The following is a 144179-nucleotide window of genomic DNA, read 5'->3' as shown; positions in this document are numbered from 1 at the left end:
GGAAGTCGGAAGTCACTTTCTTTTCTTTTTCCCTTCTCCCCCTCACTCCCCCCCTTTCCTTCCCATTGTGTCCTACCATTTGCTTTTATATTTTTGTATTTTATTCTATAATTTAATGTTACAAATCTTTAAAAAAATGGGGAAAAGTACCAGTTTTAATTGCTTCAGTGACAGTTCCTTCGCTGAATCACTTTTTCTTTGCTTTGACAAATCTATGATAAATTTATCCATATTTATTAATATGCACCACTACCTTGGTGGTCAGCTGGCTGGTCAGCCCTTCTTCCTCTCTCCCTCTCCTCTCTTTTTCACCGCCCCCTCCCCCCACCTTCTGGGCTCTCTTTTCACAGCCTCTTCTCTGTCTCCTTCTCTTTCCCTGTCTTTTTTTCTCTCTTTCCCACCAAAACTCCTCCTTTTATATCCTCTGCTCTCTCTCCCCTCCTCTTTTTCTCTTAGGTGCACTTCCAGTTGAGTCCTCTCTTCAAGGCTGCTCTTCTCTAGCTCTCTTTCTCTGTCCCCTTCTGTTTCCCCCATTGTCTTTTTTCCCCCATTCCCTTTCACACCAAATCCTCCTCCTTTTATATCCTCTCTTCTCTCTCCCCTCTCCTTTTCTCTTCAGTGTACCTTCAGCTACACATTGCTTCCAAAAGCGCCAATTGGCTGGAGCCTAGCACCGATCCTGGGGCTTCTGCTGAGCCCCGACAATCCTGCAGCTCCATCAGGCTTGTGCAGCACTGCCGTCGCTTCAGCTCATTCCTGTCCCCCACTACATGTGTCTAGGATGGTTGCGTACCACCTGCCAGGTGCCAAAGTACCACCAGTTGAAAAGCTCTGGACTAGAAGACCTCCAAGGTCTCCTCCAGCTCTGTTCTTCTCTTATTTTTGGAGAAATTTACAGATTAGAGCCCAGGAGGCAACCTTACAAAGCTCTTATGGAAGGTACCATAGGAAGAATATAGTCTTCAACTTACACCTTCATTTAGGGACAGTTTGAAGTTACAGCAGCACTGAAATAGTGACATGACTTGTTTTCACACTTAGGACCATTGCAGTACCCCAATGATCATGTGATCAAAATTCGGGTTCTTGGCAACTGGCATATATTTATGATAGTTGCACTGCCTGAGGATCATATGATCACCTTTCTAACCTTCCCAGTCAGTTCTGACAAGGTAACTCAATGGAGGAAACTGAATTTGCTTAATGATTGCATGATTCACTTGACCACTAGAGTGATTCTCTTAACAGCTGTGGCAAAAAAAAGGTCAAAACATGAGGCAAATCTCACTTAATAAATTTTGGGACCAGTTGTGGCCAGAAGTCCAGGGCTACCTGTAAATGTAAAGTCTGTAGTGAAGATCTAGAGAAAAATCTGCACCTTTTGAGCCTCTGTGTGTTGAGAGCTGTGCTTGACAGGGTAGTGTGGAGAGCGCTTGCCTATAAAGTCGCCAAGAGTCAGGTAGGACTGAATGGTTAAACAACAACCAATGTTCAGTGCATAACAAGTTACAAAACATCCTTCCTCTTGATGATGTTTATTTGTTTGGTTTTTTAAAAAAGATTTATAAGGCTGCCCAACTCAAGTGGCAGGTGGAGCTTTCACCTCAGGAGACTGTGAGCTTGATCTTAAGAAGTGGCAGATATTTCGCTCTCTGGTTCACATCTGCTGTGAACTCTGCATAGGTGTCAGGAAGGGCATCCGGCCAGTAAATGCTCAGCTCCTTTCAGTCACACCAGCTCCACCCCAATGCAAGGGATTGCAAGGTCATTAAAAGAAAAAAAAAGGCTGTCCAAGTCAAACAATGTAACTTTGGCCAGGTACAGTGTAGAATAAAAAAGCCCAATAAACTAAAAAGAAAAATAGCACACACTAAAATCTCAAACATATACAATATATAAATAGAAAATATAAAATATATCCCGTTATGTCTAGCCTCTGAGAATTGGTTCTACCTTCTCAGTTTTTTTCTGGCTTTTTTTCTTGATTATATTTATGACCTTCAAACTTCTAAACCACAACAATAGGCTTATATTTCTAAGAAGTCCCTATGGAATCTATTTGGTGAAAAGAGGCAGCTATGGAAATAAAAGGCATTCTAGAAGCTGTGTGTTTTGTAAAGCCAATTTTATTATGTTCCCTTTTTCTTAGTACCACTCCTTCAATTTTTTTTTAAAATCAAACAAGACAAATCACTGTCAGCTATCAAAATATGAGTTCCTTGCTATCTTGACTGTGCTTTGGCATTACACTGATGTATCACACTGCCCAGTGCAGTGACTGAGTAAGTAATAAGTTATCATATTTGTGTTGACTCTTAGTAGCCATGTGAATAGAAGTCCCAAGGATGCTTTTCCAAAAGGCAACTGGACTTTCTCGTTTTTTTCTTTGAAAATGTTTCACCTCCTCCAAGAAGCTTCTTCAGTTCTGACTGGTGGGGGAATGGAAGGTTTTATATTCCTTGCAGTCCTCTAGTCCAACGGTCCCCAACCTTTGCGGGTTAGCGACCCAATGGGAGCAAAGAGGGGAACCAGCCTGCTTGGGCAGTGGGCTGATGTTCAAGTGCAGCTTGACTTGTGCAAGTGGCATACATGCTTATGGGCTCATATTTCAACTTGCACAAGTTCAGCTGCGCATATGTGTGAAGACGCACCAACTCTCTGCTCATGAGCAGAGAGTCAGTGCGTGTTCACACGCATGCCTAGTTGTGAATAGGCCATGGCCTGGTAGTGGGGCCCGCTGCTCTAGCTGTTAGCACACTGAGGGTCCAAGGTTAGCTACCTAAAAATCATTGAGGCCTTTTGGGGTTTTACCTGTATCCTCAGAGACACCTGAATTAAAATCCCAAGAAAGTTCCACAGCCATTTGACCAGCGGTCTTCAAACCTGGCCCTTTTATGACTTGTGGACTTCAACTCCCAGAATTCCTCAGCCAGCATACCTGGCTGAGGAATTCTGGGAGTTGAAGTCCACAAGTCATAAAAGAGACAAGTATGAAGACCCCTGTTGGTGGACTTCAACCCTCAGAATTCTTCAGCCAGACATACTGGCTGAGGAATTCTGGGAGTTGAAGTCTACAAGTCATAAAAGGGCCAAGTTTGAAGAGCCCTGCTTGTGGACTTCAACTCCCAGAATTCCTCGTCCAGACATGCTGGCTGAGGAATTCTGGGAATTGAAATCTACAAGTCATAAAAGGGCCAAGTTTGAAGTCCCCTGCATTTGACCCTCAGAGGGCTAATGACCAGATGACTTCAAAAGAATATACAGGTAATCCTCAACTTACAACCACAACTGAGCCCAACATTTCTATTGCTAAGTGAGACATTTGTTAAGTGATTTTTGTCCCATTTTACAACCTTTCTTGCCACCGTTGGTAAGTGAATCACTGCAGTTGTTAAGTAAGTAGCACAGTTGTTAAGTGAATCTGGCTTTTCAACTGACTTTTCAGAAGCTCGCAAAAGGGGATTTCTATAGACACTAAGAGTGCAGGTAGTTCTCAGCTTATGGCCTGCACGGTATACAGGAACTCCATGACTTACAACCAGTTGTTCAGCAACTGTTCAAAGTTACGAGGGACTACAAATAGTCCTTGACTTACTACTACAATTAAGCCCAACATTTTTGTTGCTAAGACAGTTGTTATGAGAATTTTGCCCCATTTTACAACCTTTCTTGCCACAGCTGTTCAACATGGTTATTAACTGAATCTGGTTTCCCCTTTTAATTTGCTTATCTGAAGTTCACAAAAGATGACCCCAGGACACTGCAACCGTCATAAATATGAGACAGTTTCCAAGCGTATGAATTTTGATCATATGACCATGAGGATGCTGCAGTGGTTGCAAGTGTGAAACAGGATCATAAGTCAGCTTTTTCACTGCTGTTGTAACTTTGAACAGTCACTAAATGAAGTGTTGTAAATATCACTGACTTGATAACAGATAATCCTTTCAATAAAAAATGATTTCCTCTATGATCCTTCTGTTTGTTTTCATAGCTGCGCATGATATTTTTAGATTTCTCCAAAGTTCACATATGTCACTTACCTAAGTGCACCTTGCTATATCTGAAACAATAATACTGTTATTAATATCAGGTTGGTCACTCTGTGATTTAAAAGCTCTCAACCTAATTTCATTCAGCTACTACAGAGAAACTAAAAACATTTTAGCCTTTAACATTTTATACACGAAGATTTCTGCAGGCTTTTTCTGGGTCATTATACTAATGCATGTGGTGTGCAAAGCCCTGGAAGGCAAAAGTCTCAAAACAAATTATCATAAAAAGATATGTAATGAGAAGGAATGATCACAGATATTGCTGATTTGATGATATATATTCAGATAAATGGTCTCTCTGCAGTCTGTATGTGAGTTGCAGAATAAGAATATCAGAGTTGGCATTTCAATAGACTACACCAATGATGGTGAACTTTTAGAGACCAAGTGCCCAAACTGCAACCCAAAACCCACTTATCTATCGTCAGGTGCCGGGTGGGCATGGCCCATTGTGTGGACGTGGCTGCGGTGGTAACGGCAGACTGGGTGGGACTAAAAAGTTCAATCAATCAATTCCAACTTTGCAAAATCTTTTTTTCCCCACGAGAAGTTGAAATTGATTGATTGATTGAAACTTTTTTTTTTTGCACATGGCGGCAGAGGCCTAAAGCAAAAAGGTTTTAAAAAACCCAGCTGAAGGTCTAGGACTATGGCGATGGCATGCGTACCCATAGAGAGGGCTCTGCGTGCCACCTGTGACCCACGTGCCATAGGTTCGCCACCACATGACTAGACATACCCAATTCCTGCAACCATTCTTCATATGTTTTAGTTGCCAGTCCCTGATCATCTTTGTTGCTCTTCTCTGCACTCTTTTTAAAGTCTCAACATCTTTTTATAATATAGTGACCAAACCTCAATGTAGTATTCAATGTGTAGCCTTACCAAGGCATTGTAAAGGGGTATTAATACTTCACGTGATCTTGATTCTCTCCCTCTGTTAATGCAGCCTAGCACTGTGTTGGCCTTTTTGGCAGCTGCAGCACACGGCTGGCTCCTATTTAAGTGATTGTCCACTAGGACTCCAAGATCCCTCTCACAGTTACTGCAATTGAGCCAGGTTTCACCTAATCTGTACCCATACATTTGATTTTTCTTGCCTAAGTGTAAAACCTTATTTTTCTCTGTATGGAAGAGTGCTGGGCCTAATACAGAACCTTGGGGAATCCACTGCTTACTTCCCTCCATGTAGAGCAGTGGTTCTCAACCTGTGGGTTGGGACCCCATTTGGGGTCGAATGACCATTTCACAGGGGTCGCCAAACAACACAGTCCGCCATTTCCCCCCCCCCTTTTCCTTAGCTGTGCTGCTCCCTTTTATTCTATTGGCTTTTGAAAGCCAATAGAATAGACTCTCTTGAACAGAGTCTAATTCTATTGGCTTTCAAAAGCCAATAGGAATTGTCCAGGCTGTCTCTGCCCTGCTGAGCCCGCCAAAAGTCCCATTCTGCAAACGGTGCTGCACCAGTTGAGTAGTCCTCGACTCACGACCGGTTGAGTAGTCCTCGACTTACGACCAGTTGGGGATCACGGCATTAAAAAGGTTGAGAACCACTGATGTAGAGGCAGTTCCATTTAAGACTATATGTTTAGTAAGGTTTTTCAGCCAGTTATAAATCCATCTGGTGGTGATGCTGTCTAGCCCACATTTTTTTAGCTTATTAAAAAGTAGGATACCCCATTCCTTAACCAGAAAAAAGCCCTGCTCAGAAATGACCATTTCACAGGATTTCTGCTCTTCAAAGAAAGTAAACTACTTTTCAGAAGTTTGTGTGTGATTTAAACTTTTTGAAATCAGTCACAAAATAACACAAAATAAAATTTATCTCCTAAATCTGGGAATCTTTTCTTCACATTAACCTTTCACAAGTCCATGGGGCATTTTCTGCATCAGTTTCATCAACTGAGGGAACCCTTAAATTTCGATTTAAAAAATAATGCTTGCATAAATGACCTCTGGATGTTCTTCCCTTTACCTTCATTTAGGCTAGGAATTTAGGCAAAACAATTTAGTCCTTTTCTCTGCTGATATTGTTGTGTGCAATAGTAATTTTGTTGTAGCTTCTTCCTCTTCATAAGCAGTAACTTCGCTTCTTCTAATAGCTGGGTTGATCCTGTTCATCATGATTCTGCTTTATTTAATTATCATTCTCTAATAGCAGTAGCAATAGTATGATTTATATATTTATTTATATTTATTATAGATTTATATATCACTTCGTAATGCTTTACAGCCTTCCCTAAGTGGTTTACAGAGTCAGTATATAGCCCCCAACAATCTGAGTCCTCATTTTAGTGACCTCGGAAGGGTGGAAGGCTGAGTCAACCTTAAGCCCCATCAGGCTCGAAGTGCTGTCAGTGGGCAGTGTTTGCCTGCATTCTAACCACTGTGCCACAACAGATTTCTTCAGTGTTTTTTTTCCCCCAGTACAGGTATTCCTCGACTTATGACCACAATTGAGCCCAAAATTTCTGTTGTTAAATGAGATATTTTTAAGTGAATTTTGCCCTATTTCTTGCCACAGTTCTTAAGTGAATCACTGCAGTTGATAAGTTAGTAATCTGGTTGTTAAATGGCTTCCTCATTGACTTGCTTGTCAGAAGGTTGCAAAAACTGATCGCATGATCTTGGGACTCTACAACCATCATAAATATGAACCAGTTTCCAAGCATCAGAATTTTGATCACATGATCACGGGGATGCTGCAAAGGTCGTAACTGTGAAAAATGGTCAAAAGTCACTTTTTCCAGTGCCGTTGTAACTTAAACAGTCACTAAATACATTGTTTTAAGTTGAGGATTATCTATAAAGGTTATCTGTCTTGTCTACTTTTCTTCAAAACAAGTTTCTAGAAGAAATGACGAAATAAAGAGTTGATCAAAATACAGCTTAAAAAAATACTGACCAAATGTCAGTACCTGCTTGCTTGTCATCTTGGTAAAATTATTTGTCACGTTTTCTAGATGATACTTTGCTCATATCTTCTGTGACAGAACATTGATCTCCATCGACTTTGAAACATTTTGCTCACATGAAATCAAACCTGGCTCCATTCTCCAAAGATCTCCTTAATTCTTCCAACACTTCGTGTCATTTTGTCAGCCCCAATGTTAAAGTTTGGCCACATGACTCTGGAAAGGACCTGACCCTCATAACTTTGAAGTAGCCCCCCAATACAGGTAGTTATTGACTTACAACAATTCATTTAGAGACCATTCAAAGTTACAATAGCATTTTAAAAAAGTGACTTATGACTGTTTCTCACACTTACGACTCTTGCAGCATCCCCATGGTCACGTGATCAAAATTCAGATGCTTGGCAACTGACAGTATTTATGACAGTTGCAGTGTCCTGGGGTCATGTGATCCCATTTTGTGAGCTTCTGACGAGCAAAGTCAGTGGGGAAGCTGGATTCACTTAACAATTGCAATGATATATTAGACAGCTGTGTCAAGAAAGGTTGTAAAATGCAGCAAAACTCACTTAACAAATGTCTCACTTAGCAACAGAAATTTTGGGTTTAATTGTAGTCATAACTCGAGGACTACCTGTACTCCATGATAACTTTGAATGGTTGCTAAAAGACTGGTTGTAAGTTGAGCTCCACGCAGAATCCCTCTGTAAAGAAGAGGCAGTTCCAAAATGTAATAAATAAAGTAAGTAAAAACTCTGAACAGGTCTTCTGCAAGTACATGTGCGTGTTCATATGAAAAGTTTCTTTTCCTGGCTGGATTAAAATTCATCTTAATGGTGATCCTTAAAGTAGTGGAACTGCCAAACAGTTTCAATGCCTACCACTTCCGTGGCTCTGACAGAGGAATCATGGTTTAGAGCCTCCTTAATGATAACCCCCAAAAAAATCCTTAATTGATAGGAAAGCATCTCCTATTATATCTCAGGCAGTGTTTAGAAGCACGAAGCGCTCCCAGCAAACGTAAGAAAGCAAACTCTGGCGTTTTAGAAACAATGGAAGCCATTTTGTTCAGTCTTCATATTGCACTGTGCAGAGAGCCCAATTATCATGAAGTAAAGTGCACACTGATTAAAACATTGTTGATGAGCAATTTTAGCTAAAGGTTGCAGTTTGGACATGCACAGTGAAGACTTAAGAAGTAGTTTTCTGCCTTTTGAATTCATAATGGAAGAAATTAGCATTGCCAAAGCTGGCCTCTGCCAAGTCCTCCCACTTAAACTTAATTTCTCTTAAAAAAAACCAAAAAAACAGAACACTTAGAGGAATTATGTGACGTATATTTTATGGTTCAGAAATGAAATTATGTAGGGCAGAAAAAGGGTTGTATAAATGGAGAGATTAGAAATGCTCTGTTTATCTAACCATTTAGCTATTTTAAAAGATTTAGGGAGGATTGGTTTGTGCAAACTGTTAATTGAAGACAGTTAACATTCCTATTCTCATTTTCCTTTTGCTACGTTTTAAATTGCTGTTTACACTTTACAGGTTGTCCTCAACTTAAACCACAACTGGGCTCAGAACTTTTGTCACCAAGCTAGGCAGTTATTCAATTCATTCAGAGGTGGGATTCAGATAGGTGAACAACTGGTTCTCTGCATGGACGCCGCTTCCGGAAGTCCATTCTGGGCCTGGGCAACAAAAAATTAGCTACTGGTTCTGCCGAAGTGGTGTGAATCGGCTGAATCCCACCACCAAGTGCATTGCACCAGATTTTTACAAACTTTTTGCAGTGGTCGTTAATTGGATTACAGTTAAGTGAATCCAGCTTCCCACATAAACTGTTGCCCAGAAGTTGCCTAAGAAGGCCAAAAATGGGCATCACATGAGTGTGAGATGCTGATACTTTTATGTCCCGAGCCTTGCAAACGGCTTGGGCATTTGCAGGCAGTCCCGGGCAGGTGCAAAGCTGCCCGGGACCAGACAGGCTGTCGCCAGCGCCATGCGCATGCGCGGGTGCTGGCGCGGGAAAAGTATCGCATTTACCCGGGAAATGTCTATATAAGAAGTTGGGAGGTTTTGGGAGCTGCTGAAGCCATCTACTTGTAAGCTGAATGCAGAATAAAGAAAATGAGAACTTCAACTGCTTCTCGTGTCTGCTTCCCGCCACGGACTCAACACTGGCGACGAAGGTGGGATTGCCTTACACCGCCTGGAAAGGAAGAAGTGTAAGCTTACCCAAGTGAGTCCTGAGCGGCGGAACGGCGTCGACTCGGCAGCTACCCGCCAATCCAGTGCGCATTCGGGGTAGGCTGGCTGATAGACCCGTCTCCTGAAGATGGCAAAAATCGGAAGGCTTTCGGAATTTGACGTCTCACATCCAGAGCGGTGGGAGTCATACATAGCCAGGGTGGAGAACTACTTCAAGGCAAACCAAGTGAGGGAAGAGAGCTTGAAGGCTGCCACCCTGCTTTGTGTTTGCGGCCAAGACGCCTTCGACATCGCAGAAAACCTTGCAGCACCTGTTCCAGTAGAGTCTGTAAGCTACGCAGATCTGAAGAAGCTACTGAAGGAGCACTTCCACCCCAAGATGTCCATCATCGCATGGCGCCACACCTTCGAGCAGAGGGATCAACGGCCCGGTGAGTCAGCCAAAGAATTCATCGCCGCATTACGGAAGGCCGCCAAGCACTGTGAGTTCAAAGACCTCGAAGAACGACTGAGGGACCGATTCGTGTGCGGGTTAAGGCATCGAGATCTACAACAGAGACTTTTCGCTAAAGAAGAATTGTCCTACCAAGATGCCTTAAGGGAAGTCACCGCAGAAGAAGCAGCAGGCGGCGCTGTCAAGAACATGCGGCCGATCAGAAATAGTCCAGAGGTTGCATCCGTGCACCAGGAAGACGTCCAAAGAAACTCCGAGGAGGATCCGGACGAGGAAGTCGACCGTCTCCACCCCACGAAGGAAGAAAAAAAGAAGGGAAGCTCTTCAGCTCCGCTCAAGTGCATCGGCTGTGGAGGTCGCCACAGGAGAACCGACTGCAAGTTCCGCTCCGCTACCTGCCGGGCATGCGGCAAACAAGGACACATTGCAGCTGTGTGTCTTGGCCGACGAAAGGTACAACCTCAGGAAGAACTGCGCCTGAAAGGTACCAGATTCCCCAGCCAGAATAGGGTAGGGTTTTGCGCTTCGCGAAGAAGCATCCTTAGGACAGGCACACACAAGCCCATTAAGGAAAAGCTGTCACTCAAGGTGAAGCTACAAGGGGTTCCATTATCTATGGAACTAGACACAGGGTCTGCCTTTTCAATTATCTCCTTGCATACATTTAGGAAGATTTGTTCCGGTAGTTGAACTCAGGCCAAGTTAAGGCCTTCTGACATTGTGTTAACAGATTTTCAAAATTCAAGAGTGTGTGTTAAGGGGGAGGCCACCCTTAACGTGCAATACAAGAGTTTTGAAGGTCCACTAGACTTATTAGTAGTAGGGGTGAACGAACGAGTCTCATAGGACTCGATTGGTTTGAGGCCCTGGGGATACATGTCACAGGACTCAACAGCTTACAAACACTCGACCTACAGGAAGTCTGCAAAGAATTTGCAGATGTTTTCAGCCCCCAGCTGGGCACATTCAAAGGACCCCCTGTGTCCTTAAAGCTAGACCCCACTGTCACTCCTATTAGAATTAAAGCAAGAAGGGTCCCTTTTGCTTTAAAGAGTAAAATTGACACTGAGTTAGACAAACTGATCCAACAGGGAATCCTAGAACCTGTTGATTCCAGTCCTTGGGAGACCTCCATTGTCACGCCTCTAAAGGCAAATGGGGACATTCGCATTTGTGCTGACTACAAATGCACTCTGAATAAGGCATTGCAGCAACATGCCTATCCTGTTCCTGTGGTCAGTCATATTCTGGCCTCCCTCAAGGGGGGCGCGTTTTTGCAAAGCTTGACCTAGCTCAAGCGTATCAACAGCTGCCTGTTGATGATGATGCTGCTATAGCTCAGACCATTGTGACCCACAGGGAGCCTTTAAGGTAAAAAGGCTGCAGTTTGGAGTGAATGTCGCTCCTGGGATTTTCCAAAGCGTAATGGAAAACACACTGCGGGGCATACCGGGGGTTTGCCCCTACTTTGATGATGTCTTAATTGCAGGAGACTCCACACACATTCTAGCTGAAAAGCTAAGAGCTGTTCTGTTAAGATTCAGGAAATCAGGCCTCAAGCTCAAAAAAGACAAATGCATGATTGGGGTGCCTTCTACTGAATTTCTGGGGTTCAAAATTGATGCTGCTGGGATTCACCCTGCTGAATCCAAACTGACTGCTATTTTAGAAGCACCTAGGCCAAAGTCCAAGGCTGAACTTCAGGCCTTCCTGGGCCTCCTGAATTTCTACAATTCTTTTCTTCCACAAAAAGCTAGTGTAGCTGAGCCTCTTCACAGGCTACTAGACAAGCAAGCAGTGTGGCAGTGGTCACAAACGCATGAGGGTTGGTTTAACAAAGTCAAGGCTTTGCTCACTTCTAACAGTGTACTTGCACATTTCAACGAGTCCCTTCCTGTGTGCATCGCTTGTGATGCGTCCCCTTACGGGTTGGAGCTGTCCTGAGCCACCTCAGGTCTGATGGAACTCAGGTTCCTGTTGCATATTACTCCAGAACATTGTCTTCTGCTGAGCGCAACTACGCTCAGATAGACAGGGAGGCTCTGGCTGTTGTTGCTGGAATTAAAAAATTCCATGACTTTCTATATGGCAGGCACTTCACGGTCTTCACTGACCATAAGCCTCTGCTGGGACTGTTTACCACGCGTAAGCAGACTCCCCAAATCATTTCCCCTAGAATGCTTAGGTGGTCTATTTTTTGTCTGCATATGATTTTTCCTTACTCCACAAGCCTGGAAAAGAAATGGGCCATGCTGATGGCCTCAGTAGATTGCCTCTGCCAGTAGTAGAAGCTGACCCTGCGCCAGCTGTCAACATTCTATCAATCCAAGCCTTGCCCGAGCTCCCTCTTAGTGCCAGGGATGTTTCCGCTGAATCAGGTACAGATCACACACTTTCACGTGTCCGTTCCTGGGTTTTGTCTGGTTGGCCTGAGCACTGCCCTAGTCCTGAGTTTCAGAGTTTCTGGTCCAAAAGGAACGAGCTGTCCCTTTCTCAGGTTGTCTGCTTTGGGGAAACAGAGTTGTCATTCCCACCTCAATGAGGACTAGGGTCTTAGAATCCCTCCACGAGGGTCATCCTGGCATTGATCGTATGAAGGCTCTTGCGCGCAGCCACTTGTGGTGGCCTGGTTTAGATAAAGATATTGAGGCTAAGGTGCATGCATGCCACCTGTGCCAACGATCTCTCCCAGAGATGCCCCAAGCTCCCATGCATAGATGGGAGGAAACACAGTCCCCATGGTCTAGGGTGCACATTGACTACGCTGGACCCTTTCAGGGCCAGTTCTTCTTGGTCCTTGTTGACAGCCATTCGAAATGGCTTGAGGTTGTACATGTCTCATCCACCACCACTGCAAAGACTATTCAGGTACTGAGGGGGATTTTTGCTGCACACGGGCTGCCAGATGTCATTGTGTCCGACAACGGCCCTCAATTCACTTCCTCTGAATTCCAAGCTTTCTTACAGGCAAACATGATTCGTCATGCCACGTCTGCACCCTTCCACCCGTCCAACAACGGTATGGCTGAACGTATGGTGCGCATCACAAAGGACGCATTGAAAAGACTCACCTACGGGGACTGGCATCACAGGTTGACTGACTTTCTCCTTTCTTATCGCACCACACCGTCCACTTCTACAGGGAGAAGCCTAGCTGAACTTCATTGGGGGCGTCAACTTACTACTAAACTTGACCGGTTGCATCCGGACAGACTGCCTTCATCTACCTCACATCCTAGGGCACCTAGACAACTACTTGTGGGTGCCCCGGTTTGGACTCGCAATTACGGGCCTGGTCATACATGGGTCCCCGCTTCTATTTCCAGGGTCACAGGTCCTCTCTCCTACGAGGTAGCCCTGGACAACAGTCGTGTCCTGCGTCGGCACATCGACCAACTCCGCCCTCGGCGGGACTTTTCAGATGAGACTCCTGGGTCTTTTCCAGGGGGGGAGGGGGACCCTTTGGAGCAAAGGGAAGGGCACGAGCTGCTGCCCATCTCCACTGATGGAGCTACAACCGGCCCATCCCAGGGTTCCGCGAGAGCTCCGAACAAGAATTCTATGAGCCTACCTAATTACCAGGCATCCACGCCTACTCCAGCCAGGGAGTCACCCCGGGGCATACTCACTTTCCACACACATCACACAGCACTCCAGTCACGGAGGATACCCGGGGGCATCCCAACAAATCATTCCCCGCAAGAGAGTTGGCACACAATTCCCAAGGTTGGCCTGACCTTACCCCAAATCCTACAGGGGGTCAAACATACAGGGAGGTGGTCGAGGAACTAAGTCCCGACTACAACACCTCTAGCCCAAATCAGGGAGTAACTGAGTTTTGGGAAAGTACAGAAACCCACACAAGCCCGGACACAGAACGGGGGTCAGGGAATGGACAGCCTCCTGACAGGTCTTGGATGGACCTAGGAGGTTCAACAGAGACGCCCAGCAGTGGCTATCACTTCAAGGGGCCCGAGGGTCTACAGCTAGGCAGGTCAACCAGGTCACAAAGTGACAGAAGCCCTGGCCTGACGAGCCCGGTGGGCGAGCAAGCAGGCCAGGCAGCGGGGCACAGTCCTTGGAAGGCACCAAGGCAAATAAGGAGAACAGGCTCACATCTCCCTCCAGTCAGGGAACTCATGCTAGTAACACAGAGCTGAGAAGGTCACAGAGAGCAAAGAAGTCTCCTAAATACTTAGAGGATTACATAACATTGCTGGCTAAACAAAAGCCAGGTAACGATAGGAGCACTGAGAAGCAGAACACTGCATAAAATAATGATTATATGTTGGTAGTAGTTTTAGCCCGGGGGAAAGGGGTGTTATGTCCCGAGCCTTGCAAACGGCTCGGGCGTTTGCAGGCAGTCCCGGGCAGGTGCAAAGCTGCCCGGGACCAGACAGGCTGTCGCCAGCGCCGTGCGCATGCGCGGGTGCTGGCGCGGGAAAAGTATTGCATTTACCCGGGAAATGTCTATATAAGAAGTTGGGAGGTTTTGGGAGCTGCTGAAGCTATCTACTTGTAAGCTGAACGCAGAATAAAGAAAACTGAGAACTTCAACTGCTTCTTGTGTCTGCTTCCCGCCACGGACTCAACAGATACCATCATAAATAATGCCAGTTTCCCAGCCCCAAAGTTTGATTCCATGACCACAGGGACACTGTGACAGTTGTAAGCATGAGGACTTATTGTAAGTCACTTTTTTCAGCACTATTGCAACTTTGAACAGTCGCTAAACAAATGATTGTAAGTTGAGGACTACCTACACATTTCTTTACCCAAGTGAACCTGGCCAGGGATCTCATGATTCTGCAGGTCCACATCACAAATCAAATTGGGATTGTGACAATTTCATAGAATTAACAGCATGTTTGTTGATGTTATGGTTGCGAGCTTTAATATATACCTGCCTCAGTCACCAAAGCAGCTCTAGATAACTTACAATATGTTAAAGATTTTAAAGCAAGGCATGAGAAAACAATAAACCAATAACAAACCAGTATTAACTCTCATAATCGGACAAAAATAATGCTGTGAATATTGTGATAATAATGTCTCAAGAACAGAAATCACCTGTTCCAATATTTCAGAAAAATATTGATGTTTTTAGGGCTTTTTAAAGCAATTACAGAATTGGTACCAGGTGAGGTTGCTCTTCAAAAGAGGGAAGGGAGCCCCCCCCCAAAGTCATATCTCTGAGATCCTGTAAGATAAAATAACTTTAATGGGACTTGGAATATCCCAGTCCTGCTAGATTTAATACAGGTAGTTCTGACTTACAACCATTCATTTAGTGCAGCGGTTCTCAACCTATGGGTCGACCATTCTCCGGGGGTCGCCAAAGAAGGCGATCCGCCATTTTCTCCCCCAGGGGGCGCCGCCGCGCATGTGCGCCGCGCATGTGCGCCGCGCATGTGCGCTGCGCATGGGGTGCCACCGCGCATGGGGTGCCGCCGCGCATGGGGCGCCCCCATGCGCACCGTGCATGGGACAGCCCCGTGCATGCGCACCCCGCATGGGGGCGGTGCCGCGCATGCACGCCATGCATGGGGCCGTCGTGCATGCACACCGCGCATGGGGGGTGCCGCGCATGCACACCGCGCATGGGGCGCCATGCATGCGCGCCGTGTATGGAGTGTCGCGCATGCGCGCCGCGCATGGGGGCGCTGCGTGTGCATGCGGCACCGCGCATGCACGGAACGTTTGTGTGGCGGGGGTCGCCGTCACACAAACGTTGAGAACCACTGATTTAGTGAGTGTTCAGAGTTTCAACAACACTGAAAAAAACCACTTATGATCACTTTGTATGCTTATGACCATGGTCATATAATCAAAATTCAGACACTTGGCAACTGGCTCATATTTATGATGGTTGCAATGTCTCTTTTTGTGACTTCTGATAAGCCAGAATGTAGCAAGGAAAGTTATAAAATGGGGCAAAATTGACATAACAACTGTCTGGTTTAGCAACAAAACCTTTGGGCTCAATTGTCATCGTAAATCGAGAACTATCTTTAGAATGGACAAACTTAACTAAAAAAAGGCTGTCTGATTTTTTCTCTCTCTATTAATTTCCCTGTTTTACTTGTTACATTGAATTAAGAATGTTCTGAAGTGCAGCATGCAGGATTAATTAGGAACATCAGCAGCTGTTTTATTCCAAGGCAGGTCCCTGGAATTGTGACAAGGATAGCCATCCACACAAATCTTTTCCAGCCCTCCCCTGCAGGTTTAACCCAACTCTTTTTGCATGCTGTGTTCTTCAGCTGAACAATGGGCCTTCCATTTGAAAACATTTCTTCAAACTAAAAGAATTCTTGATTTATGTGAATGCAGCTTCAAATATTAACAGAACCCTTATCTGCTTCCATGCACAAATGCCTTCAGTGAGGGTTATTGAGCTACTTTTTCGTGAGGAATATTAGAGGTGCAATTTGAAAGCTTTGGGGTATCTATTAATTCCATTAATTAGAGTAATGTGGCAACTGCATGCCCAAAAATAATAAAAATCAATGTTATGGTACTTGACTGTGAACTTCAGATGGAATGGGCAACCTCAGAATGCATTTATTTTGCAAATTTGTATATCCAACCAAAGTGGATGGCTAAAAAGCAGAATAACAATTTTTAAAAATCAAATATAAATAACAAAAAAACCCCACAAAAAGAATAAAAACATACATAGAGAGAAAGTAAAATATAAATGCACCTTCAAGCTCTGGCAAAAAGATCACTTTTTTTCTGTTTCTATTTTTTTTTTCTTACTTATTCACTATTCTTTGAAATATTTCTGACTTTAATATCATTTTGCCTGATTGTTACAGATAGTCCTTGACTTACCACCATAATTGAGCCCAACATTTCCATTGCTAAACGAGACAGTTTGTTCAGTGAATTTTTTCACCATTTTTAATGAGCTTTCTTGCCACAGTTGTTAAGTGAATCACTGCAGTTGTTAAATTAGTAATACTGTGGTTAAGTGAATTTGGCTTCCCCATTGACTTTGCTTATCAGAAGATCACAAAAGGGGATCATCTCGGGACACTGCAACCGTCATAAATATGAGCCAGTTGCTAAGATCCAAATTTTAATCCAGTGACCAGGGAGATTCTGCAATGGTTGTAAGTGTGAAAAAAGGTCACTCTTTCCAGGACCATTGTAACTTTGAATGATTACTAAATGAAATAATAATAATAATAATAATAATAATAATAATAATAATAATAATAACAACAACAACAAAATACAAAGACCTACAAATAGAAATAGAAAGACTGTGGCAAAAGCAAGCAAGGGTAGTACCAATAGTCATAGGCTCCTTGGGCGCAATCCCAAAACAACTGGAGCCCCACTTGAACACCATTGGCATTGACAAATTTGCTATTAGTCAATTGCAAAAGGCGGCCTTATTAGGAACTGCTTCCATCCTGCGACGATACCTGTAATACCATCAAACATCCACATCTGCCTATCCCAGGTCCTGGGTAAGGACTCGATAGGTAGACAAAATGCCAAATCCAGTCTGAACATCTGGCTGACTGTGCGATGATCCATAATAATAATAATAATAATAATAATAATAATAATAATAATAATAATAATAATAATAATAATAACCCCCAGTGAGGCAAACGACTTTCAAATTACTAACTGGTGTGGTAGCTGATGCAGTGCAACAGCATCTAGTTGAAAACAATCTCTTTCCACCTGAGCAGAAAGGAAACCGCCCCAATAGCAGAGGAACAAAAGATCAACTCCTAATAGACAAAATGATCTTGGAAAACTGCAAGAGAAGGAAGACCAACCTGAATGTTGCATGGATTGACTACAAAAAGGCATTTGACTCTCTGCCACATGATTGGATAATCAAGTGCCTAGAAATAACAGGAGTCAGTAGAAACATCAGAAAATTTGTGCAAAGATCGATGGCACAATGGAAGACACAGTTGCAGATCAATGGTGAGAGGCTGGGAGAGATTAATATCAAGAGAGGAATATTTCAAGGAGATTCATTATCACCATTACTATTTGTTATTGCACTGTTTCCTCTGTCAACAATACTGAATAACTCAGGACATGGCTATCAAACATCAAAAACATCTGCCAGACTATCCCCCTCTTTTATATGGATGATCTGAAGCTGTATGGAAAAACATCATCTGAAATAGAATCGCTGCTCAACACTGTCCGTATATATAGCTAAGATATTGTAATGGAGTTTGGCTTGGACAAATGTGCCACACTTACTATCAAACAAGGAAAAATAATGAAAACTGAAGGAATCAAGATGCCCTACGAAAATAACATTAAGAGTCTGGATGAGGAAGAGTACTACAAATATTTGGGTATCCTTCAAGCTGACAACATCAAGCACACTGAAGTCAAGAAAAAGATTAGAGGTGAATACATCAAGAGAGTGAAGAAGATCTTAAAATCCAAACTCAATGGAGGAAATACCATAAAGGCAATCAACACCTGGGCAATCCCAGTCATTAGGTACACAGCTGGAATAGTGGACTGGACTCAAGCAGAACTAAAAGCAATGGATAGGCAGACCAGAAAAATAATGACAATGAATCATGCCCTTCATCCACGCAGTGACATTGATAGACTTTATCTACCAAGGCAAATAGGTGGGCGTGGAATGATACAAGTACATCAGATGGTTGAAGAAGAAAAAATGGCTTTGGAAGAATATCTGAAGAACAATGATGAAGATGCACTGAAATTAGTATATCAGGAAGGCTTACTAACTACTGGAGAGACCAAACTGGCCTACAAGAAAGACCAAATGAAGAACAGAATAGAGGCATGGGAAGACAAAGCACTACATGGCCAATACATGAAAAAAATAGCTGGGAAAGCAGATAATAATAAAACCTGGCAATGGCTAAGAGCAGGAAAATTGAAGAAAGAGACCGAGGGACTAATTCTGGCTGCACAAGACCAAGCCTTAAGGACAAATGCATACAAAGTCAAAATTGAGAAGACAGCAACAGACAGTAAGTGCCGCCTATGCAAAGAAGCTGAAGAAACAGTGGACCACTTGGTAAGCTGTTGCAAGAAGATTGCACAGACTGATTACAAGCAGCGGCATGACAAAGTAGCAACAATGGTGCATTGGAAGATCTGCAAAAAATATCATTTGCCTGTAAGCAAAAACTGGTGGGATCATAAAATAGAGAAAGTCATAGAAAATGATAAAATTAAACTGCTCTGGGACTTCAGAATTCAAACAGACAAGCACCTGCAACATAACACCCCAGACTTAACAATTGTCGATAAGAAAGACAAAAAAGTCTGGATAGTGGACGTGGCAGTGCCTGGAGACAGCAGAATAGAAGAGAAAGAACTGGAGAAGATAACAAAATACAAAGACCTACAAATAGAAATAGAAAGACTGTGGCAAAAGCAAGCAAGGGTAGTACCAATAGTCATAGGCTCCTTGGGTGCAATCCCAAAACAACTGGAGCACCACTTGAACACCATTGGCATTGACAAATTCGCTATTAGTCAATTGCAAAAGGCGGCCTTATTAGGAACTGCTTCCATCCTGCGACGATATCTGTAATACCATCAAACATCCACATCTGCCTATCCCAGGTCCTGGGTAAGGACTCGATAGGTAGACAAAATGCCAAATCCAGTCTGAACATCTGGCTGACTGTGCGATGATCAATAATAATAATAATAATAATAATAATAATATAATAATAATAATAAAGTTGGAAGGGACCTTGGAGGTCATCAAGTCCAACCCCCTGCTCAGGCAGGTAACCCTATACCATTTTGGACAAATGGCTGTCCAGTCTTTTCTTAAAAACTTCCAGTGTTGGAGCATTCACCACTTCTAGAGGCAGGTTGTTCCACTGGTTAATTTTTCTAACTGTCAGGAAGTTTCTCCTTAGTTCCAGGTTGCTTCTCTCCTTGATTAGTTTCCAGCCATTGCTTCTGGTCCTGCCTTCAGGCGCCTTGGAAAATAGCTTGACTCCCTCTTCTTTGTGGCAGCCCCTGAGATACTGGAAGACTGCTATCATGTGCCCCTCATCCTTCTCTTTGTTAAACTAAACATACCCAATTCCAGCAATCGTTCCTTATATGTTTTAGCCTCCAGTCCCCTAATCATCTTTGTTGCTCTTCTCTGCACTCTTTCTAGAGTCTCAGCATCTTTTTTACATCATGGTGACCAAAGCTGGATGCAGTATTCCAAGTGTGGCCTTACCAAGGCATTGAAGAGTGGTATTAATACTTCACGTGATCTTGATTCTATCCTTCTGTTAATGCAGCCCAGCACTGTGTTTGCTTTTTTGGGAGCTGCAGCACACTGCTGGCTCATATTTAAGTGATTGCCCACTAGGACTCTGAGATCCCTCTCGCAGTTACTACTATTGAGCAAAGTACCCCCTATACTATACCTGTACATTTGGTTTTTCTTTCCTAAATGTAGAACCTTTTTTCACTATTGAATTTCATTTTGTTAGATAGTGCCCAGTGTTCAAGTCATGGGTTTCAGTCTCCAGTCCCCTGGTTATCTTTGTTGATCTTCTCTGCATTCTTTCTAGAGTCTCAACATATTTTTTACACCGTGATGACAAAAGCTGGATTCCTTATTCCAAGTATGGTCTTACCAAGACATTATAAAGTGAGATTAACACTTCACATAATCTTGATTCTATCCCTCTGTTAATGCAGTGTAGGACTGTGTTGGCCTTTTTTGGCAGCTGCTGCACACGACTGGCTCATCTTTAAATGATTGTCCACTAGGACTCCAAGACCCTTCTAGTAATTACTCTTGTTGAGCCAGTACCATTTATTCCAGTGATGGCGAACCTTTTAGAGACCGAGTGCCCAAACTGCACCCCAAAACCCACTTATGCATCGTTGGGTGCTGGGTGGGTATGGCCTATTGGGTGGGTGCGGCCCATTGGGTAGGCGTGGCTTTGGTGGTAATGGCAGACTGGGTGGGACTAAAAAGTTCAATCAATCAATTCCAACTTTGCAAGATCTTTTTTTTCCCCACGAAAAGTTGAAATTGACTGATTGATTGAACCTTTTTTTTTGCACATGGCGGCGGAGGCCTAAAGCGAAAAGGTTTTATAAAACCCAGCTGAAGGTCTAGGACTGTGGCGTCGGTGCGCGTGCCCACAGAGAGGGCTCTGAGTGCCGCCTCTGGCACCCGTGCCATAGGTTCGCCACCACTGATCTATTCTATACCTATATGTGGCTCATATGAGCCAGGTTTTGCAAAAGGGCAATACTAATTGCTTGAAGTTTATTCAACAATAGAAGATGACCATGAATTAAAAGAAAAAGTCGGTTACATGTGCAGAGAGCTTGCTTTAGGGAACTCATGAACATAGCCCACCTCCTGGGAACTGTCCTAGATCTGTTAGGGAGAAAATGCAACTTCTTCCCCTGCCTACAGGGCTTTGCAATATTTACCTTTTGTAAGTCAAGGTGATGACCTTGGTTGATGGTTTTAGAGTTGGGGAAGCCTATTGTGAGTGTGAGGGATTTTTATATCTTTTATTTATCTAATCAATTTTTATAGCCGCCTGTCTCAATCAATACCTCTGAGCAGCTGTATCTTAAGGGGATTTTCCTTGGTTTTAATTAAGTTGCCAATATTGGCCAATTCTCTGTAGAAAGAAGCACTTAGTCAGTTTCAGCCTAGCTTCCAGAATTAGCAGGAAGGCTTAAGGGGTCCTTTGCTTTATTGTCTGAAGTTCACTGGTAGGTCAAAGATAGATCAGATAGATGGCGAAGGATGAAGGGAGCTTTTTCTTCCCACAATGATAATGATTTTTTTTGTGCATGCAATTTTTGTTTTGTTTTTTATGGATTTTATCCTTGATAGAGGATGAGTTAAAGTACTTTAGTAGGGAATAAAATGTATCATCTACCACAGGCATGTCAAGCTGCCAGCCCACGGGCCAGATGTGTCATGCCAAAACTGCAACCACCCCATTGCCGGCAATGGGAAAAAAGTTGCCATATGTCGCATGATGTCACGTGACGTCGCGAGTTTGACATGCCTGATCTACCATATCTTTATATGAAAATGCAATCCATTTTCAAAAGTTATCATATGTGTAAAAGGATAGGAAGAATGGAAAGTCTTTGCCTTGCTTATAATAATAATAAAAATGATAATAATAATAATGACAGTAAGTGCCGCCTGTGCAAAGAAGCTGAAGAAACAGTGGACCACTTGGTAAGCTGTTGCAAGAAGATTGCACAAACTGATTACAAGCAGCGGCATGACAAAGTAGCAACAATGGTGCATTGGAAGATCTGCAAAAAATATCATTTGCCTGTAAGCAAAAACTGGTGGGATCATAAAATAGAGAAAGTCATAGAAAATGATAAAATTAAACTGCTCTGGGACTTCAGAATTCAAACAGACAAGCACCTGCAACATAACACCCCAGACTTAACAATTGTCGATAAGAAAGACAAAAAAGTCTGGATAGTGGACGTGGCAGTGCCTGGAGATAGCAGAATAGAAGAGAAAGAACTGGAGAAGATAACAAAATACAAAGACCTACAAATAGAAATAGAAAGACTGTGGCAAAAGCAAGCAAGGGTAGTACCAATAGTCATAGGCTCCTTGGGTGCAATCCCAAAACAACTGGAGCACCACTTGAACACAATTGGCATTGACAAATTCGCTATTAGTCAGTTGCAAAAGGCGGCCTTATTAGGAACTGTTTCCATCCTGTGACGATATTTGTAATACCATCAAACATCCACATCTGCCTATCCCAGGTCCTGGGTAAGGACTTGATAGGTAGACAAAATGCCAATCCAGTCTGAACATCTGGCTGACTGTGCGATGATCAATAATAATAATAATAATAATGATGATGATGATGATGATGATGATGATGGAAGGGACCTTGGAGGTCATCTAGTCCAACCCCCTGCTCAGGAAGGAAGCCCTACATCATTTTGGACAAATGGTTGTCCAGTCTCTTCTTAAAGACTTCCAGTGTTGGAGCATTTACTGCTTCTGGAGGCAAATGGTTCCATCGATTAATTGTCCTAACAGTCAGGAAATTCCTCCTTAGTTCCAGGTTGCTTCTCTCCTTGATTAGTTTCCACCCGTTGCTTCTTCTCCTGCCTTCAGGCGCCTTGGAGAATAGCTGGACTCCCTCTTCTTTGTGGCAGCCCCTGAGATATTGGAAGATGGCTATCATGTCCCCCCTCATCTGTCTCTTCATTAATCTAGACATTATAAGTGGCCCTCGACATACACCACAAATGGGACCAGAACTTCCATTGCGAAGGAAGAGGATTGTTAAGTGTGTCGTGCCCAATTTTACAACCTTTTTTGCCACTGTTGTTAAGCAAATCACTGTAGTTAAGTAAGTCATGAGGTCATTAAGCCAATCTGTCTTTGCTGGAAGTCAGCTGGGAAGGTCAGAAATGGTGATCCCATGATCCCAAGATGCTGCAACCATTGTAAATACAGGGTGGTGGCGAAGCGCCCAAATGCTGATCATGTGACCACAGGAAAACTGCACTGGTTGTAAGGGTGAGGACCAGTTGCCAAGCATCTGAAATTTGATCATGTGACCATGGAGACACTGCAATGGTTGTAAGTGTGAAAAGCGGTCATAAGTCACTTTTTAGTGGTGTTGTAACTTTGAAAGGTTGCTAAATGAATGGGTTATAAGTCGAGGACTATCTGCATGTCCTTTTCTCATTGCTTTCTGTGCAAGAACAAGCATTGCCTTCTTTTACTTTCTCCACCAGATAAAACAACCCTAGTTTGCCATCTGCTGTAGATGATCATTTAATTGTAAACTGAATGTTATCTAGATTAAGAAAGTGCTTGTGGGCATCAATCAATGGTGGGATTCAAATAGGTGAACAACCGGTTCTCTGTGTGAATACCACTTCCGGAAGTCCATTCTGGGCCTGGGCAACAAAAAAATTAGCTACCGGTTCTGCCGAAGTGGTGCAAACCAGCTGAATCCCATCACTGACGTCAATCTGTACTCCAGTATTCAACTTCCAGTCCTTTAACGAACATTGGAAGAGGCAGCAATCCTCCACTAGAATTGGGAAAACTGTAATGCAACTGGTATAGCAAGATTGTGGATTCAAACTAGTAATTTGCAAACCATTATTCTTGGCTTAATGTGCTGTCTGAATTTACTGTTATAACTTTATAACTGATTAAGCAAATAATATCTGAGTCATCTGCATGAACCCAGATACTCTAGTACAGCGGTTCTCAACCTATGGGTCGCGACCCCATTTGGGGTTGATTGACCATTTCACGGGGGTCGCCAAGCAAGGCTGTCCACCATTTTTTTCTCCTTTTGCGGCGGGTGCCTTACCTCCCTTGGGCTGGGCCAGCTGGTGGCCCAGCCGGTGGTCGGCCTGCTCCATCTCTGCCGCTTACCAGCTACGCTTCGGCCGGCGCAGGGGGCGGCACCACACATACACGGCACTCCCAGGCAGGGAAAGTCCTCGACTTACAACCGGTTGGGTAGTCCTCGACTTACGACTGGTTGGGGGTCACAGCATTAAAAAGGTTGAGAACCACTGCTCTAGTACTATATATAGGTAGTCCTCGACTTACAACCACAATTGAGCCCAATTGGTGAATTAGACGGTTGTCAAGTGAATCACTGCAGTTGTTAAGTTAGTAACATGATTGTTAAGCGCATCTGGCTTCTCAAGTTGACTTTACTTGTCAGAAGGTCCCAAAAGCGGACCCCAGAATGCTGTAAACGTTATAAATATGAGTCAGTTGCCAAGTGTCCGAATTTTGATCACATGACCATGGGGATACTGCAACAGTTGCAAGTGTGAGAAACAGTCAGAAGTCAAAGTCAAAGTATGTAACTTGGTCACTAAATGAACTGTTTTTTTGCTGACCAAAAAAAAAGTAGAACTGCAGTATAGCAGTCAAGATGCCAAGGTGTAATCAATCAGACCAGTCTGTCTGAAAAACTTTCTGTATATACTCCCTTGACTCAGCTGACAAAGAGGGGAGGAGAGCTGGTGGCCTGGTGGTTAATACAACTGCCTAGCATGTAGACTGCCTAGGTTCTAATCCCATAATGGGTGTGGCTAGATGATGAGGACTAATGAGTCCAACATAGCTATACTAGTCTCCCACTTAAATCTTTAACTCTTTGTCAGCAAAAAGAAATCTGAATTTGTAATGTATCGCAGTTGCGACTTGAGCCTGCTTGAAAGCAATATTGAATTGCAAACTGTCTTATAATCCAGAAGGATTGCATAATGGGTCTTTAAATAACTAAATGTTAGATCTTAGCTGAAGTGTCACACTCTGGGTTGTAGCTGAAATAATGACATTGAAAAAAGTGACTTATGCATGTTTTTCATACTTACAACCGCGGCAGCTTCCCCATGGTCACATGATCAAAATTCAAACTCTTGGCAACCGGCTCATATTTACGATGGTTTCAGTGTCCCCGGGTCATGTGATCCCCTTTTGTGACCTGACAAGCAAAGTCAATGGGGGAAGCCAGATTCACTTAACAACCGTATTACTAACTTAATAGCTGCAGGGATTCAGTTAACAATTGTGGCAAGAAAGGTCATAAAATGGGGCAAAATTCACTTAACTAATGTCTCACTTGGCAATGGAAATTTTGAGCTCGTGTGTGGTTGAGGACTACCTGCATATATGTTGAAGTTTTCTCTGCTGTCCCTGAGGTACTAGCTTTCACTGAATTCAGTATGACTTTCTTCTGAATATTTTACTTTATAGCTTATATATGTTTATAGGATTGCTCATTTACGTTCCTGTATCTGAAAGTACAGGACACATAGTTACTCACTTCCAGCCCATCTTCTTTTTGTATCTGCCTAATTATTGTCTCACATCATGATTGGTATTCTTTAAATTAAGGGAAACATTGATTTAATAAATATTGTTATAATGAATACTGCCTTGGCAACCCAGTGCTTGGCATCAAACACTTACAGGCAGATTACATAAGCCTCCTACACTGGAGTTCTGCATTATCAATAACTGCTATTTTGCAGCAAAAATAAGTAATTGTTTAGCACTCAGAGGAAAGTAATTTTAACACAGAGACACACAAATACAGACGCACAGAAACACACACGCACACAGAGAGATTTCCTTGGTTTTAGTTTTCTCCTCAATTGTCACACAAGCCATAGGGAGTTAATTTGTATGAAATGAAGGATGCTACCAAGATTTAAAAATAAAGAGTATCCTGCACTATCATGTTCCTGAATTAGTTTTTATACAGGTAGTCCTTGAAGTACAACCACCACTGAGTCCAGAATTTAGGTTGCTAAGTGAGAAATTTGTTAAGTTACTTTTGCTCTGTTTTACAACTTCTCGCTACATTTGTTAACTGAATCACTGCAGTTGTTAAATTAATGACTTTGCTTGTCAGAAAGTCACAAAAGGTGATCACATGACCCTGGGACACTGCAACTCTCATTAATATGAGCCAGTTGTCCAGCATCTAAATATAAATCACGTGACCATGCAATGGTCATAAGTGTGAAAAACGATCTTTTTTCAGTACCATTGTAACTTTGAACGGTCACTAAACAAACTGTTGTAAGTCAAGGACTACCTGTATTCTTATTTTAAAAAAGAATTCTTCACACAGAATGCTCATGCAGAGATGGACAATGTTCTTCCTGATTTCCCTTTTTGGAGTTCCAAGGTATTAAGATGATGCCACTGAAATCACTAAACTGGTGGTTTCCTTTATAGGAAGTCCTCGATTTACAACAGTTCATTTAATGACCGTTCAAAGTTATGGTACTGGAAAAAGGAACTTATGACCGTTTTTCACAGTTACGACCTTTGCAGCATCCCCGTGGTCATGTGATCAAAATTCAAATGCTTGGCAACTGTTTCATATTTATGACGGCCGCAGTGCCCCAGAATCAGATGACCCCCTTTTGCGATCTTCCAACAAGCAAAGTCAATGGGGAAGCCAGATTCACTTAATGACTGGGTTACTAACTTAACAACCGCAGTGAATCACTTAACAGCTGTGGAAAGAAGCGTCACAAAATGGGGCAAAACTGACTTAACAAATGTCTCACTTAAGAAGAGAAAATTGGGGCTCTTTGGGGCTTGTAAGTCAAGGCCCACCTACATTTTCTGATGAAACATGAAAAAGTGAGATGCAGAAATGCCAAGAACGATTCACATGATTAAGGTTCTGCTCCCTCATTTCAAATGGGGGAAATACTAATTTATTTGTTAGATGTCTTGACTTTGTGCAAGAGGGCAAAGCAGTGTGCGTGACACTCCCTCCTCCTATTTTTTTTCCACAAAACAACCCTGTGAAGTAGATTGGACCACGGGAGAAGGACTCAATAAGCAACTGCAACGGACCGACCCTAGCCAATCTTGAAAAGCTAAACAGAGACTAGGCAAGACTGTTAGAAGTAAAGTCTTCATCCTGGTTCATCCAAGCCGGGAATAAATAAGCAAGCATGGCGACTGCTTTGGGAAGAAGGTTACAGTTTATTGAAGAAGCAGAAAGATGGTTCTTCAGGAAAGAGTAGAGGAGAGAAGGGCTGAGCACATGGTGTTGTAGGTTTTTATATCCCCTCTAGCCTTTTGTTTGGAATAGTTTCCTGTTCCTGTGTCCTGAACTTTGAGGCTATTTCCTGTGTCACGTATTCTGACCTGAGTCTAGGTGTGCCTCTATGGTATACTTGATGGTAATGGGTTAGTCCTATTATATCCCAAAAGTCATCTCCTGCTTCCCTGGGGCTGGGCTAATGACGCTTAAGAGTTCCTTTGTCTTCCCTGCCTCCAACCTTCCTGATGGTCTTATATCTGCATTTCTGTGAGGCTAGCTCTTGCTTGGGGCAAAGAAATTTGGGGCCAGGTTTGGTTTCTGCTTTTCAAAAAATCGTTTTGGTGAAAAATATATTTTCTTTTTTAATATTTCCTTCTGGGGGGGCTAACTTCCCTCAAGATATTGCAGGTAGTCCTCAACTTACAGCTACAATTGAGCCTAAAATTTTAATTGCTAAGCGAGACAGTTGTTAGGATAATTTTGCCCCATTTTATGACCTGTCTTGCCACAGTTGTTAAGTAGCATGGTTGTTAAGTGAGTCTGGCTTCCCTATTGACTTTGCTCATCAGAAGATCCCAAAAGGTGGTCATGTAACCCCAGGACAATGTAAACGTCATAAATATGAATCAGCCAAGTGTCTGAATTTGGTCACGTGACCATGGGGATGGTACAATGGTTGTAAGTGTCAGAAATGGTCATAACACACTTTTTTCAGTGCTGTTGTAACTTCGAACTGTCATTAAACAAACTATTGTAGGGCAAAGACTTATTAAGTTGTAAGCCGTACTGCAATGTTTCTCAACCTTGACAATTTTAAGGCATGTGGACTTCAACTCCCAGAATTCCACAGCCAGCATTGCTGGCTGTGGAATTCTGGGAGTTGAAGTCCACATGCCTTAAAATTGTCAAGTTTGGGAAACACTGCCGTACTGTATAAAATACCCAGCTACTGAATTCAACTCAATTGTACAGAAGTTTATTTAAAATTAATTATTTCAATTAACATGGCCCAATGTTTTGCAGCTTTTTTCCTATTTCCCACGACCCCACTTTCCATGTAGGATAGTCCTCATTTGCAGAAACCTTTTTAAATTAAATTTTTAGCAGGAGGAGGCATTCTAAATTCTCTCTCTCTCTCTCTCTTGCCTCCTCCACTCAAGATGTAACTTCAGAGAGGATCTAAAATTAACTATCCGAAAAACAGAACAGATTTTGAGGGAGACCATTTTGCTCCCAACCGAGACTTTTAGGCTTGTCTTGTTGTTCCTGACTGCATTCCTTATAGTAGGGCTGTAAAATTCAAGACAGGCTGCTTCATTTTATACGTAGTCCTCGGTTTACAACAGTTCATTCAGTGACTGTTCAAAGTTACAATGGCACCATTTTTCACACTTATGACCATTTCAGCATACCTTTGGTCATATGATCAAAATTCAAATGATTGGCAACTGACTCATATTTATGACGGTTGCAATGTCCTAGAGCCGTGGTGGTGAACCTATGGCACACGTGCCACAGGTGGCACGCAGAGCCCTCTCTGTGGGCATGCGCACTGTCGCCCCAGTCCTATCCCTTCAGCTGGATTTTATAAAACCTTTTTGCTTTAAGGCTCCGCTGCTTTGTGCCAAAAAAAAAAGTTTAATCAATCAATTAATTTCAACTTCTCGCAGGAAAAAAAAAATCTCGCAAAGTTGGAATTGATTGATTGAACTTTTTAGCCCCACCCAGTCTGCCATTACGACTGCAGCCACACCCACCCACTGGGCCACACCCACCCGGCACCCAATGATGCGTAAGTGGGTTTTGGGTTGCAGTTTGGGCACTCGGTCTCTAAAAAGTGGTTCTCAACCTTTTTAATGCTGCGACCCCCCAACCGGTCGTAAGTCGAGGACTACTCAACCGGTCGTAAGTCGAGGACTACTCAACTGGTGCAGCACCGTTTGCAGAATGGGACTTTTGGCGGGCTCAGCAGGGCAGAGACAGCCTGGACAATTCCTATTGGCTTTTGAAAGCCAATAGAATTAGACTCTATTCAAGAGAGTCTATTCTATTGGCTTTCAAAAGCCAATAGAATAAAAGGGAGTAGCACAGCTAAGGAAAAGGGGGAAAAAATGGCAGACTGCGTTGTTTGGCAACCCCCGTGAAATGGTCGTTCGACCCCAAATGGGGTCCCGACCCACAGGTTGAGAACCACTGCTCTAAAAGGTTCGCCATCACTGTCCTAGGGTGACATGATCACTTTTTGCGACCTTCCGACAAACAAAGTCAGTGGGGAAGCCCGACTCACTTAACAACTGGGTTATTAACAACTGCAGTGGTTCACTCAACAACTGTGGAAGAAAGGTCATAAAATGGGGAAAACTCACTTAACAACTGCCTCTCTTAGCAGTGGAAATTTAGGGTTCAATTGTGGTCGTAAGTCGAGGACTGCCTATACAATATTTCAAGTGATAACCCAATTAATGTAAAAATATGAATGAAGGGAATTGTTTGCATTATGATTATAATTTGGGTTGAACAGGAAGGAATTCCAAACTGCCCAAGAAGTAAGGAAAAGAAGGGGGGGGGAAATGAAATGTCAGATTTCTCACACTGAATTACATACATTTTATTCCTTTGCACATTGTAGTTTGTTTCCACTGGTGACCAGAAATTAACTCTCCTGACTATAAATTGATCCATTGGCCTGCAGAGAATTGATTTAAAATCATGGCCTGCAATTAGATGGAACACTTTCTTAAGCACAGGGTAGAGCTAGAAGCATGAAAAATGAAATTTATTATAAATTAAAATATACATGGAGCGTCATGTCCTCTGCAGCAGGAAGTCAGTATTTAATTTTAAATTAATTTACTGTGAAATCAAAGCAGCTTTTCAATAGAGGTGGTTAATGGGAGCTAGACAGACTGAGAACACTTACACGAATATATATATATATATATATATATATATATATATATATATATATATATATATATATATATTAATCTTTACTGTTCAGTTTGAAATCAGACCTTTTTGTTTCTTTGTTCCATTTCCTACTGAGAGGGAACTGTACCATCAAGTCAGATTTGCAAAAAAAATAACTACTGTGTGATTCAGAACAGTAGGTAATGACTTCCCTACTTTCAAAGTATGAGCAACATATTTATCAAGCATTTCCCACAAAGAAAGAGGAATAAACTATGAAAAGATGAAGATATTATTTAGTAAGTGAGTTTTCCTTATGACCCTCTTGATGAACCTTGTAAACAGTGGAATATCTTTTCATACTTCTTGTAGTAAGAGAACAGTAATTTGAAATGGAAGTTGTATTGGTTTTCAACCAAGCCTATAGTCCAGGGGTCCCCAACCCCCAGTCCATGGACTGGTATCGGGCCGCAGCATGCCAGCAACCAGTCCACACAAACAAGCAATGCCCCATCCATAGGATGCAGGCAGCACACAAAACTACACGCAATCCGGTCCGTGGAAGAACCTTTCTCCATGGAACTGGTTCATGGTGCCCAAAAGGTTGTGGACCTCTGCTATAGAGGTAATCCTCAACAGTGATGGAGCTGCAGTTCCCCATTAGGGCCTTTAAGTGAGGATTACCTGAACCAAAAGTCACCTCGCTTTAAGAATTAGGAGACTCTTCTGAAGAAATAAGCCTAGACTTGTTTCAAACTGTCCTGGATCCAACCAGTAAATCAGAAATTATGTACCTTCCATATACAGGTAGTCCTCGACTTACAAAAGTTCATCTAGTGACCATTTGAAGTTACCACAGCACTAAAAACATGACTTATGATTGTTTTTCATACTTACGATCATTGCAGCATCCTCATCGTCATGTGATCTGGCAACCGACTCATATTTATGATGGTTGCAATGTCCTGGGGTCATGTGATCACCTTTTGCAAATATTGGAAAAGCAAAGTCAATGGGAAGCCAGATTCTCTTAACAACCGTGTCACTAATTTAACAACTGCACTGATTCACTTGCAGTGGCAAGAAGGATCATAAAATGGGGCAAAACTCACTTAACCACTGTCTTGCTTAGTGACAGAAATTTTGAGCTTACTTTTGGTCGTAAATTGAGGACTACCTGTATTGTTTCTTTCCTTTCCATGATTTGCTTAAAGTGTGAGTTTCAGTAAATATATTGGAGGCTGATTTTTTTTTTCTCAATGGCCTGGGAGTACAATTACAATTACAATTACAAAAAAACAACAACTATCGTGCTGCAAAAGAAAATAGGGGAAATAAATACCTTTAGGATTTTTCCTGCCAGGACAAGCAGCTGAAGGAGCAACGCTACACAAGCACAGCCAACGAAAGCCAGACTTCTGAGTTTTGTGAAGAGTTAAGTGAGTTGCAGATGGACAAACTGTCAAAATCAGAGCTGGTTCTTCCATCAGCAGACCAGCAAGAGGTAATGGTGATGCCAGGCGCTTCCTGCTTTTTGCATGCCATTGGCTAGCCACGCTTGAAACTGCATGAAGTAAAACCAGCTGGGGGTGGTTGGGTTGCATGCCATAATATGCATGTGAATGGAATGGGAACGGATGGAACGGAACAGAACAAAACAACAGAACAGAATAGAATAAGAAATAGGAATAGGAATAGAATAGGAAATAGAAATAGGAATAGAATAGAATAGAATAGAATAGAATAGAATAGAATAGAATAGAATAGAATAGAATAGAATAGAATAGAATAGAATAGAATAGCTTTATTTGGCCAAGTGTGATTGGGCACACAAAGAATTTGTCTCCAGTGCAGGAGTTCTCAGTGTACATGCAAGCAACAAGGGATAATCATGATCATGATCATAAAACACAATCATCATAAATTATAAGATACAACACTCAGTGACAGTCATAAGATAAGAATAAAAGCAATCAACAAGAATCATAAGAAAAAAAATAGCATAATGATAGTCATAAGATGCTAAAGGAATTGGTAATAAGGAAAGATGAGAAGGATAACAGTAATACAGTCCTACTACGTGGTTTGATATCCTAAGACAGTGTTGTGGGAATTAGTTGTTTAGCAGAGTGATGGCATGGGGGTGTGTGTGGGGGGGGGAAATATCTTTATGCCCCAAAAAGAAATATAAACTTCACTGAGAACATAACCAAAGAGGAGATCAGAGAACATGGCTTCTTGCCATGAAATGCTGCAGAATCAGGCAGAGGTTCAGATGAGGTGGCCTAAGAGCCAACACAAGATAGCCTCGCAGGAAGGTCACTCTTTTTGAAGACTTGGTTCTATACTTTGCAAGGTCCCATGGCATGAAGTCTAAGCGTGGGAATTATCTTAAAAAACATCTCAGAGCGGTGTTGAAAGTTCACATTCAGCTGCGTTCAAAAGCAATGGAAGCAGAGAAGAGAGAACGCTTCCTAGGAGCCCTGTCTAACCAATAATTTTATTCATTCATTCGTTTTATTTATACTTGTATTCCGTTTATATGCTGCCCTTCTCCCCATCCAGCATAGCACAATGCACCATTTTAGTTAGGCGGAAAGCAAGAGAATTGTATTGATACACACACACAAAAATCCAAAATCTGCAATGTTGAGTCACTTTTTTTCAGTGGTCACTAAACAAATGATTATTAATTGAGGACTAATATAGATAGTCCTTACAACCTATTTGTTTAGTGACCATTTGAAGTTATAAGAGCACTGAAAAAAAGTGACTCAGTTGGTTCATATTTATGATAGTTGTGACCCTGACAAGCAAAATCAATTGGGGAAGCCAGATTCCTTTAACAACCATGCTAGTAACATAGTAAACAGCTGCAGGAAGTTTTCCCTTAACAACTATTGTTAAATGGGGCACAACTCACTTAGCAATTGTCTTGCTCAACAATAGCAGTTTTGGGCTTGGTTGTGGTTGCAAGTCAAGGGCCACTTGTATCTTCATTGCTAGAGCAATTCAAAAGAACCTGCCAAGTGTTTGAATTTTCCTGAACTCCCTCCCTTGGGAGGTTATTGCAAAAATGAAGGAATGGGGAAGAAGAAAATTAATCTGTAAAATAAAAGCAGATCTTTGAGTTTTGTAGATCTCAAAATAAAGCTTGTAAACCGAATGCCTTTGTAGTGATTGGTTAAAAAAAAAAAAAGTCAGGTGTCTGACATCACTTTTTTCACAAAAGCTTCTGCCTCTTAGTAAAAGGTGTTAGTTGAAAAAGATGCTAATAAACTCCTGATTCTTTGCTACCACAGAGTAACAAAGCTCTCCTCCTACAAAGAGTAGTGGTGGGTATAATTGATGCTCAAACTGTTCAGGAACCAAAAAAATTCACTTAAAACTCAGGGAATCCCGTTTTCTTTGCTTCTCAGCAAAGCAACATGAAACCTGCTACACCAACTTAATAAAAAAAAAAAAATGCATTCAACACCCCCCCCCCCTATATTTTCATTTATGCTGATGAAAAACATTAGGGTTTCTTCCTTCTTTCTCACACTTTCTTTTTATGGATTCTTGCCTCACGAATTAGTCAGTCGGTCAGTAAGTAATTTCTGAAGAGTTTACTTACTTTGAAAGCCTGCACCCTCTTTGTGACATTTTGGTGTAGCTTAGCGGGAATACTCCCAAAATTGTGAATTTTGCAAAATTTTTATAGTTGGGGAGTATTTTCATTACTCCTAGGAGTATTCCCCATTACTGACTTAAAATGTTGTCCACCCATCCTAGAGTTAAAACGCATCAAGCATGAAATTAGTGTCCTTATTGCCAATTCCTATCCTGTTTCCTAATCAGTGCCCAGTGGCGTTACTCCTATTTGTGGGTGTGCCAGTCATTATAGTAGGTTTTCTGCTCTGATTCTGCTGATGTTGCTTCTTTTCAGCACATCACTGTCCACCAGGATCATTTTGGTTCTCTAAGCTCTTTTGTTTTTTTTATACCCCTCTTCCCATGCATTATACCCCATAAGCTAGCAAGAGAAATATCTCCAGAGAGATCCAGAGAAGCATCACTGGCTTTAGAGAGACACAACATTTCAAAAACTTGTGGACTTCAACAAGGCATAGTTGGCTGTACTACTCTGGGAGTTGAAGTCCACAAGTTTTAAATTTGCCAAGTCAATGCCTGATATATGTATTGAGTTGTTGCAGTACAAATTCTACCCTTTCTTCTCTGTGTCACAATACTGCACACATTAAGTTGTACCTCTATTGTGACATTATCAACTTGTAAATACTGCTGTAGAAGAAGGAGATAAATCCTGCTTTCGTTTATCTTGCTTGGGCCTGCACATTAACAGCTGGGCAACCCAAAAGCATCCCAGATGTTGCATAGCGGACCTTGAGTTGGACAGAGGCTTACTTAAAGGGAAGAGCAGTACTTTAATAGAGCAATTCATAATTCAGGCAGTTTTGTTCATGAGTTGAGAAGAAGTTGAAGGCTTGAGACCAAGGTGGACAATGTAATACCAGAGCATGAATAAGTATAGTAAAGTGCAGGCAACATATACTGTAGGTGAGAAAGACATTATTTTTTGTCTTGACTTCTGGTGATTTGGAGAAAAGGAGGTCAACCTATTTTCCAAAGCACCAGAAAGCAAGACAAAAAAACAATGGATGGAATCTAATCAAGGAGAGAAGCAACCTGGAATTAAGGAGAAACTTCCCAACAGTGAGGACAATTAACCAGTGGAACAACTTGCCTTCAGACATTGTAGATGCTCCATCACTGGAGGTTTTTAAGAAGAGACTGGACAGACATTTGTCTAAAATGGTATAGGATCTCCTGCTTAAGCAGGGGGTTGGACTAGAAGACCTCCAAGGTCTCTTCCATCTCTATTATTCTGTTCTGTTCTGTCACCAGTAGAAAAAGCAGCAGCTGGTTGCTGGTAAATAGATAACTGACAAACATAAAATAAAAGAATATTATAGGTAATCCTCGACTTACAATACAACAGTTTATTAAGTGACCATTCAAAGTTATAGTGGCACTAAAAATGACTTATTACTGTTTTTCACACTTACAACCATTGTAGCACATGATAAAAATTCATAGCAACTGACTCTTATATACTGTATGACAATTGCAGTGTCTTAGGACAGTGTTTCTCAACCTTGACAATTTTAAGGCATGTGGACTTCAACTCCCAGAATTCCACAGCCAGCATTGCTGGCTGTGGAATTCTGGGAGTTGAAGTCCACATGCCTTAAAATTGTCAAGGTTGAGAAATACTGTCTTAGGATCACGCGGTCCCCTTTTACAACCTTCTGACAAGCAAAGTCAATGAGAAAGCCAGATTTGCTTAACAACTATATTACTAAATTAACAATTGTGGTGATTAACAGCTGTGGCAAGAAAGGTTATAAGATGGGGGGAAAAGTTCACTTAACAAATGTCTCATTTAGCAACATAAACTTGGTGTTCAGTTCTGGTCATAAGTCAAGGATTCCAGTCAAATTTCTTAGTCCTGAAATTTTGAATACTCACACACACAAAAATAATAATTCTGGGCAAGAAGAAAGAATACCACTTCAAAGTCCATTGCAGATAGTCCTTGACTTGTGAGACTACATGAGTCCAAAATTTTCATTGCTAATCCAGACAGTGTTAAATGAGTTGACCTCATTTTACAACTTTTTTGCCACAGTTGTTAAGCAAATCACTGCAGTTATTAAATGGCCATTAAATGGCCATTAAGCGAATCTGGCCTCCTGCATTGACTTTGATTTTCGGAAGCTGGCTAGGAAGATTACACATGGTGATCACATAACAGTGCAACAGTCATAAATACATGCCAGTTGCCAAACACCTTAATTTAGACCACATGACTACAAGGATGGTGCAGCAGTTGCAAGTATAAAAAAATGGTCAAATCACTTCTTTCGGTGCCATAGTAACTTTGAACAGTCACTAAGCAAATAGTTATAAGTCTAGGACCTCTTGTATTGCTTATCTTATTTGCTAATTCCTGTCTGGCTTTGTGTGCTCTACTTACTCATTTCAAACAAAAGCCAGATTTTTTTGTGCAAGGAGTCTGGAATTTTTGCATATTGAGTCAGAAATGTGACAATTCTGGTATATTAAAGAAATGATAGGTGAGAGAGCCGTTTGTGAAAAACCGGTGATCAAAGGAGTGGAGTCATTTTAAAGCCATCTTCCCCTTTGGAAAAAGAAATGCCTTGAATACTTTTGCCATTATTTATCCATTAGCCAAGCACTTATTAGCCAAGCACAGCAAAAACTAGAACCAGGTTTGCTTTTTCTTAGGCTACTGATCAAATGTTACGTGGATATTTCCTTTTAACCTCTCTCCCTCCAGCAGCAGTGGTAGGCAACCTTGGCTCTTTCATGACTCGTGGACTTCAACTCCCAGAATTCCTGAGCCAGCATGGCTCAGCATGGAAACTTCTCCCTTTCTCCTCAGCATGGCTGGCTCAGGAATTCTGGGAGTTGAAGTCCACGAGTCATAAAAGGGCCAAGGTGGCCTACCCCTGAGTTACTAGGCAGATGAGGGGACTTCAGCTCCCAGAATTTCTCTGCCAGCATGGCACTCTATATCAGGAATAGGCAACCTTGGCTCTGTTATGACTCATGGACTTCAACTCCCAGAATTCCTGAGCCAGCATGGTTCAGCTTGGAAACCTCTCCCTTTCCCCTCAACATGGCTGGCTCAGGAATTCTGGGAGTTGAAGTCCACGAGTCATAAAAGACCAAGGTGGCCTACCCCTGCTCCAGCCCAAGAAAAGGACCAGGGATTCGTTTTTGTGTGCTTGGGCCATCTTTTTTTTTTTAGAGGAACAGTTAAATCTCGTGGTTGAGATAAACCATGCTGGAAACCAGGAGACTGTGAGTTCTAGTCCTTCTATAGGCATGAAAGCTAGCTGGATGATTTTGGGCCAATCAACAGGAGGCTGTGGGTTCTAGTCCTGCCTTAAGCATGAAAGTCAACTAGGTAATTTTGGGCCAGTCATCAGGAGACTGTGAGTTCTAGTCCTGCCTTAGGCAAGAAAGCCAGCTGAGGGACATTGTGCTAGTCACTTTCTCTCAGCCCAACTCACCTCACAAGGTTGTTGTGAGGAAAATAGGAGGAGGAGGAAGTATAGTATATCTCTACCATTGTTGTTTTTAAAAAATGAAGGCAGGATTTAAAAAAAGTTACAGGAAAAGTTTTCTCCTGATCAGTCATGGGACGGTGCTCATCTCCGTTCCTACTCGAGGGAGTCGGCATTGTCCAAAGATGCTTCCCTGGTCATGTGACCAGCATGACTGCTTGTCAAGGCTCCTGGAATGCTGTTGCCTTCACACCAAAGTGGCACCTATTTATCTGCTTGCATTTGCATGCTTTCCAATTGCTAGGTGGGCAGGAGCTGAGGCAAGTCAAGAGCTCGTCCCATCTTGAACCTGGGTTGTCAGCTTTCCACATGACAAGCTCAGCCTCTTTAACTGATGAGCCATCGCACATCCTCTAAAAGGCGGAATATAAATAAATAACAATAATAAAAAATTCTACGGATTTGAATGGCTGCTGTCCTCCTTAATTTTTAAGTTATGATCAGGATGGCACAGCTTTCAGTTGATCCCACAAAATGTTCCATCTCCTCTGCCCCCACCCCACCCCCTCAGCCAGCCGCGGACACATTCTTATACTTTGAAAGAGCTCTCCTCTCTTACTGTGCATTGTTTTTAATTGTGTTTCTTTGTTTGAGTTTCTCCTCTATCCCCCCTGTGGTTGTGCTGCTGAGCTCCACAAATATTATAATCTTTCCTTTTGTCGCTGCCTAATAATTCTTGCTGCAGACTCTGTTTATTCTGTTTGCCCGATTTAATTCAATCTGTTCCTTCTTTCTGTTTGGGATCCCTGTTTTCTACTTTTTTCAGAATCAATGCCAGGAATCACTGGGGACCTTTGAGTTTTGTTCTTTGTCCCACTTAGGTACCTGCTCTGAGGATCAGAGATCCTGATGCTTTAAGAAATTACTTCCAAACTCCTTTTCTGAAAGTAAAAGTTTATTAATGCAGGAATTTGCTCTTTGAGAGGGTGAGCTAAATACAGGTAGTCCTTGATTTACAGCCATTTATTTAATGATCATTCAAAGTTACAATGGCATTGAAAATAGTGGCTTATGACCATTTTTCACACTCACGATTGTAGATCCCATGGTCATGCGATCAAAATTCAGACCCTTGGAACTGGCATATATTTATGACGGTTTCACTCTCCTAGGATCATGTGTCCAACTTGTGCAACCTTCTGAACATCAGTGGAGAAGCCAGATTCATTTAACCACTATATTACTAACTTAATTTCAGCAAGGCCGTAAAATAGAGCAGAACTTACTTAACAAATGTGTTGCTTAGCAACGGAAATTTTGGGTTCAATTGTGGTTGTAAGTCAATGACTACCTGTAATCATTTCCCCCCAAATATCACATTCCTGAACTCATCACATGAAATTCTTAACTTTGTAATCTTATATTCAGAATTTAATTAAAGTTGCTTTCAGTGGGTTTACTCTAAGCCAGTGGTTCTCAACCTTTCTAATGCCGTGACTCCATAATACAGTTCCCCATGTTGTGATGACCCCCAACCACTTATACATCATCGGGTGCCAGGGGCGTGGCCAAAGAAAAGGGGAAAAAATGGCGGACAGCCTTGTTTGGCGACCCCCGTGAAATGGTCGTTCGACCCCAAATGGGGTCCTGACCCACAGGTTGAGAACCACTGCTCTAAGCTAATCGTATATACTATTTGTTGCAGCTGAGGTAGAAAAATGAAGCAATAGGCCCAACCAGTAATATCTGAGAACAGAGGATATCAAAACGGTCAAAACAAGGGTTGCAACCATGGTTGAAGCCCTGTCCCTTTTTATTTGTGTCACAGTGCACCCAGAAAAGGTTGAGGTTCAATCACGCAGTTAGAACTCTGTCTTGATTTTTTGACAGTCCTGGGGACAACACACAGAAACCTAAACCTGCATAAGAAAACAATCGCTGTGTTCACATAGCACTCTGAGCCCAGACATATCAGTTACATTATTATGACATAATGTGACAATCTGATTTACAAAGCATATTAAGGCAAAGTCTGGTTTTCTGCAACTTGCTAAATCACAGCCATCCAATTCTACTTTAGCCTAGTTATTCTGTGAACTCCGCTGATGTGTCTGTCTTTTCAAAACCATGGAGTGGTTTCAAAAGTTAGTTTTAATAGCAGGATGTTCTACCACCTCAGTGCCAGTTATAGAGGTAGCAATTTTAAATGAAAGGGTGATAAATTTCATTGGAATAGTGGCATATCTAATTAAACCACTGGCCTAGTGTTTAAAGCACTAAGTTAGAAGCAGGAAACGGGGGAAAGCCCCACCTTAGGGAGGAAAGCCAGCTAGTTGATTTTGGACCAATCAACAGGAGATGGTGAGTTCTAGTCTGCCTTAGGCGTGAAAGCCAGCTGGGTGACTTTGGACCAGTCACTCTTTCTCATCCCAACCCACTTTATAAGACTGTTGTTATGAGGAAAATAGGAGGAAGGTGTCTTGCATATATTCACATAGTAATAACAATAACAATAACAACAACAACAACAACAATAATAATAATAATAAAGTTGGAAGAGACCTTGGAGGTCATCTAATCCAACCCCCTGCTCAGGCAGGAAACCCTATACCATTTCAGACAAATGGCTGTCCAGTCTCTTCTTAAAAACTTCCAGTGTTGAAGCATTCACCGCTTCTGGAGGCAGGTTGTTCCACTGGTTAATTGTTCTAACAGTCAGGAAGTTTCTCCTTAATACAAATAAAATAATAAAATAACAATAAATGTACATGGGATTTTACTTTGCAATCTCCTTGTGGTTGTCAACTGTTGTCTCTGTGAAATAACTTTAGCAACCCACGGCCATCTTGTCTTCACCAGGAAGACACCTCATAGGTCTAACTGACAAATGAACTTTCCCAGCGACTTCTGGTGATTGTTAAATAACCTGCCGGATATAGTTGAGCCCTGTAGTTTTAAAATACTTTTATAAAGTTGCTTTTCTCTATAATTTTGCTTTTTGTTGATATGTTTGCATGCACCACCTTTTCTACATAGCAGCCGTGTGAATTTCTTTCCAATCAACCAGTGGAACAGCTTGACTTCAGACGGGTGCTCCATCACTTTCAGAAAGAGACCGGACAGTTGTTTGTCTGAAATGGTATGAGTTATTCTTCTTTGAACATGGGTTGGAACAGAAAACCTCCAAGATTCCTTCCAACTCTATTAGTTTATGTTCTATGTTTTTATCCTTCTCAGAGATGACTGGATCACAGCCACTTCCATAAGACTGGGTGATGAAATTTCTGCTCTTCTTTCTTCCTTAGAAATTTGATGAAATCAGCCTGTCAGAAGGAAGCACAGTGGATCTGGCAATTCCGTCAGAGCTTCTGGAACAGATGCCCGAACTGGCAGAAGAACTGCTGGATCCTGAAGATTGCCTCCCAGAAAGTAAGGATGACCCGTTTTTCTCTTGGCTGGAAGAATTCAGCAGCCCAAAGGCAGCTTGGATAGGGCTGTGTAGCCAGGGAATTGCAACCTTTGAAAGGAAGCGATTGCTGTGTTTGGCAGGTTAAAGACCAGCCCAAAAAATTAACCTCTGATTTAGCGACTTTCTCTTGGCATTGCTATAATACAACTCTAACCAATTATCTGAGCCCCAGCAAAGAAACCTTGCTCATTTTCACTGGGCCTGGTGAGGTAATCCAGAAAAAACATGACTCTAACCAGCGGTAGGCAACCTTGGCTCTTTTATGACTCGTGGACCAACTCCTAGAATTCCTGAGCCAGCATGGCTCAGCTTGGAAACCTCTCCCTTTCCCCCTCAGCATGGCTGGCTCAGGAATTCTGGGAGTTGAAGTCCATGAGTCATAAAAGGGCCAAGGTTGCCTATCTCTGGCCTAGGCCTAGGCCGCTTTATGACTCGTGGACTTCAACTCCCAGAATTCCTGAGCCAGCATGGCTCAGCTTGGAAACCTCTCCATTTCTCCTCAGCATGGCTGGCTCAGGAATTCTGGGAGTTGAAGTCCACAAGTCATAAAAGAGGCAAGGTGGCCTTTCCCTGCTCTAAACCATAGCTCAGTGATACCATGTTTCTTTATACACTGGCAGGTTTGCGGCTATCTCTCTCATATTTCCTAGACAAGAATAACTGTCACATGCATGAATGAGGGATAGAATGACCATTATTTTTATTTCACTTTTATTATTCTGATAAATAAGGCAGTAAATGTACCTAATAGTACTCTTTCCTTCTCCCTTTTTCCTGACAACAACCCTGTGAGGTGGATTGGGCTGAGAGTGAGGGATTGGACCAAAGTCACCCAGCTGGCTTTCATGCCTAAAGTGGGACTAGACTTTACAGTCTCCTGATGATTGGCCCAAAGGCACCCATGCATAAAGTAGGACTAGAACAGTGGTCCCCAACTTTTCTGGCTGTGCGGACCGCTGCTCCTGGTGGCACCGGCAATGGGAGGGTGGGGAGAGGTTCAATGCAAATGGTGGGCATGTGTGCCCACTGTTTGTGCAAATGGGGTTTCACGCACTCATCCCTCATCCTCCGTTGAGCAGCCCAGTTCCCAACAGGCCTCAGTCCAATACTGTGTCACAGCCTGGGGCTTGGGGACCCCTGGACTAGAACTCACTGTCTTCTGCCTTCTGGTCTGATGTCTTAACCACTGGACCAGGGATAGGCAACCTTGGTTCTTTTATGACTTGTGGACTTCAATGCCCAGAATTCCTGAGCCAGCATGGCTGGCTCAGGAATTCTGGTACTTGAAGTCCACAAGTCTTAAAAGAGCCAAGGTTGCCTACCCTTGCATTAGAGCAAATTGATGTTGGAAGTCATAAATACATGGAAAAGGATATAGGTTCACCTTCTTCCCTCCAAAAAGACAGGGAAAGATCTTTGCTTAGAATCCTTGGGAGATTATTACCTTCTCATAAAGCAGAGAGAGGTGGAAGAAAAAAAAAGTTCCTTCCACAAGATTCCTTTCTCCTTAATTCTCTTTGGCTTGTCTGTCTCTTACCTGTCTCTGTTTCCTCCTCCCTTTCCTATTTTTCTTTACACCACTCCCTTCCACCCTTCTCATTCTGTCCCAATTCATCTTTCTTTTCCCAGTTGAGACTCAACCCTTCAGAGTCGGCTAGATCAAAAAGCAGGGATCCCAGGATTATTATTTTTTTATTGTGATTAAATAGAATAGCAGAATCTCCAAAGCCTGTGCAAGTTCCTCTGTGTCCCATCTTATACTAAACAAAATTAAAATGACATTATTTTGAGTTTCTGGTAACCTTTTTTGAAATTCCTCCATAAATGACTCATTAAATTCCTTCCCTATTCCCATGGCCGCCTCTAAACTCTTTTACACTGAGCAAGTCTGACATTCCAGATGGTGTGGGATCTCAGCTCCCATTATCTTCCATTAGCAACAATCAGTAGATGCAGGTATCAGAGACTATGACACTTCTGAAGGGCTGGTTTCCTCTATACTACATCTTCACTGGTAGGCCCTACTCATGATGCTGGACCACACTATTTGGCTCCTTCAATGGTTAGAACCCAGTTACTGCAATTTGTAAATCTTGGTTTACGGCTGGGCTTGCAAGGACCAAACAATATGATTCTTTCAGCAAATCTTGGTTCATCAAAACATGGCTTAGAGCAGTGGTGGCGAACCTATGGCACGAGTGCCAGAGGTGACACTCGGAGCCCTCTCTATGGGCACACATGCCGTCGCCCTAGCCCCGCCTCCCCCCCGCAGTCCCCTCTACACCAGCAGCCCCCCCCCCGGAGAGTCAGCCCCAGGCATCGCTCACCTGGAGTAGTGCAGCCAAAGACAGGGCAGCCAGGCAGTAGGGACAATACTCCGCCCTTGCACCCGATCACAAACAGAAGATGCTACAGGGAATGGGTGTGGCTGCCATGGCGATCTATGGCAGGCCATGGAGGTAGTGGGTGGGCTTGAAGATGGAGCGGGGATGGAGCGGGCGTGGGGCAGTTTTGGGGCACTCAATCTCTAAAAGGTTCGCCATCACTGGCTTAGAGTTTCATGGAATAGCATAAACAAAACTGAATGAGAGTAATTTGGAGATGAGGTTAGGTTTCTTGACTAGAGGAAAAATACAAGCCTCTGTAACAGTAGAGTGAACTTTTTAGAGACCAAGTGCCCAAACTGCAACCCAAATCCCATTTATGTATCACCGGGTGCTGGGTGGGCGTGGCCCACCGGGTGTGGCTACAGTGGTCATGGCAGATGTGTGGGTGTGGCTAGGGTGGGCGTGGCCAGCTCAATGTTGCTCCTGGGGAGGGACACCTGTGGGGGCTGGGCAGGGTTGGGGGAGATCCAGGGGGTCTCTGGTGGGTGGGGCAGTGGGCAAGAGGCTCATCCTGTGGGGTGAGGCAAGGCAAGGCGAGGCAGGGTGAGGGTGCTATTGTCACAGGGCAAGGCGAGGCAGGGGCCAGGGCAGCTGCTGCCTGACACTATCAGCCCCCGCACACAGAGGCCAATGAGCACATGGATGCTGGGATGCATCCGGCCACGTGGGACCTCAGCGAGTTAACGGGCGGCTGGTTGAAGAGGATGGTTGCCATCTCCGGGGCATGGCACACGTGCCCACAGAGAGGGCTCTGAGTGCCGCCTCTGGCACACATGCCATAGGTTAGCCACCACTGCTCTATAAATATCATTGTAATATAGATAGTCCTTGACTTATGACCACGATTGTGTCCATTGTTAAACGATATATTTGTTAAGTGAGTTTTGCCCCATTTTATGACCTTTCTTACCACGGTTGTCAAGTGAATCACTGCAGTTGTTAAGCTAGTGCACGGTTGTTAAATTAATCTGGCTTTCTCACTGACTTTACTTGTAAGGAGGTGACAAAAGGAGATCACATAATTCTGGGACACTACAACTGTCATAAATATGAATCAGTTGCCAAGCATCCAGCTTTTGGGGGAATGCTGCAATGGTCGTAAGTGTGAAGAACAGTCACGTCACTTTTTTCAGTGCTATTATAATTTTGAACAGTCACTAAATGAACTGTTGTAAGTCGAGGACTACCTGTATGTGAGCCCTTCCCTTATTTGCAGAGCAAGAATACTGCATCCACATGAATGCTTGTTAGATTAGAATGTGTATTTATTTTAATATTCTCTCCTGTCAATAATAACAAAGTCAGAGTTTCATGTGTAAAATTTCAATTTAGCAAGGACTATGTCAATTTATCTGTTTTTGAGTTCTACTGATTAAAAACAGGATGAGTTACCCTTCACAGTTCTTAAAATTGCTGTACCAAGCAATCTAATAAACCCCAGGAATGTGAAAAAAAAACTGTTCCTAAAACATTTAATGGATTAAAGCAGGTAGAATAAATATGAGAACAACCCATTCAAACATTTCAAATTCATTGAAATTCTGCTTCAGTTCAAGAGTTCTAGCACCAAAACCAAGAGAAGCATTTGTGCTCTTAAAAAAAAAAAGTAAAGGAGTCCCTGCATATTTTATTCCTTTAGTCGTTGCCAACAACAGGGGGCGCTCATCTCAGTTTCAAGGCCATTGAACCAGAACTGTCCAAAAACATTTCTCTGGTCATGTGGCCAGTGTGACATATGGAGCGCTATACACGAACATCAACTGGTACTAACTGGCAGTAAAAAATCTAGATGAAACTTTTTAATTTCACAATACATAGATAGACTTAACTATAATTTCAGCTAGGAAACTGAGCATCCCAGACCAAGCTAAGTCCAAAAACATCATAGAATTCCTGGAACCTGGCACTCAAACAAATGAGCCATCAACAGGCACACAGTGATAAACAACATCTACATACCATTCAAAAGAGATCAAAAAGATAAAAAGGTAACAAAAAAGATCAAAACACCTCCTCACCAGCAATCAACATCCAGATAAGCAGAGATAGATAGATAGATAGATAGATAGATAGATAGATAGATAGATAGATAGATAGATAGATGGATGGATGGATGGATGGATGGATGGATGGATGGATGGATGGATGGATGGATGGATGATTTGGATACTCCTATCCTTTTTCCAAGAGCTCAAGATCGCATATGTAGCATTCTGTCCATCAATTTTCCTCAACAGTAGCATAACTATGAAATATATCAGGATGAATGAGGTAATAGCTGGCTCAAAGTTACTCCCTTAGCTTCCATGACTGAGGGAGGGCTTGAACCCTGATCTCTCAGATCCTGTCCAATATCTTAACCACTGTCTCCAGTGGGGCCAGTCTGAGATTACTTTGGATCAATCTCTTGCTTGCTTCTTACCTGATTCACTACAGGGGTTCACCAAGGAATCTCGTTACTCAAAGAGATTATATGGGTTGCTATCCTGGGCAGTAGGGACTTTAGTTGAGGCACCCCAACTTGGTAAAAAAAAATTGGGGACAGGTTCACTAAATCTACATTTTCTAGATCAGTGGTTCTCAACCTTTTTAATGCCGCGACCCCCAACCGGTCGTAAGTCGAGGACTACTCAACCGGTCGTAAGTCGAGGACTACTCAACCACTCGTAAGTCGAGGACTACTCAACTGGTGCAGCACCATTTGCAGAATGGGACTTTTGGCGGGCTCAGCAGGGCAGAGACAGCCTGGACAATTCCTATTGGCTTTGGAAAGCCAATAGAATTAGACTCTATTCAAGAGAGTCTATTTTATTGGCTTTCAAAAGCCCATAGAATAAAAGGGAGTAGAACAGCTAAGGAAAAGAGGGGGAAAAATGGCGGACTATGTTGTTTGGCGACCCCCATGAAATGGTCGTTCGACCCCAAATGGGGTCCCAACCCACAGGTTGAGAACCACTGATCTAGATAGACCATTCCCTTGTCTTTCACTTTAAGTACAGCCTAGCAGTGAATTTAACCCTCTTTCCTCACCATTCTTTCTTTCTTTAATTTTTATTATTGAACTTGTTTAATTCTCCTAACAGGATAGCTTGCAGAAAAATGGAGATGTTATTTAGACAATAAAGCCTATGTTTCCCCACCAACTCCTCTCCTCCCAGCCTGGTGATCTACTGCCATTTTCTGTAACCTTTATCTGATTGCATAAAACGCTATGACAATTTTTTTTTTTTAAGATTAAAGCATTCCAAGTTTGGGGGAAGCCCACTTCTACTTGCCAATAAAATGCAAGATGAGACGAGAGAAAAATACTCTTAATTCTCCTCCTAATATACGCAATTACTCAAAAGGCATGAAGTTCCATTGCAGCTGATTGTTCCCTGGGGAGCTATGAGTGGAAGCAGGAAACAGGGGAATCAAGATAGGGACTAAGATGTGATGAGCTGTCAGAAAGCTGCAAGCATACACATCCCCAAGGATTATTTAACTTGGGAACAAGCCTGCTCCGAGGGGATTACTTGGAGATAACTGCCAGAGATAGGATGTGAAAAATGATTGAAGGAGATAACAGAAGCCCCACAAGACAGGGAGAGGCCCTGAGGTCTAAGACATTTTCTTTGTGGTTTTGCTTCCATGCAGCAGCCAAACATTAATGTGCTCGATGGAAAATGGCAAAATAGAGGTAGTCGTCGAGTTATGACCATAACTGAACTCAAAATTTATGTTGCTAAGTGAGGGATTTGTTAAATTGCCCCCCTTTTAAGATTTTTCTTGCCACAGTTGTTAAGTGAATCACAGCAGGTGATAAGTTAGTAACCCGGTTATTAAGTAAATCTGTCTTCCCCATTGACTTTGCTTGTTAGAAGGCTGCGAAGGGGGATCACACGACCTTAGGACACAGCAACGGTCATAAGTGTGAACCAGTTGCCAAGCATCTGAATTTTGATGATGTGATCATGGGGATGCAACAAGGATCGTAACTGAAAAATGGTGATAAGTCACTTTTTTAGTTCTGTTATAACTTTGAATGGTCACTAAATGAACTGTTGTAAGTCAAGGACTATCTGTATAACAGAAGTGAGTCTTTGAGTATATACAACTGTCAGCCTTTTAGGGTAAATCAAAGTCATGCAGGCCAGTATTTTTATTAAAAAGATATTTTAACAGAATCTTGCAGGTCTGAATGCACTTCCTTCCTCCTTATTTTTACCTTTCTGAGAATGAAGGAGAATCTTGTGTAAGTCATTTTCTCAGGTTATAGTTCTGCCCTAGGTTCAAGTTTCTTTTATCTGACATTACCTCTGTAATGGCTCTTCCTCCTTTTCTCAAGGCCATTCCTTGTGTCTCTTGGAGAGTTTCTTTCCAGACGCTACTCTTCAAAATCCATATTCATACAGTAATAGCACTTAAACATATATCACTTCACAGTTCTTTACAGCCCTCTCTAAGTGGTTTACAGAGTCAGCATATGGCCCCCAACAATCTGGGTCCTCATTTTACCGTCCTTGGAAGGATGGAAAGCTGAATCAACCTTGATCTTATCAGGATCGAATGACCACTGCACCACCACAGCTCAGGAAAGGAAAGGAAACTAAAGGAAAGGTACTAAATTACTTTGCCAGTCTTTTAGTCCTAAACCATTGCCTGGGAGACAGCAATGGAAAAATTCAAACAAATAATTCAAATTGTCCATAGGTTCTTTTTGTGACCTACAGTAACTCCCCATAAAGGATTAAACCAGTGGTTCTCAACCTTTTTAATGTCGCGACCCCTAACCGGTCGTAAGTCGAGGACTACTCAACCGGTTGTAAGTCGAGGACTACTCAACTGGTGCAGCACCGTTTGCAGACTGGGACTTTTGAAAGCCAATAGAATTAGACTCTATTCAAGAGAATCTATTCTATTGGCTTTCAAAAGCCAATAAAATAAAAGGGAGTAGCACAGCTAAGGAAAAGGGGGGAAAAATGGCGGACTGCGTTGTTTGGCGATTCCCGTGAAATGGTCGTTTGACCCCAAATGGGGTCCCGACCCACAGGTTGAGAACCGCTGGATTAAACAGTACTGAAAAGGATGGCACTTTCTTTGATAAACGCAAGTTCGTGCTTTGGAAAATATTTAGGATGCTTTCTTTGACTAAAGTTTTGTGATTCATTTGCCCATTCAATTTCCCTTAAATTTTTCCATTACAATGAAATGAAAGTAGAGTGGGTGTTCTCCGAAGCCCCCACACCACAGAACCTTCCTTAGAGCAAGATGCCCTTCCTTAGACCAAATCGTGGGACCCCCAGAACTCCATTGCCAGAGCAACAAATACTAAACAAAGTTACTGAAAAGGCTGGCTTACAAGTGCGCAGCAGTTGCTGAGGTGAACAATCAATGGCCCAGCAGATGGTAGATAAGGGAACAAAATTTCCCATCTAAAATTCCCTTCCACACTTGAGGGCAGGACAAGATGTAATGTGTGGAAAACCATTAAAGAGCGATCCAACCTAGAACTAAGGAGAAATTTCCTGAGAACAATTAATCAGTGGAATGGCTTGCCCCCAGAAGTTGTGGGTGTTCCATCACTGGAGGTTGCCAAGAAGAGGTGTTATAGCTCTCCAAATTAGCCTGAACCCGGTGATACATCATGACTCTTGACAAGCTTACCTAGGATGTTGTCCTTTTCTTAAAATATGGCTGATATTTTAACTTTGTACCATCAAATATGGTGATCAAAACTAAGGGCAAGGTTTTGTAGTGATATCTCCAGAGACCAAACAACTTGGTTGCAACTTGCAAGCTAGAGGTGGGCAAGATCTAACTCCAAGGAATCGGTTGGAAGTCAAATCTGTATTTCCCTTGCTTACCTTCCAAAAGTTCTGCTTCTTTGGGATGTTTCCCCCGTAACCTTCATCATGACGTACCAGTACTTCCAGTCTCAGAACTGGACTGTGGAAAAATATTTTAATGGTGCTGAATTGAAAGCCATGGGTAAGCTTGGCAGAGTTTGACTCCATGCTCCATGGCTTCAATTCAATTTTAAAAGTTAATTCCCTAATCCCCATTTGCAACCAAACTGGTTAGCGTATTTTAATAAGTATATAGGGCAGTGATGGCGAACCTTTTAGAGACCGAGTGCCCAAAAACTGGCCCAGCCCCTGCTCCACCCCCCTGCCCTGCCCCCACTCTGCCCCCCCATCCCCTGCCCCGCCTGCCCACAGGACCACTCATCGCCTCCAGGGCCCGCCACAGATCGCCCAGGCAGCCCAGCAACGCTATGGTGGCCACACCCTCTGCAGCATCAACTGCATGATGGGGTGTGAGGGCAGAGTCTTGTCTACGCTGCCTAGCTGCCATGTCCTTGGCTGCGCTGCTCCGTGTGGGCCACGCTCGGGGATGACTCTCCTTCAGGGGGGCTGCTGGAGAGGAGGGGGTCGTGGGGGGAGGCAAGGCTGGGGCAACGGCATGTGTGCCCACAGAGAGGGCTCCGAGTGCCGCCTCTGGCACCCGTGCCAGAGGTTCGCCACCACTGATATAGGGGAGTCTGTAAGGGGTCAGAAAAGTCAAACTGGCGACTACAATCACATGTGAGAAGCTCTCCTTTTTTTTTTTTTTTTACAATACATACATGACACCTGTGTGATTGTGGCACACAGAATACAGAATAACAGAAGTCTTCTAGTCCAACCCTACTCAAGCAGGAGAACTTATAAAATTCTGGACAAGTGGCTGTCCACTCTCTTCTTAAAAGTTTGCAATGATGGAGCAACCACAGCTTCTGATGGCAAGCTGTTCCATTGGTTAAGTGTCCTCACTGTTAGGAAATCTCTCCTTAATTCTAGGTTGCTTCTCTCTTTGATAAGCTTCCATCCATAATCTTGTCCTCCCCTCAGGTGCTTTTTTGACCCTCTCTGCAGATTTCCATATAAGAGTATGTATTTATTTGTTCATCTTGGCATTATCAGTCTGGGAACTTCAGAAGTGTTGGACATTGTAATGTCCAACTTCATGGTAGCACAGGGTGATGGAAATTATATAAAAATCACATCCGAAGAAAGGATGGTTTTGAAAATTCTCTAAAATATCCTGAGTTCATCTGCAAACATTTCTGTCTGATCAAGGCCTCTCACTCCATGACAACCTAGCATTATTTTCCTTTCTCATAACCGTAAAAGCCTACTATTTTAAAACACACTCCACTCTCTTTTCTCTCATCCATCCATCCACACGCACATTCAAGTACACACAATATGCCATTGTCCCATGGCAGATTTTACTGTGATGTCATTTAAGATTTTTTTCCCTGCTTTGAAATGTTTGTGCTTTAAGGGAAAGGATTGTGAGGAGGAACAAAAGATAAAAAGAAGAATCTATGAGAAAATGACATGCATTACTTTTAAATTGCATTAAAAGGCTTGCTTTTATTCCCAGAACGATTGCCCATCCGCCATGGTGTGGAGCAAAGTCATATCTGTTACCAATGAATCGTAAGAAATATTTGTAAGCTAGGAAAACTGGAGCCCAGTAAGGCATTAGTTCTTATCAGCAATCTTCAGAGGGCAGGATACAGTTGACTTAGCTCAAGGATGCACAGCCTGTCAGCCACATCGCCCAATTTCAATCTTGCTTTTCTGAGTGCAAAACCAGGTGCCAAACAAAACATATCTATGATATCTATGCTTCAGTCCCATACGTGCCTGTCACTTTACTCTCCTTTGGGAATAAGCATTGCCCAGAGCAAAAAAAAAAAAAGGGATAAGAAATAATAAACCGAAGAAATTAAGGCATGTAGTTAAAAAAACAGAAAGGGATGTATACAGGTAGTCCTCAACTTAAAACAGTTCTTTTAGTGACTGTTCAAAGTTGCAATGGCACTGGGGGAAAAATAACGGAATTGGACAAAACCTAGGAGATCTTCTAGTCCAGGGGTTCTCAACCTTTTTAATGCCGCGACCCCCGACCGGTCGTAAGTCGAGGACTACTCAACCGGTCGTAAGTCAAGGACTACTCAACTGGTGCAGCACCTTTTGCAGAATGGGACTTTTGGCGTGCTCAGCAGGGCACAGACAGCCTGGACAATTCCTATTAGCTTTTGAATGCCAATAGAATTAGACTCTATTCAAGAGAGTCTATTCTATTGGCTTTCAAAAGCCAATGGAATAAAAGGGAGTAGCACAGCTAAGGAAAAGGGGGGAAAACATGGCGGACTGCGTTGTTTGGCGACCCCCGTGAAATGGTCGTTCGACCCCAAATGGGGTCCCAACCCACAGGTTGAGAACCATGTTCTAGTCCAACCCGCTGCTCAAGCAGAAAAAAATGTCCATTTTTCACACTTACAATCGTTGCAGTATCCCCATGGTCATGATCAAAATTTGGATGCTTGGCAACTGATTCATGTTTATGGCATTTGCAGGGTCATCTGATCCTTTTGTTTCCTTCTGATAAGCAATGTCAATAGGGAAGCCAGATTTACTTAATAATCATGTTACTAACGTAACAACTGTGGCAAGAGAAGTCGTAAAATGAGGCAAAATTCACTTAACAAATGTCTTGCTTAGCAATAGAAATTTTGGGCACTATTGTGGTCATAAGCCGAGGACTACCTGTATGGTTCTTGGGGGCCCTAAACTGGCTCCCATAACACCCCTGTTGCATGAGCTACATTTGTTTCTGGTTTGCTTTTGGGTTCGATTCAAGATGTTGATTCTTATCTTTAAAGTCGTTCATGGCATGGTTCCATGGTATCTGAGGAACCGTCTCACCCCAATGGGATTGGCCCGCACCACCTGTGTTGGCAGAAGGGGCATGCTGTGGACCCCACCAGCCAAGGAATTTTGGCTGATAGAGTCCAAAAGAAGAGCCTTTTCTGCTGAGGTCCCCATCCTTAGGAACATTTTTGCCTCCTGAGGTGAGATCTGTGTCCATATTTTGGTCTTCTGCAAGGGCCTGAAGACCGGGTTCTGCCAAATGGCATGGGGCCCCAAAAGGAACGTGCCATTCTGGAGGCTAATGGACTAAGATAAGGCCCCATCTCCTTCCCCCCCCCATGCAACTTGCTGTCTTCTTTCCCATCCCAATGGGATGTTCCATCTTTTTAGCGTTACTGCTTATTGTTTTAATCTTTTAATTTCATATTGTTTTCATTTATTGTAAGCTGCCTATATTCGCCTCTAAGAGAGATGGGTGGCATAATGGTCTAACAAATAAATAAAGCTAAATCTGGTTTACACTGACCTACCTCACTACAAGTAGGCCTCGACTTACAACAGTTTGTTTAGTGACCATTCAAAATTACAATGGCACTGAAAAAAGTGACTTATGAATGTTTTTCACACTCACAACCGTTGCAGCATCCCCATGGTCACATGATCAAAACTCAGATGCTTGGAAACTGACTCGTATTTATGACGGTTGCAGTGTCCCAGAGTCATGTGATCACCTTTTGCGACTTTCTGACAAGCAAAATCAATAGGAAAGCCAGATTCCCTTTACGACTGTGTCACTAACTTAAAACTACTGCACTGATTCATTTAACAACTGTGGCAAGAAAGGATGTAAAATGGGGCAAAACTCACTTAACAAATTTCTCACCTAACAACAGAAATGTTGGGCTCACTTTTGGTTGTATGTCAAGGACCAGCTCTATTGCAAACCAATAGAGTGTAGCCGTCAGAGGGATTCCTATACTAATTTTTACTATTAAAATGATTGTTCTGGCTTTTTGTCTTTTTTTTTTTTTTTTTTTTAGTTTGTGTCCATATTTTCCCATGCTGTTCAGTGGATGTCACAAAATTCCCTGGCAAAATTTGGTGGCGGCTGAGGAAAACCTGCTATCAAATTGTTGAACACAGTTGGTTTGAGACATTCATCATTTTCATGATTCTTCTCAGCAGTGGAGCTTTGGTAAATATAAAACCTATAATTTCCATCTCTTATTTTTTAAAAAATAGATGTGATTTGTGTTATCACCTCAGTATGTGGTTCCTTTTGGATATGACGGAAAATACCATCTATTGCTGGTTTGGAAAAAAGATTCAAGGTTCATAATTGTTTTTTGTTAGCATAAAGAGATGAACACTTCATTTTAAGAAATCCTTGATTTGATGATGAGTTGTTAATTAGAGGCCCTGAATTGTGTACCTTAGTTGGAGAATTCCAGGCATCTCAGTTTAAATCAGAGGTGTTCAACCTTGGCAACTTTAAGATTTGTGGACTTCAACTCCCAGAATACCTGGCTGGGGAATTCTGGTAGTTGACATCCACAAGTCTTAAAGTTGCTAAGGATGGACAGCCATGGTTTACTTTAGATGATCAGGTACATGTCGATAAGTAGGATCTCTGGCTAAGACAATAGAAAACAGTTGTTGATCAAAGAACAATATGCAACACTGGTGCTGGAAACTGATCTACTATTTGAGCAAGGAGTTGGACTAGATCAGGGGTTCTCAACCTTGGCAACTTTAAGATTTGTGGACTTCAGTTCCCAGAATTCCTCAGCCAACAAAGCTGGCTGAGGAATTCCTGGAGTTGAAGTCCACAAGTCTTAAAGTTGCCAAAATTGAGAACCCTTGGACTAGATAGAAGACCTCCAAAGTCCCTTCCAACTGTAGAAAGAGTGCAGATAAGAGCAACAAAGATGATTAGGGGACTGAAGGATAAAACATGAAAAACCATTATAGAAATTGGGTTTGTCTAGTTCAGTGGTTCTCAACCTGTGGGTCGGGACCCCATTTGGGGTCGAACGACCATTTCACGGGGGTCGCCAAACAAGGCTGTCCGCCATTTTTTCCCCCTTTTCTTTGGCCACGCCTCTGGCACCCGGTCATGTATAAGTGGTTGGGGGGTCACCACAACATGGGAAACTGTGTTATGGGGTCGCGGCATTAGAAAGGTTGAGAACCACTGGTCTAGTTTAATGAAAAGAAGGACTAGGGGCAACACGACAACAGCGTTCCAATATCTCAGGGGCTGCCTCAAAGAAGAGGGGGTCAACCTATTCTTCAAAGCACCTGAGGGCAGGACAAGAAGCAACGGATGGAAAGTAATCAGGGAGAGAAGCAACCTAGAACTAAGGAGAAACTTCCTGACAGTTAGAACATTAATCAGTGGAACAACCTGCCTCCAGAAGCGGTGAATACTCCAACACTGGAAGTTTTTAAGAAGAGACTGGACAACCATTTGTCTGAAGTGATATAGGTTTTCCTGCTTGAGCAGGGGGTTGGACTAGAAGACTTCCAAGGTTCCTTGCAATTGGATTAATCTGTTATTCTTTTCAAAAAGAATATCTGCAATGGGAAATGCTTCAATATGCCATCTTGTTCTCCTAGGCCTTTGAAGACATCTACTTGGATGAAAGGAAGAACATCAAAACCATGCTGGAATATGCAGATAAAATCTTCACCTACATCTTTGTTTTGGAAATGCTTCTCAAATGGGTGGCCTATGGCTTTAAGAAGTACTTCACCAATGCTTGGTGCTGGCTTGATTTCCTCATTGTGGATGTAAGTAGTGTGTTACTTCTCCAGGTGGCATTGTACAGCAATGTGGTTGTGGGCAAAGATCACTAGCTGAATGGGACTTAATCTTCCTTAGGGTGATGTAAAATGAACTCATGACACTAGGTGTTTACAAATTCCATGTAAGATAACATCTAAGGGAATTTGCCTTTTCACTATTTAATTCCAAATATCTGGATGCAAATATAGGACTGAATGATCTCATGGTTCACTAATTAGGAATGAAAAATCACGATGGTTTTCAATTGCAATCCCTTCCTTAAGTGGTTCCGAAGAAAAATGTAAATTCATTTCCTCTCTAGTGCCTTTTTGTTTTTGTTTTTTTTCCCTCTTTAGTAAGATTTATCAAGAAGAAAGGGATAGGGTTACAAGAATTCCAGCAATTGAACTGAACTTTGAGAGATGAAAGTACCACACATATGGAGACTTTCTAGGGTCTTTCTTCACAGTCTTTCTGTCAGGCAGGTCTTTTCACCACTAACAAGGAAGTTGATAACTGGGCATAATTAGAATTGTAGGAAACCAAATGTTGTACTATATGGGCAAAACATAATTGCCATAACTGTAGTCATTGTAATTGTATCCCCTAATTAGAAAGGGCTTAATTCCCCAATAACATAGTCCCTCATTTCTATCTCAGAGTACAGATAGTCCTCAACTTACAACCATAACGGGGACCAAAATTTCTCTTGCTAAACAAAACGTTTATTAAATGACTTGTGCCCAATTTAACAACCCTCTTTTGCCATGGTTATTAAGTGAATCGCTGCAGTTGTTAAGTGAATCATGTGATTGTTAAGCGGATACAGCTTCCCCCGCTGACTTTGCTTGTCAGAAGCCAGATGGGAAGGTCACAGAATGGTACCACTGAAATTACATGTGGATTTTGATCATAGGGCCACGGGGATACTCAAAGGGTCGTAAGTACAAGGACTGATCATACTTCCTTTTTTCAGTTCCGTTGTAACTTCAAATGGTTGCTAAATCAATGGTTGTAAGTCAAGGGCTATCAGTACCCGATTTCTAAGACCAATCTTTCTTAAGTCATTTCTTGCAAAGCAGCCTAGAACTTTTGGAGACCGGGTGCCCAAAAACTGACCCCGCCCCCGCTCCACGCCCTGCCCCCCCACCCTGCCTGCCCGCAGGGCCACTCACTGCCTCCAGGGCCCGCCGCAGATCGCCAAGCAGCGCCATGGCAGCCACGGCCTTTGCCCGTGCCCCACAGCATCAACTGTGCATGATGGGAAGTGAGGGCAGAGTCTTGTCTATACTATCTGGCTGCCATGTCCTTGGCTGCGCTGCTCCACATGGGCCACGCTTGGGGATGACTCTCCTCCAGGGGGGGCTGCTGGTGAGGAGGGGGTTGTGAGGGGGAGGCAAGGCTGGGGCAATGGCATGTGTGCCCACAGAGAGGGCTCTGAGTGCCGTCTCTGGCACCCGTGCCATAAGTTCGCCACCACTGGCCTAGAGTATCTTCCAGAGTACCAAAATAGCAGAAATGAAAATAAGCTTAATAATATATCAGTGATGGCTGGTTGGTGCTATAAAAACACTGGAAGTCCTCAGTTGGGAAATGACCTTTGTTGACCTTTGCAACAAATTCAGGCCTCAAGAAATGCTGAATTCCTCTTTCTGAAAGTTCTGCTCAAGCTCGTCAGAAGATTTCCATTAAGAAAGGGATTAAGAGTGGCATAAAGGGTGGTCCTAAAAGAAGGTCAATGTTCAGATTTAAGATAACAAATTTAGACACTTGTCAAAATATAGCTTCATCCTTACTATACTTCTAACACATTGGAAGTTTCTCAGGTTGGCTAGGAATAAAACAGATTCCTTAGCAGTAGAAGAAAGTGTCAGATTGGTCGGTTTTTGTTGAAGACAGAAAAAGAATAAGAACCTTGATTTTTTAAATCTTATTTACTTACTTACTTACTTACTTACTCACCTATCTATCTATCTATCTATCTATCTATCTATCTATCTATCTATCTATCTATCTAATGTCTGTCTCTATCCATCCATCCATCTATTTATCTATCTGTCTGTCTATTTGTCTGTCTATCTGTCTGTCTGTCTTTATCTATCTATCTATCTATCTATCATCTATGTGTCTATCTGTCTATCTATCATATATCTATGTGTCTATCTGTATCTATCTGTATCTATATCTATCTATCTATCATATGTGTGTCTATCTATCTATCTATCTATCATATGTGTCTCTATCATCTATCTATTTGTCTGTCTATCTATCTATCTATCTATCTATCTAGCTAGCTAGCTAGCTATATCTATCTATCCATCTATCTATTTATCTATATATATATGTGTGTGTGTGTCTTTATCTATCTATCTATCTATCATATGTCTATCTATCTATCTATCTATCATATGTCTATCTATCTATCTATCTATCTATCTATCTATCTATCTATCTATCATATGCCTATCTATCTAGCTATCTATCATATGTCTGTCTCTATCATCTATCTATGTGTCTGTCTGTCTGTCTGTCTATCTATCTATCTATCTATCTATCTATCTATCATATGTGTGTCTGTATGTATGTATCTATCCATCTATCTGTCTATCTGTCTGTATCTATCTATCTATCTATCTATCTATCTATCTCTCTATCTACTCATCTTCCTCATAGAGGGACTTTAGCAAGTAACTTTAGATAACTTTTCAAGTTTCATGGCCATTATACAGGTAGTCCTCAACTTGTGATTGCAAACTGAGCTTGCAATTAGGGTCATAAGTTGTGACAGTTGTTAAGCATTAAGTGACTGTGCTAGATTATTGTGACCTTTTTCATGTCAGTCATTAAGCGAATGCAGCAGTCATTAAGTGAATGTTTCACTATAGGCCTTTCATTTGCAAAAAATCAGAAGTAAACGGCAGTTTCTGGCAAAAATATTGTAAATCATGGTCATATGATCACAGGGAGGGGTTGGTGACCATTGGAACATTGCACCCAGGTCATAAGTGCCTTTCCGTCATAACTTCGAATGGTTACTAAGTGGCTGTAAGTTGAGGACTACCTGTACTGGCTGTTTACATACCTAAAAATACTTTAGGAGAAAATTCACTTGCAGGGAGCTGCTTTAACATAGATGTATTTGTTTAATTGATTACAACTATATCTTTGTCACTTTAGTTGGGCTTTCAAGTTTTTGATTGATTACAACTATTTTTGATTGATTACAACTATTTGATTGATTACAACTATTTCTTTGTCACTTTAGTTGGGCCTTCAAAGTAATAATGAAATGGATAAGGTATAGCAAAATGTAAATACATTTCAATAAACCATAATGAAACCATCCATTAACTATAAATATCATAAAGCCACAGTAAATATTTCCATACATGTGCAAGTGTCTACTTAACCACATCTCTGGATCCCTGGCACATGTTTGAACAGCTAGATTTTCAACTTTCAGCTTTCTGAATGTTACTGATGAAAACTCTGCTCTTATTTTTGAGAGCAGTTGGCTTCCAGAGTAGGGAGTTACCTCAGAGAATTCTGTCTTCCAAAGTAAATCTCCATATCTCTGGGGATTTTTTGCAAGTGTGCAGGTTTTTAATCACCTCTATTTTTGCCTGTATCTTTATAACTACTGCCTTCCATCCTGGCTTCTGCATCCTTCTTTTCCTCAAATTCAGAAAGAAAGGAAAAAAGAAAGAAAAGAAAGAAAGAAAAATTAGTTGTATAATATGCTCACTCGAAAAAGAAAGTACACTCTCTTTGCATTTTAGGGTTTTATATATCAGGACATAGTAAAAAAGCATCTACTTGTAGTCCTTAGTAATACTTAAAAGTAGGTAAATAAAACCTCAGATGAACAATTACACCATGTCATCATTTATAAACACCTTGGCTATTTCACAATTTAATAAACTCCACCTTCTGACAATTTCACTTCTTTTCTCCTCTTGTTTGAAAATATTTTAATTTTTTAGTTTATCTGTCATATTTTTTTATTTAAAAAAAGTAATTCTGAAAGCAAATTGCTCTTCATCAAATTAAATAGTAGTAAGTAGGAAACAAATGCAGGGGGGGGGAAATCTGTCATTTATGAAGTATTTCTGTGAGCATTATTAAGGATTTGGGTGTCTAGTCCAGTCTTCATTTGCCCCTGAAAAATAATGTTGTCCTCTTCTTGGATGCTGTAGAGCAGAGGGGTCTTGACTTTGATATATGATTTCCCCAATTTGATCAGTTCTTAAGAAAATGAATAGGCAGAGGAAAAAGGACGAGGTTGGTTGATGCATTTGTGGTGCACTGCAGGTCGCACTCATGTTACAAGAGCATTGCCAAACCATCTTTGCTGCTCTTCCATCAACCATAGAAATGCTCACAACACCCCCAGCAGTGCCTGCCTCCAGGAATATTTTGCACATGAAAGACTTGGGCCAACACTTATTTTTAGAGAGGAGGATAACTCTGTTCATTGGGTAGTGCCACTGTTTTCAAAACAGAGTTTTTAGAATAACTGCTACTGTTGGAGAAGAGCAAGCAGAGCTGGGGCAGAATTAAACATGTCATAAGTTTAGAATCCATATGTTGCCACAAGTGATCCAAAACCAGCCCCCCTGAATCCCATTGACTTATCTAGTGCCAGTTTAGAGCTAACAATGAGTTAATTAGATTCTTGCTATAGGTTTGAGCAATATATCTTCTGAACTTCTCAACATATGGTCCTCATTCTTTGCATCTGACATTAATCTAGTCAACTGTTAGCTCTAAAGTGATGTTAGATAAGGAATTGTTAAAGGAATTCAAAGGGAGCTGGACTTGGATCATTTGTGGCAACTTAAAGACTCTGGGCTGATAACACATTTACCACCACCCTCCAGCTCTGCCTGCTCTTTTCCTACAGCTACAGACCATCCATTTACAACAGTGTGGTTCATTGGAGCTGCTTGTTGCAGGATTCATTCCAGTTATATAGATGTGTAATCCTCACTTAGAGTGATGATCCAACCTCAACATCTTCAACCTATTGCATACAGGTAGTCGTCAACTTATGACCACAATTGAGCCCAAAATTTATGTTGCTAAGTGAGAAATTTGTTAAGGCAGTTTTGCCCCATTTTATGACCTTTCTTGCCACAGTTGTTAAATGAATCGCCGCAGTTCTTAAATTAGTAACATGAATCTGTGAATCTGATTTCCCCATTGACTTTGCTTCTCAGAAGGTCACAAAAGGGGAACACATGACTAGGATGCTGCAACTGTCATATATGTGAGTTAGTTGTCAAGCATCCGAGTGTAAATCACGTGACCATTAGGATGCTGCAGTGGTCATCAGTGTGAAAAATGGTCATAAGTCACTTTTTTCAGTGCCGCTGTAACTTTGAACGGTTACTAAATGAACTGTTGTAATTTGAGGACTACCTATAGTTCTCTTTTTCCTAGGCAGGCATCAATATCATTTACACAGCCATAAGCATTAGCAAAGTTGGATGGACTCTGGCATCTGTCAGTCATACTGCCATGAACATTACAACCCAAATAATTTTTGTAGGCCCAGATAATGCCCAGTCAACAACTCTAATTTAAGCCCATAAACATGTGCCCTTGGCATTCTTGAGGATGTCTTCTTTAAAAATCTTCTTTTGTTTGCATCTTAAATTTATCCACCAGCAGAAATGCCTTTTTTGCTTCCTTTTCATGTTTGGGATTATAAGGAATAACAAACCCAGCCAGCAAGTAAGAACACACTTCCTGACTTTTTTTTTTATCATCCTTCTCAACCAAAAACTTATTTCCTTTATGACCTGCACATGGGTGCTCAGGGAAGATAAATCTTTTATTTACTCTTGTATTTTTATCCATTCCTTCAGCCAAACAAAGCTCTGAGGGTCTTCATAATCATAACCCTAATCTTGATTTAAAATCAATACAATCTGCTGCTTTCAAGCATGCTTTTTAGAAGTCATGGCATAAAAAAAAGAGCTTGGGAACCAAATCCATTTTTGTATTTTGGGGGATTTAAGTGAGATAGAAAGATTGTAGTTTCCTCTCTTTCTGATATTTTCAAGAAAAAGGAGATAAATGAAGAATGGAGGTGGATCTCTTACCATTTCTACTAAGTTATTTTTCATAGTGGATGGAAGGACCATCATGAAGAGAAAACCTATCTTTTTTCCCCTCAGAAATTGCTTCTATTCATCTCAGTTCAGAAATAACTCTGCTGCTGCCATATTGTCATGGAGTGATCCAGCAGCAAAGACTACTAAAAAGTAGTTAATTGTTTTATCCCAACATTCAACCTGAAGCAGTTGTAAACTCAGCCCAGACTTGGTTCAGAGAGATTAATCAATGTGTCACATAGAAAGTTGGTCAAAATGAATGTACATGAAAAAGTACATGGGGCATTGGGCAGAGCAGGAATTGAAGACATTTTAGAACCAGTGGGCATATTAGAAATATGTGGGCATTCTTACAAAATGGCTACCACATGGGATAAGTCTTTCTTATGGGGCATAATCATTTATAAAACACTGATTTATTTTATTTATTTCTATCCAGCCTTTATTACTTTTACAAATAATTCAAGGTGGCAATTTTATCTAACCCTCCTTCCTCCTTCTATTTTCCCCACAACAACAACCCTATGAGGTGGGTTGTTTAGAGAAAGAGAGATTGGCCCAAGTTTACCTAGTTAGTTTCATGACTAAGGTGGAACTAGAATTCACAGCCTCCTGATGAGTGACCCAAAGGCAGCTAGCTCACTTTCATGGCTAATTCAGCCTGGAACTCACTATCTCCTGGTGATTAGTCCAAGGTCATACAGCTGGCTTTCATAACTAAGTTGGGACTAGAACTCACTGTCTCCCACTTTCTAGCCTGGTGCCCCAACCACTAAGCCAAAGGGGCTCTCTGGCTACTAAAATGTTACCTACATCCTCTTCTACAGGATGCTCCCTATTCTACCAGGTTAGACAGCTGTTGAGTATTTTTTATTTTCTAAGAAAGAATTTTGTGGCCCGTATGGGAAATTTCTTCCCAATACTTTGGATTTCCACTGTCATTCAAGGCTGGATCACACTGGACCTCTTGTGGAAAACGGAAGGATTCTTACGAATTCCAGAGGGTTTTAGCAGAGAGATTTATTGCGCAGGTTCAGAAGCAATAGCTACAGCAATTCTGAACCCTGAGGGCGGGTTCAGACTTCAGTTTTATACTTTCCTTTTCTCAGGAACAAAGGAATACACATTGAAATACACATTGTAATACATTAGGTTTGTTTCTCACGGGTATACAATGGAGAATTTGCTACATACATTGTATCCAAGTGCAATGCACATTAGGTTAGTCACATACTACTAACACAGCACTATTCCAGTAATTATGCAGACACATCATTATTCTAGTGATTGTTCATCATTCCACATTAGACCAATTCCATTCAAAGTACAAATCTCCTCAATTCATAACTTTAGTTGTGAAAGTCACCAAGTTACTCTGTGAATCTGGCCTAATTTTTCATCATCGTAGTTAGGTAAGGATAAGCAGTAAGCAGTGCTGCCTTCTTGGAAGCAGTTCTTGGAATAAAAGCTGGCTAAAAATATTCATAAATGAATATCAGACTCATTATGCTGAGAGGTAACCACAGCCTTTTATTACTTATTTCATTAGTCTGCTTCTCAAGGCCTTTTATGTGTAACTCAAGAGTAGGAATAGACAAATAAATTTTGTTAATTTTCCCCAATTTCCTTTTGAGAAAATTGGCAAATATTGGTCCTTGCTTGGTTAAAATAAAATAAAAGCAAGCCCTTTGTCCATGTGTATTAGTCCAAATTGCAACTTTCCCCAGTTTTGAAAACTTTGAACTCATCTCCTCAATGGGTTTTTAAAGAAAACCTGGGGTGGGTAGAATCAGATTTCATTGACATACAGGTAGTCCTCAATTTATAATTGCAACTGGGACCACAATTTCTGTCATTAAGCAAGGTGTTTGTAAAATGAGTCATGCCTAAACTTGCAAACTTTTTTGCCATGATTCTTTAGCAAATCACTGCAGTCACTAAACGAATCACTAAGCTATTCTAACTTTCCCCACTGACTTTGCTTGTCAGAAGCTAACTGGGAAGGTCACAAATGATGATTACATGACCCTAGGATGCTGCAGCTATTGTAAATACATGCCAGTTGCCAAGCATCCATGTTACTGTGGACACTATATCAGTCATAAATGTGAGGACCAGTGCCATTATAATTTCAAATGGTCACTAATGAATAGTTGCGAGTCGAGGACTACCTGTACACACAGTTGAATACACCAAGCTAAAAAATCTGATTTTTTTTCAAAAATAAATTTTGAGAACCTTTTGGCAACATGCCAAACCTAATTGATCAGATTTCAGTTTTACTTCTTTCATTTGACTCGAGATTGTTGTTTCTTTTATGCTTATGAAAATTTTTGCAAAGCTTCCTAAATTCATACCAATAAAAGGAACTTATGCAGATTCACAGGCATTCTTAGTCAGGGGAAGCCCATGTCAAGTGTGCTTTGCTTCTGAAGGCAAAAGCAATTTAAAAGGGCAGGTAAAACCAATTTTCCTTTTAAATTAACCCCTGCAACCTCCCCCCCCTCGCTTTAGCCCAATCAGATCTTTGATTCAGATATGCAGAGAGAGCCCATTTCATCTCTGTGCATAACTGAAGCCAATTCTTCTTGTAAAGCTGGGCATCCGAGAAGCTACAGTAATCCATCAAACAAAGTCTATTTTTGTCCAGAAGAGAATCCCTGAAGATGTGCTTTGATAATGGACTCTAAAACATCACAGAATTTACTTCTCCTGCAAAAAGGGAGGAATAACGGGAAAAAGCTATGTAAAAGGGTTGCATTATTGGTTGCGAAGGCACAACCAAGACAGGAAGAGAAAGTGACCACCAGACACAGCATGCAGGACAGGATGAGATATCCCATTATTTCTGCTAGTTGTTTAGGTAGAGGAAATTTAAGTCCATATTTGAATTCAGAAAATGCAAGTGAGATTAGCTCAATTTAAGAAAAGTTACTTTTGCTATGTAAATGAATAGAGGAAAATTGTGCCCCTCCTTAACAAAAAGAATATAGATAGTCCTTGACTTGCAACCATTTTCATTACTAAGAAGTGCAGCCGTTAAGTGAGTTGTGCCAATTTTCGGACCTTTTTTGCTCACAGTTATTAAGTGAATCACTGCAGTTAAGTTAGTAACACGGTTGTTAAGTGAATCTGACTTCCCCATTGATTTTGCTTGTCATAAAGTCGCAAAAGGAGATCACGTGACCCTGGGACACTGCAACTGTCGTAAATATGAGTCAGTTGCCAAGCATCTGAATTTTGATCTCATGACCATGACGATGCCACAACAGTCATAAGTGTGAAAAGCGGTCATAAGTCACTCTTTTCAGTGCTGTTGTAACTTCGAATGGTTACTAAACAAACTGTTGTAAGTCGAGAACTTACCTGTAGTTTTCATAGTTTCATTTAATTACGTAATAGGAACACAGCATATAAGAGATAAAGTACAGATATAACAAAATTCTTGTGTACACATCCTGTGATTATGATCACTTTTTTCTGCAAGCTTGTGATTTCTTTATCAAGGTTATTACAACTCTGGAGTCCTGGTAAGGCCTGAATTTTATTTCTGTTATTTCAACATAAGAATCTTTAGACCAGTGGTTCTCAACCTGTGGGTCGGAACCCCATTTGGGGTTGAACGACCATTTCACAGGGGTCGCCAAACAACGCAGTCCACCATTTTTTCCCCCTTTTCTTAGCTGTGCTACTCCCTTTTATTCTATTGGCTTTTGAAAGCCAATAGAATAGACTCTCTTGAACAGAGTCTAATTCTATTGGCTTTCAAAAGCCAATAGAAATTATCCATGCTGTCTCTGCCCTGCTGAGCCCGCCAAAAGTCCCATTCTGCAAACGGTGCTGCAAGTTGTCTGCAGCGAAGGCGAGCTGTCTGGAAGTTTCCACCCCTCCCTGCTGAGCAACTACTAAAAATGCAAGTAAAAGAGGGCCAGAGGTGGGAGGTGGGAGGCCGGCGGGCGCAGGGAGGGTTGCTGGCGCGCGTGGGGCCCGGCGGGTGCCTTACCTCCCTTGGGCTGGGCCAGCTGGTGGCCCAGCCGGAGGTCGGCCTGCGCCGTCTCTGCCGCTTGCCAGCTACACCTCGGCCGGCGCAAGGGGCGGCACCACACATGTGCGGCGCTCCCAGGCAGGGAAAGTCCTTGACTTACGACCAGTTGGGTAGTCCTTGATTTACGACTGGTTGGGGTCGCGGCATTAAAAAGGTTGAGAACCACTGCTTTAGACCAATTGTCAGAGTTATCAGAATCCTGATCAACTCCATGTCCCTTTCAGGGTGCCTACTTTAGATTTGTAACACTTCAGCTAATTACAGAGGAAAGGCCCAAATAAGAATTTCTAACACTTGCCTGTCATACAGATTTCAGAAAATACCTACGAGAGGAAGCCAAGAAAAAGAGGTAACCCTTGGCAGAGCATTTGAGTAGCTACTAAGCAACTTCTTATTCAGAAACCCAGTTGAATGCCAGCCGTCTGCCACATCATCTTCAAAATGAAGCTGCCATATGGAGTAAATATATTGATGGCGTGAAATGACTTTAATTGTTTTCTGGATTTTCTTTCTCCAGCTGATTAGCAAGATGCCGTTTGTGTGGCCTGAGCGGTAATTGGGCAATCTAGTATAATCAGTTATTCTCACAGAGCTCTAGCCAAATTCAAAGCAGGTCTCTTTTTTTATGCCATTCTTTTGTGGAGCTGTTTTAAAGTTTCTTTTGAAAAGGTATTGAATTTCCTACTCATCTTTATAAAAAGGAGTAGGTGGGGGAAATTGCAGAGTGCTTCCAGGAAAAACAAGGCATCAAATGGAACAGTAATGATGTATCTACTCTAATACGGTACCTTTGGACAGAGACCTAGAGTATTTGGTAAGACACATAAAGTGTTATTTGCCCTCCCTACTTCTTCTTTCTAACGAGAGGGTAGTTATGTGTGTAAACCCAAGATATGATGAAAATTCCCTAAATCCACAACATATGGACAGACTTGACAGACTAGATTACAGAATAAGAGTTGGAAGGGACCTTGGAGGTCTTCTAGTCCAACCCCCTGCTCAGGCAGGAAACTCTATACCGTTTCAGACAAATAGTTGTCCAGTCTCTTCTTAAAAACCTCCAGTGTTGATGCACCTAGAACTTTTGGAGGCAAGTTGTTCCCCTGATTGATTATTCTAACTGTCAGGAAGTTTCTCCTTAGTTCTAGGTTGCTTCTCCCCTTGATTAATTTCCGTCCATTGCTTCTTGTCCTGCCTTCAGGCGCTTTGGACAATGGGTTGAACCTCTCTTCTTTGTGGCAGCCTCTCAAATATTGGAACACTGGTATCATGTCTTGTCCTTCTTTTCATTAAAGTAGACGTATCCAATTCCTGCAACCATTTTTCATATTTTTTAGCCGCCAGTCCCTTAATCATCTTTGTTGCTCTTATCTGCACTAGAGTCTCAGCATCTTGTTTCAAATGGGAAACTGTGAGCATCTTAGATAAAGCAAGTCCAGAAACACTAGAGAATTCCTTGAAGTCTGGCCCTCTGACAAATTGGCCATCCACAGACACATAGACATAAACAACATCTACATGCTATTCGAAAGAGGCAATTAAAAAAATAGAAAGGAAACAAAAAGACCAAAACACTTCCTCACCAGCAATAACACCCATATAAACAGAGATTAACATTAATACTAGATCAATAATCAGGAAGGAAACAGTACCCCATTTAAGAAATTATTCACTCAAGCAATCAAATAATAAACAACAGCAAGGAACTACCGTACTTTCCGGCATATAAGACGACTTTCGAAAGCAGTGAAATCTGCGCCGAAGTCGGGGGTCGTCTTATACGCCGAGTCATCTTATACGCCGGAAATAATGGTAGTTTCTGGCATATAAGATGACTTTCTAGGCATACGACTCGGCGTTGAAGTCGGGGGTCATCTTATACGCCGGGTCGCCTTATACGCCGGAAAAGACGGTACTGAAAACAACAATTCCCATCAATATTGGCAGGGCAAACTCTGCTTCTGTATAACACTGATGATATTACCTAGTTTGGTAAAGAAATGTTTACAAGAAAACAACCAAGCTCAGAGAGCACCAAGGACCACATAGTCCTCCCTCCCCCTCCTCCCCCTCCTCGTCCCCCTCCTCCTTTCTGCGAACCCCATTCCTTTTTAGCATTGATCATATTACCTAGTTTGGTAATGAAATGTCTGCAAGAAAACAACCAAGTTCAGAGAGCACTAAGGATCCCACAGTTCAACCCTGAGCTGCAGAGATTCTCTTCTATTAATACAATCTCTGATGCTTAACAGATCACTTCTGCACAGATCCTATTTTATTCTAGACCTAGTGAATTTGAACTATTGGCAGAGTTTGGAACCAGAGAAATTAAAATGCCATATCATCATTTCAGATCTTTTGATGTCCTGTTTTTCTTCCCACCAAGTCCATTTTCTAGCAACAAAGTGATTTGTGATGACCACAAAAGCAAACTACACTCCTTTGATCATATGGTTAAAAAAAAAAAAAAAGAGCTTTCAGGTTTTAAAATAAAGAAATAACCATTAGTTTTTAAAAATAATTATCAGATCAAATAAAATAAGACCAATAGCCAATTAAAATGATAAGAACAAGCACTGTTTTTATGATTTAAAAGTTAATTGAATGAATAAGGAGTTATATTATGGTGTCTAAATATTGTCTGACTTCCCAAATTTATTTGGGGGAAGTTAGGGAATAGGAATGCTTCCAAAAATGAAATTAATCAGATTAATTTAAGGATTGTTATTCATTGAAGTTCTGGGACAGGAACAAGCAACCTACAGCTTTTGAATTTTCCTTCCAAGCACATTTTAGAAGCCTCTCTATAGCATGTGTGTCCAAACTTGGCAACTTTAAGATTTATGGACATCAACTCCCAGAATTCTGCAGCCATTCATGCTGGCTGGGGAATTCTGGAAGTTGAAGTCCCCAAATCATAAAGTTGCCAAGCTTGGAGACCCCTGCACTATAGCAATCCTCCAAGCAAGGGCATCTCCAGAGGCTGAGGTGGAGAATGCAAAATATCCAGATAAAGGGTACAATTGAAGCTCCACCCATTTTTAATGTGCCTTGTGCAGAGCACAGATATATAAAAAGGGCCAGGTTTAGATTGCACTGTTGTCCTTGCCAGTTTAATTTTAATGTAACATCCATTCCCGATCACTCCCTCAAAATTCAATTTTTCATTATCATCAGTGCAATTTTCCCAGATCAAGTGTGATTTCATAAAAAAAAAAAAAAAAAATAGGAGAACTAGCCATCAATAGACACATAGAGATAAACAACATCTACATACCATTTGAAAGAGACAAAAAGGTAAAAAGGAAACAAAAAACCCTTCTCACCAGCCATCAACATCCAGATAAGCAAGATTAATACTAAGATTAACACTAGACCAACAATCAAGAAGCCAACAATACCCCAAACAAGAAACTATCCACTCAGACAACAGAGTAAGTAAGCAGTGAGCAGCTGCCAAATCAAGGCACCACCAAATCCACTCCCACCAGCACTGGCAGGGCAAGCCACTAGTATATAAAATGAGAGCAAACCCTATATCTTTACTAGCATTGATAATGTTACCTACTTTGGTAATGAAACGTCTGCAAGAAAATAACCAAGCTCAGAGAGCATCAGGGACCCTACAGTCCAATCCTGAGCTACAAAAATTCTCTTCTACTGATAGGTAATTTAATTTTTGCATTTTGCTTTGTTTCAAGAACCAACTTGGATGTCTCGAAGGACATATTCCTGTATCTTTCTTTGCAGCAAATATAAAAGAGTTTTGCCCTTGCTTCCTCCTAGAATAGTTTTTGATTTTGCAATCTAACCAAAACAGCACTGGAATATGGTAAGTAACTTGGACCAAACTTGCTTAAGTTTCTGAAATTAGCTAAAGTGAGAATAATCTAATTGTAAACTTCTATGAAATCCCAAAGCTGGCATTTTATTTTTTGTTCCCTGATGGTGTCACCTTAGACCCAGAAAGTAAAGAGAAAAGAGTAAAGTCTCCTTCAAATTAATTTTGATTCCTGGTGATTTCATACACAAGTTTGTATAGGTTTTCTGGCAATATGTGGAAATTGTTTTCATGACTTTTTTTGGGGGGGGGGTTCCACTGTCCAATCTAGTTATAGCCTTGGGAATCCCTTGGTGGTCTCTCATCCAAACAATAACCAGGCCTGATTTGTTTAGCTTCTGAACCCAGGTACTGTCCCTTTTTGAGAACCATCCCCAAACCCCAAATACAAGACAAATACTGTTATTCTATTCTATCACCACAATGGTTATCACACCCTTGGCTGAGCAGATACCATTGGGATAGCTGTCACTGAGAAGAGGGTATTGGGCAAATAATAAAAGCAGCATTGCACTTTCCTACAACTAACCCCAAATTGGAGCTTTCTGTGGTATCCTTGGTGGTCTATGAACTTGGTTGTTTTCTTGTAGACGTTTCATTATCTATCTACGTAACATCACCAGTGCTTGTATGGAGTGGGGTTTGCTCTTTAGTGGATGATACTATCTTGTTGAGTAATAAAACTTCTGCAAGAAAACAGTCAAACTGAGAGAACATCAGGGACCCCTCATTTTAATCCTGAACTACAAATATCCTCCTTTATTGATAGACTTTCTGTCTCTCTTTTCTGCCCTCCGTTGGTTGCCTGGATCAATCAGCTCTAAATTTCGTTGGATCACAATTAGGATCCATGATAAAATGAGGTGGGAGGAGATACAGAATAGATTGTTTGAAGTATCACGACTTTGTCACTAAACAAATGCATTCACAGTGACATGAAAAGAAGTGTTGACTAATTAGCCTTTTGACAATTTGTATTTCCTGCCCAATTGTTGTTAACATCATGTGATTTAACAAAATCCGATGCCGTTCAAGAAAAGTGCTTAAGACAGTAGCAATTTTCAACATTTACGTTCTGTGTTGATTCTTTGTCACAGTTGGTAGAAATGATACTCTTTGCTTTCATTAATTGATGGGTTTGGATTGCTTCCCTTTCATAACTTGGACAATGAATTTTACTTTATGAGTTTCCCTCTTCTCCAAATCTGTTAAAATACTGCTTATGAAAGGATGATATCATTGGTTTGGACATAGAGTAGACTGGGGTGTTGAACTTCACAGATAAATCTCTGTGTGTAAATATTGACAAAGACACATATGTAGAAAATATGAGTATGAAGAGGAATTGAAAGAAGAGAATAAATCTCTTTGCAAACAATATTTCTCCTTCCATCATAAGCCAGCTTGGTGTATTACTTATCAAGCTAGAAACCAGGAGACTCTGAGTTCTAGTTCTACCTTAGATATGAAAGTAGAGTATGGCAGTGGTGGGATTCAAATATGTGAACAACTGGTTGTCTGTGTGGATGCTGTTTCCGGAAATCCATTCTTGGCTTGGGCAACAAAAAATTAGCTACTGGTTGAACTGGCTGAATCCCACCACTGGGGTATGGGCTGGGTGACTTTAGGCCAATCACCAAGAGACTGTGAGTTGTAGTCCACCTTAGCATGAAAATGGGTTAGGTGTTTTGGGGCCAATCACAAGGACACTGTGAGTTCTAATCTTGCCTTAGCCAAGAAAGCTAACTTTGGGCTAGTTACTCTCTCCCAGCCAACCCACTCACAGGGTTGTTGTTCTGGGGAAGATAGGAGGAAAGAGTATCATGTATGTTTACCACCTAGGGTTACTTGTTGTTGTTGTTAATTGCGAAGTCGTGTCCGACCCATCGCGACCCCATGGACAACGTTCCTCCAGGTCTTCCTGTCCTCTACCATCTTCTGGAGTCCATTTAAGTTCACACCTACTGCTTCAGTGACTCCATCCAGCCATCTCATTCTCTGTCGTCCCCTTCTTCTATTGCCCTCAATCTTTCCCAGCATTAGGCCCTTTTCCAGTGAGTCCTTTCTTCTCATTAAGTGGCCAAAGTAGGTGGCCAAAGGGTTACTTATAAAGGCAGGATAAAAATCTAATAAATAAATCAATCAGCTTTTTCAGGTCAAGTTCCTGAGTTGTTCCCTATGTTGTTCCCTTGTTCAGGTGCAATCACCAAGTGACGCTTCATTTGTTGAAGCAGACCAAAATAAATAGGACAATTGTTATTATTTATTTATATTTCATATTTCTATTTTTACATATCCCATTATTATTAATGATGAGGGCCGTATCAGCATTGCGGTTGCCCTCGGGGGAGCTGGGTGGGTGCAGCCTACTGGGTGGGTGTGGATGGAGTGGGTATGGCCTACTGGGTGGGCGTGGCCAGCTCTACACCATTCGCGTCAAAGGTGCCTGTGGGGGCCTGGGCAGGAGTGGGACAGATCTGAGGGTCTCTGACAGAAGGGGGTGGGACCGGGGAAAGCGCCAAGGCATGGTCTATTTCTTCATTCCTCACAAAGGGTGACTCCTCCCCAGCATGCACCCAGGGGACGGGGCTGACACGGCAGGGGCTGGTTCCTCGCTGTTTCCAGACAGCCTTGTGGAGCTAAGACTGAATGCATCTCAGCATAGAGGGCCACCACAAAATTGTACATTGGCTCCCGGCCGGCCTGGGCCAGGGCCAAGGCAGCGGGGGCCGTTCCCTCACTGTTTCCAGGATGGCTTCGCAGGCCACATGAAACCAGTTCACAGGCCACATACGGCCCCCAGGCCTTATGTTTGACATGTCTGGTCTAGTTTGTCCAAATGCCAAACTTATAAAAATAGTGGTCTTTTGCTCTTGCTTACTAAAGTTAAAAAAAAAACAACTTCAGAAATAAATAGCGAACTAATGAGTGTTGCATAAGAACTGAATGGCTTCCTAGTGCTGTTCCTAGGAGAAATAAGAATTATGCAACCTGTCACCTCGAACCTAACCACCCAAATTATGCTTCCTACTGTGGAGTGGCTTTAAGAGCCAGCCATGTCTAGGACATATGACATAATTCAAAGTGATCTTGATAAGTTAAAGAAATGGAAATTACAGAATCGCATTTATCAATCGCAAAGTCCTTGACTTGGGAAATAGAAATTAAATGGACTTGTAGAGAAAGGTAGATTTGACGGCTTTTTAACGGTATTTATGGAAAAGGTCTTGCAATAGGAGCCAATTAGAAGCTGAATGTAAGACAGCAAATGCAATTTTAGGCTACATAATCATATATGTAATTTCCAAAATCACAAGAAGAAACGGTTTTACTTAGTTCTGAACAATCTCAACCTCAAATGTTGTTACTACTTCTAGACACACATTTGAGGAAGGATTTAGGAAAGCAGGAACAGCTTCAGAGAAAGGCAAGGAGAATGGTCAAGGGAACTTATGCAACTCTATGAAGAGAGACTGATCGACTTCAACAGGATTAGGCTTGACAAGAAAAGAATGAGTGGGGGAATATGCTAGATTTCACCAGGGTCTGGAAAAGATGTTATAGAGAAGAAAGGAGAAGTCAAAGAACAGGAAGACTTTGGTTAGTGGAATAAGTGGAATGCTTGGTCTCTCTGAACCTGGTTACTTTCTTGCATTATCAAACCAGGTCATATGATCAATGCTAGAAGGGAGTAAGGTTTGTGGAGAGGAAGAGGAGAAGGAAGAGGACGATGACTATGTGGTCCTTGGTGTTATCTGAGCTTGGTTGTTTTCTTGCAGACATTTCATTACTCATTAGGTAACATCAGAAGGGAATAAGGTTTGTTTAGAGGAGGAGGAGGAGGAGGAGGAGGAGGAGAAGGAGGAGGACTATGCAGTGCTTGGTGCTCTATGAGCTTGGTTGTTTTCTTGTAGACATTTCTTTACCAAACTAGTTAATATAACAATTGCTAGAAGAGAATGGGGATTGTAGAGGAGGAGGAGGAGGAGGAAGAGGGGGAGGAGGAGGAGGAGGAGGAGGAGGAGGAGGAGGAGGAGGAGGAGGACTATGCAGTGCTTGGTGCTCTATGAGCTTGGTTGTTTTCTTGTAGACATTTCTTTACCAAACTAGGTAATATCATCAGTGCTAGAAGGGAATGGGGGATTGCTTTCTGCTTATATACAAAGTGGCTTGTTTTTCTATATAAGCAAGTGGTTAACAATGTTCCTGGTAGTTCCTTTATAGGAATATAAATATGATATGGATATGAAGGAATATGAAAATCAGATAGCCCTTGACTCACAACCACCATTTAGCCCAGAATTTCTGTTGCTAAGTGAGAATTTTGCCCCATTTTGCCACAGTTGTTAAGTGAATCACTGCAGTTGTTAAGTTAGTAACAAGGTTGTAAAGTGAATCTGGCTTCCCCTTTTGACTTTGCTTATAAAAAGTCACAAAAGGTGATGACATGACCCCGGGACATTGCAACCATCAAAAATACGAGCCAATTGCCAAGAATCTGAATTTTGATCTTGTGATCATGGGGATGCTGCAATGGTCGTAAGTGTGAAGAATGGTCATAAGTCACTCTTTTTAATGCCATTATAACTTCGAATGGTCATTAAATGAATGGTTGTAAGTCAAGGACTATCTGCAGTACTTGAAACAATGGTTAGACAGTGGAATCAATTAACCATCAAGATGGTGGGCTCTCCTTCATACATTCAAGGGAAGACTGGATAAGCAATTCTGGGGGGTATTTTATTTATGGTTGCTGAACTAAGCAAAGGTTTGGACTTAATAACCTCAGTGACTTTTTCTAAGTCTTGGAATTTTATGTTTTTATTACACTAATCTACTTCTGATCTCCAATCCTTTTTTTCAGAACAAGTGTGCTAGAAAAAACAATTGCCTCCTACTTTTTTTTTTTTGTCTCATAATGTCTAAGTGTAACATTGCCACTCAAGTTAGTTAAGGTCAGAAACAAAATGTAATCAGATACAGAAGCCAAGGAAGAATAACAGAAAGGAATGTTACACTTAATTAATGACCTTGGCCAACTTGAACAACTAATTTTATTTCTCCTTAGACTAAACTCATTGGTTTCTCCAGTGTCATAAAACAAGTTCTGTAAATATAGGGCACTTTTATTCATAAGAAATGAGCTAAAAGTTCCAACTCTGTTTTGGATATCTCAGAAGATCTTTTAGTATGGAGACTTCCATAAGTGACATTTCAGCAAGAGGAGATTATTAATATGACATTCAGAGGAAGAAAAAGGATCAAATAAATCCACCAAAAGAAGCCAGTCTTAACAATTTGTGTTGAGTCAGTCAAAGGGGAAGTGGGTGGATGAAAGTCTCATTGAAAAGCACAAATATTCATTTTTCTCTACTTGCTCAAGACAGTGAGTATGCATTTTAAAATCTGCCTTTTTTAAAAAAAATCACGTCATGTTGAATCAAGCTCACAATACAAGACTTATGTTGCTTGAATTTTTCTTAGAAACACAATTTATCAAGAAGAAATGAAATTCTTTCAAAATCATTAACAGTGATCTAGACAGGTTGTTTTGACCCATGGAAAATCTCTTGTTTTTCAAGATCTTACTGATAATGCAATCCATTATAATGAATTCTTGGAATAAATATAGTGAAAATCTGTCAGCAGGGCAGTAATACGACCGACGCATTTTGAACTACCAATTGCCAGAGTAGCCATCTCCTTCATCCAAAAAGGACTTGAATTCAAAGAAAAAAGAGTAAGTCTTGTTAACAAGGCCTTAGCAAACTAATTCGATCTATTCTTGAGGATCCTAATATTTTATAGAAGAATAGAATAGAATAGAATAGAATAGAATAGAATAGAATAGAATAGAATAGAATAGAATAGAATAGAATAGAATATAGAACAGAATAGAATAAAATAGAAAATAGAACAGAAAACAACCAAAAACAGAATACAATAGAATATAGAACAGAATAGAATAGAAAATAGAACAAAAAAACAAAAAATAGAACAAAAAACAGAACAGAATAGAATATACTGTAGAATAGAAAATAGAACAAAAAAACAGAACAGAAACAGAACAGAACAGAATAGAATAGAATAGAGACGGTCTTCGACTTGCAACCACAACTGAGCCCAAAATTTCTGTTGCTAAGTGAGACAATTGATAAATGGATTTTTCCCTATTTTATGAGCTTTATTGCTTTATTGATGTTGTAAAGTTAGTAATACATTGTGAATCTGGCTTCCCCATTGATTTTGTTTGCCAGAAGATCACAAAAGATGATCACATGTCCTTGGGACATTGCAACTAGTTCATAAATATGAACTAATTGTCAAGCATTCAAATTTTGTGCAAATGACCACGGGGATACAACATCGGAAGTAAGTGTGAAAAAAAAGCCATAAATCACTTTTTTCAGTGATCTTGTAACTTTGAGCAGTCCCTAAATAAACTGTTGTAAGTCAAGGACTACCTATAGAACAGAACAGAACAGAACAAAATAGAACAGAATACTTTATTTGGCCAAATATGATTAAGGTGCATAAGCTCTTAATCAACATACAAAACAACAAACTAATTATAATTATAATAATGATACCAATAAGAGAAGGTTATTAGGGTTCACCAAATTGATCAGTATCTGAGCAATCAGCTTAGCTTCTTTATTCATTATTACATTTTGCAGGGTGTCCATCAATTTTTAAATAGAGAGGAAGAAGAAGAGAAGAATATTGCAAAGCAACGCACCAGTCTTAAAACATGATCTTTATTTCCAAGAATGCCTCTGACTTCCAAAGACATGAAAACTTAGGAATTTGAATAATCAGTGCTATAACTGGTGCTTTGCTTAGAAAGGGGATTGTTAAGCCCCTGAAAAGTCACTGAGAACTATAAGTGCCCCAGTGAGGGCTTGTCAAGATAGAGGAGAAGTCGGGACAATCTGACCAATTTTGCTCTTTAGGGAAATAGGTATTTTATGACTGACCTTTACAGTAGCCAATTTGTATGCATTTTAAATTTTAAATGTGTCCACTGAACCGAAAAAGGTAGGAATTCCTGTGTTAAATGGACAAATTGCATGGTGTGGTATAAAGGCAACTTACATTACTTTTTTTAAAAAAAATGATCAAGGTTGTATGAAAATAAGGGTAGGTGAACACTCCTTCTCCTTTCTTCTTTGCACTTCATCATTTGAATCCCCCAACCCCATCCCAGCCAGTGAACTGGAGTATGCTCCTACCCCAAGTTTTAGATACAAGGAGTGCATATATACGAGGAACTGGCAAAGGAACTGACTCACCAACCTTGAGCAGCAAACTTTCCCATATGTTGTGCTGAAAAGATAATTGCCTGTCTTCTTTTATATTCCTGATGCAAGCAAAGAAAACTTATTCATTAAACAAAGCTGTAAATAACCATAAATGAGCTGGTATTAAGTTCATTGGTGGAATTAGAGTTACATACAAATGAAGTTCAACATGCTAGTTTTACCTTCCTTGCTCACTCCCTCATCCTCTTTCCGATTCTCCCTTCCTTCCTTCCTTCCTTCCTTCCTTCCTTCCTTCCTTCCTTCCTCACTCCCTCACTCTTTCCCATTCTCCCTTCCTCCTTCACTCAATCATTCACTTTTCCCCATTCTCCCTTCCTTCCTTCCTTCCTTCCTTCCTTCCTTCCTTCCTTCCTTCCTTCCTTCCTTCCTTCCTATGTCCCTTCCTTTTTTCCATTCATCATTCCTTCCATCCATATCAGTGTCCCTCCCTTCCTTCCTTCCTTCCTTCTTTCCTTCCTTCCTTCCTTCCTTCCCTTCCTTCCTTCTTTCCTTCTTTCCTTCCTTCCTTCCAATGTCCCTTCCTTTCCATTCATCATTCCTTCCATCCATATCAGTGTCCTTCCTTCCTCCCTCCCTCCCTTCCTCACTCACTCACTCAGTCACTCACTCTTTCCCATTCTCCCTTCCTTCCTTCCTTCCTTCCTTCCTTCCTTCCTTCCTTCCTTCCTTCCTTCCTTCCTTCCTTCCTTCCTTCCTCTCTCCCTTTTTTCTCATTCTCCTTCCTTTTTTCTTCCTTACTAACTCTTTCCCATTCTCCCTTCCTTCCTCCCTCCCTCCCCCTTCCTCACTCACTCAATTACTCACTCTTCCCCATTCTCCCTTCCTTCCTTCCTTCCTTCCTTCCTCTCTCCCTTTTTTCTCATTCTCCTTCCTTTTTTTCTTCCTTATTCACTTTCCCAGTCTCCCTTCCTCCCTCCCTCCCTTCCTCACTCACTCTATTACTCCCTCTCCCCATTCTCCCTTCCTTCCTTCCTCTCTCCCTTCTTTTTCTCATTCTCCTTCCTTTTTTCCTTCCTTCCTCACTCAATCACTTTCCCATTCTCCCTTCCTTCCTTCCTCCTTTCTTTTTCTCATCTTCCTTCCTTCCTTCCTTCCTTCCTTCCTTCCTTCCTTCCTTCCTTCCTTCCTTCCTTCCTTCCTTCTCCAAACATCTCCCTAAGATAACTGAGATGAATTCCAGCATCCATTTTCTTCAAATCTATTTCAGCCATTCTGCAATAGACATAATGTATAGCTGTCTGTGTAAGAGTATAATGCAAGGTGCTTTCACAAAATCTTCTTGATCAAACAGACCTTAGTTCCCTCCCCACAGTTCTCTAATGATGCTTGCTGTCATTCAACAGATTCTAATCATGCCTGGTTTCCCTCCATTTGGCTATCCCAAATGTAGCAAGTGTGGGAGTTATTCCAATAAAGGGCTGGGTTCTCATAACTGTCATGCATTATTATGAAAGAGAGGGCAAACTTGTAATCTGTTGCAACTGAAGACAAAGACTAAAGAGGCGAGATTTAAAGGGGGGGGGAAACCTTCCAGCTGAAGACTAGGAAGACCTTCTGGATGGTACACAGCTGGTAAGCAGAGGAATGGTCTCCCTAGATCAGTGGTTCTCAACCTGTGGGTCGGGATCCCATTTGGGGTCGAACAACCATTTCACGGGGGTCGCCAAACAATGCAGTCTGCCATTTTTTCCCCCTTTTCCTTAGCTGTGCTACTCCCTTTTATTCTATTGGCTTTTGAAAGCCAATAGAATAGACTCTCTTGAATAGAGTCTAATTCTATTGGCTTTCAAAAGCCAATAGGAATTATCCAGGCTGTCTCTACCCTGCTGAGCCCGCCAAAAGTCCCATTCTGCAAACGGTGTTGCACCAGTTGAGTAGTCCTTGACTTACGACCGGTTGAGTAGTCCTCGACTTATGACTGGTTGGGGGTCGCAGAATTAAAAAGGTTCAGAACTACTGCCCTAGATCAAAAGAGCTCTGCTTGCTGGGGGTTTTCAAACAGAAGTTGGATGGCAACTTGTTGGTAGTTTAGTAGAGATGGGGGTGGGCTAGATCAGTGGTTCTCAATATTTTCTTCACTGTGGATCACCAAGACTTAATCCAAGTATTAGAAAGCATCAATCCTTTGTGGACCTCCTGTGATGACATTGCAGCCCTTCCCAGGGATCTGCCAACCAAAGGTTGAGAACCACAGGTCTAGTATAATCTCCAAGAAAGGAAGAAAAAAAGGATGCCATTCTGCCTGCTGTGCTAGCAATTGTGAAAATGCCCAGCCAGAAGTTTGGTGTTTGGACTAAAACTTCCTAACCCCACCTCATTTCCACAGCCCACCGTTTCAGATTGCAAAGCAGAAGAATAGTTAGTGACCACCTATTGTGTCTCACTGGGAATCGTGTGCTGTAATTTCCAGACAGTTGTTGAAGAAAGATTATGGCATCTTCCATATCACCCTTTGTTCTGATCACTGTGCTCTTCAGATTCTCCTCCCCCCTCCACCTTTTAATCAGAATGTATTTATCTCCCTCTCTTTTTTCATCAATGGTTCCAAATTTTCAATTTTTTAAAGCTAGAACTTTCCTCCCAGATTTAATTCTGCCATACAACTTTTCCTTCCTTCCTTCCTTCCTTCCTTCCTTCCTTCCTTCCTTCCTTCCTTCCTTCCTTCCTTCCTTCCTTCCTTCCTTCCTCCCTCCCTCCCTCCCTCCCTCCCTCCCTTCCTTCCTTCCTCTCCCTCCCTTGTTTTCTAGAAGCAAGCTGGGGAAAAATGACTTTCCTACAAGTATAATTTGATATTTATTACAAACATAGCCCACCTTCATTCACAATCCACATTCATGCTGTTTTGAAATTATTGGAATCTATCCTGGTTATTGGAATCTTTCCCTAACTCCCTATTTTTCACCCTTTCTTTTTTTTCTTTCTTTCTTTTAAAAATCCTGTTGTTGCTTATCTTGAACAATAATTTCAAATTCCATTCAATCTGCACAGATTTCAGTTATTTGCCAGATAGCTACAATTCTCGGTTATGACCACCTGGCTGCTATGAAATCACTGCGAACACTCAGGGCCTTGAGGCCCCTCCGAGCCGTGTCCCGGTTTGAGAGCATAAGGGTAAGGGTTGCAACCTTTCCATGTCTATGCAGTGTGTTCCTCTAAAATAACAATCACCTTCTCTCTCTCTCTCTCTCTCTCTCTCTCTCTCTCTCTCTCTCTCTCTCTCTCTCTCTCTCTCTCTCTCTCTCCCTCCCTCCCTCCCTCCCTCCCTCTCTCTCTCTCTCTCTCTCTCTCTCTCTCTTTCTCTCTCTCTTGCAGGGAACAGCAAACATGGCAGCTTCATTTTCCAATCAGTGCTAACTGTATAATTTTTCAGGGAAAGGTTCTCCCAGGCAGACTAAGTTCTATGGCAACAGCAATGTTTCACCACTGTGGGGGTGAAGGGCATGTGGGTGTGATGTGTGAGTGTGTATGTGGGTCTGGGTGTAATGTATAGGTGTGCATGTCTCTGTGTGAGGATAAATGATAGATGGATAAGAATAGATAGATAGATAGATAGATAGATAGATAGATAGATAGGGAGTGAAGGAGGAGAGAGATAGAAAAAGAGAGGAAGAGAAAGAAATAGGATGGAGAAAGAGAAAGAAATAGACAGGATGGATGGATAGATAGATAGATAGATAGATAGATAGGTAAACAGACAGACAGACAGACAGACAGATAGATAAGAGAAAGAGATAGAGATAGAGATATATAGAGGGAGAGAGAAAAAGAGAGAGAGAAAATAGAGAATAAAAAGAGAGAGAGAAAGAATGGATAGATAGATAGATATAGATGATAGATAGATAGATAGATAGATAGTAGATAGATAGATAGATAGATAGATAGATAGATAGATAGATAGATAGATTTAGAAAAGAGAGAAAAAGAAATAGATAGGATGGATAGAGAGAAAAATAGGAGAGAGACAAAGAGAAAGAAATAGAGAAATAGGAGAGAGAGAGAGAGACAGAGAGAGAGACAGAGAGAGAAATGGATAGGATGGATGGATAGACAGAGAAAGAGAAAAAGAGAAAGAAATAGATGGATGGACAGACAAATCCTTTATAATATACAGGCAATTCATCTTGAAAGTACAAAACTATAGTCTTTGCAAAATTAGGATGATACTACGCCGCTACTTTTTCTGTCAGAGAAAAACAGAGGAAAACTAAACGGATTGTCTCTCTGATGTTTTTCGTCCCTCTTTTTTGATGAATTTTGACATTCTTTGGAGCTCAATGTGGTCATCTAGAGGGAAAAATGGGAATTGCAGGCAGATCGATATCACCCTATTGCTTTTGACAGTTCCTAATTCTTAGGTTTCATTTTGCATTGGAAATCAATAGCTCTGTGTCCTGGAAAAAAAATATATTTCTGTAGCAGTGGCTTTTCCCCTCCCCCATGAGTTAATGGTTAATTTTCCTCCAATTTAGGTTCTTGCTTCCTCAATCCATTAACCAGGTTTATCTTTACAGGTGCAAGTGCAGAAAAGAGAAGCCGAATGGTAGGACTTTTGCTAATAGTTTGGACTTCTTCGTTTTGTGTCTCCCTTCAGGTCTCACTAATAAGCCTCATAGCTAGTTCTCTTGGATACTCCGAAATGGGTCCCATTAAATCCCTTAGGACCCTCAGAGCTCTGAGACCTTTAAGAGCACTCTCACGATTTGAAGGGATGAGGGTAAGATTTCCATTTCAAAACAACAACTACTACAAGACCCATCAGCAGAGCCTCTCTGTCCATGAGCATCCTGCAGCATGCTGTGAGGCCCTTCCTCCATCCCATCATCTGTGCATTTGTGGTCTTTCTGTTCTCATTTTTTCATGCCAGGCTTTATGTGAAATGATGGGTGCTGATCCTGTACCCTGCCGTGGAATTCTCTTTTTCCTTCTCGTCCTGCTGCTGCTGCTGCTGCTAAAAAGTTAGACGGCTTGCTTATTGAATTATTTTTGGCTTGGACTGATCCCGTCTTTGGTGGATTCCATTCTGAGCTAATCCCGGTTCATGTCTTGTTTACAAAAAAAAAAACCTGTCATCTGGTTGACAACCAAACCTCAGTTAGCACAACTTCCAATCAGCTCCCCTGTCTATTAATTTCCCCATTGCCCTTTGAACCGTTTTCCCCCAAGTGGGCTTGTAAGCGTCACAGTATAAAACCTGAAACTAAAAATTACGATTAAAAATACCCCAGAGATAAACAAATCAATCAGGAAAATACTGAAAAAAGCTGATGTAAAAAGCTTCATTACATCATAAAATTAGACTACAGGTAGTCCTTGACTTATGACAAAAACTGAGCCCAAAATTTTTGTTGCTACTCAAGACAGTTGTTAAGTGAGTTTTGCCCCATTTTACAATCTTTTTAGCTACAGTTGTTTAGCAAATCAATGCAATTGTTAAGTGGAACATGTGGTCGTTAATGCAAATCTGACTCACCACCTTAATTTTGCTTGTCAGAAGCGATCTGGGAATGTTATGGTTATCACATGATTTTGGGGCAGTGTAACCGTCATAAATACATGCCAGTTGCCTAGCTTGCAAATTCTGATCATGTGACCATGGGGATGCTGCAACAAACATAAGTATGAAGTATGGTCATAAGTCACTTTTTTCAGTGCCTTTCTAACTTTGAACGGTCACTAAATAAATGGCTAGAAGTCAAGGACTATCTGTATATCACAAAATGTGACTATATAAATATATTGGAATGTTGATGTGATTATATAAATAGAATGGAAAGTTGAAGAATAAATACATTTTTGTCTGGCTCTAGGAATATAATAGAATAGACCAATGGTGTTCAAACTTGGCCCTTTTATGACTTGTGGACTTCAACTCCCAGAATTCCTCAGCCAGGCATGCTGACTGAGGAATTCTTGGAATTGAAGTCCACAAGTCATAAAAGGGCCAAGCTTGAAGAGCCCTGGGATAGATGCTTTTTGAAGGAAAGACTTCCAAGAACTGGCGAGCCATCATCGTGTTCCTTGGCCACTGTCTGATGTACTTTAAGGAACATGAGTGGAGAGTCATTCCAGTGATATTGTACTCCTGATGTGGATATGGATATAGAGCAAGAATATTTTTGAGTCTTCCTTTATCCAGAGATAAAGCAAATTAATACTTCATTGTCCGAACACAAATACTAAATAGCAAGACTGATTTGTGATCAGTCTTTCTGTGTCTGTTGCTCATGGTTAACTTTTCTCACAGCAGGAAGCCACTGTGTTCAGTGAAAATCCATAAAACAAGTTGCCACTACTCCATTGATTTAAGAGAAACCTAGCCCCTGAAATATGTATGCCGAAAATAGTCCTAAAACAAATATAGTATATATATTTTGAATTTTGGTCTCCAAATACGTTGGAGCCCATGTTAAGCATATAAAGCACTTATGTATGAATATTGGCAGGATAGTGCTTTGGTATAAGCCAATGGTTCTCAACCTGTGGGTCGGGACCCCATTTGGGGTCGAACGACCATTTCATGGGGGTCGCCAAACCACGTTGTCCGCCATTTTTTTCCCTTTTCCCTAGCTGACCTACTCCCTATTATTGGTGGCCACACCCACTTGGGGGTCACCACAACATGGGGAACTGTATTATGGGGTCACGGCATTAGAAAGGTTGAGAACCACTGGTATAAGCAATATTTAAGTAATGCCGACAGATTCAATATTTAAATATCTATTTTAAAAGGTGGTGGGTTTTTTTTTTCCAAACGGCAACTGGACTGGGTTTTATTTGAGGAAGAGTAAAAAACAGTCCAATTGCCTTTTGGGAAAAAAAGAAAAAAGTACCTTTCAGACAATTATGATCAGGATGACCGAGAATATCCATAGACATCTACGCAAGGATATTAACATGATAGCCCAAATAGCCCTTTCTGATTATCTATAATTCTATTATGCTATAATTCTTGATGATTTATGATTTTTAAGAAATTGACCAAAAGATTTTGTAAACTTTCCTTCACAAATTCACCCATAAGCCTCTGCAACCAGTCACTGACACCAGACTGACAAAATTGCATTATAACGTGGCAGTGTTTTGTCACTTGATCCAATTCCCTCTTTTAGTAATAGTAGTAAAGTTGGAAGGGACCTTGGAGGTCATCTAGTCCAACCCCCTGCTCGGGCAGGAAACCCTACACCATTTCGGACAAATGGCTGTCCAGTCTCTTCTTAAAAACTTCCAGTGTTGGAGCATTTACTGCTTCTGGAGGCAAGCTGTTCCACTGATTAATTGTTCTCACTGTCAGGAAGTTTCTCCTTAGTTCTAGGTTGCTTCTCTCCTTGATTAGTTTCCACCCGTTGCTTCTTGTCCTGCCTTCTTTCCATCTCTTTTACAAATTCCTCCAGCATTTGTCTATGGAGATTCTCAGTCATCCAGATCATGATTGTCACGAAGGTGCTCCCAATGGCTTCAAGGACTCTCTAAAAGAATGCAAATGACCATTTATCTGCAAGGAATATAAATCCTTCCATTCCCCAACATCCGGTCAGAGCTGAAGAAGCTTCTTGGATGAGAAGCGAAACGTCTTCAAAGGAAAAACAAGAAAGTTCAGTTGCCTCCTGAAAAAACATCTTTGGGACCTCCAGCATTTATTATGCTACTATCTTAAAACTTCTTAACCCTGATAGCCTCAGCTTCCATCATTCAGAACAGGGAAGATGATGGGACTTGAAATCTAATACATCTGAAAAGATTCAGTTAGAGTGGGGGTGGGGAACGATGGCCCTTTTATGACTTGTGGACTTCAACTCCCAGAATTCCTGAGCCAGCCATTCCTAGGAATTCTGGGAGTTGAAGTCCACAAGTCATAAAAGGGCCATCGTTCTCCACCTCTGAGGGAGGTTAACATTATTAGAGCTAATCATGATGAATTTAAACTCTACTTTAATACTGATTATTTCCCATCTTTATGACCGGTTGTGAAAGACAGAGGGCTGACAATCTTTCTCTTTGGATGAATCCTGGTAAAGGAGGGCCTGGATTAGTCATGCTTTGTTCGGCTTTGCGTCTTTTTCTGCTGCCGCCCTTTGTATTTCCCGTTTCATTGCATATGTAGCCATGTCATTGCATAGGTCATGTATGCATGCATGTACTTGGACAATTGTTCATTGACATTATTTGGTTGTGACATTTGTTATGAAGATTTGGTGTGCACTGCACAAGGTGTCGACAAACCTGTTTTTAAACTGGTGGGGGGGGGGTGTAGCTTCAGCGAGGTTCCGCTCTTTCCATTTTCTACTTTTGCATTTGCAGTATTTCAAGCTACGGCTGTTCTGAAGGGTTCTGAGCTTGGTGCACGTAAATAGAGGAGATGCAAACGTAAAAAAATAAAAAGAAAAAGTTTGCATTTGCAGAATGAAATACAGATTTCTGTTTGCTGAGCCTGTGATCAAGAGGGGGGGAAATACTAAAAAGAAAAGACGCGTTTGCAATAAGTAAATGTTGCTATGTCTTTTGCTTGCTCACTCTTTTTTTAACCATGCTCACAAATGTGCCAAATTATTTTCTGATAACTGAGGATTTGTAAAACTTTGCAAGACTCTGAAAGAGGGTTTCTGTTTGCAGCCCAAGTCTGTTACAACATACTTTTGCAATTGGAGAGATGTTCATTTGTATGCTTGGTTACTATCTCACGTTATTTGTGAACATGGTGTGTGTGCGTGTGTGTGTGTGTGTGTGTGCGCGCGCGCGCGCACTTATGTCTGTATTGGATAATTCTTTCTTGTTTATTTTTGCATGATGGTGCCGTATTGATACCTTTGATCTCCCTAATTGAAGAATAAGTAATGCAGTCTGCTTGCATAAAACCAAAGGAGCAAAATGCATTATTTGCAGTTAAAAGCATGGTTGAATTCCTTAATTGAAATACTGTATTTGGTTTTATTGCTCTTTCTTTTAAATGCACACTTCTCTTTTCTTAAAAAATTAGCCTAAGAAGCCAATCAAACAGCTGAGAGGAAATGAGCTAATTTGTGGCTAAGTGTTAATTATTTCACTGGCTTAGACACAATTTTTAACCGAGTCAAATAATTTTATAAAATGAAAAGTTCCATTTATAATTCCTTTGTAAGAAATCAAATGCATTCTGCTTGACTTTACAGGTAAATGCAACCCAGAGAGTTTGAGAATATGTAGGGCAAAAAAAAAAAAAGGGGGGGGGGGACAAATTTGCAGTTGGTAATCTCAAACTCTGTTTCCATAGCTGGCCAAGAAAACTGTCAAGAAAGGTTGAGAGATGTGATGATCAACCTCAGTCAAGTTGATGTTACTTTATTCTCATATCTACCATCTCTTAGTGATTGTTTGCTGGGCAGAAGGAACAAAAAAACCCATCTGTGCCAGATAATATTGGTAGCTCTCGACTTACAACCACAATTGAGCCCAAAATGTTTGTTACTAAGTGAGACATTTCTTAAGGGAGATTTGCCCCAATTTACAACCTTTCTAGCCACAGTGAATCACTGCAGTTATCAAGTTAGTAACATGGTTGTTAAGTGATTCTGGTTTCCCCGTTGACTCTGCTTGTTGGAAGGTAGCAAAAGGTGACCCCAGGACATTGCAACCGTCGTAAATATGAGTCAGTTGCAAAACATGTGAATTTTGATCACATAACCATGGGGACGCTGCAATAGTTTTAAGTGTGAAAAACGGTCATAAATCACTTTTTCCAGGGCCGTTGTAACTTTGAATGGTTACTAAATGAGCTGTAGTAAGTCGATGACAGATCTCCTATTTGTTCAACTGCCCAAGGACAGACCCCTGTTAAAAAGACTGTTTGGTCTCTGTTCAGTTCAAGGATAAAAAAAAAAAAAGATAGCGGGTCAAATATTTTGATGTGGTCCATTTACAGCTGACCTAGCAGACATTTTTTTTTATTCTGCCTTTACTTCTATAAACAAGTATTGTTGCACCGGTCATTTCTACAGTATCTTCCCTTCCTGAAGCTTTCTGTTTTCACCGTCCCTCTTTCCTCCTCCAGCTCATTTGACCAGCTGAGTTCAGAAAAATTCAAAATCTTCCTGCTTGCCTCCTTGGGACACGAGATCAGCTCAGTCACTCAAAGAGATAAGCGAGGTATTAATTCAGGGCATCATTAAACAGCCTTACAACTGCACAGGGTTAAGAGAGAGTCAGTGGAGAGCTGTTCAAGGAAACCAACCTCTTCCCAAACGTCTTAAGTACAGTTCATTAGACTAGGCAGACTAATAGAGCACAGATCAATAGAGAGATGAAAGCATCCATCAATGCCCAATTTGCCAAGTGCATTTCAGACGCTCCAGGTTTTCTGCAGCTGTTCACAATTTTGCAGAACTGAGGACTCTGAACTGCAGCGAAGCCTCTTACGGAAATGAGATCATGTCAATATCAAACAGGATCCTTTCAAATTTGATTTTTCAGCCCCTTTAGACCAGTTGCAAATAGAATAGCTCTAAAACACAAGGGTTGATTTTCAAAGGGAATTGAACTCAGCTCTACATAGTCTTCAACTTACGGCCACAATTCAACCCAAAATGTATGTTGCTAAGTGAGTCAGTTAAATGAGCTTTGCCTCATTTTACGACCTTTTTTGACTCAGTTGTTAAGTGAATCACTCAGTTGTTAAGATAGTAATATGATTGTTAAGTGAATCTGGCTTCCTCATTGACTTTTGCTTGTCAGAAGGTCACAGAAGGTGATCCCATGAGCCTGGGACACTGCAACAGTCATAAATACATGCCAGTTGCCAAGCATCTGATGCTACCATAGTCATAAGTGACAGAAACAGTCACTTTTTTCAATACTGTTGTAAATTTGAATAGTCACTAAACGAATGGTTGTAATGACTACCTGTGCCCTACTTTGCTAAGATTTAATTTATAGTTCTGTCTTACCCAATAACACCCCACAGATGGCAACAAAAAATATTGTGAGTTCTGGGAATTGTAGTTTCAATCCACCTAGAAATTGCCAATTGGAGAAGGTTAAGCTTGTCTGAATAGGAAAAGATGCGAGAATACAACCTTCAAAAAAGAAGGAAGCCTGAGTAAATTGCACAGCTTTTAATGAAGGTGCAAAACTTGTAAACTCAATTGTTAATATTCACGCAGAAATTTAGCTCATGAGAGCTGAGATATCCCCCAACCGCTACGACCATTCAGAAGTCATGCACCGAAAGACTGTATTGAGTGAGAACATTTTATAATGGGATTTTTATAAAGGAGTCAACATCACTTAGATCTGAGGTGTGCAGGAAGAAGGCACAACCACATCAATCAAACTGGATTTTCTAGTAATGTGAATTTAAATGCAGATAGTCCTCGACTTATTTAGTAACTGTTCAAAGTTACTCCAGCACTGAAAAAGTAACGTATGGCCATTTTTTCACAATTACAGCCATTGCAGCATTCCCACGGCCACATGATCAAAATTCAGACACTGACTCATATTTATGACAGTTACAGTATCACAGAGTCATATGATCATCTTTTGTGACAAGCAAAGTTAATGGAGAAACCAAATTCACTTAACAACTGTGTTATTAATTTAACAACTGCAGTGATTCACTTAACAACTGTGGCAAGAATGGTCATAAAATGGAGCAAAATTCACTTAACAACTGACTCGCTTAGCAGCAGAAAGTTGGGCTCAATTAGCCTACCTATAGCTCATGGTCATTCTGGAGATGGTCATGAGGGAAAAAAATTCAGCATCCACAGTAGAGCAAGATCTTAGTTTGGGACAGCCAAAATGGCACCAAAGGGTCCTTAAACAGTTAAGGTAGAGCCTAACTTTCAGGAGATGAGGAAACAAGCAAATCCCAATATTAAATTAATTGTTTCAGTCTGAGCTCCAGTTTAAACTTAGTCTGAAGATAGAGCTTTTAAAATTTTATTCGTGAAAAGTGCGGTTTATATCAGGTTAAACATAGAATGTAGGAACAAAAAGTTCCTATCTTCTTAAACTGGTGGCTGACCTTTTTAAGGATAGTGGACCCATATTGACCCTTAATGGTCTCTGGTCCACTGACCGTAGCATTCTTCTGTCTAGGAGTTGGGAATCCTACTTGTAGTGATTCTACTCCTTCCATACTACGCTGAGTCAATGGATGGTCATAGAAGAAGCGAGGTCATCCAGAGGTATGCTACAGTATTCATCTCTGTCTCCCCTACAATTTCATGTCTATGGGAAGCCATTGGAAGAGTTCATTTGTTGGTTCAAGGTGTGGTGTCATCAGTACACTGATAATATCCATATATTGCAACTCCAAGCCATGATGGGAACGTACAGATAGTCCTTGATTTACAATACTTAGTGAGTGTCCAAAGTTACAATAAAAAAGTGACTTATGAGCAGTTTTCACACAACGGTTGCAGCCTCCTCATGCAATCAAAATTCAGATGCTTGATAACTGTCTCATGTTTATGATGGCTACCCTGTGATCCCCTTTTGTGACCCGCTGAAAGCAAAGTCAACCGGGAAGCCAGATTCACTTAACAATTGTATTGCTAACTTAACAACTGCAGTGTTACTTAACAACTGTGGCAATCAAGGTCGTAAAATGGCGCTAAAGTCACTGAACAGATGTTTCACTTAGCAACACAAATTTTGGGCTCAATTGTGGTCATAAATCGAGGCCTATCTGTAGTTTGAGTAAACCTCCAGTGAAGTAGATAGGATAAAAATGCTGCAAAACCAGTCAGCCAGTAAACTTTTTCCACATCACAAGTATCCACAGAAATGAGGACAAGGGTAGCCAGGATATGCATCCCATGACCCAAATGACTTGCGTTAGATATCCCAACATTCCTCATGTGTCATGAGGCTCATGTCACTTAAAGACACTGGAGCTTGCTAGAGTTTTCTATATCACAAATATGTTTACTGATAAAGAAAAAATATTTGTAGCTCAGGGTTGAAATGAGAGGTCTTTGGTACTCTCTGAGCTTAGTTATTTTCTTCCAGATGTTTCGTTACCCAAACTAGGTAGCAACACTGATGATATTACGCACTTGGGTAATGAAACGTCTGCAAGAAAACAGACAAGCTCAAAGAGCACCAAGGACCCCTCACACATATGTTTCCTAGTCGGAGTAGAACTACTGCTTTTGACTTTTCAGTGAGAATAAGAAATAATTAGAAATACCTGTCCTGAATATTCTTAGTAAATTTAGCCACATTTAACTATGACTCAGGTACATTAAAGCTTACTGTTATTACCAGGCTATATTAATATTACACTGTTCCAGGGAGGGGGTAAGGATAGAAATTAAGTCCCAGAAGAGAGAGTTTAAGTAGCTATAATGCTGAGGTACAAATACATCAAGCAGGAAGGATGATAATAGCCAGTGGGCTCACCCTCAGGGAACACATTATGAAACCAAAAGCCTAGTTTTGAAATTAATGAACTCGGCACAAATTCTTTGAAGTTAATGGTGCCTGTGATAGTGGATTGATTGAAGCATCAGAACTGAATGGGACATCAGCTTAAGGCAAAGACAGAACGGGTCGTGTCGTGAAGAGATTCTCCCAACGTGGTGTGCTGTCCTTGAACTAAAAAGATATGCTCTCTTTGCCCCTTCTGGTTTTAATTTTCTTGGCATGGTCATGCCCCAAAGAAGGCAAAACACAAAAAATGGCCCAGAATCTATAAAATATTTAAGAAAACTGCTGCTCTGGTTCTGGAGCTGGGGGTAAGAGGAATGATCAGGCAGTTGCTTTTAATGGCATTGATCAGAGTGAATAGGTAGTTTAAGATTTTAGATGTCACCGGACGTTGCTTTGTTCTAATTCTTGGCAACATGGAGGACCACACAGGTTTTCATCTCTTCTGTGAGACATCATAGGTGCCCGCTGGATCTTAATTGGCTTTAGGGCTCAGATACTGAGAACCAGGGAAAGCCAAATGAATGCTCCGACATAGGAAGGCAGATAAATGGTACCGTGCAAAAGTACCAGGCTTTGCATTACCTCGCCAACAATGGACAATCCTAAACAGGACTTGTACATCACACGGCATCTGCTGGGACTCAACTATATAAATGGGGCATAGTATCCTTCCCTCATTGTTATTGCTGGGTCCCACGTAAAACCATAGATTATAAATTGAGGATCCAGTGCCTGGTTTTTTTTTTTTCATGTAAACGATGCTTCGTTTCCATGATAAACAGAATAACAGAGTTGGAAGGGACTTTGGAGGTCTTCTAGTCGAAGCAGGAAACCCTATACCAGGGGTAGGCAACCTTGGCTCTTTTATGACTGGTGGACTTCAACTCCCAGAATTCCTGAGCCAGCACGGCTCAGCTTGGAAACCTCTCTCTTTCCCCTCAGCATGGCTGGCTCAGGAATTCTGGGAGTTGAAGTCCACGAGTCATAAAAGAGCCAAGGTTTCCTACCCCTGCCCTATACCATTTATTAGGTTTATATTTATTTATTTAGGTTAGATGGCCTAGGACATTGGTATATGAATACAGATACCGTATTTTCCGGCGTATAAGACAACTCGGCATATAAGACAACCCAACGTTGGAGACGATTTGCATGCTTTAGAAAGTCGTCTTATACGCCAGAAAATACGGTACCTTTTAACATTCATATTTTATTGTGTTTTTTAGTCTAGGTGAAATTTTAATAATATTGCAAGCCCATGTATAATAAGCAAATAAATAAGAACAATCATAAAAAGATACTGAACTATATATGAAAATAGGGCATGATTTTTTTTAGTAAATATTTGATGCGAGGGACCGTGGACTAAGACCATAGAAGGGCATTGCAATGTATAACAGATATGTAGAGCTTAGTCTAGATTGATGTAGATCTCAGTTAATCAGTCTAGATGATGTCTCTATAAGTCCTGGGAATTTCCTTCATCCCACTCTCAATTCCTCAAAAAAGATTTAAAAAAATAAATAAAATAGTAATCCTTGAGGAAGCACTATCTCATGGTAGGTTGCCACTCAAAAAAGGAAAGCTACTTAAGAAACAGATATATATTTGGGATCTTCTTACATTAAAAGACAGCATAATTAAAAGCACCTGCTTCCAAAATTAAACTACAGATGGACAGTCAAAACAAATACCCATATGAAAATCTTCCCTGGCTCTGAAGAAATTAGCTCTGTTAAATTTGTAATTCATCCATCACATTCTATCACAACAATAGTCTCTTCCAAACATTCAGCTGTTGATGGTTCCTAAATTCATTGTCCTAAAAAGGAATTTGGCCAAGATGTTAAAACATTTGCAGAGCATTATGCTATTAAAAATTCACCTGGAGAAGTGTCAATTGTTTTCCTCCGAGTTTTTGTGCCTTGTTACGTGACCTCCTTGGAAAGTGATTAGGGAAATTCAGGATGTGAGGATGACATGGACTGCATGCCCTGATTACTTATTGTTTTACTTTTATTTGCATGATTGTGTATGATTGTATCTTGTACATGCGTCCTTAACTCTGCATGGTGCTCCCATTTGCAAATCACCTCTTTTAATTTTGAAACGTCTTGTAGTGTATTTGCAATAATGATGGGCTAGCAAAGATGGCCACTGGACAAACTTACTCTGTCAAGGACCAAAATACATGTTTCCCTACCATCGTCCTTACCTTGATTACCACTGCCTCCCAGTCATTTTTTTAAACATGGGATCGTTTCTCTTCAGAATTTTACTTTGGCTAATAAAATTTCTTTATTCTATTTTTAATTTTGCCCAGTAACATAAGTTGTCTGAGCTGATGAAAAATGGAAATAACTAAATGGCAATAAATCAAACAATAATTACAGGTAGTCCTTGACTTATGACCACACTTAAATTCAAAATTTTCTGTTGCTAAGTGAAACTGTTGTTAAGTGATTTTTGCCCCATTTGATGACCTTTCTTGCCACAGTTGTTAAGTGAATCAGTGCAGTTGTTAAGTTAGTGACCCGGTTGTTAAGTGGATCTGGCTTCCCCATTGACTTTGCTTGTCAGAACGTCGCAAAAGGGGATCACATGACCCCGGGACACTGCAACCATCATAAATATGAGTCAGTTGCCAAGCATTTGAATTTTGATTACATGATCATGGACGCTGCAAGAGTCATAAGTGTGAAAGATAGTCATAAGTCACTTTTTTTAGTGCTGTTGTAACTTTTAATGGCTACTAAGTGAACTGTTGTAAGTCGGGGACTACTTGTACCATATAAATACAAAACAGATGCCCTTCTAAGGCAGTGCAGGCAGAAATGAATGAAACAATTGAAATTTAAAATGCCTGGGGGTTAAAAGAAAGGAATGTACAGAAGTGGTAACAATGTGGGTGTCAGGCAATCGTCCATTCATTAAAAATGGCACCCACCCAATTAGTGAGACCAGACTTATTCATGAAAAATTTCCCAGGCCATTAGGCACATGAACTAAATTTTCTTGTGTCTGCTAGCTTTTAGAAGAAAAGGTATAAAAATCATAAATATATATACATATATATACACACCGACATACAGTACTTCCTCCTCAAAAACTTACCAAATCTTTCTTTCTCTGCTGGTAAAATATTCTTTAGTGCAGAGAGCATTCTTGTAACTAGTCTCTCCAGACTATCGTTAATATAAATATTTTCTCATGATGGGACATGATTGCTGAATGCTGATGAAGATGCAGCCATTGTGACGAATAATGCAAGGGACTTTGACAGGGCAGTCTTACAAAACGAGAATTTATCCATTCAAAGTTATCTTTTATTATTTAATCCAAGAGTTTCTGAACTTGGCAAGGTTAAGTACGGCTGGTTTAGGAATTCTGGGAGTTGAAGTCCACAAGTCTTAAAGTTGCCAAGTTTGGAGACCCCTGGTTTAATCCATGGTATGTTTACCATGGCTGGGGATGGTGTTGCAAGATTTTGGTAAGGACATCGATGCCATGATGAGCATCTTCTGCAGAATTCAATGCAAATACTCCGGATTTAGCCATATGCAAGGTGATGTCAATATAATGCAATGATTGCCTCTCGCCAATGTTTTAATGCATTAACATACTGTACATCTCAGCCCCCACTTACCATGTTCCTAATTGATATTCTTCCTGCCAATAGTCACTATGCTGTCAGTGTAATCTTGTTTGTTAGACTTATATCCAACTTTTCCTCAAGAGCTCAAGGTATTTTCCATAAGATGTTATCTCAAAGGCTGCAATCTTGTGAGATAGGCTGGCCTGAGATATCATGACTGATTCAAAACCACCTAACAAAAATCTGGGACTTGGGGAGGGCTTGGATTGAGGTCTCCTTGCTCCTTGTCCAACACTTAGTAATAGTAATAGTAGTAAAGTTGGAAGGGACCTTGGAAGTCATCTAGTCCAACCCCCTGCTCAGTCAGGAAACCCTACACCATTTCGGACAAATGGCTGTCCAGTCTCTTCTTAAAAACTTCCAGTGTTGGAGCATTTACTGCTTCTGGAGGCAAGCTGTTCCACTGATTAATTGTTCTCACTGTCAGGAAGTTTCTCCTTAGTTCTAGGTTGCTTCTCTCCTTTCTCCACTACAGCACATCACCTTTTGGGGGACATTATGGAGTGGTGTCTCCATGGGGAATACAGGTAGTTCTCGACTTATGACTACAATTGAGCCCACATTTCTGTTCCTAAATGAAACAGCTGTTAAGTGCTTTTGCCCCATTTTATGACCTTTCTTGATACATTTGTTAAGCCAATCACTGCAGTTGTTAAGTAATTAATGGTTGTTAACCTGGCTTCCCCAATGACTTTCCTACTGAGAAAGTCGCAAACGGTGATCACATGACCCTGGGACATTGCAGTTATTATAAACATGAGTCAGCATCCAAATTTTGAACATGTGACCACAGGGATTTTGCCATGGTTATAAGAGTGAAGAACAATCATAAGTCACTTTTTTCCTTGCTGTCGTAACTTTGAATGATTCCAAATGAAGGGTGTAAGTCAAGGGCTGCTCATTGACTGTACAATTCCTGTTTCTGGGGAAATAATTTTGCTCCACACAATTCTTCCTGATTCCCTCAAACCATTATTGAACAGACAACTTCCCATTCTGGGATAGAATGAATAACTTATAACAGGGGTCCCAAACCCTGGTCCATGGACTGGCACCAGACCACAGCATGCCAGAAACTGGGCCACACTCACAAGTAAAGCCCCATCCACAGGCTGCAGGCAGCACACAAAACCACAAACCTTCCAGTCCTCAGAGAAACCTCTGTCCATGGAACCGGTCCCCGGTGCCCCAAAGTTTGGGGGCCACTGGCTTATAAGCTTTAAATCAGTGGTTCTCAACCTGTGGGTCGTGACCCCATTTGGGGTCAAACGACCATTTCACGGGGATCGCCAAACAACGCAGTCCGCCATTTTTCCCCCTTTTCCTTAGCTGTGCTACTCCCTTTTATTCTATTGGCTTTTGAAAGCCAATAGAATAGACTCTCTTGAATAGAGTCTAATTCTATTGGCTTTCAAAAGCCAATAGGAATTGTCCAGGCTGTCTCTGCCCTGCTGAGCCCGCCAAAAGTCCCATTCTGCAAACGGTTCTGCACCAGTTGAGTAGTCCTCGACTTACGACCGGTTGAGTAGTCCTCGACTTACGACCGGCTGGGGGGTCGCGGCATTAAAAAGGTTGAGAACCACTGCTTTAAAATGAAGGATGTTGATGTTTTGAAGCAGCTTCCCTTTACTTACTTACTATCAGGCAGGTGTCAGCCTGCCCAGTAAACCAAGCAGGAATCACATCTAGATGAGTTAAACCTCCTTTATTGTAAAAACTACGTTAACAGAATCTTGTAATCTGAAGGAACAAACTTGCCATCTTCCAATTTTAACTGCTTGCTCATTAGGGGAAATCCTTCCTTGTTTTTTTTCCTCCAGCTGTTAATGGACTAGGGGCTCCTGGCCCCCTTCTCTAATTGTTTCCTAGGCATACAGGTAGTCCTTAACTTACAACCATTCATTTAGTGACCATTCCAACTTACAACAGCTCTGAAAACGGCTTATGACCGTTTTCACACTTATGGCCATTGCAGCATCCCCATGGTCACGTGATCAAAATTGGCAATTGGTTCATATTTATGACGGTTGCTGTGTCTCAGGGTCACGTGATCCCCTTTTGCGACTTTCTGACAAGCAAAGTCAAGCCAGATTCACTTAACAACGGTGTTATTAACTTAATAACTGCAGTGATTCACTCAACAAATGTGGCAAGAAAGGTCAAAACTCAATTAACAAATGTTTCACTGAGCAACATTGTAGTTGTAAGTTAGAAGATTACTTATCTCTTCTCTTTCCTTAAGATCATCCATGCATTCCATTACAGTGGGTGAAGGCTGATTTGAACAAATGGAAAAAATGTACAATAAAAATGTACAATAAATTGACAAGTAAATCCTCAATGTTCATTTCCTACACCGGTGTGATGTAGTGGTTAAATTGTTGTTCGGGGACAGCTACACTGAAGCTATAAGTCCAGCTTCAATCTCAGATACTTACTGGTTAACTTTCACTCCTCCGTTCAACCCACACTCTGTTTGATGGATATAAAATTAAAGGCAAAAATGTTGCATACACCACCCTGATTTCCTTGAGGAAAAAAGAATGTAAATCTTACAAACCAATATTATCTATGAAGTTTTCAAAAGAACTTCATAATATCAGTATTATGTGATTAAAGTGTAATATACGTTAAAAAAACAGAGAGAGATGCACATTGGATATCGAAATAAATCAACTTGCCCAAAAGTCTACAACAGACTCATGAGATAAGATGTAACATTTCCTATAATTCGATTTACACTTGAAACAACGTGTTATTTCCAAAAATCAATACAGCTTAGCCTCCATTCCAGAAATCCAAGGAAGGTGAAGTAAAAGCTGATACGAAGATCAAAGATACAAATCACAAAGAGAAATATTTGCACTTGATAAAAAGGAGGAGAAACATTACTGAGCTGTAAAGGTTGTCTAAGCCAATGAAAGTAACAATTGTGAGAAACTTCTCGAAATAACACAGTTCAGATCAGCTGAACACAAGGCAATTGCAGTTCCACCCTATATTTTTTGTTTAGTCAACGTTGTCTTTTGCTGAATAGTATATAGAATCTTTAATGTTCTGTGTGTATAACTCATCCCTTCTTTATACTTGAGATTGGTGATTGAAGACTTGAGTGATGTGTCTGTAATTTGTTGTATTGTCTGTTAGACTGCATGTCAATATTACTCAAATATTTCATGCTTCAGGTGATAATTCTTATCCTGCTAAAATATCCATCTTCATTGCTTCAGTACAATATTGCAAATGAGACTTTTCTTACCACAATGGTGTTATCTTGCCTTGGTTGATGTATGTTTCTTTCATCTTAAGCCTTTCCAAAGTGGATTGGCCTCATTCCAATCTAGATTCTTGGTCATTTGACCATATCTTACATAATTCTGTCCTCAGCTATGCAGTATTATCTTTGCGTCTCTCATGAAATAATTTATATTGCTCATTGATCCTGCTGGGAAGATACAGGAAAGCAGAAATTTATAGACATATGAAATTTATATGAAAACTTGAATAATGAAAGCAAGAATGTGTTCTAGTGATAAACCAAGGACTAGAGAAACAGTCCTCTGTTATAGTCTCAAAAATGTTCAAAGTAGATGCTGGTGTGCATCATGACCATATCCGAAAATGAGGAAAAAATGATACAAATCAGATCAAGTCACCAAGCAGAAATATTCGCCCTCTTATCTAGTGGAGAGAGGGACACCTTTTTCTGCTATGTGAGTTAGACTCCAAATTTGGCAACTTTAAGACTGGCTGAGGAATTCTGGAAGTTGAAATCTACAAATATTAAAGTTGCCAACTCTGGAGATCCTGACTTACATTATTCAGTACCTGAATTGATTTGAAGGTAATGGCCCTCAATTTTCCAGGATTTCATTATTTTACAGGTGTCTAATCAGTCCAATCTGGAGCTCCTATCTAAATTGTATTTTAGTTTTAAATGTCATCAAAACTTGTATTACGGGATTGATTTCAATCAAACTAGTTGTGATGACGGGTCATAATTGTCAATGAATGGAAGTGATGTGTGCAAGTGTTTTGAACAAATGAACAGTTCCAACCGTGTACAGCCATGTATTCTTCCTGAAAATGTTTACACAGATGACCATGAATATAATTTGCAGCAATTCTCATAGCTATGTCCTAATAATCATGTCCATAGTAGCTTGAATATGCAGTTCATACATTACATTGTTCCATGTGAATGCATATTCAAACATGCTGGAATTGCTCGTATCTACAGTGTGTGTGCATGTTTGTAGAAACTGGATGTGAGTTTCAAAAAGATTATATCTTGGATATATTTGTTAATTGGAAGAAAATCTCCCTTTCTCATTCTAGGCATATCTACTGGAGCCATAGGTATGCCAATGCATCTTAGAGCTTTGATAAACAATATTATATGAATTATTAATCAGAAAATAGGTTCCTATAAATATTAAAAATGTAGTAAGACCTACACAGTGGGCTCTGAGCTGGCAAAAATATTTTATGACAATAACTATACATAAAATAATGCTCTTCTACATGCTTTTGATGGCCAAGATAAATTAGGGAGCAGGACACCACATTATAAAAACAACTTTGGTTTCAGAAACTGAATATTGCTTTAATGGCTCCATGTCAACGCAACAAAAGAGGCATTTCCACATTGTGCTTCAGCATCTGAGAATTTGTGAGTCTGACACTTATTTTCATATAGCTGCCAATGGAAGGGAGTCATATCTTGGTGAGAACAGCTCAGCTATCAAAAGCAATGCTAAATAAACTGGATACAGGTAGTCCTCAGACTACAACCACAATTGAGCCCAACATTTCTGTTGCTAAGCGAGGCAGTTGTTAAGTGAATTTTGTTCCATTTTATGATTTTTCTTGCCACAGTTGTTAAGTGAACCACTGCTGTTATTAAATTAGTAACATGGTTGTTACGTGAATCTGGCTTCCCCATTGACTTTGCTTGTCAGAAAGTCACAAACCGTCATAAATATGAGTCAGTTGCCAAGTGCCTGAAGTTTAATCAGGTGACCCTGTGGAAACTGCAACGGTTGTAAGTGAAAAATGATCACAAGACTCTTTTATTCAGTGCCGTTGTAATGTTGAACGGTCACTAAATGAACTGTTGTAAGTTGAGGACTACCTGTAGAGTATCAATAAATTTTTTATTAGACTAGTACAAAATCTTGGAGAGATAAGTTAGTTAATTCCCTGAGTTGAGTGAACTTGTAGAAAGTCTATTGGGCAAGTCTTTTTTAGACTTTTCTAAAGACAGGAAATGAAAGGGACTTCCACACTTACATTTACTACGTAAGTTTATTTTTAAACTGCCTCTTTTTGGGTGTACAGTTTGAGTTAGGAAATGTCTAGCGCAATCAGGTTCTAGGTGGGGTGATACAGCAGATCCATTGCAGTTAACTGAACGTTGTCTTCTCCTCCATCCAAGGTGGTGGTCAACGCCTTGGTAGGGGCCATCCCTTCCATCATGAACGTTCTGCTTGTCTGCCTGATTTTTTGGCTCATCTTCAGCATCATGGGAGTCAACTTATTTGCCGGAAAATTTGGGAAATGCATTAACAAGACAGAAGGTGATGAGCCTTTGAACCACTCAATTGTCAACAACAAGAGTGAGTGTCAAAGCATGAATGACACTGGAGAGTTGTACTGGACCGTAGTGAAAGTCAACTTCGACAATGTCGGTGCGGGTTACTTGGCTCTGCTTCAAGTGGTGAGTTTAAATTTCATCTAGAAATGTCTCTTGACAGAGCAAATGTCCATTTGGTTTAATATGAAGTGTCAGATTAATTAAATTTAGATAAAAATCTGTTTTGGAGGGGAAAAAGCCCCATGGAAAAGGGGATCATAAGTGGTTTTAGTTTATTCAAGTATGTGTGATGTGGTAGCAAATGTCATATTGAAGGATCGTTCCTACTAAAGTATTCTGCTACAGTGGAAAAAAATGGCTCTGCTAAAATTATATCTCCCGTCCAGAGTTCCTTAATCTGTGTTTAATCTGACATGTGCACAAATAAGGCTTCATTCTTGTGCTCTCTGGTGGATGGATCTTCTGGTGAATGGATCTATTACATCTTTCATATTTTCAATTAAAGTTGCTCATTTAGCAGATCCTTAAAGTTTCTGCAATTAGCTATTGAGTACAATGTTAAATTTCTAGAGAGAGGATGTTTATTGCCTGGCCTTTTGTGAAGCGAGATATACTTCTCCAATATATTTGATGGTACATTGTATTTTTCAGTGACTTAAGGAATTTATATGTTTCAACACAGATCTGGTGCTTCCAGACATGTTGAAACTAGCTATACCAGTCCTACATATGTATATCACAGGCTGACTCTGTTCAGTCCTAAGCAATTGAAGGTTAACTCAGCCTTCCTTCTTTCCGAAGTTGGTAAAATGATCAACATTGTTGGGAGCAATATGCTGACTCTAGTATAAACAGTTTAGAGAGGGCTGTAAAGCATTGTGAAGCGATATATAAGTCTAAGTGCTGTTGCTACTGCTAGTTGTGAAAACAGAGAAAAATGTCAGTAGTTCACCTTCAAAATCTGTTTGTAGTGGTATAATCTGATTCCATTTTTCTCTTGGATAACTTTTATGTCTCTTAGAGATGAAGATAGAAAGGAACTGTCGAAGAGCAGACATTTATGTTAATCTGAATGTATGCCTAGTTGTCTCCCATTTGTGGAATTCCCTGTTTATTTCAGGCTGTCTTGCCTATTTACCAGATTGCAAATGAGGTTCAGCGAGGATTGTCTCTGTAATTCCTTTCTTGCTGTGAAATAATTAAATCAGAAGATCCATGTTTCCCTTCCTTAGTAACGAAGCAGTTGCATTTAAACTCTTCTGTGCTTAATGAATATATAGTCCAGTTTCGCATTTCTTTGTTGAACGTTAAACTAGCAAATATCTCTCTTTTATATGGATAGGAAAGGAAAAAGAAGCCATTTTATGCTGTTTTTGCAGAACCCAACTTTCTGGTTCATTTAATAGGGCATGGCATAGATCTTTGTCATGATGCACCAAATATTTCTCAACAATGCACAATTTGAGAGCCAAATGTTTTTTATCTGTTTGTTTGTGTTTTCTGCTTGCAATTAGTAATATTGAGACAGAGGCCTTAAAATAGCAAGTAAAATTCTGAAACAAAATAGGAGGCAAAATGCAATGTCCTTACTTCAGTGGGCTTGTGCTGGGTCAGCAGATAATATTTCCATGAGAACTAAATCAAAATACTGGGTTGAAATCTTGACTTGCTAGAAAATATTACATGTCTCTTTTTACCCTTCCTCGACCAAATGTCTTGAATTGGCTTAATCATGATCTGATGAGGGGCTAACAATGGAAAAACCAGACATCACCATGCCTTCATATTATGCTCTTGATGACACGAAATTCCAAGCTATTTTCAATCTGGTTTATAAAGATCAGTGGCTAAATTATATTATATGTAGATATATCATGAGAACCAGGACATCACATTAAACCCTAGTGTTATATATTTGTTCCAGCTTAGGATATTATAAATTACATAATAACAGAGATGGAAAGGTCTTCCAATCCAACCACATGATTGAGCAGGAGATCTTACACTATTCCAGACAAATGGCTGTCCAGTCTCTTCTTGAAAATCTCCAGTGAGGAAGCACGCACAACACAAGCTGTTCCACTGATTAATTGTTCTCACTGTCAGAGAATTTCTCCCTAGTTCTAGGTTGGTTCTCTCCTTGATAATTTTCCATCAGTTACTTCTTGTCCTGGTCTCAGGTTCTTTGGGGAATAGGTCAACTCCTCTGCAACAAACCTTCAATGAGAACAAAAATATCATCTTTTGTTGAGAATGGTTTGAATGTTCTATTGAATCAAGCCATTAGTGAGAAGATCTTGGGGAGATCAACAAGCCAGCCTTGATAATAGTTCCATCATGTTTCTTCAACAACAAAACATCATCTAAGTAGACATCCGTGAAGAAAGAAGATGACTTAGTAAAGGCCCTTGTAATCAGTTCAAAAATCCTACTTGAAATTCATTGGTTTTTTTTTTATCTTCCAGCAATGCACACTTGAGTAGAATAGGTGTTGATTATGCCTTCTGCAGTCTTAGAAGCCAGAGGATAGGCGATGAACAAAATTTCCCGTGGACACAGGAAGTTGACTCAGATTACCTTTTGATGGATATCTAGCCTAGCATTGTCAGCTTTGATCTGTGGCTGCTTACAGACCAGTTTTCCATTGCCTTGAGATCCCTTTGAATTGGAGATTAAATCTGCTTGCAGTTTGTTGATTAAATCTGCTTGTAATTTGTCACTGAGCTATAGTCCCTTCCCAGAATAATACACTAACCCTCAGTGATGGGTGCAAAAACAAACAAACACAGTTCATGAATTAGCTCTTTACTGTATCATCCAACATTTCATGGATGCAAATGAAGGTACAGGTTTAAAATTCCAGTTCCATGCACCACTGCTTGAGCCTCCCACCCCCTATGCTTTTGTTACCATCATTGGAGCCCCTTTTGCTGTCTGCAGATGCAAATTTCAAGCTTAGAACATAAAGCATAGAATCATAGGACTGGAAGGGACCTCAGTGGTCTTCTAGTCCAACCCGCTGCTCAAGCTAGGAGATCTTATTACCCCAGTTAAATGGCTTTCCATTCTATTTTTGGAAATCTCCAGTGATGGAGTACTCACAACTCCAAGAGGCAAGCTATTTCATTGATTAATAGTTCTCATTGTCAGAACATTTCTCCCTACATTTAGATTGGATTTCTCTTTAATCTTGAATCTCTCTTTAAACTGAAGGTTTTGTTCTTAAATGGTTGTCCTCAATAAGTCAGAACTGCATTCATTCATTCATTCAATCAATCAATCAATCAATCAATCAATCAATCAATCAATCAAAACAGAAGGGACTTTGGAGGTCTTCTAGTCCAACTCTGCTCAAGCAGGATACCCTATACAATTCCAATTATTACTCCAATAATAATTGGAATTATTTAATAATTAATAATTTGAATTAGTTAAGATTAATTAATAATAATCCAAAGGAAATTCTGAGTAAATGCAATTCCAAATATTGGAGTAAGATTAACTATATTTATTTACTTATATTTCTATTTCTTAACCACTCATCTCCGTCAGATATATACCAACCATACCCCATTGTTGCAGACAGGGAGGGAGAAAGAGGGACTCCCATATTTATCAACCCTTTATCCTCCATTGCAGCAGATGAGAAAAGACCATTTAGCACAACCTTTATTGATTCTGGGGTAATGGGGTTCAGGTCATTAGATCGTGGATAATAAGCAGTAAGGTTAGAGACCCCAATAATCACGACTGCTTTGAAAGAGGTCAGTCCGTTTCCATATGTTTCATAAGACAGGAATTCTTATTTCTAGGTTGGTTCTCTCCTTGATAAATTTCCATCTCTTCTTGTCTTGCTCTCAGGTGCTTTGGAGAACAGGCAGACCTCCTCTTCTCTATGACAAATATTGGAAGACTGCTATCATGTCACTCCTAGTCCTTTTCGTTAGACTAGACATTCCCAGTTCCTGCAACCATTCATAACAGGATTGGAAGGGACCTTGGAGGTCTTCTAGTCCAACCCTCTGCTCAGGCAGGAAGCCCTATATCATTTCAGACAAATAGTTGTCCAATCTCTTCTTAAAAACTTCCAGGGTTGAAGCCCCTACAACTTCTGCAAGCAACTCATTCCACTGATTAATTGTTTAACTGTCAGGAAATTCTTCCTTATTTCTAGGTTGGTTCTCTCCTTGATAAATTTCCATCTCTTCTTGTTTTTCTCTCTTGGGCTTTGGATAACAGGCGGGCCTCTCTGTGACAAATATTGGAAGACTGCTATCATGTCACTTCTAGTCCTTCTTTCCATTAAACCAACCCCCTAATCATTTTTGTTGCTTCTCTGCACTTTTTCTAGAGCAGTGTTTCTCAACCTTGACAATTTTAAGGCATGTGGACTTCAACTCCCAGAATTCCACAGCCAGCATGGCTGGCTGTGGAATTCTGGGAGTTGAAGTCCACATGCCTTAAAATTGTCAAGGTTGAGAAACACTGCTCTAGAGTCTCAATGTCTTTTTTATACCACAGTGACCAAAACTGGATGCAGTATTTCAACTGTGGTCTTACTAAAGCAGTATATAGCGGTACTAGTACTTCATGTGGTCTTGATGTTATCCCTCTGTTGATGCAGTCTAGGACTGCATTGGCTGGCTCATATTTAAGTGATGGTCCATTAGGACTCCTGTGATTAGTTATTGCAATTACTGTAATCAAAGGGGAGCTTTTGATTCATCTGGTTCAGAACAGTTTATTCCTATGGATAATTTCAAACAGGGGTTTTCCCAGCCCTTCTGTGGAGTTTATTTTTTATCATGGTTTTTATCCCACTTTTATTTTTAGTTAACTCAAGGCATCCTACTTATCTAATACTCCCATCTCCTATTTCTCCTACATCAATCTAAGTAGGTGACCAGAACTGATGTTTATCTAGTTTCTCGCCCATCAGTTTAGCTGCTACACCAAACTGGTTTCTGGAATTGTCAGGAATGGATTTTGAAATGTGAATGTTTGCCCTAAATTGATCTTATTGAAGAAATCAATATACTTTATTATCACAAGAGCAGATATAGTTGGGAAACTCATGAAATCTCCATTTGGAGAAAAAAAAAATCAACATTGCCTCCAATATCAAGTTTCCCTCTACCCGTTTCTCATCTCCCAGTTTAATCTTCCCATGGCTGAGTTGTGGTTCAGTTTAATTTTCCTACAGTCTTGCTGGCTTTTCAGATAGAATTCCCAAGAACTGAGCTTTGCAACTTCGCTAACTACAAGTAGCTAGATAACTCACATGTTTGCTTGGGTAAATGACAGAGATAATATAATCCTCGTGAACAGAGGGGCTTTTAATAGACTGGAAAAGAGAAAGAACCAAAACCAAGCCTTCTTCTCCCCCAAAGCATAATCGTTTTGACTACTAAGTATGATTTGATATCATGGCCCTGTTGTTTTATCAGCTGCATTCACTTTTTATTTTCATTGGCAATTGGCAACAGTTCAAGAATGTTTGCTGCATGTCTTCCTCTTCCTGAAAAAATGTAGTAGTAGTAGTAGTAGTAGTAGTAGTAGTAGTAGTAGTAGTAATACAAAAAATTGGAAGGGACCTTGGAGGTCATCTAGTGAAACCTTCCCCTACCAGTGGTATCTGAAATCAATTCAGTCTAAACTAACAGAGTTGGGAGGGACCTTGGAGGTCATCTAGTCCAACCTTCTGCTCAAGCAGGAGACCTCTACCATTCCAGATAAATGGCTGTCCAGTCTCTTCTTGAAAACCTCCAATGATGGAGCACCCACAACTTCTGGAGGCCAGTTATTCCACTGATTAATTGTTCTCACTTGTCAGGAAGTTTCTCCTTAATTCCTGGGTTGATTCTCTACTTGATTAATTTCCAACAATTGTGTCTTGTTCTGCCTTCCGTTGAAGGTTCAATCAGTCAATTTCAACTTCTCGAGAAAAAAAAAGATATCGCAAGGTTGGAATTGATTGATTGAACTTTTTAGTCCCACCCAGTCTGCCGTTACCACCGCAGCCACGCCCACCCAATGGGCCACGCCCACCCAATGGGCCACACCCACCCAATGGGCCACACCCACCTGGCACCTGACAATGCATAAGTGGGTTTTGGATTCCATTTTTGGCACTCGGTCTCTAAAAGGTTCGCCATCACTAAGATAGTATTTACCTGGATGTTTTCCAAGAACTGCAGTATTGCAACATACACACCACTGAAGTTTTTGTCACCTCCAAATCGGGATTCTTAAGTGGCTCCTAATTCCCTGATATGTTTTTTTTTTCTCTCTCCCCGGCTTCATTTTTCATGCTCTCGTCACTTCTCCGCAAGGGTGTCTGGTGAAGAATTCCAGAACTCTTAAGGCAGCTTTAGATTATCTTGCCTTCCCCTGGGTGGAAAGAGAGAGAAGCTTTTCTGCCCCCCATCAGTATCTTGGCCTATCCGATCAATTCATGAGCCACGAAGACATTTTTTTTCTTTTTCTGAAATGATAAATGCCACATTTCTCCTCCATCTGGAATTCGACTCGAATAACACCCCCAGGACGAAAATGCCATGCAGAGATAGGCAAGACTGCTCACCCGTAGGAAAGCAGCAGTGCTGGGAAAAGACTGGGCACTTTCTGAAGAGTGTGTGTGTGTGTGTGTGTGTGTGTGTGTGTGTCACAGAACCCTTTTCTTCCGGAACAGAAGGAGGAATGGCTTTTACAACAATGTTGTAAGCTCAAATTTCTATCCAGGGGGTTTACAGAAAGATCAGGGGGCAGAGGAAGAAATTATTAAACCACCTGCAGAAGGATCAATACGTAGTATTAGGTCATCATTTGCTCCAGAGAAACAACCCCTAACATTATCCGGTCTTTTAAGCTCCAGTTGCTTGGTTTTTTTCCCCTTTGGATTTCCCCATTTTCCCTGGGCTGTATCAATATTTCCTAATGATCTTCCTTCTTTCCTCCCTCCATCCCCCCTCCCTCCAAGCTTCCTCCCTCCCTGCTTCCTTCCTCCTCCCTCCCTCCTTCTTCCCTACTTCCTCCCTCCCTCTCCTTCCTTCTTTCCTTTCTCCCTCCCTCCCTCTTCTTCCTTCCTTCCCCCTCCCTCTCTCTTCTTCCTTCTTTCTTTCCTTCCTTCCTTCCTCCTTCCTTCCCTCCCTTCTTCTTCCTCCTTTCCTTTCTCTCTCTCTCTGCCTCTTTCTCTTCCTGCTTCCTCCCTCTCTTCCTCCCTCTTCTTCATTTCTTCCCTCCCTCCCTCCTTCCATCTCCTTCCTTCCTTTCCTCTCTTTCCATTCTTCCTCCTCACCATCTCCTTCCTTCCCTTCCTTCCTTCCTTCCTCTCTCCCTCCCTTTCCATTCTTCCTTCCCTCCATCTCCTTCCTTCCTTTCTCCCTTCCCTCCTTTCTTCTCTTCCTTCCTCCCTTCCTCCCTCCCTTTCCATCCTTCCTTCCCTCCATCTCCTTCCTTCCTTTCTCCCCTCCCTCCTTCCTTCCCTTCCTTCCTTCCTCTCTCCCTCCCTTTCCATCCTTCCTTCCCTCCATTTCCTTCCTTCCTTTCTCCCCTCCCTTCCCCCTCTGCTTCCCTCCCCTTTTTCCCCCTCTCCCTCCCTTCCTCCCTTCCTTCCTTCCGAACTTGTGGGTGCTCCATCCCTGGAGCTTTCAAGAAGAGGCTGATGGCCATTGGTCCAGAATCTTAGGCTCTCCTGCTTAAGCAAGGGGTGGCCTAGAAGACCTCTAAGGTGCCTTCCAACTCTTGTTGTTTTGTTACTGATCAGGTAGAGGATTTAAAGCATGAATGAAACAGTTATAAAATAATGAATTGGAACATAATTCCAACCATTATATCCATAGTTAGGGGTTTTCCGTTGTCTCTCTTTATGGAGCCACTGACTTTTAACCGGGGGGGGGGGGGGAGGAGGAAAACACTTTTTTCTCTCAAGGGATGCACATTTCTTGGGCTCAAGAGCAGAAATGAAGGAGAAAAGGGAATGTTGGACATAACATATAAAAGCAAGGAGAGAAAGTTTTCACTTTTGTTTCATTTGCCAATCGTACAAAGCTGTCCCCCCACCCCCTGTGTCTATTATCAGATTACCAACACTTCTCCCTCCCCCCCCAAAGATAAAGAATCCTAAAGGAATCCATTTCATGATTTCATTCCTCCCAAACAATTTTTGACTTTGAAGATAATCTGTCATCTACAAACTCTTTGGGGTAAGTATTTCACATACAGTATGCTTAATTGGCTTTTATTCAGTGCTTTAAATAACAATTAATTCAAGTTTAATTTTGAGTATTGGCACCTTTTTTCTTTTCATACAAAACAACAGCCGTTAGAGAATACATATATAATTATTCTCTGATTTATCCTATTTTGGCCAGGTTCAAAAGTATTGGAATACATGCGAAGGTTTCCTTTTTAGTAGCAATGCATTGGATGCTGTGATTTATCCTTGTTTGTAACAAATCAGTACAGGTCCATTCTCACTGGATTGGCTGTAGATTTGTCTTCATTCTTATTTATTTATCTGTCTTGACTTGATATATTGAGAGTACACAGTTTCACTCTTAATGTGGCATGTAAGGAAGAGGTTAAATTTCGGTCCATGGTAGGAGGCTGAAACCTTTTCACAGACTCAGAAGTAAACATACAATTACAATTATTTTGCGATGATGAAGGCAATATTTTAAATTATAGTACTTCTGGTTGCCATAATAGATATTATTCATTTACCCTTAATGTTACACTGCAGCAAGCCTGTGTTTCAGCAAAGAATCGTTAATAAAAAAAGCCAATTTTCTCAGTAGCTTCTGGTGTTCTAAATCCACTTAAAGAAGTTGTATATTGTGAGTCTCATAAGAGACCCTAAAGGTACTTGGTCAAGAGCTGATCCACCTGGATAATTTCCTGTCTTCCCAGAAAGGAAGGGATCAATTTAGAGGAAGATGGGTGGGAGCTATTGGGGGAAGGGGACAAAGGAATTGGTCCTCCTCCTCTTTCTTCCTTCTTCTTCTTCTTCTTCTTCTTCTTCTTCTTCTTCTTCTTCTTCTTCTTCTTCTTCTTCTTCTTCTTCTTCTTCTTCTTCTTCTTCTTCTTTTTCTTCTTCTTCTTCTTCTTCTTCTTCTTCCTCCTCCTTCTTCTCCTCCTCCTCCTCCTCCTTCTTCTTCTTCCTCTTCTTCTTCTTCTTCTTCTTCTTCTTCTTCTTCTTTCTTCTTCTTCTTCTTTTTCTTCCTCTTCTTCTTCCTTCTTCTCCTCCTCCTCCTCCTCCTCCTCCTCCTCCTTCTTCTTCTTCTTCTTCTTCTTCTTCTTCTTCTTCCTCTTCTTCTTCTTTTTCTCCTCCTCCTCCTCCTCCTTCTCTTCCTTCTTCTTCCCTTCCCCTCCCTCTCCTCTTTCCCCCTCCTCCAATTCTCCTCTCTCTCTTTCTCTCTCTCTCTCCTTCTCCTTTTCCTCCTCCTCTACCTCCCTCCTTCTTTTGTTCCATCTCTCGTCTTCTTTTCCTACTCCTCCTCCACCTCCACCCTCTTTCCCAGGCAATCTCATGTTTTAAATCATTAGAAAGTTCACACAGCCAATGTAGAATCTATCTCTAGGCTCTCGTGCTAGCCAAAATTCAGGGGACCATGTTACTATTTTATTAATCGCACTGAGAAATTTCCTCACCGCCACCAAACTGCAGATAAAGCACAAAGTAAGAAAGTCACGGCTGATTATCACAGCCTAAATGAAATGCATTGCTCTTCTCTCTCTTTTTCTTCCTAGGCAACTTTTAAAGGTTGGATGTCGATTATGTATGCAGCGGTAGATTCCCGAGAGGTAAGCTCCTTTTGCCTAATGCTCACCTGCTGGCTTTGTTCTCTACAGCCTGCTCACTAACAATGGGTGCAACTTATGGGAAAAAATTCTCCCTACATGAAGGAATTAGCTGTCTTGACATTACCAGGTATACATAACAGCAGAACTGTCCACAGCAAAGTAGGGACAATTGGCAAGGCCTGTTTTGCGGTGACTTGTGCATTCCCTTCCTTTACACATCTCTTTCATAACACAGCTGCAGGGCATGGTGTGTAGAGTAATACTGTGCCAGCTCAGACACCATGAAAGCATATTGCATGCCAGCAAAAAACACTCTTGTCAGACCAGCTGGCTTGTTTTCAGTTAGTAAGTGCCAACTTCCAACCAACAACAAACCTAATGCAGTCTGTCACTATTGGCAATTTTTTTTCCAGCAAGGAATAATTAAAACATTATTTTTTTTATTAAAAATGCCATTTTTATTCTCTTTTTTTAAAACAAAAAATCTGAGAATCAAGTTACAGGTATTTCTCAACATACAACCATTTGTTCAGTGACCATTCAAAGTACAACAGCACTGAAAAAAAATTGACTTACAACTGGTCTTCATATTTACAACCACAAAAGTCTAGTTAACTCACAGTCAACACTGAATTGGCACTAGATAAGAATGAACAGAACTCAAGGAGAGTTGTACCTGGACCTCTGGTGACAACGTAAGGACTCCAGGCTTATTCCCCTCTTGACTCCACCCTCAGTCTCTGCCTCTCCTTCCCCTACATCCCACACTTAACTTTTGAAGATATCATGTTGGGGAAGGAGGGCAGATCTTTCCAGAGCTTTCAGCTGTGCAGATCATGTTTGGGAAGCAAAATAGAATGGTTCGCCCCTGGCTATGTGGCAGTCTCGCAGAAGTGGCCGTCTTTATGGTATCACTGCGAGGAACTGTGGGCATCTTGAAAATGGTGGCCATTTTGGAATTGTGCCACACGGCCACCCAGGTCACAGAGTGCTGCAGAATGCTGTGGAGCTCTTTGAAAAGTAAGTGTGCAAGGGGTGATGGACAGCAGGAAGGAGGCCCAAGCCCTATGGGGACCCAGTGTGAGGAAGGGTTTGTGGGGACCCTGTGGGAGGGGGGAAAGGCCAGGGACCCAAGGGGAGGAAAATGGTTTGTAAAGTGTCTTGGGGTGAGGGAGGCCTGGGGCAAGCTTACTGGAGTTTGCATTAAGCCTCCTAGAGCCTCCCCCATCCCTGAAGCATTGAGTGCTCCACTTAACAACCAGCATGTTTGCATGACAGCCACATCAAGAGAACAAGGTATGGGGATCATTAAATGAGGATATCTTGCTTAATGGCCATCACCACTTGCAACTGTAATGGGCAGACTCCATTACGGTCATATGTTGAGGACTACCTCTATGAGGTAAACCTTAGGATTATGCTAACTAGTTCTTCTTTCCTGAAGGTGTGCCAAAAAATTTGTTCTCTCTTTTTTTTTTTTGTAACAATCAACTATAGTCTCACATCAACGGGCTTCCCAAATGAGCTGAATTTTATTAGTTAAGCCTGCTATTGGTTTGGAAAGATGATCAGTGTCATCCAACCCCAACTGGGTTAGAGGAAAAATGGCTTAATTTAGAAGTGGCAATGATGGCGTTTTAGATCCCGACAGATCTTCATTCTGATCTTCTCTTATTTCCCATTTTCCTTCGCAGAGAGAAGAACAGCCTGTGTGGGAATATAACTTGTACATGTACCTCTACTTCGTGATCTTTATCATCTTCGGTTCTTTCTTCACCTTGAATCTCTTCATTGGTGTCATCATTGATAATTTCAATCAACAAAAAAAGAAGATAAGTAGCTCTCTTTGAATCTTATTCAACAGCGGAGTAAGATTCTAGCTGTCGTTTTCTCTTTTTCAAACTGTGCACCCTACCATACTGGTTTTGCCAAATTTTTGCAGCAGAAAGCGGTAACAAACTTAATGAAAATAAAACCAACTGCAATGGTATCTTGGTACTCACAGTTAATTGTTCCAGAAGGCACGTCAAATACTAGAAGCAACAAGTACCAAACAAACCATGTGATTAATATATCAATCTTTGTTTCGGCTGGAAAGGATAGTGAGTCAGGAGGCTGCTGACATGGCAAGTTCTAGCTAGTTAGCTCACCAAACAAATGACAAGTGTTGGGACAAAATTTTTGTGTCAAAATGCCTTGAGTACCAAATTCGACAAGTTTTTAAAGCAGTTGAATAACGAGATATGGCTGTATGATCAGCAGGGAAAGTCTATGCCCCAAAAGGCAATGTAGCGGCCACAATTGCACGGTCAAGATCTTGATTGACACATGGAAAAGAAAGGTGGAGTTTTGATCATGCAATCGCTATCTTGACTTTTTTGACACCTTCTGACTGACATCCCTGCACACGCTTTGCAGATAGATGGGACAACACTGAAGTACAGGTAATCTTCAACCTATGGCCACAATTGAGCCCCACATTTCTTTTGTTAAGTGAGACAGTTGTTAAGTGAGTTTTGCCTCACTTTACAACGTTTCCTGTCACAATTGTTAAGTGAGTAGCATGGTTGTTAAGCGAATCTGGCTTCCCTATTGACTTTGTTTGTCAGAAGGTGATGACGTGATCCCGGGACTCTGAGACCGTCATAAATACAAACCAGTTGCCAAGCGTCTGAATTTTAATCACATGACTGCAGGGATGCTGCAGTGGTTATAAGTGTGGGAAATGGTCATAAGTCACTTTTTTCAGCGCTATTGTGACTTTGAGTGGTCATTGAATGAAAGGTTGCAAGTTAGAGTCACACTTGAAAAAAGACAGCTTCCTTTTTCCATCCAAATTAAATTAAAATGCACCAGGAGAAATCCACAATCTTCTACTGGCAATCAAATTTATTTTATTTAGATTCCTGTTTCACTTTTCATTGATGAACTCCCATCCTTTCTATTATTGTCCCCACTTTTCAAAATAAGTTGGGTTGACAACTTATTGGGTTGACAGTGGGACTGGTTCAAAGTCTCCCAGGGAGTTTATTTTATTAATCAATGTATTAATTAGATGAGCAGTGCAGTGGCCTAGAGCAGGGATAGGCCACCTTGGCTCTTTTATGACTCATGGACTTCAACTACCAGAATTCCTGAGCCAGCCACGCTGAGGGAACAGGGAGATGTTTCCAAGCTGAGCCATGCTGGCCCAGGAATTCTGGGAGTTGAAGTCCATGAGTCATAAAAGAGCCAAGGTGGCCTACCCTTGGAGTAGAGTTTGAAAGTTCAATCCTAAGCAGCGGCAGATGTTTCTCTTCCTAGGATGCAAAGAAAAATATCTACTGCAAACTCTGCATAGGTGCCAGGAAGGGCATCCGGCCAGTAAATGCTGAGCTCCATTCCATTGCCCTGACTGGTAAAAAGATGTCAGGGTCGTAAAAAGAAAATATATATATTAATTAAATCTATTTACATGGCTACCTACTTACCATGAGACTCTTCTTCAGCTTCTACAGCTTGGGGAGACCAGAATTTAGGTCTCCTGCTCCTTGATCAGCACACCACATATTTTAATCCTTATTAAGGTGCAATGAGTTATAGTAATATTACTGGGAATATATGAATGATGATGATAAGTAACAAATCTGTATACCTAAGGGTTTTTTGTCCCTTTGCTTTTTTTTTCCAAATCAAAATAACATTAATGGTATCTCCCTATACTTAGGTGGACAAGACATCTTCATGACTGAGGAACAGAAAAAATACTATAATGCCATGAAAAAATTAGGATCCAAAAAACCTCAGAAGCCCATCCCCCGTCCGCTGGTGAGTCTTCCCAAACTGGGACTAGGAGCTCTGGACTGCATCTATCCAACTGGCCCCTAGGTGGCAGCAAAGGTGTATTTTTTAAAAAAATCAACTGTTCCTTTGCTTTTTTTCAATTACTTTGATGTATCCCTTCTTTTCTATTAAAGATCCCAGCCTCTGAAATCTTTAACGGTATGTAATGTGTACATATATTTATTTTTTTTAGATTTTTGTTTATTTTATTCATTTTTATTTATTCATCAATATACCAACCATCATACCTGCACGCCTTTTTAACTTTTTTATCCCACCTTTATTATTTATATATAATAATAATAATAATAATTAAATATTTGTAGATGTTTTTTATAAATAATTCAATATATATAAATCTTTCCTCCTCCTATTTTCCCCTCAGCAGCTCTGTGAGGTGGGTTGGGCTGAGGAAAAGCGACTGGCCCCAAGTCACCTAGCTAGCTTAATAATAATAATAATAATAATAATAATAATAATAATAATAATAATAATAATAATAATAATAATAATAATAATAATAATAGCAACAATGGTGCATTGGAAGATCTGCAAAAAATATCATTTGCCTGTAAGCAAAAACTGGTGGGATCATAAAATAGAGAAAGTCATAGAAAATGATAAAATTAAACTGCTCTGGGACTTCAGAATTCAAACAGACAAGCACCTGCAACATAACACCCCAGACTTAACAATTGTCGATAAGAAAGACAAAAAAGTCTGGATAGTGGACGTGGCAGTGCCTGGAGACAGCAGAATAGAAGAGAAAGAACTGGAGAAGATAACAAAATACAAAGACCTACAAATAGAAATAGAAAGACTGTGGCAAAAGCAAGCAAGGGTAGTACCAATAGTCATAGGCTCCTTGGGTGCAATCCCAAAACAACTGGCGCACCACTTGAACACCATTGACATTGACAAATTCGCTATTAGTCAGTTGCAAAAGGCGGCCTTACTAGGAACTGCTTCCATCCTGCGACGATATCTGTAATACCATCAAACATCCACATCTGCCTATCCTAGGTCCTGGGTAAGGACTCGATAGGTAGACAAAATGCCAAATCCAGTCTGAACATCTGGCTGACTGTGCGATGATCGATAATAATAATAATGTTGGAAGGGACCTTGGAGGTCATCAAGTCCAACCCCCTGCTCAAGCAGGTAACCCTATACCATTTCGGACAAATGGCTGTCCAGTCTCTTCTTAAAAACTTCCAGTGTTGGAGCATTCACCACTTCGGGAGGCAAGGAGTTCCACTGGTTAATTGTTCTAACTGTCAGGAAGTTTCTCTTTAGTTCTAGGTTGCTTCTCTCCTTGATTAGTTCCCATCCATTGCTTCTTCTCCTGCCTTCAGGGGCTTTGGAGAATAGCTTGACTCCCTCTTCTTTGTGGCAGCCCCTGAGATATTGGAACACTGCTATCATGTCCCCCCTCGTCCTTCTCTTCATTTCCTGCCTTAAGGAGGGACTAAAACTCCCCGTCTCCTGGTGATTGGCCCAAAGTTCACCCAGCTAACTTTCATCCCTAAGGCAGGACTAGAACTCACTGTTTGTGGGGATTGGCCCAAAGTCACCCAGCCAGCTTCATGCTTAAGGCAAGACTAAAACTCCCCACCTCCTAGTGATTGGCCCAAATCACCCAGCTAGTTTTCATGTCTAAAGCAGACTCCAACTCTCCATCCTCTGGTTTCAGGCCAGCACTTTAACCATTACCCCATATATGATTTGTTGGTCATAATAAGTGTTTCTATAGACAGCTTGAAAATTAATTCTAGAAATAAGCCTGTGTGTGTTAGCATAGTTGCAACTCAGTTTGTTCAAAAAAATTGGAATATTGTGGTATTCTTAATACAGGAAGTCCTCGACTTACAACCACAATTGAGCCCAACATTTCTGTTGCTAAGTGAGATATTTGTAAGTGAGTTTTGCTCCGTTTTATGCTCTTTCTTGCCACAGTGGTTAAATGAATCACTGCAGTTGTTCAGTCAGCGACACAGTTGTAAAGTGAATATAGCTTCTCCATTGACTCAGTTTATTAGAACGTCGCAAAAGGTGATCACATGATCCCAGGACACGGCAACCGACATAAATATGAATTAGTTGCCAAGCATCTGAAGTTTGATCACATGACCACGGGATGCTGCAATGGTCATAAATATGAAAAATGGTCATAACTCACTTTTTTTTAGTGCCATTGTAACTTCAAACAGTCACAAAATGAACTATTGTAAGTCAAGGACTACCAGGATCAGAGAATTATGATCAGGCTATTGTCATAAAACATGATAATCTTCTTTCCAGTGGGCCTAACCAGACCTGTTTCCCATTTTCTTATAATGGATATTAAAGGGATTAATGCCATGGGCTCAATATCTGACTTATCCAACAGAGCTTATAAGTTTTCCTGCGGACCTTCCTGCTTCCCATAATGATATGATTGCTGTCATTTGATTCCAGTTTGCTGTCAAAATGAGAATGATATACTAAAGAAAAGAATTCAGCTGAATGCCACTTTTGGTGATTCTTGGATGGATGGATGGATGGATGGATGGATGGATGGATGGATGGATAGATGGATGGATTCATGTGAATCTATGCTTCTGGAGTAGCGTGAAAATGGTTTAGTTTGGTGTTTAATGGAATATTTTCTTAGTTTCCAGCGATAGATAGATAGATAGATAGATAGATAGATAGATAGATAGATAGATAGATAGATAGATAGAACACACACACAAACACACACATACATGCATACACATATACATACATATAGTCTACCAATGTGTGATAGATAGATAGATAGATAGATAGATAGATAGATAGATAGATAGATAGATAGATAGATAGCTGGCTGGAAACTAAGCAGTATAAATTATACTGCCCAAGCAGCTTGTTGCCATCAAGAGTTGACCTAGCTTTTGGTATCACAGTCCAACCTACTTTTACAATATTTACAATGTAAAAAATATTCTTCTATACCCAACCATGAAAAAGCTTAGTCCAATTCAAATGTCGTCATTTTTGTTTCACACTTGACTAGATTCAAACTTATACCATAGGGCAAGATTCTCCAGACTTGGCAACTTTAAGATTTGTGGGCTTCAACTCCTGGAATTCCTCAGCCAGCATGGGAGCTGAAGTCCACAAGTCTTAAGGTTGCCAAGTTTGGAGAGCCCTGCCATGGTGTGACTTAACTCCTATTAGATACTAATATCTCCTTCATGTCTCCAGAACAAGTATCAAGGTTTCATCTTTGACGTTGTCTTGAACCAAGCCTTTGATGTTTGCATCATGCTTCTGATCTGCCTAAACATGGTGACCATGATGGTGGAGACCGATGACCAGAGTCCGGAAAAAGTGAACATCCTCTACAGAATCAATATGGTTTTTGTTGCGATCTTCACTGCAGAGTGTATTTTCAAAATGACAGCTCTGAGGCACTACTACTTCACCAACGGATGGAACATATTTGATTTTGTAGTTGTGATTCTATCAATTGTCGGTAGGTCGATCTATACAAATCTGTCTGGTTTCATTTGCAGAACTCTTGCAATTTTTTTTTCATGTGCGTGTTCATTCTGTCCCGTTTTCCCATCAGTCTGCAAAATAATTATAATCGTGCTGATAACATTAATATTATTAATAATAATGTGCACATGAAGGTTACATGAATTTTCATTTACATCTGTGTGAATGAAATATGAAATGGTTAATATGCATTTTACACTTTCTTGCAACAATTTTCTCAAAAATATGCCATTAATGTATGCCTTTCATATTCAATTTACTCTGATATACATCTTTGTGCATATTTTAGCTGAAAGGTTGCAATGAAAAAATTCAGAGAGGAGCCAAAAGTAAAGAATTGTTTCCCATTTTCTTCATCAGATTGAGGATAATTGAATTCTATTAGTTCATATTTAAATGCTCCCCTGTCTTTAGATCAAACCCAACTAGTAGAGATGTTAATAGTTTATCTAGATTTATTGGGGTGAGACTCTAGAGTAGACCAAGGGTTGCCAATCTTGGCAACTTTAAGACATGTGGACTTTAATTCCCAGAAGGACTGGGAGTAATATAATATCAGTGTTCCAATATCTAATGGGCTAGCACAAAAAAGAGGGGGTCAACCTATTTTCCAAAGCTCCTGAAGGCAGGACAAGAAGCAATTTATGGAAACTAATCAAGGAGAGAAGCAACCTAGAACTAAGGAAGAATTTCCTGGTAGTGAGAACAATTAATCAGTGGAATGACTTGTCTCCAGAGTTATGGATGCTCCATCACTGGAGGCTTTTAAAAAGAGACTGGACAGCCATTTCCTGCTTGAGCAGGGGGTTGGACTAGATGACCTCCAAGGTCCCTTCCAATGCTGTTATTCCCAGCCACCCATGCTGAACGGGGAATTCTGGGAATTGAAGTCCATATGTCTTAAAATTGCAAAGATTGGAAACCCCTTATCATTCTAGACCAGTAGTTCTCAACCTGTGGGTCGGGACCCCATTTGGGGTCGAATGACCATTTCACGGGGGTCGCCAAACAACGCAGTCCGCCATTTTTTTCCCCTTTTCCTTAGCTGTGATACTCCCTTTTATTCTATTGGCTTTCAAAAGCCAATAGGAATTGTCCAGGCTGTCTCTGCCCTGCTGAGCCCGCCAAAAGTCCCATTCTGCAAACGGTGCTGCACCAGTTGAGTAGTCCTTGACTTACGACCGGTTGAGTAGTCCTCGACTTACGATCGGTTGGGGGTCGCGGCATTAAAAAGGTTGAGAACCACTGTTCTAGACCATCAGCACAAACGTAGTTACATCAATATACAATTTACACAATGTTGGTCATAATTTATGGTATTTGGCCTGCTGACCAAGTCTGGATTGTCCCTGAACATCTCCGGTTCATCTAGATCAGCGGTTCTCAACCTGTGGGTCACAACCCCATTTGGGGTCGAATGACCATTTCACGGGGGTCGCCAAACAACGCAGTCTGCCATTTTTCCCCCTTTTCCTTAGCTGTGCTACTCCCTTTTATTCTATTGGCTTCTGAAAGCCAATAGAATAGACTCTCTTGAATAGAGTCTAATTCTATTGGCTTTCAAAAGCCAATAGGAATTATACAGGCTGTCTCTGCCCTGCTGAGCCCGCCAAAAGTCCCAGTCTGCAAATGGTGCTGCAGGTTGTCTGCAGCTAAGGCGAGCTTTCTGGAAGTTTCCACTCCTCCCTGCTGAGCAACTACTAAATGTAAGTAAAAGAGGGCCAGGGGTGGGGGTGGGAGGCCGGTGGGCGCAGGGAGGGTTGCTGGCACTTGTGGGGCCCGGCGGGTGGCTTATCTCCCTTGGGCTGGGCCAGCTGGTGGCCCAGCCAGTGGTTGGCCTGCACCGTTGCTGCCGCATGCTATGGCCACCCAGGAACGCCTGGGCGTAAGGCTAGTGGGGCAGCAGCGGGTGCAGGGAGGGTTGCTGGCATGCGTGGGGCCCGGCAGGTGCCTTACCTCCCTTGGGTGGGCCAGCTGGTGGCCTAACCGGTGGTCGGCCTGCACCGTCACTGCCGCTTGCCAGCTACGCCTCGGCCGACGCAGGGAGCGGGCCGAGGCAGTTGCTGGGCGATGGCCCGCATGCAGCCGCAGGAGAGGAGGCGGAGCGTGTGCACCTCCTCCTGCCCCGCCCGCAGGGAAATACAGGTAGTCCTCGACTTACGACCACATGGTTGGGGTCGCGGCATTAGGAAGATTGAGAACCACTGATCTAGATAACCACTTGTAACTATCAGACACAACCCTCAATTTGGAAATTTTCCAAAAGGTAAAAAGTATCTAACTTCAAACAGACACTAAGCAAACAAGTTATAAGTCAGGGATTGTTTCATGACTTTTTTTGATCAAATTAGAATTATTACTGTATTTATGGAATTGTAAGGACTTCCCTATGCCCCACTAATTAAATAGAGGAATATGTCTATATATTTAACACGTGAATGTGTTACTGCCAATGTGTGAAATTAGGCATTTTATAGAATGCCTAGGAAATCTATAGAATGCCAAAAATAAGACATCAAAATATGAAGCACTTAATACACAATGCCAAAAGGCAAACCAGCAAAGTATAAAAAAAATCCTGTAGGGTTTCCTGCCTGAGCAGGGGGTTGGACTAGATGACCTCCAAGGTCCCTTCCAACTTTACTACTATTACTATTACTAAAATGCCATTGGAGCCTTTCTTATTGCAACAAGTAGGTCAATACAGGTGTTTTCTCTCGGTTGTTTTTTTTTTAAATAAGAAAGTCCTGTACATTGTTTTGCCGTTCTTCTTTCATTTTCATATATGTATTACAATAAAGGATTAGGGTTAGCCTAAATCTAATCCCAACCCTAACCCTAGCCTGAACCGTAGCCCTAACTGTAGCTCTAACTTTAACCCCAGCCCTAACCTTAGCACTAACTCTTACCCCAACCTTAACCCTAACCCTATCCCTAATCCTAACCCTAGCCTTAACCCTAGCCCTAACTGTAAATGCTAACCGTAACCCTAACTTGAGCCCTAGCCCTAATCCTAATTGTAGCACTAACCCTAACCCCAACCCTAATCCTTTTTATGACTCTTTTCATCCTTTGCCATGTTCCCTTGAAGCCATTAATCATAATGATATTCTGGAACACGAGTGGGATAGGACTTCACGTCCTGCTTGTAGAAGCTTCTTGTTGACCAGCGGTCAAGAAGCTGGACAAAATGGATTTAATACTCTTAGAGCAATTAGTCTCCTCTTACTCAGGTTTCCTAGGTCTTCCTGATGTAGCTGTTAAACGAACATGCAGGTTGTTAAGCAAAGCATGGGGTGCCTTGAGGGTGGACAGGCCTTGGGAAGTTTAGCACAGGCCCAGGCTTGCCTGCCCCAGGCTCCAGCTCCATCCTCTTGGACCCCCACCGGCCTTTTTCTTCCCACTGGATCCCTGCTGGCCTCTCCCTCCGCCACTGAAATGGCAAATGGCCACAAGGGCTCTGCAGTGGCCATAACTTTGGGGATTGGGTCATAAGGAGCCCTGGTGGCACAGTGGTTAGAATGCAGTATTGCAGGCTAATTCTGCCGACTGCCAGCAGCTCATCGGCTCAGTCTGGATTTCGATCCTGACAGGGCTCCAGGTTGACTCAGCCTTCCATCCAGATAGTTGGGGTCCATATGCTGACTCTGTAAAACATTATGGAGAGGGTATATTTTTAAGAAGAGACTGGACAACCGTTTGTCTGAAATGGTATAGAGTTTCCTGCTTGAGCAGGGGGTTGGACTAAATGACCTCCAAGGTCCCTTCCAACTCTATTATTATTGTTGTTGTTGTTGTTGTTGTTGTTATCTAAATGCTATTGCTATAAGTTGCTTTTTTGGGGGATCCACTTTAACTCAATGGCTATTAAATGACTGCTCGTTAAACCAGGACTATCTTGTAACTATAAAATGGGAAGGGAAGGACAGGACTCAGTTGACCTCCGTGGCAATCCCTATTTGTATGCTCAGCTGAGCTTTGCCAAGGATAATTTATGAAAGAGTTTATTGTTCCAATTAGTTAACTTGAGCACTTGTACATCTCTGCAGCCACTGTTCTTCTAGTGCAGTGTTTCCCAAACTTGACAATTTTAAGGCATGTGGACTTCAACTCCCAGAATTCCACAGCCAGCGTTGCTGGCTGTGGAATTCTGGGAGTTGAAGTCCTCATGCCTTAAAATTGTCCAGTTTGGGAAACACTGTTCTAGTGCACTAATCAGATGTTTTCCCTCTCTCTTTCCCCAAGGCTCAGTCTTGTCAGACATCATCCAGAAGTACTTCTTTTCCCCTACGTTGTTCCGAGTCATCCGCCTGGCTCGGATAGGTCGGATCTTGAGACTTATCAGAGGTGCCAAAGGAATCCGAACGCTTCTATTTGCCTTAATGATGTCCCTCCCTGCTTTATTCAATATCGGGCTCCTTCTGTTCCTGGTCATGTTTATTTATGCCATCTTTGGCATGGCCAACTTTGCCTATGTTAAGAAAGAATACGGGATCGATGACATGTTCAACTTCGAGACATTTGCCAACAGCATGCTTTGCCTGTTCCAGATCACCACGTCGGCTGGCTGGGATGGTCTTCTCAACCCCATTTTGAACACGGGCCCCCCCTATTGTGACCCCGGTCACGTTAACTCCAATGGGTCCAAGGGGAACTGTGGTAGTCCTGCGGTGGGAATCCTGTTCTTCGTTACCTACATTATCATCTCTTTCCTCATTGTGGTCAACATGTACATAGCTATTATTTTAGAGAATTTCAGTGTCGCCACTGAAGAGAGCACAGAGCCGCTAAGTGAGGATGACTTTGATATGTTTTATGAAACTTGGGAGAAGTTTGACCCCGAAGCTACGCAGTTCATTACCTACATTGCCCTTTCCAGTTTTGCGGATGCTCTGCCAGAACCTTTGCGCATCGCAAAACCCAACCAGATTAAGCTCATAGCCATGGACCTTCCCATGGTGAGTGGGGACAGGATCCATTGCTTAGATATTTTGTTTGCTTTCACCAAAAGGGTTCTGGGAGAATCTGGAGAGATGGATGCCCTTAAAATACAAATGGAGGAGAAATTCATGGCCGCCAACCCATCGAAGGCTTCTTACGAGCCCATCACCACCACACTGAGGCGGAAGCAGGAGGAGGTGTCTGCGACCATCATCCAGAGAGCTTTCAGAAGTCACCTTTTCCAACGTTCCCTCAAGCAAGCATCTTTCTTGTACCGCCAAAAAAACTGCCCCCTAGGAGACGTGGCCCCAGAGAGGGAAGGCCTCATTGCTTGCATGATGGATGAAAACTACGGGAAGCCTATCGACAAATCCGAAACTCTCTCCTCCACTTCCTTCCCCCCATCCTATGACAGCGTCACCCGGGGCACCAGCGAGAATTTCCAGCTAAGGTTGACAGACTCCAGTGGATGCGACGAACCGCTAGATGACCCGTTGTCAGCTGACCAAGATAAAGAGTCAATTGTTTAAACATGTTTCTCCCGTTTAAAACACTTTACCATATTGTTTACAGAATGTAATGCTGTCACTACACAACCGTTGAAGCAGCCTTGTTAAACATTAGTTGCAAAGGCAGCAGGAAAGCAGGTAACCCTGAAGGAAGGGTGCATCACTGTGTTACAGAGGCCTAACCTCTCACACTGCTCTTTTCCACTTTTGCTCAATGTTTATATTTATATATGCACAAGGAGGGCAGAAGGGGAACCAGCACAAGGTCACAGCCAAAGTGTGATTATCCCAGACGCTAAACTGTAAGACAGGAAATATTTATACCCATACTGTACACAGATAAACTTGAGTGCATACTTTCATTTTAAGGTCTTACTTATATTAGTGCATTTATTTATGGCAATGTACGACCTTGCATCCTATAATAAGAGGAGTGGGATGGAGAAGAAGACCAGCAATCAGGTAGCTGCTCCAGCAATGCTTAATGTGTATGTTATAAATGGTCTTTCTAAAAAGAAAATTACAGATAGTCCTCATTTAGCGATCACAGTCGGGATCGGCAACTGAAGTGGTCTCTAACTGAAACTGCAAATGTGCTCATGTGCTCCTTCAGTTTTTATTTGCTTTGCAGACCACTGAAGGTTGCAAATGCAAGGATTGGCCAGAAAGCTACTTTTTCACCATCATCATCATCATCTTAATTGGGAACGGTCACTGTACAAGGCAGTCACTAAACGAGGACTATCTGTATGTATGTGTGTGTGCCTTCTTTTCCACAAATTATTGTCATTTTACATCTGCCTCCCCAGGCCCAGATATGTTGGGATGATATAACACTCGAATTTGGGGCCAGCCATAGGTACCATTGAGGTTGGCCATACGGCTGGGAATTTTGGGAGATGTTGTTCCGAATCATATGGGGGCACCAGATTGGGAAAGGCTGTTCTAGAGAAAATGGGGAATCAGGGAAGGTTCTCCCATCAACAGGAGATGCTCCTGCTGGCTGAAGGTTGCAAGGCAAAATTATTGTGTCAGCAGCATTGCCATTTTCTGTTGCAGCCATGCCCCTGCTTACAACAGGCCTGTCAGCAATTTAATCCAGGGAAAAAAAAAAAAAAGACAAAAATTGACTTTGGAGAAAGCATGGCTTTATTTTTATTTTTGTTCTATCCCGCAGGATATTAGATACTAATGGATTCTGCTTGTAAAACCGGCCAATAAAAGCACTATTTTTTTACTATGTTCCAAGAATCTACTTTGCGTACAGAAGGTGACCTGCTCCAACTCTTTTCCAAATTAGCTTCTAGCTTTTGAACACCCTCCCCCATCCCAGCTCACCCCCCCCCCAAAAAAAAAACATCTTCCCCAACAACTCCCAAAGGGACAGCCTTCCATAAAAAGTTTATTTGCCATATTTGCCTTTCATTCAGTCTGAACAAGCCTTGATTTAACCATGATGAGTTCATACCATATAGGGTTATTTCTATGAGGCTGCTTAACTGATATGAAAGGATGGATCTGTTTAAGGGGATTATAAGTAAGCAGAAAAGAAAGATTTGATAAACTTCCAGAAGGAGTCGCCTGCTTCAAAAGTTGATTCCTTGCACTCAACCAACAACCCAAGGATGCAATTACAACTGGATCACTAGAAGATTCCCTAAATTCAAACATGCTATATTTTAAAATTTTCAGACCAAATCCTATTTTCTCCCCATTTTTGCTCATTCTGTTAAGTAGGATACAAGAAGGCTAAAAAAAGAAATTGATTGATTTGGTCAGTATATTCCTCAGTCTGGGTTTGACCACAGAACCAGGGTTGTCTTCCTCCTCCTCCTCCTCCTCCTCCTCCTCCTCCTTCTCCTCCTCCTCCTCCTCCTCCTTCTCCTCCTCCTCCTCCTCCTTCTAATTCTCTTTCTCCTCCTCCTCACCCTAATCCTTCCCTTCCCCCTTCTTCTTCTTCTTCTTCTTCTTCTTCTTCTTCTTCTTCTTCTTCTTCTTCTTCTTCTTCTTCTTCTTCTTCTTCTTCTTCTTCTTCTTTCTTCTCCTCCCTTTTTCCATTCTTTTTCCCCTTCTCCCCTCCCCCTCCTCTTTTGGGTGGTCTTAAAAAGGTGAGCATGTTGCACAATTGTCTTCTTATTCTTGATCTCCCATCTTGTCCAGTGAAGTCAACATGCTCCTAAATTCAGCATGTCAATGCAAAATTCACAACCATAATACATGGCATAGATGTTTTCAAAAAGATTAGGCATTTTCACAAAAAAGGGATATCTAGAGCCGCCATCAAGACATGGAATTGCCTTTTTGGTGTACTTCTGCAAATACTATATGTTGGGGTTGATTTTACATAGGAGAGAGTTTGAGAGTCCAATGCAAAAATTAAGAGTACCGCAAACGATTTTCCAGGATGAGGGGCAAAATTCATTTTTGGCTGCTGATTCTTGGAACAAATAAGGTAAGGATTTACTTGTTGATGTGTCTGTATACCTTTGTTATTTTTGTGAACAACCCATGGCAGTGAACATATCTAATATTCCTTATTCCCCCTATTTTCTCCACAACAACAATTCTGAAGTGAGTTGGCCCAAAGTCACCCAACTGGCTTTCAAGGATGTATATCTTTTCTTTATAACCTTATCTAGATATAACACAACGAACAAGGCTTTTCTAACCCTTTCTTCTGGGTCCATTCTTTGCTGAAAAGCACATATAACAACTGCTTGATAGTCAACATTTCCTCTGCCCCCCCAAAAAAATAATTCAATTCTTGGAAGCTTTGAATTAAAGATCTTAAAAATAGGAACACAAGCAGTATCTCACCCTAATATTAACCAGGATGTAACCTGCCATCACCCCTTCCATTGAGTGAGATGGTTTGAATCTCATCTCAGGCACCTAGTGAGGCTTATAATATTTCAATGTTTAATTCTGTAGCCTCCACATACAAGTTCGGCAGCTGTTCCAAAGGGCACTTTTTGTATAATAAAGCAGCCTTCCTCATTTGGGGCTATCTCATGGTGCACAGCAGCAACTGGGGGAAATGGCCTAACTGCCTGTTCACTAGAAATGCAATGTTGTGCCGTTGTGTAAGTTGTTTCCACGTCCTGTGCTTTGTCTACTTTGGAGTGCAGTTTTTGGAGTGGGTGAACATTCAGCAAATATTTTCTTTATGTGCCTATTTTATTCTTGTGGCTGTCACACCAAGCGAGTATTAGCTGCAGTTAGACAGAAAGGTTCTTTCTAGACACCAAGGATCTAAGTGTCAGAGTCTTTCTTTCTCATTCTCCCCCTAATTTTCTCTCTCTCTCTCTCATTCTCTCTCTTTCTCATTTTGTCTTTCATTCTCTTTCTCTCATTCTCTCATTCCATTCTCTCTCATTCTCCCATTCTTTCTCTTATTCTCTCCTTCCTTTTCATTTTATCTCTCATTCTTTTCTCTCATTCTCTTTTTCATTCTTTCTTTCTCACTCCTCCCTCCCTCCCTCCCCTCTCTCTCTCCCCCCCCCAATATTACCTATATTGAGAGAGCTGCAAGTAGGCCAGAAGCCTGCAAAAATTGTGGGTTATGCTAGGTTTTGTCAAAACTGCCCAACATTTGGAGCTCTTTATGTATTCACAGGATTCCCTTTAAATTATTCATGCCCCTTTGCAGGAAAAGGCTGCCATAAGTTTACTATAGTTGAGGAATTGTGAGACATTATCCCTTCTTCTCAATTTTACGGCATCTCTTTGCTAGTAGAAATTAGGCAAACCAGAAAAAATCGATAAACTGCTGCATAGTGTACTGAGCCCTTTGCAAAATAATATTTAATATCTGGAAAATGAAAAAGAATAACCTTCTCAAAAACATCCATTTTCAATGGTCTGTTCAAAACAAATTACCCCCAAGAGATCTAGGTTGCCCACACTGGATAAAAATAAATAGAAAGGGGAGCATAGATTTATTTAACTGCAGTAAAATTTAATCTAAACACATTCTGAGTCCAAGATAGGAAGTCAAAGCACTTTCATTTGTCACGTACATTTTGCAGGTTAAAGCTACCTTCGTATGGAGGTTTGCAAATCTCCCATAAAAGTGTCTCACTCAATCAAATTGGTCTGCGTAAGGTTTACCCAGACTGGCTCATGTTTATCTCCACAATATCCATTCCAATCAACTGGCTAAAGAATCTTCACAAAGAGACAGGTAAACCTTAACTTACGATTGTTTGTTTAACAATGGTTTGAAGTTATGACAGCCTCAGGAAAAGTGGCTTACAACATCCTTGAAGTTACAGCCAACCATATGATCAGAATTTGGGGGCTTGTCCACTAGCTCGCAGTTTCTTGTGGCCAGGCGATTATCGTTTATGACTTCTCTGCTACTTCCAACTAGCAAAGTCAAGCTGGATTCACTTAACAACCACAGTAAAAATAGTCCTGAAATTCAGCCGGGTCATGTGATGACTTGCTTAATGATGGCGTTGCTTAGAATTGAAATTCCAAACTCAATTTATTTATTAAATGTTTATCAAATTTTAAAACTGCCCATCTCCTTCATAGAAGGAACAATTGTGGTCATAAATCAAGGGCTATCTCTGGAAGATTTTCACTTTCTCAGCCCACTTATAAGTCATTTGGCCTATTGGAAAGTTTGAATGACTGGAAATGTTATTAGGAACCAAAATAAACAAAGCAAAAAGAAGATGGTCCTTCTTAGGCAAAAGCTTGAAAAACGAGCCTCAATCACCAGAGGGAGATGTCCATTTCTGCCCTCCAGAAGCCATAAGAGGCTTTTCCAGATCTTCTAGAAGGTCTCCCATCTTCTGGGCTCCATCGTTGATGAGTTTTCCTATTTGCCAGCTTCCCCTTAAAGTGCATTAATCAGGAGGGAGACTGATCACAACCTGGTCTTGCAGAGGACAAGAAAGGGTGATTCAGACGTTTGTTGCCCATTTGAAGAAACACCCTTAGGGCAAGATGTTGCTGGCAGACCGCCTGCTCCATCAGACCAGCACATCCCTTCCTTTTCTCTCTGTGACTAAGACACTGGCTTGCATCTTAAGAGAAGAGCAATTGGTGGATCATGCTCAGGTAACCCTTTTATTCTGAAGTTAATTGCAGCTCTTTCAAGGTGATCTATAAAGGGAGAGAAGCTTCCATTAATTTTAGAGTTAAGCCAAAGGTTGGGGAATCCTCAGGGGTCCTCAACCTTGGCAACTTTAAGCCTTGTGGACTTCAGCTCCCAGAATTCTGAGAGTTGAAGTCCACAAGTCTTAAAGTTGCCAAGGTTGAGGACCCCTGCTCTATCTCATCTTCCTCTTTGCCACATCATAAACCATCCAGATGCCCAGTGGTTGGACCATAAAACCAGGACCCATCTCACATTTTGTGCAGCTACTTCCTCTCTGAACAGGGCTGATAAGTCAAAGAGGACAAGAAACCCATCCTGACCGTCCTCCGTATCTTTTTGGCATAAATAAAAATAATAAATAAAAATGAAGACGAGAAATTCCTGATTGTCCTGCTATATGACACCAAGGGCTTCCACAGTCTAACAGTTCCTCCCCTTGAGTCTGCACACAAACACATCAGCATTAATTAAGGACAAGTAAACACTAGCATATATATTTGCACAACATATTATGCTTGGCAAATCTTCTGATGCCTTTTTCTTCCTTTCTTTCATTTTTGTTGATTTAGCATCTTGGGCAGAGTCTGTCTTGGAATGCATTTATGTTTGATTGCCCCGTGCAATCCAGAAAATGACTTAATTCAGTAAGCAGGTTCAGGATGATGTGTCAACAAAAGTCCCTGCCAAGCAAAACAGATGTCAGATGCCACAGGTCCAACAAAAAAAGTCATAGATTTCTTCCACTCTAGGTAATGGTAATTGGTACTCAAAAGCCTTTTTGCAGTTAAACACAAATCTTAATCAGGTCAGATCTTGAAAGAAGGATTAGCTTAACATGCAGGATTCCATTGTGAAGTATCTTCACATAGGGCTGCCCTGACTGTGTGTGTGTGTGTGTGTGTGTGTGTGTGTGTGTGTGTGTGTGTGTAAGTAAGAGAGAGAGAAAAGAAAGAAGAAGAGGAGGAGGAGGAGAAGAGGAAGAAGAAGAACGAGAAGAAGAAGAAGAAGAAGAAGAAGGAGGAGGAGGAGGAGGAGGAGGAGGAGGAGGAAGAGGAGGAGGAGAAGAAGAAGAAGAAGAAGAAGAAGAAGAAGAAGAAGAAGAAGAAGAAGAAGAAGGAAGAAGAAGGAGGAGGAGGAGGAGGAAGGAGGAGGAGGAGGAGGAGAAGAAGAAGGAAGGAGGAGGAGAAGAGGAAGAAGAAGAAGAAGAAGAAGAAGAAGAAGAAGAAGAAGAAGAAGAAGAAGAAGAAGAAGAAGAAGAAGAAGAAGAAGAAGAAGAAGAAGAAGAAGAAGAAGAAGAAGAAGAAGAAGAAGAAGAAGAAGGTAAACTGAATGAAATTAGTTAAAAAAATAAATGAATTGCAACATCTCGATGCAGGCCCCAACCTTTAAGATTGGAAACCTGATGCCTGATGAAGGGATAAGACAGGTGATTTGCCTTGTGGCATCGTGGTTTAACTTCACTGTTTTCCCACTCTTAATCCCCTTTGCAGATGCCTACAATGCCAGGAACAGTGCAGATATTCCCGCTAATTGGAAATCCTGCCGTTTCTTCATCTGGAGAAATTGTCCACCCTTTGCCCAGAGGTTTAATGGGTCGTTTTGAAAGGTCATTTGAGCTTCCAAACTAAGGACTCCTGAGTTCATCAAGACCTATTCGTGAGTCAACAATGTAAAGAAGAGCCAGGGTCATTTGGCTATAAATTGTTGAGTTGACTTCACAAGTTTCCTCCAGTTTTTTTAGCCAAGAAATCTGTCTTCCATTCCTAATCACTCAGCAGTGTAGGCTCATCTGTTCTGACTTTCTTAACAACATGGACAAATCCAAAAATTAACTTATTTGTCTTTCTCCCTGGGTGTTCTCCAATTTTAAGATTGCTGCTCTTAAACCAAAATATCTTCCTTATTTAAAAGACCATTGGAATAATTTTACTTCTGGAGTTCAATTAATTCTGATTGATTTAAAGCATCTATTTTTAAATGCTGCAAGAATTATTTTGTTCTAATTAGATAGGCATAAGACTGCAATCTTGATAAGTTGAAAGAAAACAACGACTTCTCATATCTTAAAAAGAACAGCAGGAAGTTTTTGTGGACATATATATCTTTTGGGAACTTTAATATCCATATATTAAAAATATCCTCTTTTTGCAGAGATAGATAGACAGACAGACAGACAGACAGACAGACAGATAGATAGATAGATAGATGGATACAGTATAGCTAGAAAAACAGCCAATGTTGATTATCATTTCAAGCAATTTTGTTTACATCATTGCTGTTTTTGTATGCATAAGTGTGGGTGGGTGGGGGGGGAGAGAGAGAGAGATGGCAAGATAAAGAAGAATATACATGATTAAGCAGAAACAATACTAATTAAGAGTTCCCTGAGATTTTTCAGATAAATTTGCTAGTCTATCAGTTAAATGAGTTAGAAAGCAATTTTTTCTCTAAGTATTTATTTGCTTCCATGATTTTTGTGTCAAATCACTACTTGTCATCAGTTTCAGTGATAATACAATTACCCCCACCAAAAGCATCTTAAGCAGAGCAAGAAACAAATCTGACCGCAGTTAAATCTTTTTAGCATCTGAAATTAAACTTTAGACTTTCTAAGGAAACTATCCAAAGATTAAAGAACAGCTGAAATATATCCCTATATTCGCCTAAGAAATTAATAGACATCAACTTCCCAAAATGTTCTGGTCACAAACTAGATGTAGAAATCAAGGCTCTCCAATGGTGGGATCAAAAATGTGTAGAGGGTGGACAGAACAGTGTGATCAAAACACAGCCACAAGATTCTATCTGACCCTTTTGACCATACGGTTAGGGTGTCTATGGTAGAAGTCATGTTAAGTTCAATGGGCAACAGCTAATAAGTTTAATAAAAAGTATGAGGACAAAAGGAAAGACAAAGAGGAGAACCATCCAACCTTAATGATTGTCCCAGAATGATGAGTTGCTACATGACAGAGAAGAGTTGATTCAAACTATTTTCACAGCCAGTCAAGCCAGGAACTCATGTTACTTCCTGTGACCTGAGGGTTATCTTTTTTCTCTCTCCTCCTACTCTGTTTTCTTGGCACACTCAACAAACTCAGTGTGTTGATCTTCTGATTGGATCATTACACACATTTTCTGTTGCGATCAGAGAGGAAACTTCACCGTTCATATCAAACGAAGAGATAACTCAGCAAAAGCATCTTATGGACATGAAGCAAAGGGTTTGGGTGTGAATGGGCACCTGGATATCTTGTGCTGAAGGCAACTTTGGGTGAGTCTTAGAATCTTGGGGCTGACAAGAAAGCCCCAGAGGAACTGGCTGAAGTTTATCAACAATACCATTCCATCCACTCCATCTGAGTTGCAATGCTTGCTGGAGGGCAGTGAATGGGGAGATGGCATGGGGCTGTCTTGCTCTTTCATGAATTCATTTCCCTACTGAATCAGGCCTAGACTCCATCTCATATGGCAGCCCACCAGATACACCTAGGAAGCCCTTAAAGAGGAGACCAAATCCATCCATCTCTCTCTCTCTGTCTCTTTATCTCTCTCTCTCTATCTCAGCTCTCTATTATCTATTTATCATCTATGTCATCTATCATCTATCTTTATCATCTATCTATCATCTATCCATCCATCATTAGCTAGCTAGCTAGCTAGCTATCCATCATCTATCATATCTTTATCTATCTATCTATCTATCTATCTATCTATCTATCTATCTATCTATCTATCTGTCTATTTATCTATCTTCTCTTGTGAATCCCATTAACTTAATATATAAATATAGGTGGACTTTGTACCAGGAGGCTAATAGCTGTAGATAGGCCTGGTACCCAAGAATCGGCTGTCCCTTTTGAAGCCATGTAGACTAGTGACCAACACCATGCCTTGCAATGAGTTCCTCAATAAGCTGTGGTCTGCATCTCATTTGCCAAATTATTCTCTGAAAGGTTGTCGTCCTAGAATGTGCAGTTTCTTCTCCAATGGTGCCAAAATGAATTCTTGTGGACATATTTTCAACCTATCAACCATATCCCCAGACCTTCCTCAGATGAAAATCACCTTCTAAGGTCATCTGATGGTTCTGCATCCCAGTTCCTCATGTATGGAAGGAGAAACGTTGGCTGAAGGAGAAGGTTCTAAGCTGGAAATCCTTCTTCTAAAATGCAAAAACGACTCTCTTTTTCTTACAAATGGCCCTTCCTCACTTTCACAGCAGAATTGACTGAAGCTGAAATAGCCACACTGCCCATTGTCAGCATCTCTTACTCAGCTCAAGCTAGTGCAACTAGCAGGAAGTTTGTCTGGCATATCCTGGGTACAAGTAAGTGCATTGCATTATAATGAGCCAGTTGGGCCTAATGATGGAGGCACCGGGCTAGAAGCCAGGAGATTGTGAGTTCTAGTCTCACCTCAGACACGAAAGCCGCCTGGCTGACCTTGGGCTAATCACCAGGAAATGGTGAGTTCTAGTCCTCTCTTAGGCATCAAAGCCAACTGATTGATTGGAGCCAATCACCGGGAGAGGTAAGTTCTAGTCCTGTCTTAGGAATGAAAGCCAGTAGGAGGACTTTGGACCAGTCTCTCTCTCTCTCAGCCTAGCCCACCTCACAGTGTTGTTGTTTTGGGGGGGAAATAGGAGGAAGCATTGTGTGTGTGTGTTCACTGCTTTGAGTGATTTATAAAACAGAAACAAAAATAATAAAGGCGGGAGGTAAATAAATAAATATTCCAAAATTGTCATCTCTTCTGCAAATTTTCTTTGTGGAAAAGAGGAATCGCGTGTCCAGGATTGCCTCCAGCTACCGATCCCAGTTCACCTGCAACTCAGCTCCAGCTTTTTCCCACAGTTCTCTCTCCAATGGGAGATTTTATTAGAAGAAAGGAGCAGATTAGGGCTGAGCTCACGTTGTTTCCCCCGATCAGCCATGCAGGTAGAGGAAGTGCACGCCGGCTCAGAAGCTGGAGGGGTATCAGGATGAGAAAGGAAGCTTTTAATAGATTTGTAGCACCCAGGGGGGTTCTGGCTGAATCGAACTATGTCAGCTGCCAGGCTGAAACTAGGATAAAAATGGAATTTTCTTTTTCAGACGGAAGAGCAGGCACTTAAATCCAGGGAGGGATTAACTCAAAAGCAGTAAAACATTCGCAACATTACGACACAATCAGATGACGTGGCAAAATGTGCCCCCTCCCTACTCCTGCAGTCTGGAGTTTTCTGGAGATCAACAGAGAGTTTTTCAGTTTGCTTCCATTTTTTTCTCCTGATCCCTGATGGCAGCTGCCTCTGAAAGAATTAAAAGGGGATATATATATATATATATATATATATATATATATATATATATATATATATATATTCATATTCTGAGGTTTTCGCGGGTGTTTATTCAGGTTTTCTGCCGCGTCAAATTGGAAGTGTCTTGGCGACATTTCAACGAAGTCCCATTCGTCATCTTCAGGCTGGTGTTTTCGGCTTCGTGCTTCTAGGAGCAATGTGTGATCGTAGCTGTTTCTTCCTTTTAACGAGGTCCAGGAGCTGGGTGCAAAGAAAGCCATATCCATAAATAGCCTCTCCCATCGACTGGAAGCTACCCTGACAATACTGGCAGCTGCCAGCGAAAGCTTATATATATAGTTTTTCAGTACAGATATCTTTTTGAGCATCTTTGTTATATTGTTTTTCAATCATGCTCATTGTTTAGGGTTGCCTTGGCGAGATAGGTGGCTTTCTAAATTCAAACAAACCAATAAATATACTGTGTAAGAGTTGGGAAGCTCAGATGGGTTTGCAAAACACCAGCAAACCATTAGATGGTGTTGGATTCAAGTGTTTCTATATCTCTTTGCTGCCATCTAGCGGCCATTGAGGTCTTTCTGTTTGGGAAAAACAGCTGAAACAAACTGCAAAATTCTGAGCCAGTTGTTTCATAATTGCTCTGTTTCCATCTATTTCAATTTAATGCTATTTCTCAGTAACTTTACAGGAAAAATGGGAGGGGGCAGAACAGAGAGAGGGATGTTTAACTAACCCTACTAACCCCAGACGTACTTTGCAAATCATCCTGTGGTTTTATCTTTTGAGAATTATTTTATCCTACAAAATTTCTGATTTTTTTAAAGACCAATCTGTGATTTTCGTTTGTTTTAATGCTTTCAGAAGATGATAGCCAGCACTGAGATGAGAACAAAGTCCTTTTAAAATGTCATCTGACTGAATTAAAAAAAAAAAGACCCCCCTCAAAAAAAAAACAGTGGCAATTTAAACAAAAATGTAACGGAGCAGATGGTAGAAAGAATTGTACTTTGTTCTCCTCCGTGAGAACAACTGAGACCCACCCCTCACTACAATTTTAGCATATCCAAATGCTAGCCAATTGTGGTTATATAATACTGTACCAGCTCTGAACAGAAGTTAGCATAATAGGGCTGGTGGATTATACCTGGAATGCAAATCGAACAGGAGCTATTAGACAAATGCAAACCTCAATGCCAAAGGGGAGGAAGGCAAATGGAGACAGAAGCATGCATGCCTTCTCCAGGTTAAAAAAGAAAAAAGAAAAAAGACAAGATAATAGCTGAGAAATTCATCTAAAATCCAGATAGGGCTTCAGCCTCCATTTTTAACTGCTTTGTGTTGGCACACACACACACACACACACACATACACACAAACACACCATGCATCTGGCCTTCTCCAGTTGTCACTTTCTGATCATCTTTTTCTGAACATTTGGAAAACTGATTTCTCTCTCAACAATCTGCAAATGCGTGATGAATGGGTGCACCCATAAAACCATAGAACTGGCTTTGTAGATTGTGTAGATTAAATCCATGATCGGTAGTCCTCAACTTACGACCTGTCATTTAACGGCTGAATCTACAACGGTGTTGGAAAAAGTGACTTACCATTAGTCCTCAGTCTTAGGACTGTTGCCATATCCCTACCATCATGCAATCACGATTTGAGTGCTTGGACCATGGCATATATTTATGACAGCAGCCGTGTCCCTGGGTCATGTGAGTGCAATTTGAGATCTTTCTAGCCGGCTTCCAACTGCATTACTTAGGGATGGGGCCTCTGTTCCCACTTGTATCTGGCTGATTGGCTTGGCCAATGCTTTTCCATCGAGTGCAAATTACAAGGAGTTTAAGGTACATCCTTGCACACCTTGCACAAGCAACCCGAATGATATAATCTGCATCCATTTTGACTTGCACAGATTGCAACATTTGGACCATTAGTGCAAGACTATACATGTTCTCTGGGGTCACACCAATAGGATTCTTGGTGTTGCCTCAAATCCTGCAGCTCCATTAGTCAGAAGAGATTTCAACACATGTGTGGCAGAGACACAGAAGTGTGTGTCAAAGCCTTACTGGTCAACTGAAACCGTGGGAGAGGTTTTAGGCAAAGATAAAGGAGGCATTAGAAGCCAAACAGTGAAAAAGCATGCTTCGTGAAATGAGGTAGGTGGGGGAACCATGTTTCTTTAAGGAAGTGTTTCCAAGAGGGCTTCAGATAAACTGTGGTTGAAGAGAAACACACTTTCCAAACTGTGTCAAGGGCTCATATGCACATGACTTGTGCTTACTGATCCGTACTGAAATTTCAATCTGAAACTTTTTGAGAGCATGTGCCAAAGCATCACATATCCTCCCTCCAGTTAAGCCCTCGGTGGGAAGTCTCGCTGCTTCATGACCACAGATGGGAAGGCAATCCACTCCCTCGCTTAAACAGACTCTCCCAGCTCAACTCAGAGGAATCTCTCCGAGCAGCTGGAGCTGGCAATGACTCGGGCAATATTAGCACACAGCTTCAGCCTGGTAATCTCATCACCAGCCTCATTGGATGAGGTTAATATTGCTATGTGCGGCATTCAGTGCTGCCTTCTTTTGGGAGAAAGGAAATAGGGCCATGCCCTCGGGCGCTCCATGTCCTTGTGCAAACAGGAAGAAGCTTCTTGGCCTTGGAAGCTCCTGGAAATTTCGTGGAGAGCCAAGATATTTCTCTTCAGAAATCTCTCTTCAGGTACCTCCCACGCCACACCATGAGCCGTGGTGCTCTCAGCTGCCGAAACACAGTCAGAAATAAGGGCTGTGAGACATCTACACCAGAACTGCATGGTAATTGTAGAAGTACAAACTTGAATTCTTTGTTAGGACTACTATGCATTGGGTGGATATGCTACTCTTTTTTTGGGACTTGGGCTGGATTATTTCAGTGGTGGACCACTGAATTGGCCATAGGTTGCCAGTTCTCACTCTAAAACAGTGTTTTTCAGCCTTGAAAACTTGAAAATGGTGGACTTTGACTCCCTTCTTCCACGGGAGGACAGCATTTGGACAAGGCACCAGCGGAAAAAATATTCCTCTGTCTTGACTTCTACTGGACTAAGACAGCATTCCTGAACAATCTGGGCGCCCTCCAGAAATACAGGTAGTCCTCGACTTACAATCATTTGTTTAATGACCATTTGAAGTTACAATGGCACTGAAAAAAGTGACTGGCAATTAGTCCTCACATTTACAGCCATTGAAGCATCTCCAAGGTGACGTGATCAATATTCTGGCTTGGCAATAGGCATGTATTTGCGACAATTGCAGTGTTCCAGGGTGATGTGAATGCCACTTGGGATCTTTCCAGCTGGCTTCCAACAAGCAAACTCAACGGGAGATGTTGGATTCATTTAATGACTGATTCGCTTGAAAACTGCAATGTTTCACTTAACAACCATGGTCCAAAAGGACATAAAATCACTTAACTACTTAATGGTTAATGACAGAAATTATGGCTGTAAGTCAAAGACTGCCTGCATAGAACCCAACTTCCAGAATCCCCAGCCAGCATGGCCATGGGTGATGATTTTGGGAGTCCACATCTATAAACGTTGAAGGTATTCATGATAGAAAAAACTGGACTAAAGTTTCACTCTGTTTTCTGGATCATGTTCCCATCAGCTTCGTTCTCTGGAACACGATGGCAACCTTGTTCCACACCAAGACCGGAGGCCATGTCTGTGAGTGACTGACGTATCTCTCTGGAAACTCCTCCCATACCACACCACAAGTTGTGGTGCTGTCAGATGCTGGTGCAAAGAAAAGGAGCTGTGAGAGATTCACACCAAAATTACATGGTCATTATAAGATTACAAACATGAATTCTTAGAACCTCCGTGAATCAATATGGTATTCTTTGCTTTGGGGACTGGGGGCTTATTTATTTCAGGGGTGGACCACATCTGCCCGTGGGCCAGCAGTTGCCAACCCTCACTCTAAAGCAGAGTTTCTCAACCTTGGCAACTTGAAGATGTGTGGACTTCAATTCCCCAAATTCTGCAACCAGCATGAAGTCTACACATCTTCAAGTTGTCAAGAATAAGAAATATTGTTCTCTAGAGCATGTGGTCATTCCCATCAGCATTCAACCAGAGAGTGAGGTTGACTCCTGACACTGGAAGACATGCAGTGATAAGATAGCCCAATTTATGTAGCCTTAACCCACTTGTTTGTGTATCGGTAAACTATTTGTTATCCATATATTGAAGTATTACTTATTGTTTTAGCACATAGAAATAGTTATTGTGCCTTGTTATCTATTGGTAAGAAGTTGAAGTGCCTTGTTAAGCAGAAATGACCCCAATTTGAACAGGCCATTCACCTTCCTGCTCAGGAATGCCTGACCATTAAGGTGATGGGTAAGACCCTGGTAGCCAGTTGCTTAGGAAAGTTTCAAGTAAGGACAAATGGTATTGATAAACGTCTTAGCCTACCTTGTGACCTTTAGCTGAACTGTGGTTATTGGTAAGACGAGGCAAGTCTTAGCCTACTTTGTAAAGCTTGTACTTTGTAACCTTTAGCTGAACTGTGAACTTCGACTGCTGAAGATGTATGCAAGATGTTACTCTTAATGACTGCTTTCTAATGATGTGTGTATCCCGTGGTTGGTTCATGGCAACGTTTGCTTTTCAAAAATTGTGCAAAAGGGGGATCTAGTGCAAGCCAAGTTGTGCCTATTTGAAACTTGCTTTGGGGTAATCTTTTTGTTGGCAAATAAAAGTTTTCCTTTCCTCTCCATCTATCTGGTGTGGTTCTTTGTGGAATACTGCATGGCCACCGTACAAAAAAGATGTTGAGACTCTGGAAAATGTGCAGAGGAGAGCAGAGAATATGATAAAAGGCCTGGAAGTTAAAACCTATGAAGAATGGTTGCAGGAACTGGGTTATGTCTAGTCTATCAAACAGAAGGATTAAGGGGGGGGGGACATGATAGTTATCTTCCAGTATTTGAGGGGCTACCACAAAGAAGAGGGGGTTGACTTGTTCTCTAGGGCATCAGAAGTAACAGATGGAAGATTATCAAAGAGAGATTCAACCTGGAAGTAAGGAGGAATTTCCTGACAATGAGAACAATCGTGGCACAGCAGTTAGAGTGCAGTACTGCAGGCCACTTTAGCTGACTGTGTTCAGCAGGTCAGCGGTTCAAATCTCACCGGCTCAAGGTTGACTCAGCCTTCCATCCTTCCGGGGTAGGTAAAATGAGGACCCAGATGGTTGGGGGCAATGTAAATATATATATACACATTGCTTACTGGTGTACACTGCTTAGAGAGTGCTTGCACTTAAAGCGGTATATAAGTCTCATAAATAAATAAATAAATAAATAAATAAATAAATAAATAAATAAATAAATGCAATAGACTAACTTGCCCTTGGAACTATGGGTGCTCCATTGCTGGAGGTTTTTCAAAAATAGGCTGTACAACAATTTCACGGAGATGATATGAGGCTAGAAGATCTGGACTAGAAGACCTCTGAAGCCCCCTCCGGCCCTATTATTCTTTCTGGGACAACAACAATAATTTATATTGTTCAGGGATTTGAGATTATTCGCCCTCCTCTAAAATTCTGCCCTGTGGCTTTTGAAAGACTTTTCCTTCACAATGGATTTTAGGTCTTTCAGAGGCTCTCTCCTTCAACCAGGACTATGCAATGGGCTTAAAGGAGCTTCCTCTACCTGGCATTCTTTGGGTTCACATTTGAGCCTGGTGGCTCTGAGTTCAAGTTCTGGCTCTGATTTGCCTATTGCTCTAAGCTCATGGTGTAATTCAGGCCTAGGAAACTTGTGACGGGCGAGGAAGGAAAAAAAATCTGGGTGGGGCATCATGTGAAGATCTGCCCCTTTTAACTGCCCTGTAATGCATGTAAAAACTGGGCATAGATAGTCCTTGACTTACAACTATTTGTTTAGTGACCATTCCAAGCTACAATGGCGCTGGAAAAAGCAAATTGGACCTTTTTTCATACTTACCATTACAGCATCCCCACAGTCACAATCAAAATTTGGATGTTTGGTGACTGATCCATATTTATGACGGATGCCGCGTCCCGCGGTCATTTGATCAACTTCTCAGGCCTTTTGACAAGCAAAGTCAACGGGGAAGCCAGAGTCACATAATAACCGTGTTACTAACTGAACATCGGGAACGATTCACTTAACAACTGTAGCAAAATGGTTGTAAGATAATAATTTTAATAGTAGTAGTAGTAGTAGTAGTAGTAGTAGTAGTAGTAGTAGTAGTAGTAATAGTAGTAGTAGTAAAGTTGGAAGGGACCTTGGAGGTCATCTAGTCCAACCCCCTGCTCAGGCAGGAAACCCTACACCATTTCGGACAAATGGCTGTCCAGTCTCTTCTTAAAAACTTCCAGTGTTGGAGCATTTACTGCAGGTTGTTCCACTGGTTAATTGTTCTCACTGTCAGGAAGTTTCTCCTTAGTTCCAGGTTGCTTCTCTCCTTGATTAGTTTCCACCCGTTGCTTCCCCTCCTGCCTTCAGGTGCTTTGGAAAATAGCTTGACTCCCTCTTCTTTATGGCAGCCCCTGTGTAAGGACCCACCCCACTTTGCATCTTAAGAAGACAGAACTCTTGGAATAATTCTTCCAACAGGAATCCTTTATTAAGAGAAAATGGTTGCAGGCATGCTAGACAGGACTTGGGGTTCAAGCTCTTCCATTCAAGGTTTTAAGGGGTTCCCCAGTAGTCCCACCAAATCAACCCCCCTTCCAGTGATAGTTTCAAGTATCACAATTCCACCCCCTTTCTTCTTTCTTCCGTCTGAATGGAGACTTCAGGTAACTACATGAAAGGCAAGTATCCTGCTTTGTTATGATAAGTTTCTCTAGTGCTAACGCTTTGATGTTACAATAAACACACATTCAGCATTCAGCTCTTTGAAGTGTACTGAAGGAAGTGAGGGCCATAAAGCCCCTTTGTTCTCCCCCTTCTCTCCCTCTTATGGCAGAATCCAAAGAAGGCAGAATTGGGAGTTTCTATATTTGATAATTAAAGATGAAATATGATTGGATTCTGACACCCTGAGATATTGGAATACTGCTATCATGCCCCCCCTTGTCCTTCTCTTCGTTAAACTAGACATACCCAATTTTGGATTTAATTGTGGTCATAAGTTGAGGACTACCTGTAGTTCTGATTGCACGCTTGTGAACATCATCCTGACCATTTTGATCCCACCCCACTCTGATGCTCTGGATCCGAGGCTAGTTTGTCTGCGTTTGGCACATCCTTCACATGCCATTTCTCAGCCCCGCTTCTTTGTCTCAGCCTTGATAGGCTTCCCAGCTATTCTGTTTAATGGTTCTGGCCCAGCCCTTTGAACAGGGAGTTGCCACAAAAATATTGACACAATTCTTCTGCGTGGCCCTGAGACATTCAGATCCAGGGAGGTTCCCTTGGGAAGTACCCAGTTTGACCTCTGCTACATGCGTGTCATGACATCAGCTGCTCACTGGTAGCACAAAGCTGAGCAGGTATGTAAGGAATGAGCTAGTGCGGGGAGAAAATGTTCACACTCCATTTGTACACAGCAGACACCCCATTCCAAAGAGCCTCGTTCATCTTCTGATCTATCAGCCAAAATGAAACTGCTGTGCTGCTAGTAGGAGTAAATTCTAAGTACACCAGTTTGGTCAGATTGGTGCAGGGGTAAATTTGCTGATCTAGTGACCAAAAGACAGTGAGTTCTAGTCCCATCTTAGGCAAGACAGCCATCTGGGTGACTTTGGGCTAATCACTAAGAGACAGTGAGTTCTAGTCCCGCCTTAAGCAAGAAAGCCAGTTGTTTGAATCTGAACCAGTCATTCTCTCTCAGCCCAATCTACCTCACAGGGTTGTTGTGGGGGGAAAGGAGAGCAGGAAGGAGTATTATGAATGCTCATTACCTTGAGGTTACTTATAAAGCAATGAAGGAGAGATAAAAAACTAATAAATAAATAAACATTGCTTGCATTCACATTACACTCAGTTATACTAACATAGATGCCGGTTGTTTGAGATCAGCATTTCATCAGAATCCAGCAGTGGACAGCTGCAAGAACCAGGTCGTCAAGTGAAGCTATCAGATGGTGGGTGAGCACAATAGCTGATGTGTGTAATGCACATTTGCACCATTCACAAAATGGTGTTAGTTTTTTGACTATGTATCTATCTTTGCACATCTGAAACGCTGTTTGGAGGAATAACGGACTGCTGAACATGTTTACAAGGGAGAGGGACATTTGGGTTGATTGCAACTGGGAACTTCCCACTTTTTAAGTGATCATGGAAAATCTCAAAATTAAAATGAGAGCTTTGAGGATCTTAGAGGGTTCAGTAGCTGATATTTCAGAAGACTGGCAGATCTTTTGAGAGTTGAGGGCAGCTGTATTTGAGAGGGAAACTGACTAGGGGAGAATGTCAGTTTGACATAAGACTCTGGGCTAGAAACCAGGAGACGAGAGTTCTAGTCCCTTCTTAGGTGCAAAGCCAATTGGGTGATCTTGGGCTAGTCTCTCTCTCTCTCTCTCTCTCTCTCTCTCTCTCCCTCCCTCCCTCCCTCCCTCTCTCTCTCTCTCTCTCTCTCTCTCTTCAGGCCTGGGAAGAAGGCAGTGGCAAACTACTTTGGAAAAACTTTTAGAATAGAATAGAATAGAACAGAACAGAACAGAACAGAATAGCACAGCACAGCACAGAACAGAACAGAACAGAATAGAATAGAATAGAGCAGGGCAGGGCAGGGCAGGGTAGGGTAGGGTAGAGTGTAGAGTAGAGTAGAGCTGGAAGGGACCTTGGAGGTCTTCTAGTCCAGCCCCCTGCTCAAGCAGCAGAACCTATACCATTTCAGAAAGTGACTGTCTAGTCTCTTCCTAAAAACCTCCAGTAATGGGGTGCCCACGATTTCTGAAGGCAAGCTGTTCCATTGCTTGATTGTCCTCACTGTCAGGAAGTTTCTCGTTTATTCCAGGTTGTTTCTCTCTTTGATCAGATTCCAATCATTGTTTCTTGTCCTGCCCTCTGGGGCTTTGGAGAATAGTTTGACCCCCTCTTCCTTGTGGCAGCCCCTCAAATACTGGAAGACTGCTATCATGTCACCCCTATTTCTTCTTTTCTTTAGACTAGCCAAACCGAAGTCCTGCATATGTTTTAGTCTCCAGGCTTTTGATCATTTTAGTTGCTCTTCTCTAAACTTTTTCCAAAACTGTAGGAACTGTTCAAGAAGTTGCTAGGAGTCAAGAATGAACTGTACACACACACACACGCACACGCACACACACACACACACACACACACACACGGACGCACACACACACATACACGCGCACACACACACACACAAACTGCATGGCAAAGGGGATCAAGATGCTCCATTCTCCCATTTATCAGTTTTGACTTCTCCTCCTGATGCTGCAGGTTTAGTGTTCCCATAACTCTCTGAAACCTCCTGGATTTGGCCAACAACTATGTTGGTCTGTCTGCTAAAACAAAGCAAAGCTACGGCATGCCCTTGAAAGAAAACCAGGAACCCTGTATTTGTGGAGCATGTCTGGAGAGAATAAAGAGTGTTTATTCACAGAGAGAATATGCACAGGTAACACTTGTATCTATTCTAGGTGGTTAGAGACCTGATAACAATAACAAAGGGTGCATACCTCAGCTAGAAGTTAGGAACAGGGATGGCCTGGAGAAAATAGAATGTATATTAGATCATTCCTGGAGCATCCAACAGCCAAGGCTCAGGAATAGGGATGGCTAGAGACTACAGAACAAATGGTTAGATCATTACTAAAATGTTTATTAGATGATATTTCTTATATACCCCACCTTGTCCTGCCTTCTGCTTTCATGAAATTGTAAAAAGCTCTCTTAATCCTTTGTTCTGGGGCCTGGCATTTTGCTGGCTGGCAACTCTCAATAAAAGGAAACAAAACTTGCACCTTGTTTTTCATCAGCTTGGCACCAGGCTCAGACCAGAAATGGGAACAACTACACTTCCAACACAATTTTTTTTCTTTTTTTAAAAAAAGAAGATGAATGGTGATTTTGGAGATTGAAGGGTGGATTACACATCTAATCTTTGTGAGAGCTCCTCATGTTATGTTCACTAAAGCCAATGATCAGGATATGATGTAAATCCACTTTGAAATAGGAGACAAAATCGATAGCCAGGATATATAATTGTTTGTGTCAAATCAAACCTGACCTTTGCTTTTTTTAAAACTAAAACTAATGCTTTGTTTTTTTTAAAAAAAAATAGGAAATCACTCGCAGAGGAATCATTATGAAGATCTCACAAATGGGCGCCTCTCAGCATGCATCCAGATAATCTGAAGCATCGTTATAATGTCCATCTCTTGCTGAAATGTACTAATCCACCTCACTGTAGCAAGAAAGTTTCACTGTTCTTCTCTGAATCTGGAAAACATTCTCTACTTTAAGCCTGGAAGAACAGCAACATATCTTTTAATACTTTATTCTAAGGCAGAGTTTCTTAACGTTGGTTTTAGACTTCAAATCCCAGAATTCCCCAGCCCACCACACAGTTCTAGGACTTCCATGTCTGAGCTGCAAAATCTAAGTAATCACTAGATGGGAGTAGACAGCAGTGGGGAAATAGACATTTCATAGCCCTCTAGTGCAGTGGTTCTCAACCTTTTTAATGCAGTGACCCCCCAACCGGTCGTAAGTCGAGGACTACTCAACCGGTCGTAAGTCGAGGACTACTCAACTGGTGCAGCACCGTTTCAAGAATGGGACTTTTGGCGGGCTCAGCAGGGCAGAGACAGCCTGGACCATTCCTATTGGCTTTTGAAAGCCAATAGAATTAGACTCTATTCAAGAGAGACTAATCTATTGGCTTTCAAAAGCCAGTAGAATAAAAGGGAGTAGCACAGCTAAGGAAAAGAGGGAAAAAATGCTGGACTGCATTGTTTGGCGACCCTCGTGAAATGGTCGTTCGACCCCAAATGGGGTCCCGACCCACAGGTTGAGAACCACTGCTCTAGCGGTTCTTGAATGCCTACAGCCCAGATATGGTAGGCCGACTTAATATTAATCGACATTATAGGACAAGAGCCTTGTTTGACTATGGTGGCCAAACCATCAGGACTCCAACAGCCCCTTTTCCAGCTAACAAATTTAATGAAACGATATCAGCTTTGGCAAGCTGTGCCCCTCTCATCAGATTAAAAAATGATGTAGGTAGTCCTCAATTTACATTCTTTTTGCAACCATTCTAAGTTACCACAGCATTGAAAAAAGTGACTTAGGACTCATTCTCACACTTACAACCATTCAGCATCAACACAACCATGTGATTAAAATTGGCAGGGTCCTGGGACATGTTATCACCATTTGTGACTTTCCACAGTCTGCTTTTCACAAGCAAAGTCAGTGGGGAGGGGGAGAGATGGATTGCCTTGTAATCCTGTGATTCACTTAACTACTGCGGTGAACACTTAAGTGGTGTGGGAAATCAGCCCCCCAGAGAAGGAAATATTAAAATGGCAGAATATTATATTTCCTCAAAGGATCTTAAAGAGTTAGAAAAGCAAGTCTAGTTTTTCTTAATAGCCCCAAGTCTCCCTCCCCCCCAAGCAGAAACCAGCTTTGTAGAAATGCAGATGTAAATCATTCAGGAAGGTTGAAGCTAGAAGATTAAATCTACATACCCCACCCAAACTCTACGACAAGATATAATAGGATTAACCCACAGATGCCAAAGGGCACACCCAGACTCAGGTCAGAATACATGACACAGGAAATACAAAACCTCAAACAGGAACAGGAAACAACTCCAAACAAAAGCCCCAAAGGGTATAAAAACCCACTCCCTACATGTGCTCGCTCTCTTTTCTTCCAGAGCCATCTTCCTGTCTGGCTCTTTTCTTCAATAAACTGTAACTTTCTTTCTAAAACAGTCGCCATGTTGTTTATTCCTGGCTTGGACTGAACCATGACCAAGACTTTTCCTTCAACAGTGGCAAAAAAAGTCTTAAGCTTGGATGTGACTCACTCAATAATTGCCTCATTTAGCAATGGAAGTTCTGGTTCAATTGTGGTCCTAAGTTGTGAGCTACTTATATAGAATTTAAATTGGAGAGATAGTGGGGGAGGGGAGCCAAGTAGGTTATGCAGATATGCATTACCTGACAGAGAGATTATAATGTAATTTGCTAAAAATTACAATCACAATGGAGCCCCAGATTTTTGTTTCTAAACCACACAGTTGTTATGCCACTGTAGTTAAACGAATAATTGCAGTTGCTAAGTGAACCATGAGGTTGTTAAGTGAATCTGACTTGCCCCGTTATTTTTCCTTGTCGGAAGCCAGCTGGGAAGGTCACAAATGGAGATTCACATGACTCTGGGATGCTGCAGCCCTTGTAAATGAATGTCATGACCTGAATTATGATCATGGGGATGCCACAATGGTCATAAATGTGAGAACCGGTCACAAGACACTTTTTCCAGCACTCTTGTAACTTTGAACAGTCACTAGAGCAGTGGTTCTCAACCTATGGGTCGCGATCCCATTTGGGGTCGATCGACCATTTCACGGGGATCGCCAAGCAAGGCTGTCTGCCATTTTTTTCCCCTTT

At 41.4% G+C, this 144179-nt stretch overlaps 1 protein-coding gene and 1 long non-coding RNA gene across 6 annotated transcripts; both read left to right on the top strand.

The window, feature by feature from the left end:
• Positions 1-31357: 31357 nt before the first annotated feature.
• On the top strand, positions 31358-122369 carry LOC120318911 (sodium channel protein type 5 subunit alpha-like). 5 transcript variants are annotated; one of them, XM_039367065.1, is made up of 12 exons: positions 31358-31613; positions 40512-40635; positions 52790-52944; positions 54369-54542; positions 78853-78975; positions 80456-80578; positions 98367-98648; positions 108276-108329; positions 110024-110161; positions 112032-112136; positions 115383-115653; positions 119925-122369. In XM_039367065.1, exons 1-12 carry the CDS (start codon positions 31560-31562, stop codon positions 121148-121150), a joined length of 2829 nt encoding a protein of 942 aa, XP_039222999.1. In that variant the 5' UTR covers positions 31358-31559; the 3' UTR covers positions 121151-122369. The 5 variants fall into 5 exon arrangements, with proteins under 5 accessions (XP_039222999.1, XP_039223002.1, XP_039223003.1 ...); XM_039367067.1 differs by lacking the exon at positions 31358-31613 and adding an exon at positions 40323-40345; XM_039367068.1 differs by lacking the exon at positions 78853-78975 and having other exon boundaries at positions 31361-31613.
• An 11375-nt stretch (positions 122370-133744) lies between these two features.
• Positions 133745-136322, top strand: LOC120318912. Its single transcript, XR_005559623.1, has 2 exons — positions 133745-134372; positions 134531-136322. It is a non-coding gene; the product is annotated as an uncharacterized LOC120318912 (long non-coding RNA).
• The last annotated feature ends 7857 nt before the right edge of the window (positions 136323-144179 follow it).

This window comes from Crotalus tigris, unplaced genomic scaffold (assembly GCF_016545835.1).
Source record: "Crotalus tigris isolate CLP2741 ecotype Arizona unplaced genomic scaffold, ASM1654583v1 scf7180000020532.220309, whole genome shotgun sequence".
Taxonomy (NCBI): domain Eukaryota; kingdom Metazoa; phylum Chordata; class Lepidosauria; order Squamata; family Viperidae; genus Crotalus; species Crotalus tigris.
The sequence above is the reverse complement of the archived record's forward strand: the minus strand, read 5'-3'. Positions and strand labels throughout refer to the sequence as shown.

Excerpts from the sequence above, each read along its gene's own strand:
- LOC120318911 (XM_039367065.1), top strand. The coding sequence starts at position 31,560 with ATGGACAAACTGTCAAAATCAGAGCTGGTTCTTCCATCAGCAGACCAG. Across the intron at positions 40,636-52,789 it reads TGAAGATTGCCTCCCAGAAA|TTTGTGTCCATATTTTCCCA; the intron begins GTAAGGATGACC and ends TTTTTTTTTTAG. Across the intron at positions 108,330-110,023 it reads CAGCGGTAGATTCCCGAGAG|AGAGAAGAACAGCCTGTGTG; the intron begins GTAAGCTCCTTT and ends TTTCCTTCGCAG.